This window comes from Magnolia sinica, chromosome 6, assembly GCF_029962835.1.
Source record: "Magnolia sinica isolate HGM2019 chromosome 6, MsV1, whole genome shotgun sequence".
Classification (NCBI taxonomy): domain Eukaryota; kingdom Viridiplantae; phylum Streptophyta; class Magnoliopsida; order Magnoliales; family Magnoliaceae; genus Magnolia; species Magnolia sinica.
This window is the reverse complement of record NC_080578.1, coordinates 39,149,413-39,293,591: the sequence shown is the minus strand read 5'-3', so window position 1 is coordinate 39,293,591 and position 144,179 is coordinate 39,149,413. Positions and strand designations below refer to the sequence as shown.

General features: G+C 39.9%; 2 protein-coding genes across 4 annotated transcripts; one reads left to right on the top strand and one right to left on the bottom strand.

Annotated features, from left to right (window-relative positions):
• The first annotated feature begins 29,983 nt into the window (after positions 1-29,983).
• LOC131248685 (ABC transporter C family member 7-like) lies at positions 29,984-32,741 on the top strand. 3 transcript variants are annotated; one of them, XM_058249069.1, is made up of 6 exons: positions 29,984-30,309; positions 30,416-30,479; positions 30,998-31,237; positions 31,322-31,404; positions 32,298-32,371; positions 32,454-32,741. In XM_058249069.1, exons 1-6 carry the CDS (start codon positions 30,241-30,243, stop codon positions 32,575-32,577), a joined length of 654 nt encoding a protein of 217 aa, XP_058105052.1. In that variant the 5' UTR covers positions 29,984-30,240; the 3' UTR covers positions 32,578-32,741. The 3 variants fall into 3 exon arrangements, with proteins under 3 accessions (XP_058105052.1, XP_058105054.1, XP_058105053.1); XM_058249071.1 differs by having other exon boundaries at positions 29,985-30,309; positions 31,322-31,409; positions 32,454-32,514; XM_058249070.1 differs by having other exon boundaries at positions 30,234-30,309; positions 30,843-31,237.
• Positions 32,742-33,921: 1,180 nt separating this feature from the next.
• Positions 33,922-117,821, bottom strand: LOC131248684 (flavanone 3-dioxygenase 2-like). Its single transcript, XM_058249068.1, has 4 exons — positions 117,543-117,821; positions 116,858-117,105; positions 34,678-35,002; positions 33,922-34,380 (listed from the first exon to the last, which is right to left on the bottom strand). The coding sequence occupies exons 1-4, from the start codon at positions 117,738-117,740 to the stop codon at positions 34,138-34,140; spliced, it is 1,014 nt and encodes a 337-aa protein (XP_058105051.1). The 5' UTR covers positions 117,741-117,821; the 3' UTR covers positions 33,922-34,137.
• Between the last annotated feature and the right edge of the window lie 26,358 nt (positions 117,822-144,179).

The following is a 144,179-nucleotide window of genomic DNA, read 5'->3' as shown; positions in this document are numbered from 1 at the left end:
GCCCAAGATTGGCAGGAGCATAAGATTCATCCCAAAACCAATAAAAAATAACATATCAAGCCCATCCATGGGCACCCCAAAAAGAGAGTATGGTCCTTACTAAAAAAAAAAAACTTGTCATACTATGTAAGTTAGTAATTCATCACACACACGCACGTATGAGCGAAAGGCATTCAAAAAGATATTAATGCTCTAGGCGTTCTAGGGAGACTCCAGGTATGTGAGGAAGGGAAGGACGTACTATAGACAACGAAAGCCTTTATTATGCTGGTAAGGAATCTAGAATTTATTTTGTAGCATGTTATAGAATCATCAGCATGTGTCTGATCTCTGAAAGACAGGCTTCACAGTCATCGAGCCGTTTCATCATGTGAGATTGTCCATTCAAAAGGTCCTGAACAATGTCTCGTTCTGTGATAGCCTGAATGATATTAACAGAGTCAGAGCTGTGCTCAGAATTTCCCTTGCCTAAGGTTGGATCGATTTTTCACCCATGAAACACGTTGTCAATGATATTCAGATTGCAAATGTCTTCGTAGTTGAACTAGGCACATGGGCGCAGTAGATCATTAGTAGGAGGCAGCTCAAATTGTTGTGACAGCTTGGACACAAGACATGAGAATGGAATTGTAGTGATGGATTCGTCTATAGACACACGAATTAATTGTTGTAAAATGAGAGTGGGTAGGCACACGTGAATACCTAGATGAACATCATATAGAACATTGAGAATGTATGGAGAAAGCTTGTTGTCAGAGACTTCACAGGGATAGACCTTTGTGCTGAAGATGCTGTGAAGAATTTTATATGCAGGATTAAGATGCTTAACATGAAGAACATTCTTTGCATTTCTGGGTATTGTAACACCATTACATAGCACTCAAGTAACTTCTCCCCATACACCAAGACCATTTAGATTTCGTTCTGATACAAGTATCCTAGTGACTTCAACACCAACCAGATGACCTATTAGTCTAGGAGTGATGTGCTCGGTCTGATTTATGACAGCAACTGAAATGCTTAGAGGATTATTTTCAACATTATAGATTAAGTTCAGAAACTAATGCATAAGATTATGCTGAAATCCTCCACCAAAATTCATGATATTGCCCCACCCAATCGATTCTAAGAGATCGATGATCCCAAAGGGTTCAATGCACTTCCTATGAACTGCTCGTTCTGCCACAAAGTTTAAGTTGAAAAATGGAGATGAGGCAGTTGTATTCTTCTTACCTTTCTTGCTCTCAGTTGACGAACATTGTGGAAGAACCAATCCTTTGTCATTAGACATTCCTTCTTGAGATGAAAGAATCCAACAAAAGAAACTATTCTAAGAGATGCAATGCCAAACTAAGATCAACAAGTGAGCCTCTTTTTCCATTCTTCCGACTTTAATTGAGTAGTAACCTTCGATATTATCGAACATAGGTTTGATGATATCGATATTCCCTATTTAATACATTCAATGAAGAGTTCAAGGGAAGACCAACCAACCTGAAGTTTAATCTGCTCGAGAGGTCGTCGATGGCATCGATTCTCGGTCAATATAATCGAAACGTTCACATGATGTATCAATAGACATATCGAAGGTGAATGTTTTTCAATTTTCAGCATTTCGACAAACTTTCATGTATAATTTAGTATATCTATTAATTAAATGGTATACATAAGAAAATTTTGTACAAGCATTGTACAAGCCAAAATTATAAACATCAAGATGTTTATATACAAAGCGATTGAGGTGAGAAACCTCAGATATATCATTAAATGTTCAGTAAAAATTGCATCTTTTTCAATAGCTATCCAGATCTAGATGCTTGACCTGAGCTTGTTTTTCTATGCTCAATATTCCTAGGCAGATGGATCAACTTTTCCTTTACATTTAATGACATGGCAGTGGTTATTTGTGCGAGAACCCTTCATCACTGTTTTACTTGAAAGGTCTAAGATCTCACATTTTTCTTTGTTGAATGTGACCACATGCTCATTGTCACATATCTGAGAAATGCTTAAAAGGTTATGTGTTAATCCTTTTATGCAAAAGGTATTCTCATTTTTGAGCAAATTTATTCCTTTAATAATTTCCTGTCCAATTACCTTAGCAGTGCTTCCGTCTCCATAAGTGACTATCCCATCATTAAGATCTGAATAATTTGAAAGGAGAGATTTGTCACCTGTGACATGTCTAGAGCAACCGCTATCCAAGTACCACTTAGTATCATTGCCCGTTATATGATTTGAGTGAGTAACCAGGCAATTTTTCTTTTCTTTTACTACCCATTTTATGACAAGATTTTTAACCATGGTAGTTTCTTTAGGCAATTGAATCATATTTCCACATTTGTTTAATTCAGCTGCTTGATTTGATAACTTCTTCATTCTGTTAGTCACTCTAGGTGGTGATGGATGTGCATTTCTTCTATTCCTATTCCTAGGTAGACTCCTAACATTTTGTATTATTCCTTGGTCGGTCTATATTTACCGGTATGATTTTGACCAAAATTATGTTTAGTCCATCTAGGTGACATGCATTCAAACTTATAATGACCAAAATCACCACATAAATGACAAACAGGAGTGGTTCTTGTTTTACTTCTAGAAGCAGTAGATTTTTCAGCTATTAGTGCTGCATTTCTAGTTTTTGTTTTAAATTTATCGTATCCTAATCCACTCTTGTCCTTTCCGGGTCTTCTCATACATAAGAGTTTTTCTAATTTCTCACCACTCTGGGAAAACTTATAGTTTATCTTAGCAAGTTTTTTGGATTCTACTAAATCGAATAGGAGTGTGTGATTTTCATTTTGAAGGAGCTTGTTTTTATCTTTTAATAGTTCCACCTGTTTGTTTAGCTTTTCAGACTCAAATTTAAGGAAGGTATTGATTCTTTCTAATCTATCATTATCTGAATGATATTGCTCTAGATCATTAATTAGATGTGTATTAATTTCTAAGGTTTTATCCAGATCTTTTTGCAGCAATTCCTTTTTGTTTTCAGATATTCCAAGTCTTTTAAGGATGTTGATGCTATGAATACAGAGTTGATTGTAAGCATCCTGTAGTTTATCCTATTCCTCTTCTTCCTTCTTAGTTTCCTCATTATTAGATGGGAATGATTCAGTGGCTTGCGGTTCTTCATCGTTCTTGGTTTCAATAGGAATGATTGGAGTAATAGAGACAATAAGAATGTTCAAGGATTTCTGGTCTCCATCGCTTTCTGAGTCGCTAGATTCTGAGTTTGACTCTTCCGTATCATCCCATGTGGCAGCCATTGCCTTACCCTTAGTTTTTCTATTTGGGCATTCAGTAGACAGGTGCCCAAACTTCTGACAGGCATAACATTGTGGTTCTTTGCTATTTTTATCAAATTTACCTACAGAATGTTTGTTGTCCACCTTTCTTCCTTTAAATGGACGGCCACGATTTTTCTAAATCAATTTTCTGAACCGTTGTGCTAATAAAGCCACTTCTTCATCTTTATTTTCTCTTTCACTCTTAATGTCCTCATTTGTAGTATTCTTTGATGTTTTGAGGACAGTGGTTTTGGATTTAAGGGTTTGTTTGAAGTGTAGTTTAAATGTTTGCAAGGAACCTACTAGTTCTTCTACTTTCATTTCATCTATATTTCTACATTCTTTAATGTTTGTTACTTTAGGATTGAACCATTCCAGTAATGATCTCAGTATTTTTCTATAGATTTTTGGGACTGGAACTTTCTCACCTAATCCACCCATGGAGTTGTAAATGATATTCAGTTTAGTGAAAAACTCCATGAAGGTCTCATGCTCTTCCATTCTGAGACTTTCAAACTGTGATGTTAGGAGTTTTAGTTTGGATCTCTTTACAATACTTGTTCCTTCATGGGTTGTTTCCAACAAATCCCATGCTTCTTTGGTTGTCCCAAACATACTAATTTGATTGAAAATATCTTGGGACACAACACAGTAGATAACATTCATAGCTTTAGCCTCAGCAGTTTGGTTTTCTTTATCAAATGATGTCCACTTTTCTTTGGATTTTGGTTTGGTGATAGTTGTGCCATTTTCAACTACTATGTGTTCAGATGGTGGCACATATCCTCTTTCAACTATATCCCAAACATCATGGTCCAATGATCTCAGAAAGTAGTGCATTCTAGCCTTCCAGTATGCATAATTTGATCCATCCAATACTGGAGGTCTAAAGACCGATGAGCCCGCTCCTTTGGCCATATTACCAACTTCAGTCAAGATCACTTTCTAGGCGGTGAAGCCCTTTAAGAGAGACCCGCTCTGATACCAATTGAAATCGTGATAATGACCGCTTTACTTGAAGTAGGAATATGCCAATATGTCCAAGAGGGGAGTGATAGGACTTTTATAAAAAAATTTATGGTTTATTCAAAATCCTATCATGAAATTGCGGTAAAGACCGCTTTAGTTGAAGCAGGGATATGCCAACATGTCCTAGAGGGGGGTGAGTAGGACTTTTTAAGAATTTTATAATAGTTTAAAATCCTATCACTCTAATCTTAACAACAAGCATATATTAGGATTGCTCAAGAGTAACTTTACTGGGTTCTAAGCCCGGTAGAAGATCCAATTACAAACTATTTGAGGGATAAACAATATGCCGACTAGTTTATGATGGATATGGCTGTGAGTGTGTGTGAGGTGTGATTTCAGATAATTAGATATGAATGTATTTAAGAAAATCACATAAACAAATGAAAGATAATAACAATCTCAAACACAATCATTTTTATAGTGGTTCGACTACTTGCCTACTCCACTCCCGGTAACCGAACTCAACCCTTGAGTGTACCGGATTTAACTAAGGAGGTTTCCCATTGTTCACCCCAAACCCAAGGTTTTAAATCAGGTTCACCTTTAACCTTAACAACCTACACCTAAGCTGATTATTTATGCTCTCACGAGCAGGGTCAACACATAGCACCCACTTTTAGGCACACTGGCCAATGATCTTCCACAAGACTCTAACTCATTTATGCTCTCACGAGTAAGGGTTAACACAAGCACCCACTTTTAGGCACACTAGCCAAGGATCTTCCACAAGAAACTAACTGTTTATGCTCTCCACAGAGCAAGGGTCAACACAACGCACCCACCACATAGACTCCCGCCGGGGGCCTCCTAGAGGACTTGCAAGGGGTGAGAAACACCTTAGACCCAATCCTACAAAGGAATGATCACAAGGGTCCTCTAGACTCTGATAACATACAGATAAGCTGATGAGTCCCTTTTAGCTCATTGTTGAAGTTATGATGGAATCCTACTCTCAAATGTTTTCCTATAAAGGAGAAAGAGTGATTCCAATCATCTATGCATTCAAGGCATCACAGCTTAATGATTTGCCATTAAGGTAGTAACTAGAGGATCCTTGAATGCGGAAGTTCATTCCCCAATCCACTCTATTAAATATCAATGATGAGGGTGGATTGGAGGATGAACTCCCTAAGAGAAAGGGCTTTGGATATATGATCTAAGGTTAAACACTCAAAAGCACTCTCTTCTTTCTCTACCAGCAACAAAAGACAAGCTCTCATATATAGGCAAAAAGTTCCAATGGATATAAAACAGTCACATTTATGACAGAGTTCGATATCATCAAGCAGGGTCAATGTAAGACCTGTATCCTAGTCCGTACCATTCTGTAGCCTTCCGCGGTCCTTCCGGTCAAATTCCAGCAACCTTCACACCATATCCGACGATTGCACGCAATCCTAAGCCAAGTCCTGCATACCGGAGATAGCTCGATCCAAAACTTGTATCTAAGCGACCGCGCCGTCGCCACGGTTCCAACGCCACGACTCGCGCACCAAACCGATGCCCAGGCCAGGAAATGTAGGCCAGCGTTCGTTCCGAAGAAACACCATGCGTTGTGAATTTCAACAGAATCTCTACGTCATGTCCCATCAAACAATCAATCAATCAATGTCAAGTACAACCATACCTCAAGTACAACCTACCCATCCCTCCTTTTCCCTTAAGTCAACTCTCTCTTCCCTCACCATCCCTCTTTTACAATTTTTCAAACAAACCCATCCCCTTTTTACAAAAAATTCAAACTCACCCATACCTCTTCATTACAAACACCACATCACCCATCCCTTTAATTTTTTTTCTCTCTTTCCCTCATTCTATCTCTATTCTCCAAAGCTCCATACGTCCAAGCCTTCCCAAGCAATTCCAATAGCAACAAGTGTGGCCCATTTTCCCACCCTCTCATCTCTCATCCCCACCATCAAAACCCCATCAACCTCCATCAAAGATGAAGGCAAGGAGCTTAGGCGCCTAAGGGAGTAAGGAGAAGGCCTAGAGGTGGGTGATCCTTGAGGGCCCACTTGTTGATGGGACCCATTTTGATGTATGTGTTGTATCAATGGAGGGCCCATAGTGGCGGGGTCCCTCCTCTCCATCATCGTCTCTCTCTCTCTCACACACACACACACACACTTTCATTGTCGATGGCCCACCCGATGATATATATATTGTATCCATGCTGTCCATTTAGTGGACCACACTACAACCCTCTGGTGGAGCCCACTTTTCTGTCCAAGCATGGATGAAGGAAAATACAAACATCAGTTGATCCAAACCTTGGCGGGCCGTCACGTGGACCCCACCATGGCAGTGCGTGGAGCCCACCATGATGCTTATTTTATATCCATGCAGTCCAGCGTCTCTGGACACTGGACGGGCGTGGCTAACATGGGGTGCGTGTACTGACAGGGGTGTGTACTTACAAGCTAATAAAAAAAGGGTACTTTTGGGGTGGGCCACTCATGTAGGCCCCACCTTGATGTTTGTATATAATCCAAGTCGTTCATTCCATTCCCCAGCTTATTTTAGGCATTAAGCCTAAAAATGAAGCTAATCCCATTTTCTGGCGGGCCATACCATAGGAAATAACAGTATTACCATTGAAACCCACCTTGATCCTTCTATTCACCAAAAATAGGCTGCATATTGGACTCATTTGGTCGGTCTTGGATCGTGGAATCCAATGGCTAGAGTGGATTCATCTGATGTGGGCCCCACAGGGGAAAATCGTAGAATTTTAAATTTTTTTAAAAAAAAACAACAAGAAGCAGGCAGCGCCTACGGCATCTGGGCAGACGGACAGCAGGGACCATTGGGTCCCAGCCGTGGGCCCCACCATTATGTGTACCACACATCCACAACATGCATTTTGATGGGGCCCCTTAGGGCTGTGATCCCTCCGAAGATCAGGCCGATTTGACGCTCAGGTGGCCCACATCACAGGGAACAGCGAGGATTGCACGTCTGCCATTAAAACCCAGTTTGGGTTATAGAAGTTTTGGATGACATGAAATTTGTTTTTTTCCCTCTTCATTCAGGTCCCTGTGACCTTATTAACAGATTGGATGGTAAGTAAACATTATGGTGGGCCCCACGTGGGACCACTTGTACATGTGGGATTGGCTGGTGCGTCTCACAGCAACTGTTCAGCTGTTGTTTGACGTCACTAGGCTCTGTGGACCCCATTGTATGTATTGTATCCGACGGTGGACATCCACCTGGGGCAGTGACGTCATCAGGTATTGTGGACCCTACCATGATGTATGGTTTCATTCACACCGTCCCTGGTAGGGACGGTGGATCCCCCCATGATACATGTGTTATATCCTAACTGTCCATCCATTTGGCAAGATTGTCTCAAGGCTTGAGACTAAAAATAAGATAGATCCATCTATCAAATGGACCAAACTATAGGAAGCAGTGAATTGGACGCCCACCATTGAAACCCCTTTTGGGATTACAGGAGTTTTGAACCCATATGATATTTGTCTTCCTCTAAATCTGGATCTTTGCGACCTTATGAACAGTATGGCTGGAAAATAAATACTATGGTGGACGCACTAGAAATTTAACTGTGGAAATCATTATCACCACTATCATTTGTGGTATGGTCCAGATGATCTTTTGGATATGATTCATTTTTGTATGCTCTATAATGATGTCTATCAATGGATAAATGGTGTGTTGGACTTGGCCCACGACTCGACCCATTTGATTTATATAAGGCCCATTATTGAGGCCCATCTTGATGTAATTATGGCCCGTCCATTGAGGCCCACCTTGATATATAAGGCCCACTTGAGGAAGCCCATTTTGATGTATTGGAAGCCCATGGGTTAAGGCCCAATGGGATGTACATAAGGCCCATTGTAATGTGTGATTCCACCATGGTTTGTGTAATAATGTTTATGGCAGGCCGTACCTTGGGAGCAATGATGGTTTGACATCCACATTGTAAGAATATGTTGGTTAAATGTCCGCATTATAACTCTCCCTAAGGCCCATTGATAGGCCCATACATGTAGTGTGTAGGCCGTTTAGGCCAATCTTCATTATGAATAGAGCCCATCACCATATAATATGTTTAGTATAGATCCATGATTCATGATCATACGCATCATATGTATGCCTGATATGAGGAGTGATTAATCATAGCATATGCCTACGAGCGGATTGTTTATGGGCTCCCTAATAGGTGGAGTTGCCCTACATGAGCGCGTGGTATGCGCATGATTGTTGCATGTCTGGTAGGGTGATTCATGCATTGGCATTTGTGTGATTGTGATTATTGTATGCCCTAACGACATTAGGGCCATAGCCTCCATAGACACATCGTGGGTGGTTGGATTGGATACCGAAAATACTATTTCTAGCATCGGGGCGCTATAGATGTCCTTAGGTGAAAATTCTTAAACCCGATGGTACCAGAGGATGGCTCCAACATCAAGACCGAGTGGATACATGAGCACGCGAGGGCCGTATACCAGCAGGTCGCATCTCCCACTATGTCGTGGTCGGTTGGAAAGGGGTGTGACCTTACTCACCTGAGTGAGGGGACAAATTTTTAGGTTGAGTTTGACCAGCTTGAGGAATCGGTCCATTATCGATTAGCTGGGCCCGATATTGGCAGGCGGATAGTGAGGTCTCTTCCACTCTCCCAGTTGTGCATTCGGATAGGGACGGCAAGCTGGCGTAGAGTGTACTAGACCCCGGTGATTATCCAAAATGAGAACTGTACTGATATATGATGAGGATTGACATGCTTGAGCTGCATCTCACATCACATGGTCTGGACATGGCCAATAACATTCATATCTTGTACCGCATAGCCTTGGTACGGTGGATTTCATTCATGTACTCATCAGTATGATTTCGCATTTCTCTTACCTTGCATTCTGAGCATGCTTATATTGCGCACACACTTACACCACCCTCTAAGCTTTCTATAAGCTTATGCATGATTGATGCGAGCAGGTGATGCCAGGACGCAGCCGTAGTCTGTCGCGGTTGGAGTGTGCAGCCGAGCTTCTGGATTTTTTGTTACTTTCATTATATTGTATTTCCCCTTTTATTTGCCTTGTACTCAAAGTTTTTTATTATAGTTGATTTTGTGATTGTGTTCTTGTGGTTATTGTTCGTGGGTTATGCTTGTACAAAATCAAAAATCATATTTGAAATCCTCCTTGTAGGATCCCAGGATCGAAACTTGGTGTATAAATGCCGGGAGTCGAGAATGGGGTACTACGGAGGCTGTCGGCGCCGGATTCGGCGATCAGGAATTTTGTGAGCCCGGTTTCCAAGTTCGGGGCGTGACAATCGATATTATCGAGCGTATACTCTCGATTACATCAACTGGCCGCTCGATGACACAAACTCAAATGTCATACAGTTTTGAAACATTTTACCAGCTAGTCGAGGAAATCAAGACAGGTGTCGATATCATCGGATTTCAAACTCCAATAGTATCGATACGAGGTTTGATTCCTCGACATTTAAAAATGAGAGAGACTTGCTCTGAAATATTTCAGGTCAATAGATATGATCGAGGTACACTCGATATCATCGAAATTTGAATGTCGATGATATCGGTAGTCGGGTCGATGCATCGATAAATCCAAAGGATTTTCCAGTCAAGCTTGCTAGACAATTTATCTCCATTCTTGATGTAATCGACTCGACCTCGATATCATCGATATTTGAATATCGATTCTATCGAGTGACCCCCAATAGAAGATAAAAACCACCTGAAAATATTGCTGGTAAACTGTGTCCATGATCGATATCATCAAAGGCCTTTTGATATCATTAGTTTTTGAATTTCAAGGTTATCGTGGAGTACTTCAATATATCAAAGGTCTTTATGATTTTCCATAGAAAAATAGGGACACAGACTCTCTGCTATCCATTTTATCAAGTCAACTTCGATAGACTCAAGATATGAATATCGATGATATCGATAGGTATATCGATACATCGATAATTCCATCTAGATGTATATGTGGTTGTTGGACATATTTTGTCCTCATTTCGATGATATCATTTAGTCATCAAGGACATCGACAGTGCATGTCGATAATATCGATCAATATATCGATAAAATCGATAGAGCTAGAAAACTTAAAGATTTTCTGAATTTTGAAAAAGTTTTCTAACTCAAAACCTTATGATGTCTAATTTGTTTTAAGGGTTTTAATCACCTGGTGTTTTGGGACAAGGGATGTGAGGCTTAGATTTACCTGTGGCAAGTTTGTGCACACATCCGGTTGAGGTAGACGCTTTGATCGATCTTCCTATAAGGCTCTGCAGTCTAGCTGACTCAACACTCACGCTAATTGACAAACCAGTGCACTTTCAATCTTCCCCTTTGTCAATTACATGAAAAAATACCAAAACACCCTAAAACAGCTTCTATACTGACATCCTAAATTGTGTGTACATACACTTTACACAATTTTACAATTTAATCTAGTGGGCACACACATAATCATTCAGAAGGATTCAGAAGCTACTCCCCCGATCTGTAAATTCTTTCTACAAACTCCCCCTAACTTGGTGCAGTTGCTCCCCCTATCACCTGTATCACCATACACACACAAATACACATTTCCTGTCGGGGTGTTTAAGTCATTCTCCCCCTTTTTGAAAGTCATTGACAATGGATAACATCATAGTAGATATTGACTGAAGTTTGAAGCTTGAGAGAGAACCAACATCCAGAGAACATACATATAGAAAAGAAAGATGTGTAATGATTGACACATTTGATTAATCAGACATCAGTTTCAGAAACTATGTATGCATAACAGACCAGATAGAGCAGTGATATAAGCAGATGGAATCAATCAATAAAAAACATCACATGCATCCACATATCAGAAACTAGATAAAACCAGGGGATCTTAACACATGATCATGGCAGTAAATAGGAGTGAATTATAACCGGCCATATCCAAAATATCAAAAAAACATACTGCCTAAGATTAGTAGAAGTATAACAGTTATCCAAACATAATTACCAAGCCCATTCATGGGCACCCAAAACCAACCATCAGTATTTAGCCCATCCATGGGCATATACAACAAAAAAAATCTGTCAGATTGTGCAGATTAGTGAGTTATCACATACACTCATGGGAGCGTAGAGCATCCAAAAAGATACTAATGCTCATACGCGAAAATAAGAGTAAGGTGTATGTGATAGCGACCAGAGACCAGCACTATGGAGCAGAGAAAGATGGTGTCGTGTCGTCTCTATGATAGGTGAACAGATCGACCAACTGTTTCACGGTCTGCTGCACTCCGTTTACCAGGCGTTCCAAGATGGTAAACCTTTCATTCACCGATTCCCTGAGCTGAGAGACATCTCGCTGAATTGCTCCAATCCTATCTTGATGGAGCTTAAATCTCTTTGCATGCTCGGCAGTTGATGTGGATGGTGCTTGATGGGGCACAAACGGTTCTTCCCCAGCCATTTCAGTCTCTGCAGTGGGAGCATCTCCTTCACCTCTTGCTGCTTCTTCATGAATGCCTTCTTCTGGATCCTCGGGATACTTATGGAACTTCAAGTTCATCCTTCAAATGTTATTTTTGTTGAAGACTTGGAGGGAAAGTTTCGGATCACTGGTCGTAGGGAAGCTGATGGCGTTGCATGCCATGTGTATGATCCAAGGATAGGGTAGGTGAAGATCCCTGGATGTATGAACGGCATAGACCAACTGATGTACAATCAAAGTCAGGAGGCAGATTTTTATCCCGATGGCTATTGAATACACTATCATGGTCATGAATCCTGTGAGATCGGACCAGTTGGTACTTCTAGGATAGATGTTTATGGCGAAGATACCGTGCAAGATCTGAAATCGTGGTTCCATGAACTTAGATTTTAATGCATTTCCTTGGTACCAGGGAATGTTTCTACCATGACAGAGGTATTTAGTAACCATGGACCAAATTTCAACGTTTTCGAGGTCCATTTCAGGGAGACCATCGGGTGACATTTCCAGCCCTAGGATGTTTGTAATTGTAGCAGGAGTGATCAGTACATCATCACCATCAATAGATAGCATGATAGAAGGAGGATTAGACATGGGTGAGTGACAAGCGGTGAGAAAGTTGTGATTCGTTCAAGATGACATGGCCCACCGAAGTCAAGAACAGGCAACCAATCAATTGTAGCAAAAAGGGGTTCTAGATTATAAGGAGTTAAACAATCCCTATCAACCTTCCTTTCATGGATAAGCTTCCTACTAGTATATTTAGCCAGAAATGGGTTTATTCTAGCCGGAGGAGGGACTGGTATTTTGGATTGGGGACCCACCATGTGAAGCTTGTCGTGTCCTTTGTCAAGTAGGGGTCCCCCGTTCAGGAGCTCTTGCTCTCTCTTTTGGAGTAAGGGTTTTTTGTCGAGAAGCTCTAGAGGACTCTCCTAAACTAGACACCTTTTCTTTGTCCTTACCCATAAAGATAGAGATTTGGGAAAAATAAACAAAGTCCCCCTCCCCCCCCCCCCCAAAAAAAAAAAAAAAAACTGAAAATAACCAACCCAAAAGTAAGATATAATCTGAAATAGAAGGAATGGAAGGGTAATACCAGTTTTAAGGAGTCTTCCGGGACCCACTGATGCACTTCTTGCTGAGGGGATGAGCAGGAAAAAGTGAGATGCCTTTTCAGAAAAGAAAATGAATTTTCTTCGCTCCACCGCCTTTTATCGAGCGACAATCTTCGATATCATCGACTAGTGTTTCGATGATATCGAGATACCCCACCCGATGATATCAAAGCTGTCTTCGATATCATTCTCGATTATATGACTCTTTACATTCTAAGAGGCGTCGATGATATCGACCTATGATCGATTAATCGAGAATCCACATGACCTATCGACAGACATATCAAAGGTGAATATTTTCCATTTTACGGCAGTACTTTGACAAACATAGATGTATAATGTGGTATATCTTTGAATCAACAGTATACTCAGCAAAATTTAGTACAAGTATTGTTCAACCAAAGATTACAAACATCAAGATGTTTATACAAAAGACGAGGTGAGAGACCTCAGATATAACATTAAGAGTTCAGCAAAAATTGCATCATTTTAGCAAATATCCAGATTTCGATGCATGACCTAGACTTGTCTTTTTATGCTTAATATTTCAGGGCATATGAATAGAGCGAGTCATCAGACAATTCAGCTTTTCTTTCACTATCCATTTTGCAACAGAATTTTTTACTGTGGTAGATTTAGTTTTCATGTTTATCTCACCCACTTGATTCAATTACTCCTTCATTTTGTCATTCATTCTAGGTGGTGATGGATGAGTATTTCTTTTAACCAATCTCTTAGGTTAACTTTTGACATTCTGTATTTCTCTGGTCGGTTTAAATTTACCAATATGATTCTGACCAGAGGTATGTTGAGTCCTCCTAGGTGTCATACATTCGAACTTGTAATGACCAGAATCACCACACAAATGACACACTGGAGTAGTTCTTGTATTACTTCCCGAAGCAGCAGATTTTTTAGTTATTGGTGTTGCATTTCCAGATTTTGATTTAAATTTATCATATCCTAAGCCGCTCTTGTCTTTTCCAGGTCTTCCCATACCTAAAAGTTTTTCTAGCTTTTCACCACTCTAGGAAAACTTATAGTTTAGCTTAGCGATTTTTTTGGATTCCTCTAAATCAAACAAGAGTGTATGATTTTCATTTTAAAGGAGCATATTCTTGTCTTTTAATAGTTCAACCTGTTTGTTTAATTTTACGAATTCAGTTTTAAGGAAGGTATTAATTCCTTCTAATCTATCATTATCTGAATGATATTGCTGCAGATCATTTACTAATTGTGTGTTGATTTCCAATGTTTTATCTAAATCCTGTAGCAACTTACTTTTGTTCTCCATTACTCCGAGTCTTTTAAGGATATTTATTCTATGAATGTAGAGTTAATTATAGGCATCTTGTAGTTTATCATTTTCTTCCTCTTTTTCTTCTCCAGTTTCCTCATTATCTGATGGAAATGATTTAGTGACTTGTGGTTCTTCCATGTTCTCAGTTTCATTGGGAATGATTAGAGTAGTGGAGACCATAAGAATTTTCAAAGATTTGTAGTCTCCATCGCTCTCTGAGTCGCTAGATTCTAAATTTGACTCTTCTGTATCATCACATGTGGCAGCCATTAGCTTACCTTTAGTTTTTCTATTTGGGCATTCAGTAAACCTGTGTCCAAACTTCTGACAGGCATAACATTGTGGTTCTTTGGTCTTTTTACCAAATTTACTTGCAGACTGTCACTTATCCAACCTTCTTCCTTTAAGTGGACGGCCACGATTTTTCTGAAAGAACTTTCTGAATCGTTGAGCCAACAAAGCCACTCCCTCATCTTCATCTTCTCTTTCACTTTCAATGTCCTCATTTGCTCTTTTCTTTGAAGTTTTGAGGACAGTAGTTTTGGATTTAGGGGTTTGTTTGAAGTGTAGTTCAAATGTTTGTAGGGAACCAACTAATTCCTGTACTTTCATTTTATCTATGTTTCTACATTCTTCAATTTTTGTTACTTTAGGATTGAACCGTTTTGGTTATGATATTAAAATTTTCCTATAGATTTTTGGTACCAGAACTTTCTCACCTAATCCTCCCATGGAGTTCCAAATGATATTCAACTTTGTGAAAAATTCCATGAAGGTCTCATGCTCTTCCATAATTGGTACTTGTGTCGAGTTCATGCACACATCCGGTTGAGGCAGACGCTTTGATCGATCTTCCTATAAGGCTCTGCAGTCTAGCTGACTCAACACCCACGCTAATTAACAAACCAGGGCACTTTCATATCAAACTTGTCTTGAGAAGATATGCATGAATTAGGATTTCTTCAAAGTAACTCTAATGGCTTCCAAGCCAAATAAAGGATCCAATCATAATGCTATTTGACAGATGAATAAGATACATTTTATAGATTATGATGGATGTGACAGTGTGTGAGGTGTGATCTAAGAAATTCAATTATGAAAGCTTTTAAAGAAATCACACAAGTAATTAAAGACTAAATCAATCACAAACACAGTCATTTTTATAGTGGTTCGACTACTTGTCTAGTCCACTCCCGGTAGACGCACTTAACCCTTGAGTGTACCGAATTTCACTAAGGAGGTTTCACAACAAGTTCACCTCAAACCGAAGGTTTTAAATTAGGTTCACCTCTAACCAGTACAACCTACACCTAGGCTGACATAACATATCCACATGACACAGTTTATGCTCCCACGAGCAAGGGTCAACACATAGCACCCGATTTTAGGCACACTCGCCAAGGATCCACTCAAGGAACCTCACAAGTTTATGCTCCCATGAGTAAGGATCAACACAAAGCACCCAACTTTTAGACCACCCTGGTCAAGGATTGACTACAAGGACCTAAGAGTTTATGCTCTCCACAGAGCAAGGGTCAACACAAAGCACCCACCACGTACACTCCTGCCGGAGGCCTCCTACGAGGGCTCGCAAGGGGTGAGAAACACCTTATATCCAATCCTAGAAAGGAATGATCACAAGGGTCATCTGGACTCTAATAACTTACAAATAAGTGGATGAGCCCCATTCAGCATGTTGATGAAGATCTCCTCCTTTGATGATGAAGAATCTTCAGCTTCCTTAAACCGCAACACAGAAGATGTACTAATACATGGCAACGGGTTGGGTCAGGGTTATAATGGAATCCTACTCTATTAAATATTTTTCTATAGGAGAGATAGAGTGATTCTAATCATTTATGCATTCAAGGCATCCCGGCTTAATGATTTGCCATTAAGGTGGTAGCTGTAGGATCCTTGAATGCGAAAGTTCATTCCCCAATCCACTCTATTGAATGTCAATGATGAGGGTGGATTGGAGGATGAAGTCCCATGTGAGAAAAAAAGGCTTAGGGTATATGATTTAGGGTTAAACACACAAAAGCACTCTCTTTTTCTCTACCAGAAACTAAGGACAAGCTCTATATAAATAGGCAAGAGGTTCTAACAAATATAAAACGGTTACATTTATGACAGAGTTCGATACCATCGAGCAGGGTCGATATCATCGAGCATATACTCTCAATTGTATCGACTGGGCGCTCAATGACACAAACTCAAATGTCAAACGCTTTTGAAACATTTTGCAAGCTGGTCAAGGAATTCGAACTTGCATCGATGTCATCGGATTTCGAACTTCGATTTCATCGACATGAGGATTGATTCCTTGACATTTGAAAATGAGAGAGACTTACCTTTGAAATGTTTCAGGTCAAAAGTATGATCGAGGCACACTCGATATCATCAAAATTTGAATGTCGATGATATCGATTACCATGTCGATGTATCGATAAATCCAAAGAATTTTTCAGTAAGTTTAATGGACAGTTTAACTCCATTCTCGATGCAATCGACCCAGCCTCGATATGATCGATATTTGAATGTCAATTTTATCAAGTGACCCTCGATCCAAAGATAAAACAACTTGAAAATATTGCTGGATAGCAAAGTGTCCAATCCGATATCATCAAAGGGCTTTTGATAACATTGAAATTTAAATTACAAGGATATTGAGGAGTACTTTAATATATCAAAGTTTTCATGATTTGCCTTAGCAAAACATTGGACACACCATATATGATGTCGATTTTATCGAGTCAACTTCAATAGACTCGAGATTTAAATTTTGATGATATCGATACGACTATCGATTCATCGATAATTCTATCCAGAGATATATGTGGTTGCTGGACATATTATGTCCTCATTTCGATAATATCGAGTGAGCTTCGAGGACATCGATAGTACTGTTCGATTACATCGATCAACCTATCGATAAATCGACAGAAGTAGAAAACTTAGAGATTTTTTAAAAGTTTGAGAAAGTTTTCTAACCCAAAAACCCTATGATATTCTAATCAATTTTAAGGGTTTTAATTACTTGCTGTTTTGGGACATGGGATGTGAGGCTATGATTTACCTGCGGCAAGTTCGGGTACACATGTAGTTGAGGCAGACACTTGATCAATCTTCCTGCGGGGCTCTTCTGCTAGCTAACTTAACACACATGTTAATTGACAAACCAGGGCACTTTCACATATGTTATGCAATTCCAGATGCATAACTCACATAATCAACCATGCATCAATCCCAAGCATCCATCGTGCTTAAGAGGGTAAACTCTATCCCTAGGGGAGATACCAACATGTCCTACACAAAGGTACAACCATGGTCAAACATACCTCAACCAAGCATACATATGATGCATATGGGAGTGGGCCATGAAGATGAATAGGTGTGTCAATGAGGTGAAAGAGAAGATGTACTCTCTACCTAACGGGATATAACCTCTAGTGGGAGTCCATTTACCTAGGGTAACCCAGGGGACTAAGCATATAAAGCTAGGGCCTAGATAATATGGAGACGGGCCTAGCAAGGGACTAAGGTGGGCATTCAACCACACTTAGCAGCTAATGGACCTAGAGGAGTCCAAATGGGGACTTTTAACCACCATTGCCCCAAGGCATCTAATCCACAAACCACATAAACATAAGGCCCAAGGCTCATATCCAAACCATATGCGCATAAGTTCAACAAAAGGCATAAAGAAGTAGGCCCAATACTACCTCTAACAATCATGGCCCAAGGAGGGGAAACAAGGCCCAAAGCCCAAGTCACATTGGCCACAAGACCATGGGCACAAATACATGGCCCAAAAACAAGTCTAAGTTGGGTGGAATGGGGCCCTTTACATCAGCCCAAAAACTAGCACATTTAAGTGGGCAACCAAGGGCCCAAAACCACCTTTATCTAGCCCACAAGTCCATCTAAATGGTGGAAATCAGCCCAACATATGGCTGGGCCAAGGTGGGACGTTCCGTCCACTAGGAATCCCAAAAATATGGTCATACTTGGGTCCATAAGGACCATAAAAAGGGGTAGCCAAACTATGCTCTAATCAAGCCCAAAAAGGGCACTAATCATGCCCCAAAATATTACTAAAATAGGTGTGCATCATACACCCTAGCTTTCTCAAGAAGGTGGGCCACCAATGACTTTTAATGTCCACAGTTTATCTTTGATTTTTTTTCTTTTTGAAGGGGCATCCCCAATCAAATTTTAATGGTCGATGTTCATTCAACACTGTTTCCTGTAATGTGGTCCACTTGAGATTGGGATATACCTAATTTTTGGTCTTATACCATAAAATGATCTAGAAAAATAGATGGACGGCAAGGATGAAACACATATATCACGGTGAGGCCCACAGAGCACCGACCACCAGAAAATTGGTAGGTGGCAGGAGACCGGATTAGCTACTGACAGGTTGAGTAGCGAGAGATGCTACAGAAGTGATGTCATTGAGTTCTGTGGGCCCCACCATGATGTACGCATTATATCCACACCATCCATCCATTTGGAGAGATCATTTTAGAGCATGATCTAAAGAATGAGGCAGATCCAAAGCTAGAGTGGATCCCACCATAAACAAAATAATGGTGAGTGATGCCTACCATTGAAACCTTCCTAAGGTCCACCAGGATATTTATTTGAAATCCAACCTATTTACGTGTTAACGCAGACATGAAAGAAGGAAAATAAAAATATCAACTTGATCGAAAGCTTTTGTGGCCCTTAGAAGTTTTTAACGGTGGGCATCACTCTCCCCATTGTTTTCTATTGTGGGGTCCACTCGAGGTTTGGATCTAACTCATTCATTGGATTATGCTCTAAAATGATCTCACCAAATGGATGCACAATGTGGATATAATACCTACATCACGGTGGGGCCCACAGAAGTTAGTGACGTCACTACTTGACCTGTTTGTATCTAATCTGCAGCTACCCCACCCTCTATATTTGAAATCCCTAATTTCATTTCTCAGCTTCGATCGAATTCAACAGCACTCTCTCTCTCACTTTGTGAAACTCCATCTCTTATAGCTTTTCTCATCGACCTCAATTCATCCCCACTGAATCGTCTCTCTTCCTAAAATCTTTACCTTCCATTCGGGGCATCTCTCTCGATCGAGGTAAATATCGTTAAAATCGGTGATCCGACGCTCTGAATCGAGGATATGACGAAATCGAAGGCCGAATTGTTGATCTGCACCGAGAAGCTGTGGCAGAATGTTGAGGAGTGAGATGAGATGATCGTGTTCATGTCGAGGAAGGCGGATGATGAGGAGGATGTGAAGGAAGCAAAGATTCGTGGGCACAAATCGAAGAGCAGGGCCACATTTGGCAAGAATGTGGAAGAAGATGGCGATTTAGGTGAGTATTGCATGGATTTTTTGAAGATTGGGAGAATTAGGGTTTCACAGGGGTTGGATCCGGTCCTTGAGGCTTGTTTCTTAGAGACGATTGTGGAAAGGAATGCTGCTGAAGCGGATGGGATGACAGTTTTTTATGGGCAGAGGAATGAGTTTGGGAGGGATTTCTTGCCATCAACTTTTGTTGCTTGGATGGAACGGTCGAGTGAATGACAGCAAGTTTGTGCTTCTTCTTCTTTCTCTTTCTCAGTTTCAAGAGCATGTATAACACACACACACACACACACACACACACACAGAGAGATTCAAATTAAAATCAGAGAAGGGAAATCCTGTTGTAGAAACCCTCTTGAAAGTTCAAATGATCTTCTACCCAGTGCTTTTCATGAATTCATGAGATTTCCCTGTTCACCGTTGTGGTTTTCTGGTTGCCTCCTCGATTATATCCTTTCCGATTGCATTAGGCACATTAGATTATTTTTTTCATTGGCATTTAGTTAATGTAGGAGTCCTTTTACTCATCGAAGCTAGTCACATTTGTAGATGTACAACAAAATTTTGAAAACCTTGCCAAGAAGCACCAACGGACAGAGTAAGTATTTCCCGAATCTTTTCTTACAAGTCCTATAAATACTTTAAATGGATTTGTTGTTACTGTTTCTTATATCATATGGGGCTTGAAGACAATTAGAATATATGTCATGCCCCAGACTCGGTGACCGAACCCACAAGGAACCCAATAGCCAATTTCGGCCGCAACAGCCTCCGAGTACCCCATTCTCGGCTCCTATCACAGGTTCCGATCCTGGGATCCTACAAGGAGGATTTACATATAACAATTCCAAACCAAATCGAGCATACCTAAGATCTTAGCAAGTAAAACTCAGAAAATAAACAAGGGATGCACTGCAACATCCATTAAGAATTTAAACTTTACAGGTACAAGGTTCAAAAGAAAATACATAATATAAAAAGAGGGAAGGAAAGGTCTACAACAGGTCATCAGCTCTCGCCAATCCAATCCACAGCTCCTTCGCTATCGCATTGACATGTAATCTCCTGCACGCATCAATCATGCATAAGCTTATCGAAAGATTAGAGGGCGGTGTAAGTGTGTGATAATGGTGTTCAGAAGAATAAGGAGAATGTAGAAGGAACCATAAATGAAACCAATGCCACTAGCCATACCAGGGCTAAGTTATAAATGCAGCAAGTCATACCGAGGCTATGTAATGCAATACATGAGTACTATCATGCCCCAAACTCGAAAATCGGGATCAAAAAATTCTCGATTGTCGAATCTGGTGTCGACAGCCTCCGTAGTACCCCATTCTCGGCTCCCAGCGCCCATACACTAGATTCCGATCCTTGGATCCTACAAGAAGGATTGTCCAATGTACATTTATTTCGTAATATGCATAACCACAAGTATACCCAAATAAAAAAAAGGCAACATCATCATCACATATCCACTAATATAAACATTTGAATACAATGATAAAAGGAAAATACATATGTCAAAAATTAAAGCTCCAGAAGATCGCTGCATGCTCCAAGTTCAATGCTGCCGCAACCTGACGCCACTTGCACGCATCTATCATGCATAAGGGTGAAAGTGTGTGCATAAGATAAGTACCAAGCACACAAATATAATGCCATAATCAGACAATATCGAAAATATTGGCAAGATCATGAATCATACAATATCAAAGTAAGTGAAAATACTGTCAAGTCCATGAGTCATACAATATCAGGGTACGCAATACAGATCAGATATGCAAGTGAGGAGTCATAAAGAGTCAAGTATCAGATACCGAGGATGCAATGCAATATGCGGTACGAATAACCATGTAGGAGTGTGAAGTCAGGATGATAGTACGTAGTATCGCAAGCTATGGGGTCCACCACAAGGGACTTCTATCCAAAGTAGTCTCATACTTAAATTTGGATAGTCAAACACAATGTGGTAAACTCCTGATCTCAGGTTAGTCACATGCCCCAACTGAAATCCTAGCCATTACGAAGGTAAACGTAACAAATAGTTGCGCACCACCAGCCCAAGTGGATTGTGAATGAATGAATGAATGAGTATGCAACTCCTGCTCAATAAGTCCACATATCAGTACTGTTCATCTCTGCAATCATCACCAAGGTTTATTACACTCTACGCCAGCTTGTCGCCCCTATCCGAGCGCACAACTGGGTAAGTGGAAGAGACCTCACTATCCACTTGCCAATATCGGGCTCGGCTCGTCGATAGCGGACCCATTCCTCAAGCTGGTCAAACTCAACCTAGACATTACCCCCTCACTCAGGCGGGTAAAGTCACACCCCCTCTCAACTGACCACGACATAGTGGGAGACGCGGCCTACTGGTATATGACCCTCATACGCTCATATATATCCCCTCGGTTTCAATATTGGGGCATCCTCTGGTACCAAGAGGGTTTAGGGATTTTTACCCAGGACCATCTATGGTAGCCCGATGCTAGTAATAGATTTTCAGTGTCCTATCTGGCCATCCTTGATATACCTGTGGAGGCTATAACCCTGATGTCGCAAGGGCGTACAGTAATCACAACACACAATACAAGATGCATGAGTTATACAATCCAGTCATGCATCAATCCTGTGCATACCGTGCGCTCATGTGAGATAAACCTCCGCCTATCAGGGAGTCTCATAACAACCTGCCCAATGACATATGTAATGGTCAACCACATCTCATAACAAACATGTAGATGATGTGTATGGGCATGTATCATGATGTTATGGTGTCACATACTCATAATCAGTATCAATAATCGACATCAACAATCAGCCTCGACAATGTGGACATTTAACCAACATTGCCCCCAAGGAATGACCCTCATTAAGCCTAACATATAGTGGACGCATGACCTCACATAAGGGCCTAATATACAACACCATGGGCCTCACTCAAGAGCTTAATACACATCACGATGGGCCTTTCACATGGGCCTAATAAACATCACAATGGGCTCCATCGCCTGACCCTCAAATGCACCGCGATGGGCCTCATCACATAGGACTCATATACATCACAAAAGGCCTTAAACACGGGCTGAATACACATCACAATGGGCCTCAAATACGGGCCACATATACTTCACATTGGGCCCCAAACATAGGTCGAATACACATCACAATGGGCCTTAACTACGGGTCATATATATATATATATATATACATATATATATATATATATATACATATATATATATATATATATACATATCACATTGGGCCTCAAACACAGGCCAAATACACATCACAATGAGCCTCAACTACGGCCGCATATACATCATATGGGTCTTGACAATCGTCCTTGGCAATCAAAATTGGCCTCAACAATCGGAATCGGCCTCAATAATCGTCCTCGACAATCGGAATCGGCCTCGACAATCGGGTCGGCCTTGACAATCAGAATCGGTAATCGGCCTTAACAATTGGAATCAGCCTTAGCAATTGACCTCGACAAATCAGAATCATCCTCGATGATCGAAATCGGCCTTGATAAATTGGAATCGGCCTCGACAATTGGAATCTGCCTCGACCATTGGCCTCGACAATCGGAATTGGCCTCAACAATTGTCCTCAACAATTGGAATCGGCCTCGACAATCGGGATCGGCCATGATGATCAACCTCAACAATCAAAATCGGTAATCGGCGTTGACAATCGGAATCGGCCTCGACAATCGGAATATGCCTCGACCATCGGCCTTGACAATCGGAATCGGCCTTAACAATCAGAATCGGCCTCAATAATCATCCTCGACAATTGGAATCGGCCTCGACAATCGGGATTGCCCTCGATGATCAGCCTCGACAATCAGAATTGTTAATCGGCCTCGACAATCGGAATCTGCCTCAATCATCAGCCTCAACAATCAGAATCTACCTCGACCATCGGCCTCGACAATCAGGATCGGCCTCGACGATCAACCTTAACAATCAAAATCGGTAATCGGCCTCGATAATCAGAATCGGCCTTGACAAATCGGAATCGGTAATCAGTTTAACCAAGGGCCTAAGGGAAGGTCACAATGAGAACTTTAAACCATCATTGCTCATCAATGTGGACATTTAACCAACATTGTTCCCAAGGAGTGGCCCATACAAGGGATTCATACACAACGTAACGAGTCATACATACATCGCATTGGGCCTCAACCATGGGCCTCGAATACATCACAATGGACCATGCCCATAGGCCACGAATCTGTCACAATGGGCCTTGCCTAAGGGTCTCGAATACATCACAATGAGCCGCATCACATGGGCCGGAAACACATCTCAATGGGCCTCATCATATGGGCCATAATCACATCACATTAGGCCTTGTCCATGGGCCTCATACACATCAAGTGGGCTACATCAATGGGCCGCACTAATGGGCCTCGTACACATCAAGTGAGCTACATCAATGAGCCGCATTAATGGTCCTCATACACATCAAGTGGGTTTCATCAATGGGTCGCACTAATGGGCCTCATACTCATCAAGTGGGCTGCATCAATGGGCCACACTAATGGGCCTCATACACATCAAGTGGGCTACATCAATGGGCCACACTAATGGGCCTCATAGATGGGCTACAAATATATCAAGGTGGGCCTTATAGATGGGCCACAAGATACATCAAGGTGGACCTGATGGATAGCCCAAAAAAATACATCAAGGTGGGCCTGATGGATAGGCCACAAAATACATCAAGGTGGGCCTGACAGATAGGCCACAAAAATACATCAAGGTGGGCCTGACAGATAGGCCACAAAAATACATCAAGGTCGGACTCACATATGGAAGCTTGGATTACATCTAAAATCATTTCAATAGTTGTAGGTGCAACATGTGTATCGTTGTAGACTATCATTCCATGGAGCACATGACCCACTAATGGTGATCAGCACTATCCAAACATTGTCTAGGTAAATCAGCACCATCCAAACTTTGTCTATGTAAATCAACACCATCCAAACATTTTTTATGTAAATTAGCACCATCCAAACATTGTCTATGTAAATAAGCACCATCCAAACATTGTCCAGCATCATCCGGATTATACGGTGTGGATGAAAAAAATACATTATGGAGGAATCCCACATGCTGCCATGGTGTGAGGTATACCAGCCAATCCACACACGTATGAGGCATACTAGCCAATCTACACATGTGTGAGGTATACCAGCCAATCCACACGTGTGAGGTATATAAATTACATGCATTTGATGGTTCCACCATCCAGTCCCCTGGACGAATGGTCTGGATTTCATTACATGTATGCAAGGTAGGTCTCACTTAGGTGGACAGCGTGGATATGATACATATGTTACAATGGGCCATTAAATAGGGAAAGAGAGTGAGAGAGAGAGAGAGAAACGTGAGATGAGGAGCAGATATGGGAGGGGCCCTGTCACTATGGGCCCCTCAATACAATGCATACATCAAGATGGGTCCCATCACAAGTGGGCCCTCAATCAATGGTTGAAAATAAAAAAATAAAAAAATCACCCAATATTCGATCTTCTTAGTCTGATGGAATCCCTAGCTCCTCGGCTTCGACTTTGACGGAGGATGATGAAGAATGAAGGGTGGAGATAAGAGATGGGGAGGTGGGAAGTGGGCCACACAAATCTCTCTCATGGAGCTTTCATGCCTTGGACGGTTGGGTTGCTTGAAGAATGAGAGAGAGATATGAGAGAGAGAGAGAGGTGTGGTGTAAGGGATATGACATGAGAATGTATTGGTTGCCTTGACTTTTTGGTAAGAATGGGATGGAATAGGTATGGGTGTTGTTGACTTGTGGGTGAGAGAGACTTGTACATTGATTGATTGATGTGACGTTTCATAGAGATTCTCTCGAAATTCACAACGCGCGACGTTTTCCTCGAATTGAACATGGGCCCACATCTCCTGGCCTGGGTATCGCCTCTCTGCGCAAGACGCAACATCGGAATAGCGGCGACGGCGCGATCGCTAGGGTATAACTCTCTAGTCAAGCTAACTTTGATATATGGGACATGACTCAAGATCGTGTACAAATGGCAATAACAGATCGCGAGTCGCTGGAATTCTACCAGGAGGACCGTGGAAGCCTATGGAATGGTACGGGCTAGGATACGGGTCTCACAAGGACTGGGCACCCTACTAAGGTGATGCAATATAAGGCTTATACAACCGATGCAAATGCAATGTAAAGTAATGTCAATCCTCATATCTAATCCACATATCAAGTACAGTTCTATCATAAGGAATCCACTGGGGTCAAGTACACTACTGGATGACTGCCGCTCTACAAGACACGCACAGTTAAACGAGCATAGGAAACCTTACTACCCGCTTATGGACAGCCAATCACCAGCAAGGCTCGACGGTAGTGGACCCATTTCATGTGCTGGTTAAACTCAGCCTAGCTATGCCCTCTCACTCAGGTGAGTAAGGCCAAACCCCATCTCAATCGACTATGCAACAGTGGGATTATGGCCTAACGGTATTAGGCACTCGACTGCTCAAGTTTTCCACTCGGTCTTAGCGTTGAGGCGTTTCCTCAGTACCGTGGAAGTTTAGGGGCTTTCACCCAGGGATATCTTATGTACCCCAATGCTCAAGTAACATTTTCGGTGTCCAAACGTGTCCATCCACCATATACTTATGGAGGCTATGGCCCTAATGAAGCAAGGGCGAATATCCATATGCTATGCAATGCTAGAGGCATGAGTCACACAATCAACCATGCATCAATCCCAAGCATCCACTGTGCTTAAGAGGGTAAACTCCATCCCTCGGGGAGATATCAACATGTCCTACATAATGGCACAACCATGGCCAAATATACCTCAACCAAGTGTACATATGATGCATATGGGAGTGGGCCATGAAGATGAATAAGTGTTCCAATGAGGTGAAAGAGAAGATGTACTCTCTACCTAACCATGAAGAGTCTAGGCACTAAACCAATTCCTCATAAGGAATACAACCTCTATTAGGAGCCCATTTACCTGGGGTAACCCACGGGACTAAACATACAAAGCTAGGGCCTAAATAATATGGAGACGGGCCTAGCAAGGGACTAAGGTGGGCATTCAACCACACTTAGCAACTAATGGACCTAGAGGTGTCCAAATGGGGACTTTCAACCACCATTGCCGAAAGGAATCTAATCCACAAACCACATAAACATAAGGCCCAAGGCTCATATCCAAACCATATGTACATAGGTTCCACAAAAGGCATAAGGAAGTAGGCCCAATACTACCTCTAACAATCATGGCCCAAGGAGGGAAAACAAGGCCCAAAACCCAAGTCCCATTGGCCACAAGACCCATACATTTAAGTGAACTTAAGGGGCAGCCCATGGGCACAAATACATGGCCCAAAAATAAGTCTAAGATGGGTGGAATGGGCCCCTTTACATCAGCCCAAAAACTAGCACATTTAAGTGGGCAACCAAGGGCCCAAAACCACCTTTATCTAGCCCACAAGTCCATCTAAATGATGGAAATTAGCACAACATATGGCTGGGCCAAGGCGAGACATTCCAGCCCACTCTGGGCCCACTAGGAAGTCCCAAAAATCTGGTCATACTTGGGTCTACAAGGACCATAAAAAGTGGTAGCCAAACTATGCACTAATCAAGCCCAAAAAGGGCACTAATCATGCCCAAGATATTACCAAAATAGCTGTGCATCATACACCCCAACTTTCTCAATATTTGGGCATCTCAAGGCTTGGGCATCTTGGCCCATACACACATCAAAGTGGGCTCCACACATCCCTGAGGTGGCCCCACATGGGACGTCCACCTGGGGTGGTCCCACACTCACACATGGGCCACCACAGAGGAAGGAAACGGCGTAGACACAAAACATACATCATGGTGGGCCAGCCCATGGACGGTCCACCATGTTAGACGTCCAGTAGGGGACGCTAGTCCAGCTGGTTGGCCCCACATACATGGTCCACATGGACCTCAAATACATTAGAGGTGGGCCCCAGTAAACATACCCAAGTCTAGCTGGGCTGGGGACCAAAATCAGCTACAACTCAAGAGGACAGCAAGGTAACAGAAAATTCTAGCAATGTATGTTCCTATACCAACTTTGGGCACTCCAATGGAGTGGGTCCAGGGCCTTTAAAAATCTGAAAATTTAGGGTTAAGGTCCCTCATCATGTATGCAACAAGGGAAAGTCCATAAGGATAGCCCACCATCAAAGAAAATATTTTTAAATTATAGTTTTATGTGAGACAATGTTATTGGAATTTACAGCAAAGAAATCCAGCAACATACCCATATTAGCCCACTCTTTTGGAGACACAAATGAGATCAGTTGAGGCTGAAATTTGGCATGCTTATAGGTGGGACATATACCTTCAAAAATCATATATTACTTAGTGCAAAACTCCCTACCAAAAGCCCTAAAATCTGGCCTCAAGTTAACCCAAAAACCTGTCTAAACAGTTCTGAAAGCAACATATAACTGAAAAGAATTAAATGTAACCATTATTTAAAATGGGATTTAATCCCAGAAAATCATGGGATGGACCACCCCAGTGGGCCCCACAAACATCCAGACCTTCCCCAATAACAAAAACCCCTTACATGTGCCCCATTTAGGTGGATTTTTGAGGTCACATGTCCAAGGTGGACTGTCATGAACGTCCAACCTCCATGGACGGTCTGGATTTTGTTGGTCCACAAGGTAAGCCACACACACATGATCAGAGGTTATCTATAAGGGAAAAATAAAGATTCGGCCACAAGAGAAGGGTCTCTGCCACATTGAGGCCCTTCCCTTCATCACACATGCATGTACATTCTATTATACAAGATACACAAGATATACATGGATCATATGATTCTTACTTGGGATCTATGGTGGAGATCCAATCTCTATCGAGGATCAAGGGTCTAGATGACCCAAGAATCCCTGATCAAAAGAAGAAAAGGCTATGAAGGGGCCCATGGAGAATGGCCCCTTGCATGTAACATGCAATGTAGGATGGGCTTCAAGCCACATCTATGGAGTCTTGTGGCCACCACCATCTCTTGATGGGCCCCACATACTCCAATCATGGAAAGAAAAGATGGAGAACATTATCACCATGTACCTCAAGTTTTAAGGGTCATGAATCTAAGGCCAAGATGAGATTGTAATGGTGAGATTGAGGGGAAATAAGGACGCAAATGGGCTGGAATGGAGGGAAGATGGGCTGGACGTCCAAGGCTAGCAAGGAAAGAAAGAAGAGAAAATGAAAGAGAAGGGAGAGAGAGTGAGAGAAGTTGTTGTAGGGGAGTTATGAATGCATGTAAGGTTTTGGGAAGAAAGAAGCAATGATGGATTTTCTTGTTTAGAGAAGCAATGATGGGTTTTGAGGAAGAAAACTCATCATGAGTTGCTAGACTCTAGGTAGGCTAGGTAGCTAGCTAGGGTAGCCTTTATGGGAGAAGGTGCATTAGGGTGGGCCCCATGAGAAAATATGTACACCCTACTAGGTGGGTCCCACACACATGATCAAAGACTCAAAATGATGCACACCTACAACTTATGATCTATAACTCAGATGGACGCACAGGACGCGGCATCGGAACCGCGGCGACGATGTGGATAAGATGGAATAGGTTTCAGGTCGATCCGAGTCCGATCAACGTGACTAAACTCAAGGATGACCGCCAACACTACCCGAAGGTCGCAGGTCGTTGGGATTCGACTGGTAGGACCATGTGACCTAAAGAAACGGAGTGCATACTTGGGTTAGGGTCTTACAATATATGTGTAACAGTAGACTTAAGCCTAATTAGGATTTGACTTGGTAGATTCACTATTTTGAGTTATGGTATTTCATCCAATGATGTTATTATGCAAAATCTATAAAACGTGCATGCCTTTTCCTATTTCACTTTTCTGACACCGATGGATGTACAAGTCAAGGTTGTTGTGACTGCTCTCAATAGCAGAGTTTTTCAGACTGTCTTAAAGCAAAAGAAGACTAGGCCTAACACCTGATTAGTGTGATGTAGAGAGAACCCTGAAGCCTGGTCTTAAAGCCTGGCTGGTATGATGTAGAGATAAAAGCCCGATTGGTGTGACATAGAGAGAATGGATTTATAGCCTTATAAAAGTTCATGAAGTCTCCTTAAAAGCAAAGAAGCCCAATCTTAAGGCCTATGCTCTTACTTAGATATATAATTTCCTAAACTCGCTAAACTTGCAATAAAGAAAGCATTTGTATTAGGCAAAGATTTTCTAGCAGTCACCATGTCATGGGAATATTGTAATATAGGTCCGTTATTAAAATTTTAGTTGCCACTTGGCCATAAAATGGTAATGGAATAGAAGGTCATGTGCCTAGAATGTTATATTCAGTGTGCATGATGGTTTGCTGTGCACATACTGGACACAAATGAACACCAACAGACCAAAGGAAAAAAAAAATGTAGCTCCCATTCAGTGAGGAAATGGTCCATTTTTCAGATGGTTAGGATAGTCCAATCAAGGCAATTTTTGGTTGGCGAAGTTTGCAGAGTGCCTGGTTTGGAGAATGATGGGCTTGCTTCATAGAGTTCCATGAGTGCCAATCAAAATAATGCAGGACAATTAACCACAAGACCCAACTATGTTTGAAGGGACTGTGCGAAGCAACCTTGACCTTCTTGAAGAGTATACAGATGAACAGATTTGGGAGGTGTGTTTGTTTTACCATCTGCATTGCTAACAATATTTACATTTTCTTTAATCCATGGATTACAGTATGCCGCAATTTGCTAATGTGCAATTCTTTCCTATTTTAGGCTCTAGATCGGTGCCAACTAGGGGATACAGTTAGGAGAAGGGAAGGAAAGCTTGACTCAGCAGGTTTAACTTCTTTCTTTCTTTTTTTTTCTTTTTAAAAAAAAAATAAAAATAAAAATCTCATATTTACTTCACCCGTCCTACTTATCATCGAAATATGGAATATACGCACTAAGAACTTTTAGTTCGTGTTGGGCTTCTCTGATCGATTCTAATATGTGATTCCAAAGTCATGAAACCACTACTTGCGTGCTTGGGTAGGCAATTCAGTTCAATCTCATGTGAAACTGTGTTGACTCAGAAGGGCCAACTTGGTTTCAGTGAGTTTTAACACCTTGCTTCGGAGTAATCATGAATCGCACGTGAAACATCTCTAATCGCAAAATAAATTCAAATTCTTTAGGATTTCATTTAGTTTTTTAGCAGGTGCTGTAGTTCCTGTGCTTCTGCTGAAGTTAGCATGATGTGATGGAGTTTCTATGTGAACCCAGTAGTTTTGAGATGCCTTTTGAAACCTGTTGCAGTGTTTGCATCAGCTCTTGTACAATGTGTTAGAGTCTAATGCTTGATATGAATGTCAGTGACTGAAAATGGAGAGAACTGGAACATGGGTCAGAGGGAGCTGGTATGTCTGGGACGAGTGATATTGAAGAGAAGCAAGGTCTTAGTACTCGATGAAGCAACCGCTTCAGTCGATACTGCAACTAACAGCCTAATTCAGCAAACATTAAGGCAACAGTTTTCGGGCTGTACAGTCATCACAATAGCACATAGGATAACATCTGTTCTCAATAGCGACATGGTCTTGCTTCTTGATAATGGTTAGCAACTTAACAATCCAACTTTCTTCTTCCATCTTTACATCCTTTTCAAAGCACTTGATCTTTTTTCACCTTCCTGACGAGACCTTATTGCAGAATATGACTCTCCAACGAAACTGTTGGAAAACAAATCATCTTCATTCGCCAGACTTGTTGCGGAGTATACTGTATGGTCAAGCTCAAGTTTTGAAATTGTAACAAATCTATAAATGGCTGGCAATACTCAGGCAGTCAGGCTGGCTTTAGTTGATATACAACCAGATTGATTATGACGATAATGGATGTGAGTCCGTGACATTTTCTCTTTTGAGCTGTAAATACATAAGCAACTTTCTTTGCTATTTAACTGAAGGTTTAGAATACCGTTTTTTGCATCTATGGTTACATTTACTAAATGGTATCAACATGACAAACCACTGATTCGTTCACTTCAGTGATTGATAAAAATCATCTAGTTAGTCAACCACTTCTTGGATGGCTCTATTAGCAATCGTCCGATCCATCACCGATTTTTGTAAGTTGTATATTAAAGTTTGGAGTGGACCTATGGTTCCCAACAGAAATGTTACAGGGTTGGGTAGCAATAGGAAAGAAAAATCAATTCATCTTGCACCATGCAATGATGTGTTCATAAGTTAAAACTCAAAGTGTGATGTGTAATTCTGCTACTGCTGGTTCAAACTTCACCATCAGAACCATCATCTTCTCATTTTTCTTCCCCTTCTTTTCTAAGAAGTGAGTAACCTACCATGATGGCAACAGCCCCATCTGTGTTAAGATCTTTACCATCAAAATTTGACCGTGACTATGCCTATGTATGTGAGCATGAAAATTAGCTTCTTGTGGTTTTCAGTTGTATTGATGACCTATGTGTAATAAAGAAACACATTCATGCAGGTTCTGGGGCGTATCTGCTATCACATTCTAGCAGTCGGTTTGAATGGTTACATGGCAACTGTAACCAAACTGAAAAATCCGTCAAATGTAGTTTTTCTATTTGTATTCTGATTTTAAGAAGTTCTGAGCATGGTCGTAACTGCCAATTTTATTTATACTTTAGGTATATCGACATGATGATAATAACATGGAAAACATGGGAATTCATGGATTGTTGGCTCCATTGAAGGCTTTTGGGTAAGTAGTTTCAGACCTTTTCTGTGCTATTTTCTTGCTCATCTATGAAAAATGAAATAAATCATTGAGTTTCCTTATTCAGATACACCGTAGAAGCCCTGGAGATGATGTTGTTGCCCATGGCAAAAGATGGTACTGAGGCTCTCGGCTTAATGGGAATTGATGCTCCTTTGGCTGTGATGTCCAATAGAGAGACTTACATTTGAGTATTTCAAGCAGATGTTTGCTCAGGTTACAAACCCACCGATTGATCTGATCCAAGAGAAAATAGTCATGTGGAAGGGGACCTTACTGAAACAGTTCATGTGGAAGGCTATGTGGCAGTTTGATTGTTTTGAAAACTTTAAATAGACCATTAATTTTTTTGTTGTTGTGCTGATTTTTGTCTTGATGGATGTTAAATGGGTGAAACATGCACAGGTTCAATCATTGGTTGATTATAATATTATTAGCTTTTGTTGATAGAAACTAGATTTAGCCTCGGTTATTGATAAATGATGTTAAAAATTGAATTTAGCCTCAGTTGATGCCAACAAAGGCTAAATCTATCTTTAGTCTCAGTTTTGCCTAAGTTACCTAAACTAAGATTACAACGCCCATGGCTAAAGGCTTTAGCCTTGGTTGTTGAGAACCAAGGTTAAAAATAGATTTAGCTTCGGTTGGAGGCAATTGAGGCTAAATTTGGATTTAGTCTCAATTGGAAATAATGGAAGCTAAAATTTTGATTTAGCCTCGTTTCGAGAAAACTAAAGCTAAGAAGGTTCTTTTAGCTTCACTTGAAGAACTGAGGCTATAAAAGTCATTTTAGCCTCGGTTGCTAAAACTGATGCTAAAGCCTTTAGCTAGAGGGGTTTCAACATCGGTTTGGATAACTGAGGCAAAAATAAGGCTGAAGGTTTTAGCCTCAGTTTTTAACTTTTTTTAGCCACGGTTTTGAACCGAGGCTAAAGCCCCCTTTTCTTGTATTGCGTTTTTCGGCTAAGATTAATGCACAAATGACGTGCAAGGCCTAGCAGGATGTTTTATTGATTGCCAATCCATCCATCATCTCTGCCCATCCTATTCTCTTTGGCTCTCAAAACCCATCCTGAATTTTGGACCCCAAGGAGAAATGAGAGAGAGAGAGAGAGAGAGAGAGAGAGAGAGAGAGAGAGAGAGAGATATGATGGATGGGTTGGATCTCATTAAAACCTTCCATTTGTACATTAAGTTTAACGTAGGGATGCCTTTATTGGATCCATCCTAAAAAAGGAAAATGTTGAATCTGTACAAATCTGATCTGGGCAGGGACATTAGAACCGCATGTAATCAACTAATGATAGTTTTATAGCTGGAAATTTCGTGGCCCATTCATTGCCCAGGCCCTTACTCTACGTTACTGAGGTTTCAGGATTTGCGCTGTCTCTGCCTTGTGTTCAGCCCCCGCCCATGAGTCCATGAATTGGGTTCCTCACACAAACTAGTAAAAAAAATGCTCAGCTCGTGCATTTCTAGGTGCAGGCTAATCCTGGTTTAGAGTGGGCTGACCCAAAGCCCTATAAACCATGGGCTTGACATCAAATCATCAATTTAAAAGATACAAATTTCACATACATCATCAATTACAACCATGAGTTTTGACTACAGGACTTGCATAGTTTTCACATGTGAATCTGTAAGGCACTCACAACTACTTATTCGAGCACCCTTTATTTTATCTATTATTCTTGAGTAATATAAATGATGATAAGCCCAATTCTATAAAGAGAAATCAAGCTGTGATACTTTCATCCCTTGAAAAGCTCCAGGCACGGCTCCTTCTCCAAGTTCCGGGTCCAAAACTTCTTATAGTACTCATCATATGTAAAGTTCTTGTACATGGCTGGAGATTCATCAGTTATGAGCTGTTTCGCCGGGCTGATGATTGCGTCGTTGGCTGGACAAAGGAACGATGCTACTGAAATTCGTTCTTTGTTTGAGTTGACAATGGCCCTGTGGCGCACGCTTTTGTACCTTCCATTACTCAGTGCCTGCAAATCGAGTTCAATTCTCAATTAGCATACATTTCACTTTCTTAATTCTAGTGATCAGGCCTAAGAAATCAGGTAGTTTAACTAATCAGATGGACTACACATGAACCATAACTATGGAGGATTTGATAAATTTTGGATACATGCATGACCCACCTAAGCCTGATTTGGATGGTCCACAAATGGACCACAGTGACACGTGTGGCCACATTTTGTGGTGTGTGCAGTTACCAAACTCTTAGTACTAAACTCATGATCAAAATAAATTTTAAACAAATTAATCAGAAAAAATGTCACCTGTATTTGGTCACCCAAGTTCACCACGAGTGTGTTAGGGCATGGATCAATTGCAATCCACTTGCCGTCTTTGAGAACCTGCAAGCCGGCTACTTGTTCATCTAGGAGAAGGATGGTGACAGCATTCGGATCGGTGTGGCCCGGCAATCCATAGGTGAGCTCAGGTTCAGGACATGGTGGATAGTAATTTATGGCCATGTGATGGCCTTGTTCACCCATCACCATTTTGATGTAATTCTTCTCTAAGCCCAAGCTCTCGGAGATGGCTTCCATTATTATGAACCCTAGCTGTCGAATTTCTTTACAATATGCACTCACAACATCTCTGTAAGAGTGCAATCAAATTACATATTGGTCTTGGATTATTGACATTTAAAGAAGGTTTTATTTTATTTAACCAAACTTAATCTATCTTTACAAGACATTCAGTTAAAGAACTTGGTTTATCCAAAGCATGCCAGAATTTAACACTTATTTTTCAAATAATGGTCCCGTTTTGGAGCTTGTAAAGCATGGTGGAAAATACTAACCAAAAATTTAGGTTTTCGCCATATCACGATTTCACTCTTTTGAGGATAAGTATCCTTGAAGAATGTCTTCGTACCCTCCAAAATGTTTATTGGAAAGTAACTCAGAAAATAATAATAATAATAAATAAATAAGTAAATAAATCACTTGCCCGGCCTCCTTTTATTTGCCAAGCTCCCAAGCAGGCCATCAAAAGGTCACCGTTTGGACTTTACGCCTTTAACAACCTAAAATTGTGTATTTGCAAGTCCTGGACCAGAGGAGTGGTACTATAATTTGTGCAACATGGAATCCCAAAGCCGAAGCTGCTCTACCATATCACTTTTCCCTCATGCGAAATGATAGCTTGAGAAGATCTAGTTGAACCAATATAATATAGAGCATGCACTTTTCCACTAAGCAATTCTCAAGAAAAAGCTATGTAGTTTCTAGAAGAAATGCTAAAACCAGCCCTTAATACATAAATCATCCATGCTAGGCCCGACATATGAATGGACTTGATAGGTATATTATAAACATGCAATGGGTATTATGGATCATGTTAAGGATCATTGCATGCTTCCTATTTCTAGATAGAGGCGGCAATGGTCTTGGCGACATGATCCTGTAAGCCGAGGCTTGGGGCCCTAAACCCGGCTTGAGGGCCTACACCTGGGCTTGAATTGTAGCCCCAACGATGAGATGGCCTAGGCCCAGGCCAATGTTAAAAGGTTCGGCCGTTTGGTTTGGTCCAATCATCAAGCGGGCCACCACTATACAAAAGAAGGAACACTTTGAAGATGGCTGTGAGTGGTTCTCAGTCACCTAATTGTAGTTTAAAGGAACTTCTTAGATAAAGGACACATTTCATGATCCAAACCATTTATATGATGGGACTAATTGCACTTGTTAGATAAAAAGGTCATATTTCATGATCCAAACCATTTATATGTGATCCAAGCCATTTATATGATGGGACTTTATAGGAAGAGATACAAAAGAAAGAAAAATCTTCAATTGAAGTATCTAAAACCTTTGGTGATTTGCATCTTTTTCCTTATAGGGACAGGGCTAAGGCTCACGGGACTAGGGTTGGCCCTTGGCCCTCGCCTTAGCATTGTTATTTTCCACCCTAGTCTTAAAGTCCACTGGTAATCTTCGTACTTCATTACATGATAATATGTTGTACTTAGGGCCCTGGGTTATGCTGATTATGGGAATGTTTATCATGTGAAAATATGACACCGGTAGGACCATCTGATTTGTGAAGTTATAATATATGTGTGTTGAAAATCATGTGGTCATGTGATACTAATATGGTCACTTAATCATGTGAACTTGAGGCTTTAGTGCGGCTACCAAATCTAACCAATCATGTGTAACTGTAAAAAATGTGCTCCACTAAATCAAATGATCACGTGATATGAAATAATCACTAAACTATGTAGAAAAGTGATGTATGTTATCTACCAATGTGTATGTCTACTTGAATGCATGAATTAGCTTGTATGTTATCTACCAATCACGTGATTGTGTAATGTATGTGTGGCCACTCTATAACATGCAGTAGTGTTCGATGCTTAACAACAAATCTTGTGACCATAAGAGTGTATTTATGGTCTTCAAATTATGTGATGTTGTGATAAGCTGTGGCCACACTATCATGTAAAGTGGTATTGTAGGAATAACCGTAAATCCTGTGATCATAAGATGAATGGATGGCATGTGAACTATGTGAATTTGTGAGAAAAAATTTAGTGTTTTGGTTTGTCAATGACATGTGCTAGAAAGTCTTGAGTCGTTGAGCCCTTATTGGAAGACATTGAAGACCAGAGACTTGAAAACATGAAGTATCAAGCTCGAAAATAATAGGTAAATTGAGGGGTCTTAGTGATCCTAGCCCTGGAACCCTTCAGTTCTAAAACAACCTACCATTAGGTGACTTCATCTCAATAGGAAAACCTGAAGCCATCATACCACAGCATGAGAGTCTATTTCATTAGGTTATTATTAACTAGAAAAGGTGTAAAGTGCTTAGAAATAAACCAACATGCACAAAATTTGACGGGTCTTCGATCAGATTGAGCGACCATCGATCGATCTCGATCGATCAAAGGGTCCTACTTGATTGGATTGAAAGTGTACAAAAATGTCCGACAAGTTTTTTACCTAAAAATTGAATTAGCTCGATCAATTGATACTAGACGTTATATGATTGTTGGAGAATTTTCTCTATTAAAACGGCACTCGATCATCTGCAAAAGTGATAAGTTTTGGTGATGTAGAAGTCCTAGTGTATCCGACACCTTCCCAATACTCATAGGCTCTATCCCAAAGAGATGCATGTTATCTTCTTAGTGATTCATCAATCTAATGAGCATTTCAAGCTCTATTTCAAGAAGAACATAGTACCTTGCATTCTCTAGAGAAAAGACACTAACCTTATAGGTAAATTGTAACATCTTGGAAGCTATTGTTTTAGCCTGAGTTCGGTATATAGCTTGTTATGTGCATTTTTCCTTAGTTAATTTGAATTTTATGTTATTTTGAGAATAACTCTTTATCTATGATGATTTAGAGTGTGGTTCTTTTGTAAGAATTTCTTAGAAACATGTGTAGAACCATGTAGAATTATTAGATTTTCCAAAATTCTCATATAAAAAATAATTATGAAAAATGCTATAACCTAGATCCTTGATTCTAGGTCTCATAGTTCTGATGATCCATTCGACCCAAAATTTAGTCTCATCCCTATATATCATAAATGAAACATAGCTATCAAATTTTAGCGCTTCTAATATAGTAAAAGTGGCCCAATTGTCAAATCATCCCCTTAACTCTTGATTTTAATGCTATCGAGTGAGGAAAGGTAATGGGTAGTCGTAGTTGAATATTTTTCTTTATGTGAGTGACTTGGATCACTCATCATGTGAACCAAATATAAGATATGAGTGCCTCACATTGATAAGCATTTTTTTAACCTCTAAGTTAATCCATTTTAGAAAATAACAAAGCCTACCAAATCTTCCTAACTCTCGACCTTTCAATTTACTCACTTCTCACAGTTAATAACAACCCAAATTTTGACCACACCTTAGCCTCATATGACTACAAGATTATAGAAAATTTAAACCCCGATATATGATCCTTCACCATCCGATGATGACTAGCCTAAAGTCGATTGCTTTTTTTTTTTTCTTTTTTTCTTTTTTTTGACATAATAGGTGAAATCTTAAATTTAGGCCTTTCTCACCATCCGACCAAAATTTTTCCAATTTTTTGCCTATTATGACTAAGCATTTCCTCCAATTATGGACCCTAATCATCATGCATGGACCCTTAAATCAAGACGAAGTTCATGTTGGCATCCACCAAGCCATTTCCAAAATCAGCCAATCTAGGTAGGAGATCACAAAGAAAATAGCGTATCACGACTCTATTCATTGAGTTAAACATGATGAATGAATAAGAAATTAAAAAATATTATCTCTTTTTCACTTTTTTGGGGAATCTCATTGATAGTAGGAGGGATGAACGTTCACCACATGCATAAGGAGGAGCTCACGCTCCCCTCTCTCTAATCCACCCACCTAGTGTGCACGCCCCTCTCCCCATATTTCCTCCCTTGTTGCTCATGCCCCTCATACCCCAGCCCCTCCACATGCCGAGAGAGATAGATAGAGAGAGAGAGAGAGAGAGAGAGAGAGAGAGAGAGAGAGAGAGGATGGCCACCTTAAGGATGCCCAACCCATCTTTATTCCTCTTCCTTCCATAGGTATGGAGGATCTCAACCCTTGCTCGTGTGAAGCCATGGTCAGTGTAGGCGTCTCCTTCATCAGATTCAACCTAGGTTTTTCGTTGAAGGCTAAGGTGAGGAATCCCTTTAGGCTCATCTACAATTCTAGATAGTTTTCTCTTAAAACCTAGACATTTTTCCTTCATTGTTTGGTTATTATTTTAATTCATAAAACCCTTGTTAATTCTCTATTTTATTGAGTTTAATTGATGTAAATTTAGTAATGATTGATTAAATTCATGTTTGCATGTGGTTTAATGGAAAATTGAATCATGAAAGGGCTTAAACCCTAACTACATAATGTAGAGTTCATAAATTATATGGAATTAATGATGGAAACCCCATCTAGGGTGGGCTTGTAGATCTATGATGCTTAGATTGATGTCCTATGATGATGGATATCATGAGAATGTGTAGATTAGTGAGTTAACCCATTGTGACGAGCTAACCTGCTAAGTCTACAAGATGCGCCCACTAGGTTAGCCCATATGGACCCTATATGTTGTAGTTCGGATTCACATATTTGTTGTGTTATTTGTAAATGGCTTAATGTTGTTTAATATGAGAAATATGGGATGATATGTCGTGGTAATTTTTTTATTAATATGAGATATTTAATGTTTGGTTATATGAACATGGATTTAAGAGTAGAATCATATTTATGATGGAATTATGTGGAAACAATGGATATTTCATGATGAATATCATGTGTTGATGAACGTGGCATGCTCATGTGATGGTGTGATTGTGTACTTATGTATTTGAATGCCACATCACAACGAAGCCTCTTATCCCATGTGGTTTATGTTATGTAATCATGGAAACCCATGTGGTTTATGTTATTGATTCATGAAAATCCATGTAGTTTATGTTATGTAATCATGGAAACCATGTGATTATGTTATGGAATTTAAGAAACCCATGTGGAATTGGTATGAAATATCCATGTGTATGGATTGTTGTGAATTATGGAGGATCTAAAGGTTGAATTATTTCTTATGGTTGATCCATGAGTAGATGATGAGGAATTAGAGCTATATGTAGCATCACGGCTAGGATATGGTCAATAGCCATGCGAAGGATAGCAGCTATCCTAGAGAGCGATTGACCATGAGATGGGGTGAGGTGGGGTGAGGTGGGGTGAGGTGGTGACTTGATGAGTATGAGCATTGTTAAACCGGTTTGGTGTTAAATCGAATTAAATAACATATTAAATTAATCTCATGCATTCACTAAGATCCAGGAGTTGGTTCAACCCCATTGGGTTTACAATAGAGAGAGTGAGGAAGCTCATGTTTTTCTAGTTGTACACTATCTAATGAAAGTGTTGTAAATTTTTATTTCATTAGTAAGGTTTTTTTAGCATGTGAAAATGTTGAAAATTCATGTATCATAGGTAACTCCGTAAACTTTGGGTGACTCGTGGCTAATGAGAGTGTAGAAGTTCTTGTCTCATCTAGTTAGAGTGCATTTATTAGAGCATTGTAATGACCCAAAAAATTTTGTGCCAAGACCCGAGTACTACCTCTATTTTCCTTAGAAGCTATTTGTGGGGTAATTAGCGCTAAACTCGATTGCTTGTGAAATTAGCATCAATCACTTTAATCAGATCTGCATGACTTAAAACTTGCAGAATAGTTAGCGCTATGTTACTCAGAAATCTGGGATCCAACGCTAAATCCAGTTGCTCTTAGGAATTTTTAGAAGATTTGGATCGGACCTGGACCGGGCATCGAAAGTCCGATGGCAATGATCTTAGTCAGTTATGGTCACCATGTTGGACTTGACCATCACCTCAAAAATCAAGTCCAAATGATGTCCTGGGTCGATTTGATTGAGTCCGGAGTGAAGAGTGTGAGAACGATGAGAAATTAAATGTGATTTTATGAAATCTGAGTCGTGTTGCTTGCGCGACGATTTTAAGCAATCTGACCGTTGGATTCTGACCCAATTTCACCCTCTGATCAGGGAAGGTGGCACAGGCATGTCATTATGCTTGTGGACCTGATCGAGTTTCGGTGACCGTTGAATTGAGTGTGGTCCGCCACGGCTGATCTGTAAATTCGATCGGTACGAAAACTCAGTCTGACCTAGATCCTTAAGTCCGACCGCACATGGAAAAAGGACCACCGGAAGTGTTCCGTTGGATCGAGAGAGGCCTGATTTGGTTATAACCTAAGTATACCTTGGCCCTGGGGTTATTTTCATCAATGTTATGCCTATATAAAGACCTTAAAACCCTCACTCTCTTTTCCATACGAATTTCCTAACCCTAGCTTAGAAAGAGAGAGGAAAAGAGAGAGAAAGTGAGAGAGAAGTTGATGAATCATTGGAGATTCATTCCCGTTACTCTACATCCTTAAACCATCACTTTTGAATCGTTATTCCGGTGATTCTAAGTTCCTTCTTGGGTAAGTTAATCAAACCTAATCTGTTTTAGAGCTTAGAATAGTTTATGTGTTGTTGTAGCTCATTTCTATTCTTGTCTTAGGTTATCTAGTCGCCATTGATGAAGACATATCGTCTGAATCAGTTCGGTGCTCTATTTCTGGTTTAAGGTGCGGACTATATTCGTATAGGTTATAGTTTTCAAGGCTTTCAATGCTAGCTAATGGTTTATTCTTGTTATGGATGAAATTTCACATGCCAAATGCTATGTTTATTATGCGTTCCTGATATGCATGTGTTATATTGAGATTTGTGTATTCTATGTATATGTAGAAAGTACCGTATACATATAAAATATGAACATGTACTTGCCATGATTATTTGTCGTGTACTTGTGCTAATTGTATGTGTGTCAACTCCTTAGCAAAAGGAATTGTCCAAAGGCATGTATTTCAACATACGTCATGTATGTTGCACTATGTAGTCTAAGTGTTTGTCGAAATGTCTGAATGATCTAAAGTGTAATATATTATCCTATTTACGGGCGTTGAGAAGCGATTCTCAACTCTCTTCTTGGTGTGTATGATTTCCCACATGCAAGTTACATTCCTTGTTGTTTAATTTCAAGTATTACTTATGTTTAAATCCATGTTAAGTTGATATTCTGCAAATGCTCACATACTACATGATTTGAATTATTGTTCCATTACTGTTCTAAATTGTATATGCATATCTGTTATAATGGAATATGTTTGGGATTTTGAATAGTCCAGGAAATCGGTAATCGGCCTTGAGTTCGTGGCTGAGGTTGCTTTCGCCACAAAGGACGTAATTTGATGAACCCGAGTCGTATTAGAGTTGTCGGCAGTGGTTTAGCCACACGGATTGTTTGCGCACTCTATGTCGTTCAACCCAACGTGCACTCGTGCTAGTCGAGTTCGTCAAGTAACCCAATTGTCCGATGTATGTTCACCATGTATGGACGCTATTGTTTGAATATAGGGTACTAAACTTACCGATGAAATCCTATTAACCATAGTACCTTGATCTGCTAAGACTCATGAGCCGGACATGGTGGCATGGGACACCGTGGTCGAGCTGTCGGCCTACGTTGGGGTGACGAGCTTCCCCGTAGTGACCAGTGAGCAACCAAACTTGTGAGCCGATTATGGTGGTATGGGACACTATATTCGTGCTGTCAGCCTACATTGATTGGTGACGAGCCCTTTGTAGTGACCTCGAACATACCTGCATACCGCATTGAGGTGACAAGCCTTATTGTAGTAACGAAGGTATGATAAGGGTGCATTAATTAGTGACGAGCCCTTTGGAGCGACCTAAAACCCTATGATCGTATGAGATTGTTTAGGACTGACGACCCTAGAATGGATCACTGTTTAGATAGTGATATGAGGAAGGTACCTTAGCTTCCCAATCCTGTTGTATGAAAAGGACTAATAACAACTTGGTAATCATGTTCATGCACCGCATTGCATGTGCCTGGAAGAGGTGGAGCACTTGAGGTGATGTCATGCATAATGTAAGATGAAGACGCTGAGGGTGTACAAGTGAGGGCATGCATCATTCTACATACATACTTGCACTAACAAGAGAGATTAGGACATGTTTGATTGTTCTGCTTTATCATTACTGCTTGATTGAATTGATAACATGTTAACCTTCACTTTTTTATTCTACTGAGTTGATCACTCACTCCCACATTCTGGGACGGTGTTTAAACACCAACTAGACTCTATCTTAGATGCAGATATTGATGTGACCCCTGAGGCAGAGCAGGAGTTCGAGGTGATGAGGCTGCATTTTCTTTCATGCAGTTTTCAGGCGGGGTTCTTGTGACCCATGTCCTAATGCGCGGGAGTTCTGGGTTTCTTTTGGAATAGATAATGTCTTTTAATGCTTGTATTTTTTATAACAACACTTGTAATATGACCTGGCATGTATACGTATTTCAGGGACTTGCACACGTGCACTTATGTTTCTTTAAGTCTTCTGCTTGCGTCTATCACTTATCCCTGAATTATGTTTGCAGTTTGGATTAATCTATTCCATGTTTTATGTACTCATATAGACAACATACATTCATCATCAAATATGTTGCATAAGTGATGTTTTGAAACTCGGGAGCTGAGTTATGCTCGACCCCCGAATTTCAGGGCATTACAAGTTGGTATCAAAGCATGAATTGGATTAAACTGGACCTAGGTTATGGTCACACACCGCACGCTGTCGCCACCTTAGTGTATTTGGGTGCGAGTTTGTTGTAGAATTTGTGTATGTGTCCCGTTGCTTCTATCGGCGAAAGTTTACTGAAAACGATCGCCGAGATCGAGTCTGTGTGCACTCCTGATCACACATAGCGACCCAAAATCTCTTCTAAACCATCTATTAATGAGTTTAGATGGTTTATCTTCCCATCTCAACCCTTCTAATGTCAGTAAACCTTTGTTTGTATCAGATTTTAACCTGAATGGCCCGATAGGCGTCGAATCAGACTAAGGGGCCGATCGAACATGTCCAGGGGGACCCAGGGGGGCCCACATCATTTTTCACTTAGGGGGTCAGGAGGACCTCACCAAAACGGCGAGCCATCGCCAGATGGTCCAGAGACCGGCGATGACCTCGCCAATTCGGCGAGCCCTCGTCGCCCAGCGGGCCAGCTCGGGCCAACGCCTTTGTGGCCTAGTGTGGCCCACCCCTCCATGGTTGCTCGATTTTAAACCCTCCTAAACCCTACTTCCTTCACAAAATACCCTCCCAAGCTCTCCTTTTCTTCAAGTTTCTCTCAAAACTCCACCAAACTCTCTCCCCAATCTCCTTCTTCTTCCATTTTCGTGCACACCCAACCAACCCATCTCAAAACCCATCCCTATTGCTGATTTCACTCCCTTTTCTTCTCATTTGAGCTCTCAAATCCTTCTTTGGGATCTCAAGTGTGTGGAAGCTTCACCATTCTTCTCATTTCTCCCTTTTCTCTCATTTTTCATGGCCCTCTTTGAGTTTATCACGGCCATCTTTTCCATCTCCACCCTTCTTTCTTTGATGGGGAAGAAGAGAGCGCCCGTGGATGAAGCCGGGCCTAGCCGCCCAACCTGTGCACGGAGGCCGAGAGGTGCCGCCGCGAGTACGACCGCCGCCCGTGAGTTTTAGACCAAGCAGGACCTTGATCCTCAAGTTTCCATTGGAAGAACCTTGTTGGCGGAGCTGTCTCATGGAGTCTATGAAGGTCGTAGGGTCCTTTTTGAGGCTCATGTTGATCCGCGGCTATTTGGCGAGTTTCTGTTGTTGGAGCGCTTGGAAGGGGCTGGTTGGTGTCCCTTGTTTGAGGGCGAGTATCTCGCCAATGCAAGCACTATTCGAGCTTTTTATGCCAACATTCGTGATCCTTCGCTAGAGCCTCTGCAGTTCAAGATTCCTTGTAGAAGCGGTCGGGAGGCCACGGTCAACGTCACTTTGATATTTCAACTCCTGAATGTGCCACTTAGTGAGATGTATGCCAGTGAGAAGAATTTGAGCAGTATGTGCAAGAGGGATCGTCGCACCCGGCTCTTGTGTGGTCGTCTGGTCGAATGGTAGCCTAATAGGAGCCTTCTAACTACCAACATGACGGACGACTTCCGCTTGCTTCACCACATGTTTACGTTCAATGTATATCCGAAGTGGAGCAATCGCAGCGAGTGTACGCGCCTGATGGTAGATTTTCTGTATCAGGTGGGGCAAGGAGCGAAGCTTTGTGTGCTAACATACATCCTACGCCAGATTATTCTTATCGCTCGTTCGAACAGGAGGACCAAATCGCTCCCATTTGGCCAGCTTATCTGCAAGCTTTCACATGAGTTTGGCTATAGGCTTGGGGCAGAAAGGCCAATACCTGTTCGCTACATTAATGAGACGACCCTAAATCCGATGAAAATTAGGCCTCATCGTCGACAAGCCTCAGAAAGTGAGGATGAGTCAAAGAGTGATGAGAAAGAGAGTTATGCCGAGGGTGGAGCTGAGATTAAAGAAGAAATAGAGCAGGACGAGGAAGAGGTTGAGGCACAGGATACGAGTGAGAGTTCTCCTCCTGTGGCGCTAGAGCGGAGCACAGATCAGGCTGCCAGGGATGCCCGTATCGCTCGGCTTGAGGAATGGCAGGCTGTTCTACGCCAGGATATCATGGATCTTCGAGGCCTTGTGAAGCATAAGTTCAAGAAGGTGACTCGAACTCTGAAGTCTATCCTGTGTTGTTTGCAGGATAAGGGTGCCCCGCCTCCATCTCCTGATTTCGACGAGTAGCTGCAGTTGTAGCCGTCCTTTGCTTTGTTTTGTGTTTGTTGTTGTTGGCATAGTAGCTGGAAGTTGTTTGTTGTTTGTTGTTTTAGATGTTTTAGTTCACATGCTTTCCCTGTCGTGATTCATGTAATGCTGCACTTCTTGTATTGTGACAATTTTGTTAAATGGAATGCATGTTGTTTATCATTGAAGTTGTGCTGTGATTGTTGTATGGGTGGATTATGTAGACGTAGAATCTTACAGGTTGCATCCTCTGTTGAATGTAGGGTATGCCTCCTAAGGGTTCGAAGACTTCGGCCCGTCTCTCTTTGATCGAGTCGCTTGTTGGGGTTCCTTCCCTGAGCGATAGCCAGACAGATCCATAGTCGGGCCCGTCTCATACTGGTGTTAGGCCGACCCTGTGATTCCACCTATGGCTCTTCTAGTCATGCCTTTGGTTCTAAGCCAAACCGTGCATCTTCATCTGCTCCGCCTTCTGATAGGTTTGAGCAAATAATGCTGTTGATGCAGCAGCATCAGATTCAACAGCAGCAGCACCACCAGCAGCAGTTTCTGTCTTCTATGGCTGGCATCTTTGCTCAGTTGGTAGGGACGACTCCACCTGCTTCACCTATGCACCCATCTGGGAGCGCTAGTGCGAGCGGCACATTTGAGCGATTTCAGCGCTTACGACCGCCCATATTTACGGGTTCTCATAGACCCGAGGAGGCCGAGTACTGGATTGATCGCATCTCTAAGATGCTGAGACCGCTGCACTGTACAGAGGTTGAGCAGGTCGAGCTTGCCTCCTTCATGTTTGAGAAGGAGGCCAGTTTATGGTGGGACAGCGTTCTTCACACTGTTGAGGAAGGGTTTGAGTAGTCGTGGCAAGCGTTTGAGGCACGCTTCCACGAGAAGTATTTTTCGGTTACGTACCGACATGAGGAGAGTGAGTTCCTTCACCTCCGCCAGGGAGGGATGTCGGTGACGGAGTATGAGAACCGGTTCACTGAGCTAGGTCGCTATGCTCCCTTGATTCTAAGCGATCAGCCAATGAGGATGCGGCGTTTTTCTGAAGGATTGAGGCCTGAGATCCGATCGAAGATGTGTTGTACTAGCATATCTTCCTATGCGAAGTTGGTGAGCATGTCCTTGCGAGCTGAGCAGGACGGGGACAGGTCATCCCGTATGCGAGCACCTATGGTTCCTAGGCCGCGACCTGACTTTCAGAGTGCACTATTCTCGACAAGAGGCCGCGGGCAAATTCTCTTCCGAGGTGTTCAGCGCCGCCCGCTCAGCAGGTGCGAGCTGATCTTCCCTGTTTGTACTGTGGGAAGATGGGGCATTTGGATCGTACTGGCTTTTCACGTATGCGGGATAGTGGATTTACTCCACCGTAGAGGATCAGCCGTCCGATACCTCAGGTTATATCACCTCCACCTCTTCGTTCAGCGCCAGTTCATCCATCCTTCAGACCTTCTATAACTAGCTTTAGGCCACCTCAGCGGCCCATGGTTCCTCTGCCAAATCGCCAGCAGCAAGCTCGAGTTCATGCACTCTCAGCTGAAGCACCTGTGTCTGACTTGGTGCTGAGATCCTTCAAGGTTACAGTTCAGATTGAAGGTATTTCCGTTTCTATGTTAGTGGATACAGGGTCCACTACCTCTCTTATATCATATGCAGCAGTTAGGCGTCTGAATTTGAGCACTATTTCTATAAAAGGAGTGACGCTTACTACCGCTACAAGGATCTCCTCTGCTATGAACAAGCGTTGTTTGGATTGTCTGATTGATCTAGGGAGTGGATCGATTCTTGTTGACCTTTTTGTCGCACCTCTTTTCCATTACGATGTTATTATGGGTATGGATTGGTTCATGAGGATGTGAGCAGAGATTGATTGTGAAGCAAGGTCGGTGACAATCCATGGACCTGAGGGCGAGACAGTTACTTTCCCAGCTCAGGTCAGTTACCCTTTTCATCTTGGTTATTATACTTCTCTGTTGGACAGTATGGCTAGATCGGCGTTTGAAAGCACGCCTGTAGTTCGGGAGTTTGAAGATGTGTTCGAGTCGATTCCTAGATTACCCCCTCAGCGCGAGATTGATTTTACTATCGATCTCATGCCTGGTGCGGCATCCATTTCTTTGCCCACCTATCGTATGCCTCCGAGTGAAATGGAGGAATTGAGGAAGCAGATAGATGGTTTGTTGAATTTGGGCTTTATTCGGCCTAGTGTGTCTCCTTGGGGAGCACTTATCCTGTTTGTGAAGAAGAAAGATGGTTCCTTATGATTATGTATTGATTATCACAAGTTGAATCTGGTAACTGTGAAGAACAAGTACCCTTTACCTAGGATCGATGATTTATTTGATTAGTTGAAGGGGGCACGGTACTTTTCGAAGGTTGATCTACAGTCAGGGTATCATCAGTTGCGCGACAAGAATGAGGACATGCAGAAGACCGCTTTCAAGACTAGCTTTGGCCACTATGAGTTCCTTGTGATGTCGTTCGGTCTTATGAACGCACCGGCCGTATTCATAGATCTGATGAACAGGGTGTTTCGGCCATTCTTGTTCCGATTCGTCATTGTCTTTATCGATGACATCTTGATATATTCTGCGAGTCGGGAAGAGCACGAGGAGCACTTAAGAACGGTCTTGGATACTCTTAGGAAGAATCAGCTTTTTGCGCAGTTCAAGAAATGCGATTTCTAGAAAAAGGAAGTCAAGTTCCTGGGACATATGGTGTTCAAGGAAGGGATAGATGTTGATCTTGCTAAGGTAGCTGCAGTTCAGGACTGGAAGCAGCCTGGTTCAGTTACTGAGGTGAGAAGCTTTCTGGATCTAGCAGGCTATTATCGACGCTTCATACGAGACTTCTCGAAGATAGCCAGACCGTTGTCTCAGTTGACATGTAAAGATTTGAAGTTTGCTTGGAATGGGAGGGCGGAGATAGCTTTTCAAGAGCTGAAGGACAAGTTGATGTCCGCCCCTGTGCTAGTATTGCCAGAGCAAGGGGTTAAGTATACGATATATACTGACGCCTCTCGCATTGGTCTGGGTTGTGTCCTTATGCAGAAGGACAGGGTGATTGCTTATGCATCGAGACAGTTGAGGAAACACGAAGAAAATTACCCTACACATGACCTGGAGTTGGCAGCTGTCATTTTTGCATTAAAGCTCTGGAGACATTACCTCTACGGAGAGGAGTACGAGCTGTTTTACGATCACAAGAGCCTTAAGTATAATTTCACGTAGCGTGACTTGAATATGAGGCAGCGCTGATGGATGGAAATGTTGAAAGACTTTAAGTTCGATGTTTCTTACCATCCGGGCAAGGCGAACCTTGTGGCAGCCGCGTTGAGTCGCAGGAAGGCTATAGAGTTTGCGGCTCCGCTGATGATAGTAGAATGAGACATGTTGGAGTTTGTGCGAGACTTTGAGCAGAAACTTACGGTGGAAGAGCCGTATGAGGTTATCGCACACATTCGTGTACAGCCCCTCCTGGACGAGAAGATCGTTGCAGCTTAAGCAGATGATGAGCTTTTGGCGAAGATGAGAAATCGGGTTGGTACAGATGAGAACTCCGAGTGGAGTGTTGGTTCAGATGGGGGCCTACGATTTCGTGGCCGGTTATGTGTCCTAGACATTCCTGACTTGAGACGGGAGGTTCTCGAGTTAGGCTATAGTTCTAAGCTTGCGATGCATCCAGGTAGCACGAAGATGTATCAGGATATAAGAAGATCTTATTGGTGGGACAACATGAAGGTTCATATTGCTGAGTTTGTATCTCATTGTCTCACGTGCCAGCAGGTCAAGGCAGAACATCGCCGACCTCCTGGGCTGCTTTAGTCCATGCCCATAGCAGAATGGAAGTGGGACTTCATCTCTATAGATTTTATTTCAGGGTTGCCGAGAACGAGGAAGGGACATGACTCTATTTGGGTGATCGTCGACCGATTGACGAAGTCAGCTCATTTCTTACCGATCAGAGTCACAAACTCTGCAGATGAGTTGGCTAGGTTATATATCAAGGAGATTATACGTCTGCATGGAGTTCCCTTGGAGATTGTGTCTGACAGAGATACACGTTTTACATCTATCTTCTGGACTCGTATCCAGGAAGCGATGGGTGTGAAATTGAAGTTCAGCACCGCGTTTCATCCGTAGACAGATGGGCAGACGGAACGTGTGAATCAGATTCTAGAAGACATGTTGCGAGCTTGTGTTTTGGATTTCAAGGACAGTTGGGATGATTGTCTCCCTTATGCAGAGTTCGCGTATAATAACAGTTTCCAGGCGAGTATCGGCATGGCTCCTTACGAGGCATTATATGGTCGCCCGTGCAGAGCACCGCATTGCAGGGCAGAAGTTGGCGAGCGTAGTTTGATTGGCCCAAAGTTGGTGCAGGCAACTTCAGAGAAAGTTGACATTATTCGATGTCGACTTCTGACAGCTCAGAGTAGGCAGAAGAGTTACGCTGATACGAGGCGGCGACCGCTTGAGTTTGTGGTTGGAGACCATGTATTTCTTAAGGTTTCCCCTATGAAGGGAGTTCTGCGGTTCGGTAAGAAGGGAAAGCTCACGTCGAGATTTATTGGTCCATTTCAAATACTAGATCAAGTGGGAGCGATAGCATACCGCCTTGCTTTACCCACACCACTTGCGGGCGTGCATAACGTATTTCATGTTTCTATGCTGAACAAGTACGTTCCTGATTATTCGCATATTATCAGTTGGGAGCAGGTGCAGTTGATCGAGGATGCCACATATGTACTACGACCGACGCGTATCCTAGACAGGAAGGAACAGGTATTGCATAGTAAGGTCATCCCTCTTGTGAAAGTACTATGGACGCATCATAGTGAAGAAGAGGCTACTTGGGAAACTGAAGCAGAGGTCAGAAAGAGCTACCCTCGGATCCTTGAGTAATATGAGAAGGTACGAATTTCGAGGATGAAATTTTCTTTAAGGGGGGTAGATTGTAATGACCCAAAAAATTTTGTGCCAAGACCCAAGTACTACCTCTATTTTCCTTAGAAGCTATTTGTGGGGTAATTAGCGCTAAACTCGATTGCTTGTGAAATTAGCATCAATCACTTTAAATTTGATCTGCATGACTTAAAACTTGTATAATAGTTAACGCTATGTTACTCTGAAATCTGGGATCCAACGCTAAATCCAATTGCTCTTGGGAATTTTTAGAAGCTTTGGATCGGACCTGGACTGCGCGTCGAAAGTCCGATGGCGATAATCTTAGTTAGTTATGGTCATCATGTTGGACTTGACCATCACCTCAAAAATCAAGTCTAGATGATGTCCTGGGTCGATTTGATTGAGTCTGGAGTGAAGAGTGTGAGAACGGTCAGGAATTAAATGTGATTTTATGAAATCTGAGTCGTGTCGCTTGCATGACGATTTTAAGCAATCTGACCGTTGGATTCTGACCCAATTTCACCCTCTGATCAGGGAAAGTGGCCTAGGCATGTCATTATGCTTGTGGACCTGATCGAGTTTCGGTGACCGTTGAATTGAATGTGGTCCGCCACGGCTGATCTGTAAATTCGATCGGTACGAAAACTCAGTCTGACCTAGATCCATGGTTAGTGAGGTTAAGTTCGACCGCACATGGAAAAAGGACCACCGGAAGTGTTCCGTTGGATCGAGAGAGGCCTGATTTGGTTATAACCTAAGTATACCTTGGCCCTGGGGTTATTTTCATCAATGTTAGGCCTATATAAAGACCTTAAAACCCTCACTCTCTTTTCCATACGAATTTCCTAACCCTAGCTAAGAAAGAGAGAGGAAAAGAGAGAGAAAGTGAGAGAGAAGTTGGTGAATCATTGGAGATTCTTTCCCGTTACTCTACATCCTTAAACCAACACTTTTGAATCGTTATTCCGGCGATTCTAAGTTCCTTCTTGGGTAAGTTAATCTAACCCTAATCTGTTTTAAAGCTTAGAATAGTTTATGTATTGTTGTAGCTCATTTCTATTATTGTCTTAGGTTATCTAGTCGCCGTTGACGAAGACATATCGTCTGAATCAGTTCGGTGCTCTATTTCTAGTTTAAGGTGCGGACTATATTCGTATAGGTTATGGTTTTCAAGGCTTTCAATGCCAGCTAATGGTTTATTCTTGTTATGGATGAAATTTCACATGCCAAATGCTATGTTTATTATGCGTTCCTGATATGCATGTGTTATATTGAGATTTGTGTATTCTATGTATATGTAGAAAGTACCGTATACGTATAAAATATGAACATGTACTTGCCATGATTATTTGTCGTGTACTTGTGCTAATTGTATGTGTGTCAACTCCTTGGCAAAAGGAATTGTCCAAAGGCGTGTATTTCAACATACGTCATGTATGTTGCACTATGTAGTCTAAGTGTTTGTAGAAATGTCTGAATGATCTAAAGTGTAATATATTATCCTATTTGTGGGCGTTGAGAAGCGATTCTCAACTCTCTTCTTGGTGTGTATGATTTCCCACATGCAAGTTACATTCCTTGTTGTTTAATTTCAAGTATTACTTATGTTTAAGTCCATGTTAAGTTGATATTCTGCAAATGCTCACATACTACATGATTTGAATTATTGTTCCATTACTGTTCTAAATTGTATATGCATATCTGTTATAATGGAATATGTTTGGGACTATGAATAGTCCAGGAAATCGGTTATCGGCCTTGAGTTCGTGGCTGAGGTTGCTTTCGCCACAAAGGACGTAATTTGACGAACCCGAGTCGTATTAGAGTTGTCGGCAGTGGTTTGGCCACACGGAGTGTTTGCGCACTCTATGTCGTTCAACCTAACGTGCGCTCGTGCTAGTCGAGTTTGCCAAGTAACCCGATTATCCGATGTATGTTCACCATGTATGGACACTATTGTTTGAATCTAGGGTACCAAACTTACCGATGAAATTCTATTAGCCATGGTACCTTGATCTGCTAAGACTCATGAGCCGGACATGGTGGTATGGGACACCGTGGTCGAGCTGTCGGCCTACGCTGGGGTGACGAGCCTCCCTGTAGTTACCAGTGAGTAACCAAACTCGTGAGCCGATTATGGTGGTATGGGACACTATATTCGTGCTATCGGCCTACATTGATTGGTGACGAGCCCTTTGTAGTGACCTCGAGCATACCTGCATACCGCATTGATGTGACGAGCCCTATTGTAGTAACGAAGGTATGATAGGGGTGCATTAATTGGTGACGAGCCATTTGCAGCGACCTAAAACCCTATGATCGTATGAGATTGTCTAGGACTGACGACCCTAGAATGGATCACTGTTTGGATAGTGATATGAAGAAGGTACCTTAGCTTCCCAATCCTGCTGTATGAAAAGGACTAATAACAACTTGATAATCATGTTCATGCACCGCATTGCATGTGCCTGGAAGAGGTGGAGCACTTGAGGTGATGTCATGCATAACGTAAGATGAAGACGCTGAGGGTGTACAAGCGAGGGCATGCATCATTCTACATACATTCTTGCACTAACAAGAGAGATTAGGACATGTTTGATTGTTCTGCTTTATCATTACAGCTTGATTGAATTGATAACATGTTAACCTTTGCTTTATTGTTCCACCAAGTTGATCACTCACTCCCACGTTCTGGGATGGTATTTAAACACCAACCAGACTCTGTCTTAGATGCAGATATTGATGCGACCCCTGAGGCAGAGCAGGAGTTCGAGGATGATGAGGCTACATTTTCTTTCATGCAGTTTTCAGGCGGGTTCTTGTGAGCCATGTCCTGATGCGCGGGAGTTCTGGGTTTCTTTTGGAATAGATAATGTCTTTTAATATTTGTAATTTTTGATAGTAACACTTGTAATATGACCTGGCATGTATACGTATTTCAGGGACTTGCACACGTGCACCTATGTTTCTTTAAGTCTTCCGCTTGCGTCTATCACTTATCCCTGAATTATGTTTGTAGTTTGGATTAATCTATTCCATGTTTTATGTACTCATACAGACAACATACATCCATCATCAAATATGTTGCATAAGTGATGTTTTGAAACTCGGGAGCTGAGTTATGCTCGACCCCCGAATTTCAAGGTGTTACAAGCATGTATATCATGTATTGCATTAATTACGATTTCATATAAATAATTTTTTTTTGAAATTATATAGGTAATGATTATTCTGTTATTGTAATAATCTAGGGGGATTTCCTTACCGAGCTGAACCTAAGAAACTTATTCCTCATGTGGAAAAATAACCGTAGACAATGCATGTGATGATCCAAAAATAAATAAGAGCTTTAAGGTGAGAATTATGGTGGTCAGTGTCAACAGATGGCGATGATGAAGCCAAGATAGCTTGGGCAAGATTTTTTTTCATTTACTTATTTTTTGTTCTAAAAATTAGTTACATTTTGAATTTGTAATAAGTCCTATAAAAGGACTAAGCATGTACTATATTAATGTAATGATGGTGAATGGAACTTAAAGTCATTATATTGAAATGAGATTTAATTTTTCATGTCATTTATGCCAAAATTGCCATGAAAATATGAATTTATATGATTGCATGGAATACGTGAAATATTTGTACTCCTACATACTCAATTTAATACATTGATATTCGACTTTTTTAATGTTATTCATGAGAGCCGAAATCTCGTGTTATTACATAAACCCCTTATCTATCAACATCTACAATGCCCATCTAGGTGAATCCCTGATTGGAACCAACTATCCCTTAGTTATAGGAGATTCCACCACCATCCCATTACCTTGGTATCCTCATAGGTACATCCTTACAAGGTAACCTATCGAAGGAGTTGAAGAAGATCCATCTCAAAGATCGGGGGAACACCAGATAAGCTTATTTTAGTGTGAAGAAGCATCTCTAAAAAGGCACTATCAATAGGGCTTATCTAAAAAATAAGAGTTTAACTTTTGAATCCTTAGAGTTTAAAACCCAAACTTAAATAGGTCCTTTTGTCGAACCATCTCCGGATGGAGTGTACGTAAGATTGGTTCTTAGGTAGAACTTATCGAAGGTTATTGGTTAGCATAAAAAAAAACTCTTTAAGTCTTCGAATGAGCATTAGACATGGGTGTATTTGTGTTCCACCAATACCGGTGTGTACATGTAGGTCCTTATGTATGACTGCCACCGACACAGGTGCGTATGTGTAAGTTATTGGTGAGCCTATAGACAATGCTATAAGTCTTTGAGGGAGCCACCGACATGAGTGTAAACATGTTCCACCAACACGTGTGTGTAAGTTTAGGCTCTTGTGTAGGGACGCCACCATCATGGGTGTGTATATGTCCGCCGACACAAGTGTGTACGTGTAGGTTTGTAGTGAACCTATTGAAACAATTGTAATGGTTTTTAGTGAACCTATTAAAAATCAATTAAGACAGTGAAATCCAGTACACTAGAGTTTGAGTGCATCCATCAAGAGTAGAGTAGGTACTTAACCAAACTACTATACATCATTGTGTTTGTGATTGTTTATGTAGATACATTTCAACTCTTGCTTGTGATTGAATTTGTTTAATTCATATGCATACGTGATTAAAGTGTATGCTTGACACTTAATTTGTAACACACATAATTGATATTTCATATTTAACCCTTTAAACTAATTCGCTCATATAGTTGTATCCTTATAGTTTAGGATATTAAATTCACTTAATTGAATTAATTGGTAAATAATTTTAAGTGGCCCTATTCATCCTCCCTCTATAACTTATGTATAATTCTAAGCTTCCGTGTGTTGTGGTATCGTGTTAGATAATCCACACAATTTCAATTGATATCAGAATGTGTTGGTCTTTAAGGACTTAATCCCCTAAAGTAAGATTCGTAGAATCTTTAGAATAATGTCTAATGGAGGAATTTGTTGTACCAAAAGAGATAAATCTTTTGAATCCATGCACATCGAAAACTTTATAAAAAATTCAAGAGAAACTCAATGTTATAGTTGCAAGTACTGTATTTACATTTATTTCAATTTAGGTTTTTCTGAGATAGCCCAGAAATCTTAGCAAGTCTGTTTATGGTGATCCTGTGAAAATCACAAAGTGGATTTTGTTGTGATAGCCCCTAAAAATCACAAGAACTATATCTGGTTGTTAAAGTGACCTTGTCAAAACCTTGAAATAGTGAAATCTAAAATTGCGAGGGTAGTAATTTTAGGAGTGGAGTAGGTATGGGTTTAAGCAAAGAACCACTATAATTCTTTATGCATTGTGATGATTGATTTTACCCTTTATATGCTTGATTATCTGTTGCTAAAGTTTGATATTTTGATTTCAAAGACGTCGTGAAATAAGGTTATCCTACCTAAATCTTTTATGTGAAGGTTGTCATACGAACTATTTGTTATTAAGAATTCAATACTCTAAGCAATTGATTATAATTGTTTTATTATTTTGCATTATATCGAAATATTTTATATTGTCTTATTCACCCCCCTCGAGGACATCTATAGCTCATCCTTTCAAGTGTATCCAAAAGAGGTTGCTCTTTTTGGGATTAACATCCTAGAGCTAGATCCAGAGCTATTTGAATGTCAAATTTCGATAGTCTATCTATTTTCAGGCCACCTCCCTTTGATGGATTAGACTATTCTTATTGGAAAGATGGGATGAGGATTTTCCTCAAGTCTATTGATGAAAGTGTGTGGCAAGCCACCATGACCCAATGGATCCCTCTAATGATGGAAGTAGTGGCTGAAAATGGAACCACGTCCATGAAAGAAATCACTTATATATTTTAGATGACAACTCAGAAAAGTGAAAGTAGTGTTAATGTAAAAGACCTTAATGTTATTACTTGTGCTTTATCATCAGATGAATTCAAAAGAATTATTTCTTGTGATGCAGTAAAACAAGCATGGGGTATTCTCGAAATAACACATGAAGGGACTAACATTGTTAAAAAGTCTAAAATTCAACACAACAAAGTTTGAAAAAATTCGTATGGAAGAAAATGAATCATTCATGGACTTCTATATGAAACTAAATGACATTGTTAACTCTATGTGGGGTCTTAGAGAAAAAGTCCCTGAAAGAAAAGTATGCGCAAAAATACTACGATCACTTCCTGACAGGTTCAATTCTAAAGTCACTGCGATTCAAGAATTAAGAGATACCGATGCTATGAAGGTAGAGGAATTAGTTGGATCTCTAAAAACTTATGAGCTGCATTTCAAAGCTCCTAAGAACAAGTCTATAGCCCTTAAATCTTCTAAATCTAATTCTAAATCTAAAGACATGGATTATGAAAATGATGAGAATGAAGATGAAATGGCTATGTTGGCTAAAAAGTTTCGTAAAATTTTTTTTTAAAAAAAATAAATCAGATTTTCAAAATCCTTTTGACAAAAGAAAAGAAAACTCAAATGTTTGGAAAATAAAATCGAAAGATACGCAATGCTTCAACTGTTCTGAATATGGGCATGTAGCTTCAAAATATCCTAAGAAGGATAAATCCAGAAGAAGAGGCATGATTGAAACTAAGGATGAATCATTAGAATCTGAATCCAATTCAGGAACTAACGAATTAGACCAGGAAACTGAGAAAGAACAAAAGGCCTTCATAACCATAGCTAGAATCACTTCTTTAGATGATTGTGAAATTTCTGACTATGAAACCCCTAGAAGTGATTTTGAAAATGAAAATCTTCAAATTCTTATGATGCCCTATATAAAGAAAGTTGTAAGATTACGGCTAAACTGAAAATTTAGAAAGAAAACTTTGCTAATTAAAGATTAGAACTTAAAAAATTAGTTTTGGAAAAATCTCATTTTTCTGATTGTTTTAAAAATACTAAACTACATTTAAGTCTGAAAATTTCTAAAATTCAAATTTTCAAAATAAAAATGAGAATTTAAAATTAGAATTGATTCTATTAAAACTTCAAAAGAGACTTGGATATACACCCAAGGTGACTAGAGACTTAAAAAAATTATTAACTGCATCTCGACAAAGTAGTGACATATCTGGCTTGGGATATATCAAGAGTCGCACAGAAAAATCTAAAAATTATGCTCCCATATTTATAAAAGGTGAATCTTCAAAATTTTAAAGTAGAAACTATAAGGGAAGTAAAGAAGAATGAAAAACCTTTTCCAAAAACTTCTAATCCAAAAACTAAGACCAACTATCATAAATATCAAAGGAAAAGTAATAATCATTCTGTAGCTGATAAGATAGTGGACTTACTTAAAGAGCTCATGAAATCCAACTCTAGAAATAACAGAGAAAGTAGAAACAAGTAAAACTTTTACTCTTAAACACAACGAATAATAAGAGATCCTCATAAACCCAAAACCATAATGAAATGAGTTCCAAAAGATAAGTGTCTTGTTACAGCTTTCAAAGCAAGTAGCCATTCAAGATGGTACCTGGATGGTGGATGTTCTAGATATATGATAGGTGATAAGGCAATTATATCAAACATCAATCAAATCGATGGTGGCTTAGTGACATTTGGAGATGGTAACAACTGCAAGATCATCGGAAGGAGTAATGTAAAACTTTCAAATCTACCTATTTTTAAAGATATCTTATATGTTGAATGTTTAAAATATAATTTGCTAAGCATTTCTCAAATTGTGATAATAATCATAGTATTAAATTTTTAGATCACGGATAATTAATAATCAAGGCCATATAATATTAAATGGTCGAAGAACCTCTGAAAATTGTTATATCATTGATGACTCTTGTTCTTCAACTCACTCTTGCTACATGGTCTAAACAGATGAAACTGAATTGTGACATTTACATCTTGGACATGTAAACTATAGAGATCTATATAAATTAAGTAAGAGAGATTATCTTTGAGGTTTATCCAAACTTAAAACATTAAAGAAGAAAGTATGTGGTGCACGCCAAATAAGTAAACAAATCAGGAGCTGTACAAAAAGGTGAACTCCTTTGCCACAACAAGACCTATTGAACCACTCCATATGGTCTTACTTGGACCAACTTGAATGGATGGTAAAGGTGATAAGAAATACTTTCTAGTTGTAGTTCATGACTACACTAGATACTCTTGGGTAGCCTTCTTAAGAGAAAAGTGGGATGCTTTTGATGAAGTCAAAAAGTTATTTAAACGCATCCAGACTGAAAAAAGAACTATTTGTGAAAAGAATAAGAACCATGGTACTGAATTTAAAAATAAAATTTTTGAAAAGTTCTATAATGAACATGGAATATTAAATGAATTTTCTGCTCCTAAAACCCCTCAGTAAAATGGTGTTGTCGAGAGGAAAAATAAAGTTCTACAAGAAATGGGGAGTGTTATGCTTAATAGTGAAAAATTAGCAAAAAATCTATGGGCTGACACTGTCAATACCGCTTGCTATACTATTAATCGAGTTTATATAAGAGCAGGTAAAAATAAAATGGCTTATGAACTTTGGTTTAATGAAAAACCTTCTGTAAAATATTTTCATACTTTTAGAAGAAAATGCTTCATTTTACGAGATTGAGAATATTTAGAAAATTTTAAAGTAAAAAAGAGATGAGATATTTTGGGGGTATGCTCTGAATAGTAGAGCATACCGTGTCCTGAATAAAAGGACTAGGGTGATACTCAAATCCATAAATGTTGTTATCGATGATCAAACTATCACTCCTAATCATGATCATGATGATGAAATTACTTTTGACAATCAAACTGAATCATCATCAAAATCAGATCCAACTGAGAATAGATTAGTCAAAGATCATCTGATAAATCATATACTTAGTAATCCTCACACTGGTGTACAAACCAGAAGACAATTGGAAAACATATGTAATCATGTGTGTTTCACTTCCTAGATAGAACCAACTAATGTAAATGAAGCCCTCGCAGATGAAAATTAGATTTTGGCTATGCAAGATGAATTGAATCAGTTTATCAGAAATGATATTTGGTATCTAGTTCCTAGACCATCTGATAAACATGTGATTGGAACTAAATGGATCTTAAAAAATAAATCTGACGAATTTGAAAATATTATAGGAAATAAAGCATGATTGGTTGTATAAGGGTACACTCAAATTGAAGGAATTGACTATGATGGGACCTTTGCTCCATTCGCTCGACTTGAATCCATCAGGTTATTTATTTCCATCTCATGTCATAAAATTTTTAAAATTTACCAAATGGATGTTAAGAGTGCTTTCTTGAACGGTGACTTAAATGAGGAAGTTTATGTACAATAGCCTAAAGGTTTTGAAGATCCTAAACTTCATAACAATGTATATCATCTTAAAAAGGCTCTTTATACTTAAAACAAGCTCCAAGAGCATGGTAAGAAAAATTAACTAATTTTTTTCTTAGTCGAAACTTTAAAATGGGAAGTGTTGATAAAACCCTATTTATTAAAAAATATAATGAAGATATGTTGATTGTTCAAATATATGTAGATGATATTATCTATGGATAAAAAAAATACTAACCTTTCCTCTAAGTTTGCATATTAGATGAAATCAAAATTTGAAATGAGTATGGTTGGTGAGCTGAATTATTTCCTTGGTCTCCAAGTGAAACAGCTTAAGGATGGGATATTTATCTCTGAAACCAAATATGCAATGAATCTTATTAAGAAATTTAGCTTTGAGAATGGTAAAAATTTTCAAACACCCATGGCTACAATACTCAAACTGTCTAAAGATGATTCAGGTAAAAGTGTTGACCCATGTCCTTACCGTAGCAGGATTAGTAGTTTATTATATTTAACTACCAGTAGACCTGATATTTCTTTCAACGTAGGCATATGTGCTAGATATTAATCTAACCCTAAAGAATCTCATTTATTTGCAGTTAAAAGAATTATCAGATATGTTATTAACGCGACTAATTTTGTAAGGCCTGTATCCTTGTACCGTACCATTCCGCCAACTCCTGCGATCCTCTTCATTGAATTCCAGTGACTCACGACCTTTAGACAGCAACTGCACGTGACCCAAAGTCGCATCCCAAGATCGGAGTCGACTTGACTTGAAACTTATACCCTTACAACCGCACCATTGTCGTGGTTCAAATACCGTATCTTGCACACCAATGTGATACCTAGGCTAGGAGTTGTGGGCCGTGTATATTTCGAGAAAACACCACGCAAAAAGGAATCTCTATCCATCATTTCATATCAACTAGTCAAGTACAACCATTATTTCAAACCCATACCTACCTCATCCCTCTCTTACCAACAAGGCATGACAATCCATACCTCTCTCATCCAAAAGTCAACTTAACCCATGCTTTCCATGTCATTCCTCTTACACACCCACCCCTCTCTCCTTACATCTCCCATCTTTCACTCATTCTATCTCATCTCCCTCCATATTCCCTAGCAACCAAGAGAAGAAAAATCCTAAGGAGAGAAAAAAGGAGGACCCAAGCAAGACCTATCTCCTTACCACCCAATCTCACCATCCAACCATCCAATCTTTATCATCCATGTACGGCCCGTATCCTAGTTCATACCGTTCCTTAAACTCCAGCGATCCCCCCCATTGAATTTTAGTAACCCGTGACCTGTAATCAGCATTTTCGCTCGACCCTAAGTCGCATCTCGTAGATCTGAGTCGACTCAACCCGAGACTGGACCATTGCGACCGCGCCGTGGCGGCGTCTTACGCACTAATGCGATACCCAAGCTAGGAGTTGTGGGCCCATGTTTATTTCAAGGAAACTGCCATGCATTACGAATCCCAAGAGAATCTCTATCCAAACATCACATTAATCAATCAATCACAAGTCAAGTACATCCCATCACAACCCATACCTAGCCCATCCCTCTCTTACCAACAAGCCATGACACCCATCCCTCTCTCACCCAAAAATCAATCAAGCTCATACCCTTCATGTCATTTCTTCTTACAACACCCATTCCTCTCTCCCATCTCTCACCCATTCCATCTTATCTCCCTCCATTTCTCAAGCAACCATGAGAGAAAAATCCTAACGAGAGAGAAAAGAAGCTAAGTCTTAGGCCCACTTTCCTAACCCCAAATCTCACCACCCAACCCTTCAATCTTCATCATCTTCCATCAAAGAGAGCTTAGGAGCCAAGGATTCCAAGGAGCTAAAGAAGAAAATAATTGGTGGGTGTTTATAGGATTAGAATGTGATTTTGATGATGGGCCAAGTAGGGCCTACCGATTGATGGTATGGATCCTATTTGGGACATAAAGTGTGGCCAATGGCCCATCATGATTCATATGTTTAATCCATGATAGGGCCATTCTCCATGGACTCCACCATGATGTCTATTTGATAATCAACATGTAGTGGTCATATAGACCCTTGATCTTGTGGTGAAAGGAATCCCCACCTTGATTTCAAATTTGTAGGCCCGTATGTGGTGGGACCCATTTGATGTATGTGTCGTAAGGCTTGAAGGGGAGCTCATAGTGGCAGAGTTCCTCCCTCACACACACGATCTCTCTCTCTCTCTCTCTCTCTCTCCCACTCTATTTCACTTTTTCCATATTGATGGCCCACTTTGATGATGCAAATTTTATCCCTGCTGTCCATTTAGCGGACCGCATCCGCTGTACAAACCCGGGCCCACCCTTGCTGTCCGTTTGGACAGACCCTGATGAAGGGAAAATATAATATTATCTTAATCCAAATAAGTGGACCACACATGTGGACCCCACTTGATTTATGGGTTACATACACACCATCTGTGTGGTGGGGCCATTGAAGGAGTGGGCCTGGCCTACTATGGCCCAGCCGCTGCTGTTGGCATCGTCCAACCAGTCAGCAAGGCTGGACATAGAGGAAAAACAAATATCAGTCTGATCTAAAACGGTGGGCCACGCTGACGTGGGCCCCACCCATTGATGCATGTGTTGTCTATCCTCACCATCCATGTGGACGGTGGGACCCATCCTACTACATGTGTGGTGTTCACACCATCTAACTAGGACGGTGGGACCCACCATGATATATGTATTGTATCCTCCACACCGTCCATCTATGGTGACCCACCCTGATATATGTATTTCATCCCACCGTCCATCTGGACGGTGGGGATCTCCACCTATATAACTGTTGTACTAATGTCAACAAGTTCTGTGGGTCCCAGCAGCTATCTAGCTGCTGTATTGATGTCAGCAAGTTCTGTGGGTCCCACCAGCTATCTAGTTGTTGTATTGACGTCAGCAAGCTCCGTGGGTCTGATCATGAAGTATGTGTTATCTCCCAACCGTCCATCTGTGTGGGACCCACCTATGATGTACATGTTTCATTTGTGTTATCCTGTACAGGGACGTGGGTCGCACATAATATGTGTTTTATCTATATCGTCCATCCATGGGACGTGAACCCCACCTGACGCATGTGTTGCGTCCACCGTCCAACCCATGGACGGTGGGTCCCACAATGATGTAAGTGTTATATCCTCACTGTCCATCTAGACGGTGGGATCAACCATGATGTATGTGCTTCATATCCTCCCCATCCGTCCATTTTGCTGGATGCAGGGCTCACTTGCTGTACATGCAGGGCCCACCTGCTGTGTTAATGAAGGGCTTACCTGTCGTATGATATGGGCCTACCTGATCTATCCAGGTCCACCTTGATGTATGTGTTGTAAGCACACCGTCCATCTGATTTTCCTGGGCTATAGGCTGGTCTGTGAGGCCCACCTTGATGTATATGTTATACACACTGCCCATCCATTTCTTGCCAAATCATGGGCTGCCCCATAGGCCCAATGTGATGTATATGCGGCCCATGTGGTGAGGCCCAATATGATGTATTCAAGGCCCATGGGATGTGGCCCATTACGATGTATTTGAGGCCCATGGATGTGGACCATTATATCATATTTGCAGCCCATGTATGAGGCCCATTGTGATGTACATGCGACCCATATATGAGGTCCATTGTAATATATAACAGCCCGTGTTTGAGGCCCAATGTGATGTATATGTGGCCCTTGTAATGAGGCCTATTGTGATGTATATGTGGCCCGTGTATGAGGCCCAAGTGATGTGTATGTGGCCCTTGTGTGAGATCCGATGTGATGTATACGATTCCCTTATATGACGCCCAATTGTGATGAGTGATTCCACCATGATGTATGCGTTATATTCACACCGTCCATCCATTTCTCTATGGTCGTGAGCCCCATTGCCTTGAGAGGCCCACCTTGATTTATGGGCAATATGCCCACCATGGGGATGCCTTTTGAGGCCCATCATGATGTATGTGTTACATACACGATGTCCATCAATTTCCTTGACTTGTATAAGGGTTGTGAGCCCCATAGAGAGTTAGATTCAAATCCCAAGTAGGCCACACACTAGGAGACAATAGTGGTTAAATGTCCACCATTGAAATCCTCCCTAGGGCCCGTTGTTAAACCCATTACCTTCGTAGTAATGATGGTTAAGTGTCCACGTTGTAATCTCCCTAAGGACCATTGTTAGGCCCATTCTTATCTCCTCTTATTGGGCTTACCCCAAACCGTTGGGCCCCCATTGATGATTATATTACCCACCTTCCCATATTAGGCTATCTCAAACCTTTGGGTCCCCATTGATAATACCCATCTCACCCCACCAGGCAAAGCCAAACCTTTGGGGCTCCATTGATGCTAATCATACCCATATTTCCCTTGATTAGGCTATCCCAATCCGTTGGGCCCCCATTTGATGATGGTGCTTTCCAGCATACCTTGTAGGATTATCCAAACCTTGAAGCCCACCTCGTGTTCACACTAGGCCTTCCATAGGAAGTGTGGCCCATTTAGATACTTGTACTTGCCCAAGTTTAGTGACCATATCCAAGGTCCATGTAGGTGTTAGGCAGGCTATCCAATCTGCTTGGAAGGACACATAGTCCTAAATGTATGAACCCCACCAAGCTACCCTGTGTATGTATCAGGCTCCCCGTCAGAAAGCCCAACTTATTACATGATAAAGAGGGGGAGGAAGCCCACTTGTTGTACATAGATTCACCCTATTAACTCACCTTGTGGTACACCCACTTGACTCACCCCATGAGACATATCTTATCCTTGTATTCAGTTGTTAAGACCTCGGTGTCACGTATATATCATCCACACTGTCCATTTACTTCTTTGGAACAAGTGTGAGGCCTATCCTTGACATTAGTACACTATCACCTCTTGCCGTAGATGGAACAATATATGGTACTAGATTTAATATATCCACTATATAGAGCCTATCTCGATGTATGGGTTAGATCTGCCATCCTTCCAGTGGACCCCATCTTGGGATATATGATATATTAGTACCTGGGAAGCTAATGTTAGTCTAACATAGGACATACCACATGGACTCCTATAATTGTAGAAGGGGCATATCGTTTAGCTCCTACTCTTTTTTTATGTGATGTACCGATTAAATATGATTATTGTTTATATCTGATAATCATGCTAGCGTACATAGTATAGTAGGACACACTGAGAACATGCTTAGTATTACATCATGACACATATTCATACGTATCATTTGTATGCTTGTGGTAAGGAATGTTTGATCATAATATTACCGTTGGGCTGAGATATTTAGGGGACTCCTCGCGAGACGGAGTTACCCCACATGAGCGCGTGATATGCGCTAGTTTGATGCATGACTGGATGATATGACTCATGTATCTCACATTTTATGATGTAATAATTATTCACCCTAGCGACATCAGGGCTATGGCCTCCACATGCATGTCATGGATGGCTAGATGGGACATCAAAAAATTTTAGTTAGAGCATCTGGGCATGTTAGTTGTCCATGGGTGAAAGTCTTTAAACCTCCGTGGCTATGAGATGCTCCAACATTTAGACCGATTGAATATATGAGTGCATGAGGGCCATATACCATTAGGCCACGTCTCTCTCTATGTCGTGGTCGGTTGGAAGGGGGTATGGCCTTATTCGCCTGAGCGAGGAGACTGTAAGCTATGCTAAGTTTGACCAGCTCATGAGTGGGTCCGCTACCGACGAGCTGGGCCGATATGGGTAGGCAGGTGGTGAGGTCTCTTTCACTCACTTGGTTATGCGGCGAGGGAGGCGGTGGCCAGTGTGGAGTGTATTAGACCCCGGTGATGATCCCATAAATATACGATACTGATATGTGGACTTACTGAGTAGGATTTACGTACTCAGCATCTCAATCATTCATTCATTCACTATCCACTTGGGCTGGTGGTGCGTAACTAGATCATTATGTGTACCCTCGTAATGACCATGATTTCGGTTGGGTACATGACTAACCTGAGATCAGGAGTTTACCACATTGTGTTCACCTATCCAAATCGGGTATGAGACAGTTTAGATAGAAGTCCCTTGTGATGAACCCCATAGCTTACGATACTACGTACTATCATCTTGACTTCACACTCCAGCTTGGTCATTTTATACGCACTGCATATTATATTGCATCCTTAACACTGCATTTGGTTTACTATGCTTCTATATTGCATATCCTGAATAAGGTTGAGCGTATTATGGACTCACCAGGATCTGCATATTGCATTACATCCGTGGCATATAGCATTTGGGTTGCTATGTTTCTACATTTTTATGGCCTAGATGTGGTTGATGGTAATCGTGGTTCGTTAGGAATTGTATATTGTATTGCATCCTCGGCATCTGATATTTGGTTCTCTATACTCTGCATTTACATAGTCGATCTGCATTGCATGCTCTGATATTATATGACTTATGGATTTTCTAGTATTTTCGCTTACTCTGATATTTGTGTGCTTGACACCTATCTTGCACACACACTTACATCACCCTCTAAGCTTTCTATAAGCTCATGCATGACCATTGCGTGCAGGTGACGTTAGGTCACAGCAGCATTGAGGCATGAGCTTGGGGTAGATCACTTTAGAGATTTTGTTATTTATGTATTTCTCTTTCAACATTGTACTTGAATTTTTATATTAGTGCATATGTGGTGTTGATGTTGTCGTTTGTGACTTGGCTATACTTGTGGTTATACTCCTTTACAAAAAAAAATCACACTGAAAAACCTCCTTGCAGGATCCTAGGATTGAAATCTGACGTATGGGCGTTGGAAGCTGAGAATGGGGTACTACGGTGCCGAATTCAGCGATCAGGAATTCTGTGAGCCTGATTTCCGAGTTTGGGGCATGACAATTCACCATTAAAGTGGAAGCTTAGGAGCTAAGGATTTCAAAGAACCAAGAAGGAGAGCAATAGATGGGTGTTTATAGGGTCAGATCTTTATTCATGATTCATGGGACAAGTGGGGCCTACCGGTTAATGGTAGGGATCTCCATTTGGACCCAAGGTGTGGCCAATGGCCCACCATGATACATATGTGTAAATCCATAATGGGGCTATTCTCCATGGACCCCGCCATAATATTTAGTTGTTGTCCATCTTGCAAGAGGTCATCTAGACCTTGAGTTTGTGGTGGGGATGATATCCCCACCTTGATTTCCTTATTTGAGGGCCCACATGTTTTGAGACCCATCTTAATGTATGAATTATAGCTTAAATGGAACTCATAGTAGCGAAGCTCCCTTTCACCACACGTCTCTATCTCGATCTCTCTCTTTCCCTATTGATTGCCCACCTCGATGCATGAGTTTATCCACATTGTCCACCTAAGTGAGACACCACATTGCTATCCATAATGATAGCCACATGCTATCCACTTTGGGCTTGCATGACCAGCAGGTCACACTAGTCCAAGTGGAAGGGAAATCACAAATATCAGCATGATTGGAAGCGAGGTGGCCCACTCACGTGGACCCCACCTTGATATATGTACTATATCCAGACTATCTAGCAGGTGGGATGGTGAGACCCACCACGTATGCATTTTATCCAGATCATCCAGCAAGTGGGATAGTGGGACCTACCGTGTATGAGTTTTATCCAGACTGTCCAACAAGTGGGACGGTGGGACCCACCTTGTATGTGTTTTATACAGAGTGTCCAGTAGGTGGGATGGTGGGACCCACCATGTATGAGTTTTATCCAGACCATCCAGCAGGTGGGACGGTGAGACCCACCATGTATGCGTTTTATGCAAGCCGTCCGTTCGTTGGACATCCAGCAGGTCCCCAGGCTGGTGGGCTGGACGTCCAGCAATCAGCCCGCCATGCTGTATGTATTTTATATTCATGTTATCCAGCATGTGTGGGGTCCACTAGCACCTTATGGGCCCCCCCTACACCATGATGTATGTGATACACACACTGTCCATTCATTTTAGGACCATGAGTCCCATTGCCTTGATAGGCCCACCCTGATTTTCAGGTTGTATGCCCAACCGTGGGTTACTTTGTGAGGCCCACTATGATGTATGTGTTATACACATGTTATTTCCCCCATTTTGGGGTAGTGAGTTGCCTTGTGAGGCCCACCATGTGTGAGTGATGTGCGCATGTCGTCCATCCGTTTTCTAGATATTTGGAGGCTCGTAGGCCCCGTTGTGATTTAGATTCTAATCCCAAATGGACTACACCATATGATAATGGTGGTTAAAGGTCCACCGTTGTAAACCTCCCTAGGGCCATTGTTAAGCCCATTTCCACCCTTACTTCATTGGGCTAACCCAAAACATTAGGTCCCCATGGATGTTAGTGATATCCATTGGGCTAACCCACATTAGGCCCCATTGATGATGGTGCTTTCCACCATACCTTAAAGGAGTCATCCAAACCTTAAAGCCCACCTTGTGTACAGATCGAGCCTCATAGGAAGGCCCAATTTATTGTATGAAAAGAGAGGCTGAAGAAGCCCACTTGTTGTACATAGTTTCACCCTCTAAACCCATCTTGTTCTATAGCCATTAGATCCACCCATGAGGCCCATTCTTGATGTAAGTAGGATGCCTGGGCCATCCACTATTTAGTACATCATCACCCATTGCCATAAATGGAAGAATATGTGTATTAGGTTTGCATATCCACTGTTTAATACATCATCACCCCTTATCGTAGATAGAAGAATATGTGGTATCATGTTTATATATCCACTATTTAGAGCCTATCTGGATGTTTGGGCTAGATTCGTCGTCCCTCTATGGACCCCACCATGTATTTGAGCCAATTATTGTTTATATCTGATAATCATGCTAATGTATGTAGTCTAGTAGGACACACCGAGAACATGCTTACTATTACATCATGATACATGCTCATACACATCATTTGTACTCTTGTTGTAAGGAATGATTGATCATAGCATTTGCCACTGGGCTGAGTAATTTAGGGGAGTCCTTGTGAGACGAAGTTACCCCACATGATCGCACAGTACACACAGGTTTGATGCATGAATGGATGGTATGACTCATGCATCTCATATTTTGTGTGACATGATCACTTGGCACCCTAACGATATCAGGGTTGTGGCCTCCACGGGCATATCGTGGATGGTCAGATTGGATATTAGAAATATTTAGTTCTAGCACTATGGGCGCTTAAGATGTCCTTGGGTGAAAGTCCCAGAGCCCTTTTGGTACCAGGAGATGCTTCAATGTCTAGCCTTTATGGATACATGATCACACGAGTGCAGAATACCAGTAGATCGTGTCTCCCACTGTGTTGTCTTCGATTGTGAAGGGGTGTGGCCTTATCCCCTTGAGTGAGGGGGTTGTAAGCTAGGATAAGTCTGACTAACTCGTAAATGGGTCCGATATCGACGAGCCTCATGGGTATTGGCAGACTACTAGCTAGACGGGTAATGAGGTGTTTTCCACTCGTTGGTTGTGCGGCTAGGGAGGCGGCAACCAATGTGGAGTATACTAGACCCCAAGGATGTTCTAGAGATAAACTGTATTGACATGTGGATCGATGAGGACTAACATGCTTGTATTGCATCTTACATATGACATTTGGCTACATAGATCTTGCATCATATAGCCTTGGTATGGTTGATAGTATTCATGGACTTGCTAGTATTTTCACTTACTTTGATATCGCATGCTTTGTACATGCATTGCGTACACACTCACACATTCTCTAAGCTTCGTTGTAAGCTTATGTATGACCGTTGCGTGCAAGTGTCGCTAAGGTGCAGTAGCGCTAAGGGGGGAGTGTGCGACGATCTTTTTGGAGTTTCATTATACCTGTATATCTCCCTTCCGCATTGTACTCAAATGGTTTATTATAGTGGATATGTGGTGATGTTGTTTTGTGACTTAGTTATGCTTGTGGTTATGCTCATTTATAAAAAAAAAATCATATTTAAAATATTCCTTATAGGATCTCAGGATCGAAATCTAGCATATGGGTGTCAAGAGCCGAGAATGGGGTGCTACGGAGGCTGTCGGCGCCGGATTTGACGATCGGGAAGTTTGTGAGCCCGGTTTTTTAGTTTGGGGCATGACAAATTTGGGCTTATGGTATCCTCATGATACATTATTACAAATTGATGGATGTACTGATGCTGATTGGGCTGGTAATGTCAATGATAGAAAATCCACAAGTGGTAGATGCTTTTACATTGGAAATTGTCTTGTCTCTTGGATAAGTAAGAAGAAAAACTCAATATCATTATCCACTTCTAAAGCTGAGTATATTGTGGCAGGGAATGCATGCATGCAATTAATGTGGATGAAATGTATATTAACAAACTATAGTATTGATCAAGATACCATGAATTTATACTGCGATAATACTAGTGCCATAAACACATCCAAAAATCCTATTCAACATTCTTGAGCAATACACATCGACATTCGATATCATTATCTCCAAGAATTAGTTGAAAGAAAGACTGTCATGCTTGAATACATCAATACTGAGAAATAACTTGCAGACATTCTGATAAAACCATTAGATATTGTTAGATTTTCCAATTTGAAAAATGACATTGGATTATGTTGTATTACTTAATTATCTATCCTTTATTGCATTTTATTAATTTATTGCCTTTTATTTTATTTTGCATTAAAAGAAAAAATGTAAAACAAAATAAAAAATAAAAAATTTTAGGGGATATTTCGGCTAGCCCATGGCTGACTGACCTGTTCGGTCAGTTGAGCACCATGCTCGGGCTAGTCGAACCGAGCATGATTTGGGCAAAAAGGGAAAAAAACCCAAATGCCTCATTTTCTACTTCATCTTCCTTGGCTCGCCGATGCTTCCTTCGGCCAATCCATCATCCCAACTTCATTGTAAGTAGTTTATTTGTTATTTCCTTCTAGATTTAAGTTCTTAAGTGTGGTTTATTTGAGAATCTTTCATTTTTCTTGAATTTAGATCTCTCTTTTAAAAAATCAGTTATAATCAAACTCATCAATCTCTTTATGATTTCTTGTTATTCTTTAGTCATTTCTTCCATGAAACATCAAACCAAGCATATTGTTCATTGTCCTCAGTCCGATTCCTCATCTCGCTTCGCTAATCAAGTTGTGTACACCATTTGCACACTAGAGGATGACCTAGAGAATGTACGGGATTTCCATACTCTGAGTATCATTATTGAGCTACCTGTGAATATCAATCACATTGCTAATTATGGTCTAGTTAAAATTCTCTCTGAGGTAGGATGGGAGAAAAATTTTAGTTCGAGAGGAACGACTTACCGGTCGATTTTCCAAGGGATATACGCATCCATAAGTGAAGTGTCTTCCAAGCTATTAACATTTAATGTTTAATTTCTGGAAGACACTATCACTATCGGACTCTCCATCATATCGTCTATTATGGACATTGATATGGCAGAAGATGGAGTTCTTACTCCTACTCTTTTTAAAGATATATATATCCTTCAGAAAGAAATACCATTACTATGATGTTATGTGGTTTTGACGCCCAATGCCAAACCGATAACTCTCTCCCCACTTATAATTTACTTCCAAAATACCGTGTTCTTCATCGCATCTTCACTTCTAATGTTTATCTAAGGGCTGGGAATAAGACTGATCTTACTCCCTAAATCATGTATATTTTACACTATTATATCCGGTATTCGCATTTTTCTTCCTTCGTTGATATCTTATTTGATCATTCAGTATCGTCTTCATCCTCATTATGGTTCTATTCCCTTTGCATTTCTTATGACTTCTCTTCCCTTGCGATTCAAAGTCCAAATTCCCACAATAGAAGCACCACAGTCCGAACTTCCATTTGGTAATGCAAACTTTAATATGATGAAACTTGATTTAAGACCTGAGCAGTGAGGCAATTAAGAAGTTCTTGAAGGAGATGTCAACATGGACGATATATTTGCTGACTTGGAAGAATCTGCCGATACAGATGATTCAGACTTCTAGCCTTCTCAATTCTTTGAAAGATTAGAGAATTTAGAAAAGAAGGTGGATGCTTTACATGTTTCACAGGAATCATTACTTTAGACTTAAAAACAACAAATGAAGTACATGAAAAAGTATTTTCGTCAATTTAGTCGGAGTATGAAGATCAATTATCCTAATATGCCTGCACTGTCCTCTTCTAATTCTGATTGATAAACTTTTATTGTGGTCTATAATAACTATAATTCTATTTTTGGATTACTTGCACTATTGTGATAACCTTCCCCTTCAATACATTTGGACAATTTTTTATCTAAACATTTAAATGACTTTCTATCCTTATGTTGTATGCTATTATCCATGATTATCTGGTTGAATACTTCATTTATTTGTTTCTTCCTTGTCAACTTCTGATAAAAAGGTGGAGAAAAGCTATGGATAATATAAGCATGAGCACAATCACAACTCTCTCACATTGAATACATATATGAGCACTTGCACTTGCATGCATGAATTCCATGGAATTATATATATTTTTTGTTGCATGTGATATATGTGACTAAGTGCTCGGGGGGAGTTTCATATGCATGTTCTAAGGGGGAGTATCAAGATCCAAGATATCAATGGTAGTGTACAGATGTTCCTTTGAACCAAAGATCATATGAGTATGATGAATCCATTAAGATGTTGTAATATATTGTGATGAGTTGTATGTTTGTATGGGTGTGTTTTGTCATAAAATGGATAAAAGGGAAGATTGTTAGTACTTATGCTTAAGCACAACTAGGATGTCATATTTTGTAGTCTTATGAGGAGAACAAACACTCATGAAGATATTCTTCGACAACTCATGAAGATCTGTAAAACGACTCCTTCAAGCATCTAAAGGAAGACTCAACATCTTCAAGCATAAAAGTACATGGTTCGAAGATTGAAACGCTTCATATGAGTCAACCATCAGGTGCTATAACCTTAGATTGATCTTAGGTTAGGTGTATTTCACATAGCGTCAAAATGATCATCTTTTATGTAAAAATACACTCAAGTTAGGCTAGCCCGACATCTGGTTCGGCCAGCTTAACTTCCTTCTGCTAACCATATATAATTCAGGCAAGTTTATAGATTAACACAGATTTTCTACGGTAGGTTTGGCCAACCCAACCTTGGGTTCGGCTAGCCAAACATGCCCGATCTGCCAGCCCTATTATGTTCGGTCAAGTTTCCAATGTTCGATATTTTTCTAATCTTATAGAAATTCGGCCAACCAAATTGGAGGTTCAATCAGCCGAATCTGGGCTTGGGCTAGCCGAATTTTTGAAAGATCTTATCCCGCAAAATACAAAGATCCATTGAAACATAATCGTTGGAATTTGGCCAGCTTAATTTCCAATTCCTTTGGCTATAAATAAAGGCCTTCTCTCATTCTTTTTCTACAAAGAAATTCAGTGAGAAATCTTCTATAAGAAAGAGAGAAGCCAAGTCATTCTTAAGCTCTTATGTGGTAATTCTAATCTTCTATTTAAGCTTATTTTATTCTCTTTCTCAAGTTACTTTAACTATTTTTAATAGAGTGATCTATACTCTACTTGAGATATAGATAATAGAATTTGCAGCACCTAGGGTTTTTGTTTATATTGAATACACAACAGATCCCTATATTCTTTTAGGTTGAACTCATACACGACTTCATCAATATCCCAAGAAGAAGATCATTGCAATCAAGTAATAGTAATGTCTTCGACTCCTTACTTGAAGATAAGTATTGTATTTACATTTATTTCAATTTGGGTTTTTCTGAGATAGCCCGAAAATCTCAATGCATTGGTTTGTGGTGATCTCATGAAAATCACAAAGTGAGTTTTGTTCTGATAGCTAGTGAAAATCACAAGAACTGTATTAGGTTGTTAACGTGACCATGTGAAAACCTTGAAATAGTGAAAGCTAAAATTGCGATGGTAGTAATTTTGGGAGTGGAGTAGGTGTGGGTTTAAGCACCGAACCACTATAACTCTTTGTGCATTATGGTGATTGATTTTACTCCTTATATGCTTAATTAGCTCTTGCTAAAGTTTGATATTTTGATTTCAAATATGCCGTGAAATAAAGTTATCCTGCCTAAATCTTTTATGTGAAGGTTGTCCGATGAACTATTTGATATCAAGAATTATTGGTGCCCAAAAAATGCATTTTCAGACTTTGCAGAGTGCGGATGTGTAGAAACAGACTTCATAGAGTACAGTTGTGCAGAATAGCCTCGCAGAGTGCAGTTGCACGTAGAACGACCTTATTGCATGGACCCACACAACAAACGACCCTGTTGCACGAATTTGCACAATAACAAACCTGTTATGCAGATTTGTTATCTTTCTAGCGTGGAAAGTAGCCCACAACACAAGAAACGAGGCCTAAAATGTGTAAAGGCTTATAAATACCCCACTCCCACTCTCATTTGAACACAACGAGAAAGATTAGAACTCAAGAGAAGAAGAAGACAAAGACTTCGAAGGTATTTCAGAGAAAAAGTAGAAGAAGATGAAGGAAAGAACGGGTCTTACCCATTGCGCTGGACCACACAATGACATGTCGTTGCACGGGGATTGTTACAAAAGAGCTGAAATGCTGCCGGAGTGATCTAATTCGTCCAAATATACAAGTGTTCTTTGATTCAAGCGAAGATACAAGATGTTCATATCCACACAATCCTTCTTTTAAGAAGATGAATATCAACTATGCCGAAATGCTGCTAAAATTGCCATTGAACTACTCCATTCATTACATAGATTCTTTGTACTTTGTTTCAGAATCAAGGGAAATATGTGGATGTAATTGAAACTCAGAATCAATGAAATCTGTGATGATTGTTCTCTCTATCTTTTCTTTGTTATAATTATATAAAATAATCTCTAAACGAAACACATTCATTTCTGGTCAAAACAAGAATTCAATACTCTAAGCAATTAATTAAAATTATTTTATTATTCTGCATTATATTGAAATATTTTTTTATTGTCCTATTCACCCTCCTCTATGACTTTTATGGCTCGTCCTTTCATGCCTAATCTTTAAAAATTGGCAATCCACCTTAATCTCGAGCCAAATAGGTAAATATATCATGATTGAGAAAACGACACACCAAAGGGGGCATCCTTCTAGTAGATCATCAGAAAAGAAGAAAAAGTTTCCAACCTCTCTAAAAATGTACAATCATATGAGGGAGTAAATAAAATAAGTGGCCATTCTAAATGAAAAAAAAAACTTTATTTGGGCAACAACACCAAGGGTAGGAAGCACATAGGTAAACTCCCTATCAAATATTGATCTTCAAATAGAATCTCACCTAAGAGAGATAAATTCAAGAAAAATTTTCTCTCTCTAAAAAACAGTTCAGTTCCTGGGAAACTCATACCCCAGTAGGTTGTGAAGAGGGATAGGCGACCTTAGAAGGTCTATCTGTGCTTATACGTGTATCTGAGGATTTTAGCTTGATTATCTTTTTGTTAATTTAGCTTTAAGTTGCTTCATTCTTATCTTAATAGGCTAAAATATCTTGGTCATTTTTCTTGATAGATATATCTTTTAAATGACTATATTGTGCATGCTCCATGCTTTTAAATAATTATTGATAATGCCTAAATACTGAATATTAATTCTCTCAACTACATTTACTTTCTTAGTATTTAAATATTAATTTGACTTAATTATATGTGTTTTCTTAATGGGATGAGAATTTGGACCTAAAGAAGAATACACCCTTAAAAAGATAGATTAAAGCTCAAAAGAATGATCGATGAAGAATTAGAGATTTAGATGACATTATTGAAGAATTTATATGTTAAAGATATAAGAAAACCAACAACGAAGGATGAAGAAAATACTAAAAAAATCACACAATTCAATAACAAAAATAACAAACTGTTTGGTCCCACCTGAGGTTGGTTTGGTCCAATTGAATGTGCATAAAACAATCCAGCAATAAAGTGTGATTTTTAAAGATAATTCAACTCGACACTTACATAAGACCAAAGCCATGTTCGGTGCCACTAAAGGAGAGTTCAGTGCGACCTAAGGGAGATGGAAACTTCATACTTATTTTTGAGAAACTCGACTACAACCAAAAGTGGGTTCGGTACGACCGGAGGTATGTTCAGCTGCAACTAAACTTGACTATCGATCCGACCGAAATGTAATAAAAGTGCATAAAATTGAAATCAGTTCCAAGTCGGTGTAAAATTTTCCTATATAAAGGGGTGCTTCTAGCTATCCTTTATACGAATTTAGGTAGAGGAGAGAAAGTAAGGAATTGTGGAGCTTCTAAGGAGTTCTCCTCCAATCATTCGGTTTTTCTTCAATTTTTATGTCATTGTTTTTAGTTGAATTCAATTATGTATATGGTTGGATAAATCTCTTACCTAAGGTGAAGAGGTGAAACTTGTAGTGATTTTCAATGTCCTACTTTACCTTGATTTATTGTTGAATCCGACCACATTGGATTCTTACAGAAGCTAAGAGTGATTTCTTATCTATTTGGCAAGGGATTGATCTGTAAAATTCATTGATCTATCTTAGACTATGGGCACGATATGTGCTTTGAATTCCCTGCAATTAATACTTCGATGTTTATGCAAGAACCAAATCAATTGAAGTTTAAATCTATTTTAATTTATGAATTATGAATTAACTGCTCCATTATCAGGCTGGATATGATAGAACTTCGATTCTAGTGGAGTTATCAACTAGAATCAAGTGAATTAAATATTAGGAATGGCTATGAGTGGATCCTTGGTGCTCTAGTTCTTTTCTTCTATTGATTTTCCTCTTTATTTCACTAAATTACATCATAATTCTTCTTAAAATCTAATCTCATAAGTTAGTTTTAGTCCTAGTTATAGTTCTAGTATTCTAGAAAATGCACATATACAAGTACTTATGGGTTTGACCTCGGTCTCACTAAGTAAAACTACATTGCAGCCCTGCACCTGGGGTTTGCATCAACAAGTTTTTGGCTTTATTGCCAGGGACTTCAGTTGCGTCTTTCTGAAATAGCTTACTGTAGGATTAAGATTAGTTTTCTTTTCGTTTTTAAGTTAGGTTTTTCTATTTTTATGAATTTTTTCTAACTTAGGGTTTCTATTTTTAAGGATTTCTCAAATTTTTGAAATTTTTTATGAGTTTGTTTTATTTTAGATTTTCTAACCTCAATAACATTGGCTGCTTATTTCTATTTTATAGGTTCTTCTAGTTCTAGTTTCTCCCTTCTAGTAAAATCGTTTTCCTTGTTGAGTGTGAAATATTATATATTTTTCCCTTATTATGCATTGGTTTTATAAGCATAGATGTGTTTAATTGATCTAATTATATATGTTTTTCTATATGAGGTGATTTAGAGAGATAAAATGAAAAGAACAATTAAAAAGAAGATTTAATGCTCAAAGAATGACTAAGTCAAGATTTTGGGATTTGAAGGTAATTAATGAAAATCTCAAGTGCTAAAGATCTAAGAAAACCAAGTGCAAAAAAGAGTGAAAAGACTAGCTAAATATCAAAGTCTATTAACAGAAATAACAGACTGGTCGGTCCCACCTAAGGTTGGTTTGATTTAACAGAATGTGCACAAAACAATCCAACATCAAAATGTGATTTTTAGCAATAATTCGGCTCGAAGCTTAGGGTCGAGTGCCACTGAAGGAGAGTTCAGTATAACCTAAGAGAGACAAAGTCTTTAGATGGATATTGAAGAAATTTGGCTACAACTGAGAGACTAATTCAATGTGACTGAAGTGAAATTTGATGTAACCAAAGCATACACTCGGTGCGACTGATGCATAACAAAAGCATGTATTTTTGAAGTCGATTCCAAGTTAAGGTAGATTTTGCCTTCATAAAGGGGTGATTCTAGATTTCTTAAAGAAAGTTTAGGGTAAAAGGGATAGAACAAGGAGTGGTAGAGTTCTAAGGAGTCCTCCCATCCTTTAGTTCTATTTCGGTTTTTATGTTTTTCTTTTGAGTTTTAGTTTAATTATATCTATGATTGGCTAACCTCTTAGGTAGGGCTAAGGGGTGAAGCTTGTGGTTATTATTATTTCTTAGTTTACTTTGATTTATGTAATATATTTGATTGTTGAACAAATTCATTGATATTAGCTTAAATGAAGATTTATTGTTGGTTTACATTGATCCATTGTCGACTCTAGGCACATTGGATGCTTAGGAAAGCTAGAAGTAATTACTTATCTATTTTGTGAGGGTTTGATTTGTAAAATCCATCGATCTATCATATATTAAGGACATGATAAATGCTTTGAATTCGTAAAAATCAATACTTTTATGAATTATCTGGACACTAATTCAATTGAAGTTCAAATCTATTTTGGTATTTGAATGATGATTTAACTGCTTTATTATCTAGGTGGATAGGATAGGACTTCAATTCCAATTGAATAATCCAATTGAATCAAGTGAATTAAATATTAAGTAATAGCTAAAAGTGGATCCTTGGCACTCTAGTACTTTATTGTTATTAATTTCCTTCTCAATCACATCATTACTCTTTAATTCAAATTATATAAGTTAGCCTAGTTCTAATTTTAGTTCTAAAAGTATTATAGAATTTGCACAATCATAATTCCCTATGGGTATGACCTCAATCTCATTGCATAATTACTACATCACATCTCTGCTCTTGGGGTTTGCACAATCACCCATCTATTCTTAATTAGTTTTCATATTACTATAAGAATTGTTTTTATTTTGCTATCTGATTTAGTTTGGAATTGGGGTTTCATCATGTTCATGCTGGACTGGACATGAAAATACGCTAATCAAATTCTAGAAGATGAAATATTAGTTAAAGGGTTATCAGATTAATATGTTAGGAAGTGTCATACGTCTTGTAAATTAACTGGAACTATGATTGAGAATTAACTAGGTTATGATGTTCCACCGATTAAGAAGACAATGCATGATTATTACATAGGTGAAAATGTTTATCAACAACCATCGAGTGCATCGACTTATGACACACATGATCTTGATTGGTAGAGCCATCAGAGCTTAAACTAGAGAGGTTTACCAACATAGATTCTAATGACTATAACTTTGGCCCTCCTACTTATAAGATCTGTAAGTGCTAATGTTTTAATCAAACCAGTTGATTGTCAAATTTCATAGACAATATGTATAATGTATGGTTCTTCAGCTCACTTCAACATTTCAAGACTAGAGCGCTACTCAACATCTCAAGATTAGAAAGCTTGAAAGAATTTTAAGAGAAGAATCAATTGTATGCCAACCTACAAGTAAACAAGACCTTATAAAAGACCGTAAGTTAAAGTACATTGTTGAGTGTGAGATATTGCATATTTCTCCCTATTTATACATTGGTTTTATGAACATGATAACAATTAATTGATCTAATTATGCATGTTTTGTATTGTGAAGTGATTCCGAGAGCTTAAGGTGAAAAAGATGTTAAAAGCATGGAATTTGGTGTTCAAAAATTACCAAAGCAAGGATTGGATCTTTGGTGGTCAAGATTAAGGAATTCAAGAGTCTAAGATCTAAGAAAACCAAGTAAAGAAGGAATAAAATCGTGATTGCAAAGTGCAGAAGCTGCTGAACTTGACTATTCGATGACATCGAACATGCTTCAATGTTATCGAAGTAAGTGCTCGATGACATTGAAGGAGGCTCGATCACATCAAAGATTCAGAGAAAATCAAGTTTGGTTGCTACACATATGGGTGGAATTCTCAATTTCATTGAAGACCCCTTCAATCCCATCGAAGAGCAGTTTAATGTCATTGAAGCTTGTATGATGACATCAATAATTTCAGGAATTTCGTGCTCAACTTGCTGGATAGTTCTTGAGGATTTATAATGAAATCAAAGACTCCTTCGATGACATCGAAGATAGTTCGATGACATCGAAGGTCGGGCGATGACATTGAAGGCTTACGCAATGCGAAAGGCGTGTAGTTTCCAAGTTCAATTTCTACACAACTTCGATCCTTCGATGACATCAAAGACTCATCGAATGAGTCATTGATGGTGCACAAAGTGCATATATTTGAGGTGGTTTGCAAAGTCAGTCGAACAAAGCCTATTTAAAGTGGTTTTCTAGGTTTTCCTATGCATGAATTAAGGTTAGAAGAGTAGTGCAAGGAGTTGTGGAGGCTTCTTCTTATTAAAACTTCTTCTTCTAGTTGGTAATTCATGTTTTTATTAATAATTTTTAGTTTAATCATGTCTAGGATTGGCTAATCTCTTAGTTAGAGCTAAGAGGTGAAGCTTGTAGTTAATTCGCGCTCGAGAGAATTTCCCCTATCGAAACTCTTGGGCTCGATGATTTTAGCAATTTGAGCTATTCAATCCTCATCCAGGAAAGATTTGACCCCCACCTAAAGTACCTGGAAGGATCAAAGAATCCTCACAATGCAAGGATTTTCAGAATTTCAGATTCGACTATGAAGTAGCGTAAGAAACGGCCTCCACATGTTATCGCTAAACCCACAAAGAAGTGATATGGATCCTCAATTTATCAACTCCCCAAGATCCCTATGACAAATCCGACCCCTCTGAAGAACCAGCATGATGAGATATGGGTTAAGAGGTGTTTGTCATGGGAGTAGAGACCTTCTTCGAGAAAATACCGAACGTTAATCCCAGAAATTAACACCACTTGTAGATCAAACCCACACAACTGACAGCCCTCTTGAATGACCACCATTCATTAAAATAATAGAAGAAATGAACCCCTTATCGAGGTCACAAATCAAGCCAAACAATGGAACTTTCGTGCTTAAACAAACTAGTGCAAGGCGCCGTTGCATTGGAATTGTGACTCGTCCTCCTAAAAATTGTATCTAACAGCTTATAAAAATCCTAGCATGAAGGAGGAAGAGAACCATCCAACAATAGCAATGGAATATATATATATATATATATAGAGAGAGAGAGAGAGAGAGAGCAGAATAGCAGGAGGAGAAGAGGGAATGAAGGGGGTCGAGTGCTATTGGAGCACCAACTCGCTAAGTCACCGAGTTGAGCCATATCCAAGGTTAGCCCCAAGTCTATTTTTTTCTTCACTATTTTCTTCCTTTCTACCTTTCCAACAACTTGATATAAGTTGTTTAAGACAAGTCGAACTGAGTCGACTTGACCAAAAGATCTTATTGAAGGTTCAGGTCAGGTCGGATAAGGTTAAGCACTAATTGGAGAACTCCTCTCCTTTACTAATTTTACATTTAAAATTTCATATTGGTAACACAGATCCTAACCCTAGATCTTAAGCCAAATCATAATATTCGATCGTAACTATGTGAGAAAGAGAATGAAGAGTTCTAACCATCCGAATTGTTAAAAAGTAGGTTAGAATTCAAATCATGTGGCGTAACTCACACTTAGGGAAGAAATGATGTTAGAGGTGAGGGTCTTTCTTTTAAAATTTATGATAATTTAATTTAATTATCTTATTCTTACATGGTTTGAGTTTTATTATTGTGAATTGTCACTTTGTGAATGACTGTTACACAATTTAAATTATCACTTTATTACCTTGTCATGCAAGTATCGTGTTGGAAATCCCACCCTAGCGATCAATATATTACTGTGGTCGTAATGCATTTCGGGTAGTAACCCTCTTGGTCACATGTAATTCCATGGATTTTGAGTAGTGGCGCACAAATCGATGTAAGTAATCCGCAATGCGTGTTACATCACTTCAGAGATTGGATGTCACAAACAGTCACTCCATGAATAAATCATGTCACGTAATTCACCCGATCCGTGTTGTGCCACCTTGAGATGTTCACATAAATCCACGGTAACATTGGACACGCTTACGAATCTCTGTAGTATGGGATGCGAGGCGAGTCGAGTATTTTTGAAGTATTTTTCACATTGCGATCATCGATGTGTGTAATGGATTACATATAGAATGTTTGTGCATACCTATACCACTTGTATTTGTGGAGTATGAGATGTATTGGGGCCCTTCTGTTATTCTTATGAATCACTTGAATCAATATAAACTTTGAAGGATAACCATCACTATGAGTAGGGTATTGACCATCTCCAATCATACAGATGTTGCAGGTGAATTACAGGTTGATTATACAGATGACGACCGTTCTGTGAAAGATATCTTTGAATAAAGAAGAAGAATAATGCATAATTTAATTTATTTATTTTTCCACTGCTTACTTTAAGAAAATGTAATAAGCTCCCATTGAGAGGGCATTAGAAAATTAGTTGAACTCTTTTTACTATAATGGAATAATAAATACAATCGATTTTATTCTCATGAATGGTTACCTTCGTGAATGTAACTGGATGTCAGCTAAATGAAAAAAAAAAGGTGTGATTTTGAAGGTTACATTTTTTTACATTATTAACACCTAGAATTCTCAGGCACGAGTATGTACACGGGCCATGAAAATTCGATGCGTTAGAGTTGGTATTAAAGCATGAGAATGAGATTAACTGGGCCTGAGGTCATGGACCATCATAACCTTTACGCGACTAGGATATGATCATGAATTATAACCCTATATGTAGGTGAATTCCCAAAGAAACGAAAAAGTTAAGGAACTAGGAAGTTGAGGAATTAGAAACGCATATTCAGCTTCCGCATTGAACCTGTTAAGTTAGACGTGGAATTTAGAGACCGAATCTATGTACCTTTGTAATAAATTTTCAAACTCCTAAATAAATTTATTTTTGACTAAAATTCATCCTTAAATGGAGTTGTAAGAAGAAAAACAGGTTTCCTAAACCGGAATTGGAGGTTTTCCAATTTTGTGAAAATTTTTGTTGTTTCGATGAAAATATGACACATTATGAAACCTCCTCTGGTTTCAATAGATGGACTTGTTGGAAATTTTAGAAACTTTTCTGGTAACTCACTTAGGTCTCCATAAACCTAAATCTAAAATTTCATCTTGATTGGATATTCACAAAATTTTAGAAAAATCCATAATTGGAGAAATTTTTTGAAAAATGTTGAAAAATGTTGTTGGACAGCAAGCCTTTTTGCACCTTACAGGAATGAAATAACAACCAAACTATGGAATTTTATTTCAAAATTTTTTTAAGGTCTCAAGAATAAGTTTGAAACCCAAGTTTTAAATTTTATATCATTCTAATGCATGATTTAGAAATTAAAATTCTGAGAGTGAAAGACTGTCAAGATAAAACGATTTTATTAATTTACAGTTGTTCATATAAATAAAAACACTAAAGCTTAGGTTCAGCAAGGGGTGGACCATTTGGGCATATCCTTTATTAAAACTAGGGTACTTTTATAGTGAAATGAAAAAGTACACGGACTTACAGAATCATATTCAAGCAAGTTATAAGCAGTTTGATCCAAATATTAAATCCCGGGAACTTACTAATGAACTCAATGCCCTAATCAAGCAGAACTTTGAGACTCACCCGGAATCGATGATACCAATAAACTCATCGCCCTGGCCAGGCAAGATTTCAGTGTATCAGGATTAGCCATACAATAACCATTTTTCCATGTTGCTCCGAACAAAAAAAAAAATAATTACTCTAGATTGTGGGGGAACTAATGTGTGAAATGTTATAAAACTAAATATATAAATAAATAATTAATTATATGCATATAAATCTTGAGGTTGAGATTTTTACTTAAGGGGATTAGATTGTAGCGTCTTGATTTCATATAGCTAATTATACATACACCTAGACATATAATCTACCTCACGAGGAATATCATGAAAACTTAAACATAATGAATCAGTGTGAATTGTAAAAGTAATTAAATTTTGGGGATAAAATTTTATTTATGGGGGGTAGATTGTATCACATCAAATTTTTTAATACTCGAGTATTGAAAGTTATCAAGTATTACCATGAAATTTAATTTAATATATACATGTGTATACCACCAATTTATCCCATCCTAACCTTACATCTATTCTCTAACCTGAATCTGACCGTTGGGAATAATCTCTACCCATATATCAAGTCATTCGACCATTTATTTTAAGACAAGATCATCATATATCCAAGTATTCTCACTTGTCCATCATAACCAACCATTCAGGTAACTATTCACTGCTTGGTAAAGATATCTAACCGTCCACTTTGAGTTTGGACCACCCGATTTTAATAAACTAAGTACTTGATCTTTACATCCACTTGTACACATATCGAATTGAGATTATGATCCGTTCATCTTGTTCACTACCTATGAATATGCTTAACCCACCATCAGGACTACAATATGAGGAACTTACACATTTGAACAAGTCACGTGAATCTACCGGTATACATGTTTTACCTATTGATCACTTCAAAAACCCACTTATGTTCATTCATTTACGAAACTGACCGTACATCCACCTACATACATAGTCAAAGTACTAATTATCAAGTTTTACTATTTTTAACATGTCATCTAGCCATCCATTATGTTGTTTGATATATATACCTTCCCTTAATTAATTTGAAGAATAAATCTTTATTCATAATAATTTAGATATGTGTTCTTTTGTGAGAATTTCTTTTGTAAGAATTTCTTAGAAACATGCCTATAACCATGCATAATCATAGATTTTCAAAAACTCTCAGATCAACAATAATTACGAAAAGAAATTATGCATCGTTATAGGCATATTTCTAAGAAATTATTAACCATGCATAATCATAAATTTCTATTAACCTAGACCCTTGAATTTTAGATCACATGGTTCTTATGATCCGTTTGATGTGAAATTTTATATCATGCCTATGTATCATAAATTACCATACATGTCGAATTTCGACCCTTATATCATTATAAAAGTGGCCTAATTGACAAATCAGCCATTTAATCGTTGATTGAGGAAAGCTCATGGGTACTCATAGTAGGATATTTTCAATCATACGAATGACTTGGATTGCCCATTATATGGACCGAGTATGAAATATGAAGACCCGACTTTACTAGGCTTTTCCTTAGGAGTGAAGTTTTCCTTTTAACACCCTGATCCATAGCTCAAGTGGTAGACTGAGTGAAAGATACCTTGTTTTAACATTGAGGTCTTGGTATTGATCCCTGGTGGGGGTGGCTAATAGTGAAGTGTGATTTCATAGTGGGGTGTACTAACAAGCTAACAAAAAAAAAAGTTTTCCTTTTGAAGCTTATTAACTCTTTATAAATCTGGATCTTCCTATTTAACCACTTCCAACCGTCCATCACAATTCAAACTTGGACCACGCTTTGACCTCATATGACTATGAGATCATATAAAGTCTAAACCTCGATTTATGATCCCACACCGTTGAACGTTGAAGCCAATTTCTTCCTTTTGGTGCAAAGGGTGAAATTTTCAATGTAGGCTTCTCCCACCATCGATCAACCACTAAATTTTATCTAACATTTACTTATCTTGACTACACATTTTCCCCAAAATTGGGCCCCAATCATTTAACTTGGACTGTTAATTAAGATCAAGTATGTTTTGGAACCTGCTAAGAGAATTTCCAAGATAAGCTTATTTAAGGCTCGGATCAGCTTCATATTTGGGCTTATGGGCCAACATAACCTCACTAGAATGATGAGTGGAATGTATTTCCCCAAAAATCCATCGTAGTGGACCACACCTGTCCTCACAGTAGAACCAAAAGCAAGAAGTTTCCACACGTTGTAACAGCATACGAGAAATACGCACTCGAGAGAATTTCTTCCATCGAAACTCTTGGGCTCGACAACTCTAGCAAAATCTGAGCCCTTCAATCCTCATCCAAGTAGGATCTGACTCCAACCCAAAGCACCCAGAAGGATCGAAGAATCCTCACAATGCAGGGATTTTTGACATTTCATATTCGACTATGAAGTAGCGTAAGAAACGGCCGCCACACGCTAAACCTATCAAAGAAGTGATATGGACCCTCAATCTAACGACTCCCCAATATCCATGTGACAAATCCAAGCCCTCTAGATGAACCAACATGACGAGATGTGGGTTGGGAGGTGTTTGTCATGGGGGTAAAGAACTTCTTTGAGAAAATACCAAATGTTAATCCCTGAAATTAACACCACTCGTAGATCAAACCCACACAACTGGCAGCCCTCTTGAATGACTACCATTCTTCAAAATAACAGAAGAAACAAACCCTTGATTGGGGTAACAAATCGATCCAAACAATGGAGCTTTCATGCGAAAACAAACTAATGCAAGGCACTGTTGCATCGAAACTGTGACTTGGCCTCCTACAAATTGAGTCCTATGGCTTATAAAATCCCCAACATGAAGGAGGAAGAGAACTGTCCAGCAATACCAAGGGAATATATATATATATATATATATATAGAGAGAGAGAGAGAGAACAGAACAACTGGAGGAGAAGAGAGAAGGAAGGAGGCTGAGTGCCACTGGAGCAGCAACTCGCTAAGTTGTCGAGTTGAAGCATATCTGAGGTAGGCCCTAAGTCTTGTTTTTTCTTCATTGTTTTCTTCTTTCCACCTTTCCAACAACCTAATATAAGTTATTTAAGATTAAGTCGAACTGACTCGACTTGACCAGAAGATCATACTAAAGGTTCAAGTCGGGTCGGCTAAGGTTGAGCACTAACCGGAGGACTCCTCCCCTTTATTAATTTCACATCTAAAAAGTCATATTGGTAACACAGATCCTAACCCTAGATCTTAAGCTAAATTATAGTATTCGATCTTAAATACGAGTAGGGTATTGACCCTCTCCAACCATACAGTTGTTATAGGTGCATTACAGGTTGATGATTCAGACCATGACCGTTCTATGAAAGATATCTTCAAATAGAGAAGAAGAATAATGCACGAATTGCTTTTATTTATTTTTCCGTTGCTTACTATAAGAAAATGTAATAAGCTCCCATTGAAAGGCCATTAGAAAATTAGTTGAACTCATTTTATTCTAATGGAATAATAAATACCGTCGATTTTATTCTCGGGAATGGTTACCTTCGTGAATGTAACTGGATGTCATCTAAATGAAAAAAATGAGTTAAGATTTTGATTCTACATTATTAACACCCAGAATTCTCGGGCACGAGCATGTACTCGAGTCATGAAAATTTGAGGCATAACAAGAACCCTGTCTCATGCCAGGGGAATTCTATCTCTGGCCAGCTTAAGTTTCATTCAAAATCAGATCCTGCAAAATCTGTTTGTTATTGAAATATAATCATGAAAATTTGGCCATCGGCCAGCTAAAGGGATTTTTAAGCTGACTGATGTTGAGGGTCAAATATTGCATGTTACCCCCACTTATATGTTGGTTTTATGAACACGATATTGCTTAATGTTCTATTGTACTCATGTTTGTGTTGCAAGGTGAATTTAAGAGCTTAGATTGAAAATGGTGCTAAAAACATGGATTTAATGCTCAAGAATCACCAAGGCAAGGGACAGATCTTAGGAGACAGAGATTGAAGAATTCAGATGCGAAAGATCCAAGGAAACCAAGTGATGAAGGAAGAGAATCGAAGATTTGAAGTGAAGAAAAGAAATCCTAAAAATTACCCTAAAAATAGATTTCAAGGCCAGAAGAGTCTAGTTTAGGAAAACTGCCAGAATGGCCTTCGATATATCGAAGACCTCTAGATAATATCGAAGGACATATCGAAGACCCTTCAATTAATTAAGAAATTCAGGATTTCAGGCCAAACTCACTAGATAATTCTGGACCGATCTTCGATATATCGAGGGCTCTTCGATATATGGAAGGACATATCGAAGACACTTCTATATATCGAAGTTGCATAAATTTGATGCGGTTTCTAGATTTTTCCAAGTCGATGCGAAAGGAGGTGCTACAAAACTATAAATAGGAGTCTCCAGGGCACTCCTAGGCAACATCTAAGGTTTGAGTAGAGCAAAAGCATGGAGAAGCCATCGTCAAGAGTTTTTTTCCCTTTTCCTTGGTTATTTTTATTCTTTTATTAAGAGATTCTAGTTCAATCATGACTGTGCTTGGCTAAACCTCTTAGCGAAGGCTGAGAGGTGAAGCTTGTAACATGATGGGATGTTTCTATTACCTTGATTCATGTTTATATTAAACTCTCTTTGATTCTAGTTTGATTATAAGGAATACTTTTAGTTTTTAATGGTTTATTGTGACTCAAATTACAATAGATCTGCGATAGCTTTAAGTATGTTCTTTTCATGTTTTGAGATTGTGAATTTAAGAAATCCTGCTGTTCACCATCATCCCTTGGGCATGGTTGGATGATGGAATCCTCCCTAACTTTCACAATTCTCTCAGATTGATTGTGGGATTGGTAAATCTTGTTGTGAGCCATTGTCTCTTGGGCATGGTTTTGTGATGCAATCATTACCAGTTCTCACACCTCTCATCCATTGAGAATTAAGTCAAAGGAAGTTCAGATTTGGTTTTACTGAGATATCTTCCAATTGGATAAGATGGGGTTTTGATTCCAGTTGTGTCCTTGAATCAAGCATAGATTTTCCTAATCTCTATAAGTGGATCCTTGGAAACCCTAGTTCTTACCTTTGAATTTCTTAAGTTTTTCATTAAATCTCTCACAATTACTCTGAAATATTCCAGATTTAGGTTTTCATCTTCTTCTAGTTCTAGCTCTAGTTGCTTTCAGAAAACACACGAGATTAGTCCTTGTGGATTTGACCTCGGTCTCACCGAGATTATTACTACATCGCGACCCTACACTTGGGGTTGTGAACAACTGAATCTCTAAATTTTTTGTTATAAATAGAGCTTATTTCTCAAGATTTTATGATAAGAAAAAAGAGAGAAAATATAGGGAAACAAAAATAAGAAAGTTTATCTTTTTCAAGATATTTACATTTTCTTTTTATATATTATTTTTAGCTTATTCAATTATTTTCTTGAGTTTTGTTAAATTTAAATAGAGAGTGGCATATACTCAACTTGAGAATAAAGGATTGAATCAACAAATTTTAAGGTTGTGTTGTTTGAAAAATCATATATCCTTATATCCTTCTTGGTCGTATATACATTGGTTTATTTTCATCTAAGAAAAGAAGGGATCACGGCATCTTCTGAAGCTTCAACTTCAAAGGCTTCATTGATATTTTTGGTTTGACTCATATCTTCAAGAAGATAAGTTTTTCATTTGGTAGATTACTTTTGCTCCGGGTTGATTGAGATTGCTCGAAAAATCTCATTAGGGTGAGGAGTGATAAGCTTATCAAAATCACTTGAGGTTAGTTGTACTAACCTATGAAAATCATAAACTATTAGTGGTTGTTAAAGTTAGCCTGTGAAAACGAATATAGTGGAAAGCCAAAATTATGTGGAGAAGTAATTTTGAGAGAGGAGTAGGTGCATGTTAACATCGAACCACTATAACTCTATGTGTCTTGTGGTGATTGATAATCTTTTCTTTATATTTATTATCTTGAAATACTGAAATTAAGGAATTCGTGAAGTAGGTTGTCTTACCTAAGATACTAGGTGCAGGTTGTCCTATGACTCAATTGAAATCAATATTTAAATATTAATTGTTATTATGAATTTATTTTCTAAGATTGACAATAAAAAATTGGTTAGGTCCTATTCACACTCATCTAAGATATCGATAACTCAACTTACAAGATCCCATCAAAAACAACCCAAGAGGATTTGGTTCAGAAATTCATGGATGGTTAAGAGCAAGTTAACCAAAACATCATGCAAACATTCCAAGACATCAAAACATTATAAGATATGTTTACATCCTCCATTCAAAGAATTCAATCACACCTCATTGATGAGGAATGGATGTGTCTAGCCTAGCCTCAACCTAATCCAAAAATACAATGTAAGAAGAGTGATCTCAACTCACTTGTTAAGCATACTAACTTTAAGAATGAGGAGTCAATCAATGCTCAAGATCTTGTGATTTAGCTTCCCTATATATTGATCTCTTCTAAAGTTCTAATTAATGATCAAGAGACACAGAAAATTTTCAAACATGATGATATTGATACAATCCACCAACATGACATGTTTGATTCAATTATGGAGAATGAGTCCATTTTCTCTGAATGTTCTAACTCTCTAGAAGTTGACATGGAACACTTTGAAGATTCTGACGATGACATGATTAAAGATATAGTGAATGCCTTGTCGTACTTCCCTCGATGCCTAACACTGACCGAGGGAATCATTGTTTTGAAGTGTCTCCTTCCATCAATCTGAAATATTTACCATTAAAGGTGTAGGAGTTGGAAGTAGAATCGAAGACTGAAACTTCAAAATTTGTAGAGATAACACTAATAAAAGATTTTATTATTTTTTCAGAATTTCAATTAATCTTAGTCTCTAATTCACCGAGGTATACTAACATTAACTTTATTTTTTTTGTCATAGGTGATTCTATAAAATTTGGATACATCAAGGCAATAAAAGAAGATTTTTGGTTGAGGCTAATAAATTTCTCTGGACATTAATGATCCAGGATATCGAAGCTTACTGTAGAAAGGGCTTTTGGATGAGCTTCTTGAGAATTATGTTGAGAAATTTACAGAGATATTGGCCAGAGGAGGAACCTATTTAGTAGAATGAGTAGTTTTTCCCTTGGTTTCCAAGCTTATGAGTTTATTGCTTTCCTAGAATTAGTTTGATTTATTACTTTAGTTATTGAAACATTAATTGATCGGAAGTTTGCACTAGTACTTATATGTTGTCGCCTTTCAGTTATTTTTTAATTTACTCCTCTTTATTTATGTTGCCCTCACGTTTCTTTTATTGTATATGTCTATACATTAGGGACAACGTAGAATTTAGGTTGGGGGTAGGTTTTCTTTGGAAATTCTTTAGATTTGTGCTGAATTGTTGAATTTTTTAGCTAAACAATTTCAAAAGTTTTGAAATTTTCTATTGATGATTTTTAGAACTTGAATTTTAGTTATTTAATAGATTTCAAAATTAAGATTGATGTTTTAATCTTTGAATTGGAAGTTAAAACATTGATTGAGTCATGATTTTATATGTCATATCTAGTGTACACATTAAAGTCTAAGTTTGATGGTGTAACTGTTATGGGTGAAAATGAACTGACCAGGAGTGACCGATGCAAGGAATAACATAAATGTATTTCTAAGGAAAATAGTTTGGTTCCAATGTCTAAGCACTGTTGAGTGTCAAATATTGCATATTTTCCCCTATTTATATCTTATTTTTATGATACTACATAATGTTATATTTTATACATGTTTGTGTTGCAAGGCGAATCTGAGAACTTGGTTTGAAAAGAATGTTAAAAGCATAGATTTGATGCTCAAAAATCACTAAGGAAAAGGATGGATCTTAGGAAACCAAGATTAAAGAATTCACATGTCAAAGATCCAAGGAAACCAAGTAAGGAATGAAGAGACTTGAAGATTTGAAGTGAAGAAAAGGAATTTGCGTGAATCTCGACTAGCCTAAGCTTAGGCTCGACTAACACTGGCTTTGGCTCGACTAACCTAGGAAACCTCGGCTCAAACTCCAGCAAAATTATCTTCTAAATTCGAGTGACTCTCAACCAGTTGAAGATTGTCCTTGACCAGTCGAGGATTTCCCTTAACTAGTTGAGGTTTACATAGATTTTCAGCGGACTGCGTAAATTTGAGGTGATTTTTGGACTTTTCCAACTCGGTGCAAAATTTGGAGTTCCCCAACTATAAATAGGAGTTCCTAGGATGTTCCTAGGCATCTTTTATGATTTGAAGGAGTAGAGAAAAAGGGTGGAGAGCCGCCACCAAGAGTTTTCTTCTTCTTCCTTAGTTTGTTTTTATGTTTTATTTAAGAGTTTTTAGTTCAATCATGTCTATGGTTGGCTAAACCTCTTAACTAGGGCTAAGAGGTGAAGCTTGTAGTATGATTAGAATGTTTATTTTTCTTTGATTCTTAATTATGTTGAACTTCATTGATTTTTAATTTGATTTTAAGGAATATTTTCAATTTTCTATGGTTTTTTGTGACTCAAATTATAATAGACGCTGCGATTGCTTTGAATATCTTCTTTTCCTATTTGAGATTGTGGAATTGGTAAATCCTGTTGTTCACCATCATTTCCTAGGCATGGTAGGGTGATGGAATCTCTTCCAATCCTCACAATCCTCATCCATTGAGAATTAGGTTAATGAAAGTTCAGATTTGATTTAATTGCTATATTTTTCAATTGGATAGGATAGGACTCCAATTCCAATTATACTACTTGAATCAACTCATCACCTTCGTTTAAATATTACTTATGGCTTTGCTTTCATCACCCTTTCTCTCTCTTTCTTTAGTGAATCCTTTATAATAACTGGTGTCTGCGAAGAAGGCTTCAGCTTCCGTGTAAGGCTTCGCATCGGCCATTACTTTATACTGTATCCGATCTCTATAGTACTTGAAGCATTAATGCAAAGTGGAGGGCACAATGTCATACTGATGTATCCATGGCCTCCTTAAGAGAAGATTGTACGTCGTTATTGTGTTTATAATGTGGCAAACGACATCAGTGGTCAACTCTCCTATTTCCAATGTTACTGTAATTTTACCAAGTGCACGTTGCCCGTCTTGATCGAAGCCCTGTATCATCATTCCACTAGGGTGCAGATCAGAACAACGATAACCTAGTTTACTCAACATTGTGAGTGGAAACAGATTCACCATGGACCCATTGTCAAGCATAATCCATTTAACTTTCTTACCACGGATATGACCCTCTATCATTAACGGCCTATTATGCCCTACATCACAGACTAAATCATCATCGAAGAAGGAAACGACTGGCATGCAGTCTTCTTTCTCTTTACATTCTTCGCTTTCCATTTTCGCAAGTAAGGTTTCTCTGATATCATGATCGGATAGTGCTTGAACCAAACTTTGCTGAAATTCCTCTGACAACTTAAGTGCATCATAGACGCTTAACCGAGCCGGTATGCCTTTCAGGTGGCTTACCACATCGTAAGTTACTTTCGTTGTCTCATTCTTCTCTCCTTTATTATCATCATCATGCTGACCTTCGATGATTTCTTTTCTTGTAACCCCTATTTTCTGTTTCGCGGGGCTTACTGTCCTCTTTCCTGACCATAGCATGACCACTCCTACCTTTCCATCTATTCCACAATCTTCTTTCCCTGTCCTTTCTTGAGCCTTTTCCTGGATTGTCAGTACATTCACCACTACCTTCGCATCCCTCTCCTTTTCTTTTCCTTATCACTATTTCACCCCTGTCTATCATTCTTTGTATTATGCATTTCAACATATAACAATTTTCTATCAGATGTCCTGCCATACGATGGTAGCAGCAAAAATCTCTTTCTCTTATTCTCATCACATCTTCAGGGCCCTTGGGTGCTGGTAATTCTATCATACCAGCTTTTAGAAGTTGGTTCATTATAGGGACATTCCCTATCGAACATAAACCCTTTGTGAGAATTGAGCGCTCTAGGCCTTTTTCCACTGAATCTACTTCTAGGACGGCTTGATTCTTCTTTCCGTTCTGTCCTTTTTTCTCCTGAATCTCTCGTTTCTTGACCTCTTTTCTCATAGTCCACAGCATTTGTAATCAACCTACTAGGTCCTCTTCTGTCCATTTCATAGTGAAACGCTGGCATTTTTCCTGTTATCAGATTTACGGTGTGGGCTTTGGTGGCCAGATCATGGAAAGTCTTAATATCGGCACTGGTAAGCCCAAACACAATTCCTGTTTCGATGGAGTCCAAGCACATCTTGAGCTGTTCTTTTTCTTTTAACAACTGTCTGTAAGAGGCTCCAAATGTTTTCCATCAGTCTATGAATTTCTCCACAAGTTCCCCTTCTCTCTGCCGTATCGAAGCTACTAACATCGCGTTCTGACGAGAAGAAATTTGACATGAAAGCGTCCTGCATCTGTTCCTAAGTGCATATCGATCCTGGAGCCAAACTAGAATACCATCCGAATGCCTTATTTATCAGAGAAGATCCCAACAATCATAAGCAATATTGTGGTATTGTGGAGAAATTTTCCATGCTAGGGATGAAATGCATCAAATGTTCCTCTGGTGATCCGTCCTCGTTAAACTTCTGAAAGTCTGGATGCTTGAAGTTAACTGGAAAAGGCACATCTTCCACTTCCCTTAGATATGGCATTTTATATCTGAATCGGCCGTCATTCTCACGCTCCCTTTATGTTCTAACAGCTTCCTCAACAACTTGTCATACTTCCTTTTGATATATGGTTCTCACTGCCGGAGCAGAACCAAGTGATCCTGCCCCCAGTGGCTAAAAGCCTTCGGGTTGATGTTCCTATCTATTCGTTGTGCCCATCACTGGAGGAGCTGCTATCTGGGCCACATTATGCACTAGAGTTGTCAAAGCCTCCGTAAGATTTCTACACTCTTCTATCAGTGCTCTCTATGCTTGTGCCATTTCATTTATATGGTCTTTCGTGGTTGGCATAGCTCCCTGATCTGTTCCGGCCATGTGCACTGTAGCTTCCCCACTTCTTGATAAAGTTGTGGTCGGAGTAGGATGAGAATATGTTGAATATGTTGATGAGATAGGGCTTATAAAGAGGGGAGTCCCGTTCGATTTTCCTGTACATCTAGTGTAACTGATTGATCAAGGTGATACAGAAGTAGGTGATCCTACAAGTAGCGACTTTCCTTTTTGCTCTTTTGTCCATCAGGCTCATAGAGCAATCAAAGCCGAGAAGTCACATGATGTTAACTGTAGAACTATCTGCCTAAGATATATTGCAGGATGGGCTAATTCGGGATTCTTTCTGGCAGTGTTTCGTGTTATTGGTCCCCTAGCACTCGGCGAAGGTAGACCTATTCTGAAGATCCTTGCATTTTGAGCTCTCGTCCTTTAAGATGTCACGACAATCCAGTCCTCATCACCTTCCATTGCTCAAGGTGAAGCAGACACGACTCCAACCATTATTCAGGTTAAGTCATTTTCGCTTACAGGAGACTGAATTTCATGCCTCGGAGACTGGTCCGGTATGTATTCCACTACGAATCCGGTTGTAGTGAAATAAAAATTCACCTTTCTCATAAAGATTGCCATCGATTGTAGTTAGCAGTTTGCGGTTTGATCTTTTCACCTTCAATACAAAACATAGAATTAAATTATAATTAGTATTTGGAAGTTAAGGTAATCTATCTGAGAGATGAAGGGGAAGATGTTCCCACTAAGAGTCGCCATTTTGGCATCAGAAAGACGCCAAACTACAACGAAAGTTCTATAACACTTTCAATGTTACTATCAAATAAGATAAAAGTCCCTAGCAGAGTTGCCATTTTGTTTCGAACAAGAAACAAATGCATTTCAATTTGGGGGATTATCTTATTCGAACATAATAAAAGAAATAAATAAAGAACAATCGTTCTATTATTAATATTGAATTCATTTACATCCTCTAATATCCCTTGATTTTAAGATAGATCATCTAGAATAAAAAAATTGACAAAGTTCAAATGTCAAATCTGAATATCAAATTCGGCAGCATTTCGACTTCTGCTTTGATCATCTCTCTAGGAGGAATGGTTGTGCAGGTTTGATCATTTGATCATCCCCTTTGAGCTTGTCCCTTATGCAAAAGGAGAGCTTGAAACTATGAAGATTGAACTTGATTTCGATGGCATTTCAACCCTTTTTCATTACTAGTTGTATGACAGCCTAGTTGCGCAACCCGCGCAACCAGCTATTGGTTGCGCGGTCCGTGCAACCACTTTGCAACTCTCCTCCCTCACCTTCAACTTCTTCCGGAGCTCTGACCTTCTTCCAAAATTCTTCCAATCCTCAAATGAGAGGGGGAGTGGGTTATTTATAGGCCTCCACACATGCCAAGTATCGATCTTTGTGCCATGGGGTCCACCTTGCATCAGATCCAACCATCCATAACAGACTATTTCTAATCTCATTTGTGCGACTCGCACAACATGCTAAGTTGTTTGCGCGACCCGCGCAACCAACTCTTTATGGCTTCAGCTCATTAAGTCATTTGCACGACCCGCACCACCAACTCAGTACATAAAATTCATTCTGTGACCCGCGCAACCAATTTATTGGAATCACGCAACCACTTATCATGTATTTTCATTTTCTTCTTTCTCTCCGTTTCTCCTCGAATCTTCTATCTCTTCAATCTTCTTTCTTCTCTCTCTTTTTTTGTGCTCCAACATAGTGCAAGTGGATCATCATCTTCTTGATTATGAATGTGCAATGGAGCTTAGGAAACATAAAATGCTTCCATTAATTGGCTAGTTTCCATATCTCTACGGACATCTCCTTTAGGACGAGGTATGTATCTTGTGGTTACCTCATAATCATAGTCATTGAATTATGCTATAGGATTTGCATATTCACCCACAGTAGCAGAGGTGGTACTTTCTTCTATCTACTAAGGATAAGAGACAACTACAGGAGCAGCTTCTGTTTCAGCAGTTATAAATTCCTTCAATACTACATTTTATAAGAAATATTAGAAGAAGTAAAAAATGGGAAATTAAAAAAAATGGTGAATATCCACCTAAGTTAGAATGAACAACGAAGGTGGAATATCAGTTTATCATTGACCAATTTTGTTAGTTGGTTAATAGCCACAATAAAAGGACAAGTAAAAAAGGGAAAATGATGGAGGATTAGGATGATATGATTTGAGGTATCGATTGAAAGATAGGTTGGGGTCATTCATCTTCATTATCTTTCATCCATTTATTAAACTCTCTGTTTAAATGGGCTTCTTCATCCCTTTTATGTGCTTGCTTCATTTCCCAAGAATATTTGGAGGGAGATAGTCCCGGTCAAGATTTAGCTTTATAATATATTTTGAAGGCGTGAACAACATTGATGGTAGGAGAAATACCTAAAAATTTCCTCATAACTCAGCCACCCCTAACCATCGAAAGAGAACTTATTAATGTTATAAGAATAGTACATGCAGCAAGAATGAGACTTGGAAGAGGTCCAAGGTTTGAAATCTTCTTCATGGTCTAAGGAGCTGCAAGAACAAGAGTAAGAGCATTATTGATGTTGTAAGAATAGTATGCACAGCAAGAATGAGACTTCAAAGAGGTCTAAGGTTTGAAATCTTCTTCATGGCCTAAGGAGCTACAAGAACAGGAGTAAGAGCAGGTTGAATTAGTTGAGATGATTGGGATTTGCTAGTAGCAACTCTTTGGTGTTTAGGTTGAGGTGATGTTGGATTGACCGTTCTTATTGTTGTTGCTAAAGGAGAAGCGGTCAATGTTGCTACTATTGTCTAAGGTCGTGTTGTCCTTTAACTTGGAGACGCAGTTGGTTTCGATGTGATCTTTCTAGTAGCCTTCTCGATCATTGGTCTCTTTTTCTCAGCCACAAGTTCATCTTTTTTCTTCTCCGAATAGTAAAGCTAAGTAATGATGAGTTCGTTGGGCTCGATCAAAATTTTATTATAGTAGTTTTGCCACAAATCACATAAAGTAACATCTAGCATAGTCGACTTTGAATGATTGGCAACATAAGAGTAACACCTATTGCCTAAAAGTTATTGTTAAGGGTTTGATAAATACTGACCAATTCCACAATTGGGGCTCATGAGGAGATTTGTTAGAAATTTTATAACTAAAGGGGTAAAGAATGCATTAGGCTAAGCTAAATTAATGGGCAAGAAGATTAGGACAATACTGTTAGACCCTTGCCTTTGCATTAACACCAATTTCCACAGTGTCACCATAAGGGAGGTCTCTGCAAATCAGGTAACTCTCCCAAGATTTTGTCTCTTTGCTCGATTCTATTAAGATCAGCCAATTCAAAGTCTTCAGTGAACCAAGGTGGGTCGATTTCTTTATTTTGAAATGGACAAAAATAATGGTTGGATATGTTGGAGAGAAGTGAAAAGAAGAAATTCACATATTCTGCCAATGTACAAATGATCCAGTGATAGAAGATATTCTACTGACCAAAGGAAGTATAAAGAGTAGAGGTAGCAGGGTTACAAGTGAAAGCATAGAAATATTTGTGAAGCCACATTTGGAGAGTCAAAGAGATTCTTCGTTGTGGTAAAAATCTTTTGTTGTTGTATTATACATGCTGCGATATAGATGGTTGAGCACAAATGAAGCAGGAGCAAGACATCGTCTGTGTGCTACCGCCTTGACCAAAGGAACATACTCTTTTCTGATTTGAATGACATTCACACAGAGTAGATGATAGAAGATCCACATCAGTAAGAATGTTGTATGTTCCTGATCACTAACTTTCATGCTTTTCTTATGTTGATTGAACATGAAGTTGGAATATGCTCTTCCACTCCTGTTTGGAAAGAAGAAATAGTGATTGTTGTCTTGGAAAAATTTGAAAAAAAAAATTGCTTCACCTAAAGGAAGAAGATGAGTGAAAGCATAGACATACATAATTGTTGGACTCATCGGACCACATTCGAAATGGAAAGCACTGGTCAAGGAGCTCCAAAAAGTCGAAGTTATAGTAAGAATGGGAGTATAGGTTGTGTATTAAAAAGGAGAGAGCCTAATGCATTCAAAGATGTTAGCTCATCTTCATGTATCACCATGTTGTTGGAGTATGTAGTTGTAGTAGCCTGCCTATCCTTTCATCAGTTTCAACTAAGATCGTGAAGCTTTGAAGTCAGTCATGAGATCTAGGAATTCAGATTATAATAATAGTTTTTTGCCTAGACAACTTGGGAAAAACTAGTCCATTTATGAGATTTCTTGGTGGGTAACTTCTGGATGGAACGCCGGTCCAAGGGAAAGGAATGTTTTATTTTGGCCGTCAAGAACATCAAAGAGGACATCATTTATGATTAAGGGAGAAATACTGTTGAGTTCTCTAATGAGATCTTCTTAATGAAAGGTTACAAGACCAAAAGACAAAGAAGCAGCTATGGTGGTGACAAGAATTTTAGAAGAAGAAGAGATGTGAGAAAGCAAGAAATATAGAAAATCAAAATCATTTAAGAAATCGTATATATTGGTAAGGAATGTGCGCATTAATGACTAGATCATTTGCTAGAGTTCTTCTTTCAAAAAGGTAATTTGCAGTTATTATCTGCAATTGTAAGTATTTTTTTGGTTTAACTTTGTATCTGAAAGTCTTTTCGTAAGGAAGATAATGTACAACCCATTTTTGGAAAACAAATCTTAACTTTCGATAATCGCGTGATCATTTTGAACATATTTTTGATAAGTTATGGCCATCGAACATTCTTTATTGAACCATAGAATAAATGTCTACCAACATCTATTTATTATCGATATAACTTTTGGTATATGGTCCACCTAAATCATGGTTAACAATTTGAATGGTTTAATTTCAGTTGCATAAATGGCATATGTGCGTACCAGTGAACTTTGTAGTAATTACGATGCGCTCACAGAGCGCCAAACCTTTACTCTATAATCCTATGTTCAGTAGACATGTAAATCAAATGAGAACTTGTAACCCATGCGAACATAGCATGCAACCCCATTTTCGCGAAAGTGGATTGGCTGGCTCACCACAAACCACCAACCTGGCTGGTGTGTTGACGTCACCAAATTCTATGGGTCCATCATGAGGTATAAGATATATCCAAACCATCCAGCCACTTGGCAAGCTCGTCATAATGCTTGAGTCAAAAAATAAGACAGATCCAAAAATCAAATGGACTACACTGTAAAAAGTAGTGGGGGATTAAACGTCTATGGGTGAGACCCTTTTAGGGGTCACAGAAATTTTGGATCAATATGATATTTGCTTTTCCTCTTCATTTATGTCTGTGTGACCTTGTGAACAGATTAGATGGAAAATAAATATTATGGTGGGCGCTACAAATGTTTTAATGGTGAGAATCATTGTCCTCACTATTGTTTATGGTGTGTTCCACTTAAGCTTTCGATATGAGTCATTTTTGAGATCAATATCTAAAATGATCTCACCAAATGAATGGTGTGGATATGATACATACATCATTATGGGGCCCATGTAACTTTGAACTCCTTTGAACTGTTCGTACAACTCGGAGCTTAAGGAGTGTCGGTGCTCGTCTTGGCATGACACATGCCCACACCAGCTAGTTGGTGGTGTGTGGTACACTAGCTAATCCAGTTCCCATTTTTGCAGGAAGAGGACTAGTTGGTGTACCACACGGCACCGACTTGGCTGATGTGTTGACCTCATCAAGTTCTGTGGGTTCCATTATGAGGTATGTGTTATATCCAAACTGTCCATCCATTTAACGAGCTCTTAATAAGGTGTTGAGACTCAAATATTGCATATTTCTCCCTCTGCTTACATTAGTTTTCCTGACATTTAATAGATAATTTGATTTAATTATATACATTTTTGTCATGCAAGGTGATTTGGAAGCTTATGATGAATATGCGCTTAAAATGATGGATTTAGAGATCAAAAGAAGATAATGAAGAATTGGAGATTTGAAAGTTATTAATGAAGAATTTACGTGTCAAAGATCCAAGCAAAACCAAGTGAGGAATGAAGAGAATCGAAGATTTGAAGTGAAGAAAAGGAATTCTAAAAATTGTCTTAAAAAAAAGATATTCTGAAATTCCGGGGCTAGAAAAACATAGTTCTGAAATAGTTTCTGAATGGACTTCGATGGCATCGAAGGTGCAATCGAAGCCAGTTTGATGCAATCGAGAATTTCATGATATCTTAAGCCAAACTCGATGGACAGTTTTGGATGATTTTTCGATGGCATCAAAGACACTTCGATAGCATCGAAGGTGCAATCGAAGGTTATTCGATGCATCGAAGGCATTACGCAGAGTTTACACGGAGTGTGTAAATTTGAGGCAATTTGTAGAATTTTCCAACTCGATGCGAAAGTTAGAGTTCCACAACTATAAATAGGAGTCCCTAAGATGTTCTAAAGCTTCTTTTAGGGTTTAGAAAGGGAGAGAAGACCTAGGTGGAGCGCCGACAACATTCTTCCACTTCAATTTCTTCATGGTTCTAGTTGATCTTTTTATTTTTCTTCTAGAATGTTAGTCTTGTTACGTTAATCTCTTACTTAAGACTAAGGGATGAAACCTATAGTCTATTTTGATGTTTATCTTACTTTTATTTAAGTTTATATTTAACTTTATTAATTTCTAGTTTGATTTGAGGAATATTTTTAGTTTTTTATGATTTATTGTGACTTTAACTACAGTAGATTTTGTGGAGGCTTTTGATATCTTCTTAATTTATTTGGAGTTGTGGAGATTGGTAAATCTTGTTGTTCACCATTGTCTCCTAAGCATAGCAGGATGATGGAATCCCTTCCAATCAATGCAATGGATCTTCATGTGTGAACAAATCTAATGAAAGTTCATATTATGTTTTAACCTATCCATCATCCGATTAGATAGCATAGGACTTCGATTCCAATTGAGTTATCGTTGAATCAAGTAGATTAATATTGAAATTGTTATAGGTGGATTCTTGGATCCTTAGTCTTTTGTCTTTATTTTTCAAAACTCTTTTTTATCTCACTGGATTAAAAACCCAAACCAACCAAGTTAGATTTAGATTAATTCTAAACTGTGTTTCCCATTCCCCGTTGATTCGACCTTGATCTCACCGAGTTATTACTACATTGTGACCCTGCACTTGGGGTTGTGCACATAAGGCTTGATCCATAAAATAAGACATATCTAAAGATCAAGTGGACCACACTGCAAAAGGCAGTGGAGGATTGAATGTATACCATTGCAAACCTTTTGGGGGTCACAAAAATTTTGGATCAATATGATTTTTTTTCCTTTCATCCCGGTATTTGCGACCTTATGAATAGATTGGAGAGAAAAGAAATGTTATGGTGGGCCTTATGAGTGTTTTAACGGTGAGAATCATTGTCTCCACTGCTATTTCTGGTGTGGTCCATTAAGAATTTGATATTATTCATTTTTGGGCTATTGCTCTAAAATGATATCGCCAAATGAATGAACGGTGTGAATATGATAAATACGTCACTGTGGGGCCATGTACTTTTGATCTCCTTTGAACAGTTCGTTTAACTCAAAGCTTGAAAAGAGTTAGTGCTTGTCTTCGCACGACATCCATGCACACCAGCGAGTTTGGTGGTGAGTGGTGCACCAGCCAATCTGCTTCCATTTTCGCAGAAGCAGATGGGTTGGTCTACCACACACCAGCTATATAGCCAGTGTAGGTACGTGTTGTGCAAAGATGAGCGTTGACGCTCCTCGAGCTCTAAGTTATACGAACTGTTCAAATAAGATCAAAGTTACATTGCTCCCAAAATGATGTATTTATGATATCCACACCATTCATCTATCTTTCGAGTTCATTTTAGAGCATGAACTGAAAAATGAATCATATATAAAGCTCAATTAGACCACACCACAAATAGTAGCGGGGATAATGATTTTCACCGTTAAAATGTTAAAACATTCGTAGGGTCCAAAATAAGGTTTATTTTCCATCCAATCTGTTCATAAGGTCACAAATACCTGGATGAATAGGAAAAACAAATATCATATTGATCCAAAATTTCTGTGACCCTAAAAGAGTTGCAATGGTAGAGGTTGAATATCCCACTACTTTTTATAGTGTGGTCCACTTGATCTTTAGATCTTTCTTATTTTTCGTCTCAAGTCTGACAACAAGCTCGCCAAGTGGATGGATGGTTTGGATATAATACATACCTCGTGATGGGACCCACGGAACTTGCTTACATCAATACACCAGCTATATAGCTGGTGTGTGGTACACCAGGCAATCTGCTTACCATTTTCGCATAAGCTGATTGCCTGGTGTATCGCACACTAGTACCAACTTGGCTATTGTGAGTATGTGTCATGGGAAGATGAGCATCCTCCAACTCTGAGTTTTAAGAACCGTTCAAAGGAGATCAAGGTTACATGGGCTCCTCAATGTTATATTTATTATACCACACAGTTCATCCAAATGGAGAGATAACTTTGTTCATCCAAATGGAGAGATAATTTTAGAGAATAATCCCAAAAATGAGTCATATAAAAAGTGCAAGTAGACCACACCGCAAATAGCAATTGGACAATGATTCCCACCATTAAAACACTTGTAGGGCCCACCAAAACGTTTATTTTTCATCAAATCTGTTCATAAGATCACATAGACATGGATGAGGAGGTAAAAAAATATCATATTAATGCAAAAATTATGTGACCCCAAAAAAGCTTTTAACAATAAACGTTTAATTCACCATTACTTTTTGCATTGTGGTCCTCTTGATCTTTGGATCTATCCTATTTTCCAGTTCAAGCATTATTAAGAGCTCATTAAATTGATGGATGGTTTGGATATAGCACATACCTCTTATGGGAACCACAGAACTTGGTGACATCAACACATTAGACTAGTCGGTGGTGTGTGGTACACTAGCCAATCAGCTTCTCCAGTTTGAAAGGTGGACCCACAATTAGGGGTGTATACGAACCAAGCTAGCTCGATTAGCTCACTCGACTCGACTCGAAAAAGCTCGTTTCGACTCAGTTCGAAGCTGAGTTTGAGCCGAGTCGAGCTAATTTTTTGTCAGGCCCATATCATAGTCCGTACCATTCCTTAGACTTTCACAATCCTCCCTGTCGAATTCCGGCAACCCACGACCTGTAACCGGTGTCGCCTGACCCTAGGTTGTATCTTGTAGATCTGAATTGGCTCGACCCGAGACTTGTACCATTGCGACTACGCTGTCACTGCGGTTCCAACTCCACGTCTTACGCACTGATGCAATACTCAGGCTAGGAGTTGTGGGCCCGCGTTTATTTCCAGGAAGACGCCGTGCATTTACAAAACCTGAGAGAATCTCTACCAAACATCACAACAATTAATTAAGTATAACCCATCACTCACCCATACCTCTCTCTTCACCAAGTGAAAGCAACTCATGCTAAGCCCATTCCTCTCATCCAAAAAGTCAACAAGCATCATACCCTCCATGTCATCTCTCCTTACAACACCACTCCCTTCTCTCTCATTTCTTAATCCATTCCAAGCTACCAAAGAGAGGAAACGTCGAAGCAATTCCTAAGGAGAGGAGAAGCTAGGTGTGGTCCACTTCCTACCACCCAATCTCCCATCTTAGCCATCCAACCTTCATTAACTTTCACCAAAGGGAAAGCCAAGGAGTTTAGTAGTCCAAGGAGCCAAGAAGGAGCAAAATCGGTGGGTGTTCGTAGTACTACATTTTGATTTTTTTTTATTTAGGGCCCACATGTATTTGGACCCACTTGATGTATGTTTTGTAAGGGAGGGCTCATAGTGGCGGAGCCCTCCATCGCATGTCGTTTCTCTCTCTCTCTCTCTCTCTCTCTCTCTCTCTCTCTCTCTCTCTCTCTCTCTCCCTCCCTCTCTCTCTCTCTTTCCCATTTTTCGTGGACCCCACCTTGATCTGATGTGCGTGAGGTGCATCCTCACCATCCAGAATCGACGGCCAAATGGGCCAGGGGCTACTGGATGGCTGCTGTCCAGACCATCCAACAGGCCTGGATGAAGGGAGGAAATAAATATCAGCTTGATCCGGACCCCGATGGACCACCCACATGGCACCACCTGGACACATGTATTCTCTCCACACCGTCCATCTGTGTGGACCCACCTTGATGATGAGTTTCATCAAGGTCATCCATTTGCTGGACATTTAGAAGCCTGGATGAAGGAAAACACAGGTACCTACTTGATTCATATAAGCTAGTGGGTCCCACACGTGTGGACCCACCTTATATTCACACTGTCCATTGGTAGGGACGGTGGGTCCTAGCAGCTTTGCTACCATATCACGTCAGTAACTTATGTGGGCCATCATGAGGTACATGTTATATCCCAACCGCCCATCTGACGATAGGCCCCTCCATGATGTATGTGCTGATCCACACCATCAATGGAAACCCACCATGATATGTGTTAAATGCACACCGTACATCCAGGGGCCCACATGATGTATATGTATCTTGTATCCAGGCCATCCATCGAGGACCTGGACGTTGGTGCATTTCTTATAAATATAAAAATATATTATACTAATTATTATTATTATATTATAATATGGTGGGCCCCATGTGGGACCCACCTAATGTGGAATAGGGATTGGCTGGAGTACCTTCACCAGCTATGTAGCTGATGTTGACGTCAACAAGCTCTGTGGGGCCTACCAAGACGTTTGGGTTGTATCTACACCATCCATCCAAGGGGCCCACCTGATATACATATTTTATCCCTGTCGTCCAAGGGCCCCACATGATGTACCTGTTTTATTCGTACCGTGCAAGGTAGTGGACCAGCTGTGATGTATGTGTGTATCCATCATCCATCCAAGCCTCGCATGCCTTGAGAATGAGGCAGATTCTAATCTTAGGTGGGACACCATCCACCACGTGGACCCCACTGTGATGTGTGGGTTTTATCTACACTGTCCATCCCAAATCACAGGCCATGGGCCCGGGAATGAGCCAGATTTAGATCTTTGGTGGGCCACGCACGTGGACTCACCTTGGTGTTTATGATGTATCCCCACCGTCCAGGGGTAGGGACGGTGGGCCCTACCAGGATATGTGTGTTGTAATCCATGCCGTCCAACAGATTGGGACAATGGGACCCATATGTTGTATGCATTTCATCCACCGTCAGCTTGGACAGCGGGACCCACCATGGTGTATGTTATTTCTACACCGTTCAGTGGATAGACCCACCTGCTGTATGAGGCCCATTGTGATGTATTTAAGGCCCATAGATGTAGCCCAATGTGATGTATTTATGATCCATTAATTAGGCCCAAAGTGATATATTTATGGCCCATTTGATGAGGCCCGATGTGATGTATATGAGGCCCGATGTGATATATATGTGGCCCATAAGTGAGGCCCGATATGATGTATATGTGGCCCTTGAGTGAGGCCCATTGTCATGTATGTTGGGCTCTTGTGTGAGGCCCATTATGTTGTATGTGAGGCCCTTATGAGGCCATGGGACCACTATATGTTTGGCCCTATGAGGGCCACTCCTTGGGAGCAATGTTGGTTGAATATCCACATTGATGGGCAATGATGGTTAAATGCCCACATTATGACCTTCCCTTAGGCCTCGTTAGGCCCATCCTTGATATGAGAAGAGTACATCATCATCATATAACATACTTAGTATAGCTTCATGATCCATGTCCATGCTCATGATATGTATGCTTGTTATGAGGAGTGATTGATCATAGCACATGTCATTAGGCAGATTATTTTGAGACATCCTGAGAGACAGAGTTACCCCACATGAGCACGTGGTACACGCAGGTTTTTGCATGACTGGATGGTATGACTCATGCATCTCCCATTCTGTGATATGACCACCGTAACCCTAGCGACTTCAGGGTCGTGGCCTCCACAAGCATATCATGGATGGCTAGATGGGACACTAAAAATCTTTTTCTACATGGGGTGCTATAGATGTCCTTAGGTGAAAGTCCCTAAACCTCTGTGGCTAGGAGGCGCTCCAACGTCTAGACCGAGTCGATACACGAGTGCCTGTGTGCCAAATACCAGTAAGCCATGTCTCCCACTGTGTCGTGGTCAGATGGAAGGGGGTGTTACCTTATTCGCCCGAGTAAGGGGGCTGTAAGGTAGGCTGAATTTGACTAGCTCGTAAGTGGGTCCGCTATAAATGAGCCAGGTAGGCATTGGTATACTGCTAGCAGGTGGATAGTGTGGTTCTTTCACTCGCTGGGATATGCGGCTAGGGAGGTGGCAGTCAATGTGGAGTGTACTAGACCCCAGTGATCCCAAAGATGTATGGTACTGATATGTGGCTTATTGAGCAGGAGTTGGATACTCAGCATTTTACTCATTCGTTCACTATCCACTCGGGCTGGTGGTGCGCAATAATTTTTATGTGTACCTTCGCAATGGCCAGGATTTTGGTTGAGGCGCGCTACCAACCTCAAATCAGGAGTTTACCACATGAGTCTGGCTATCCAAATTTAGGTATGAGACTGGTTTGGATAGAAGTCCCTTATGATGGACCCCATAGCATGCGATACTACGTACTATCATCCCGACTTCACACTCCAGCTTGGTCATTACATTCGCACCGCATATTTCATTGCATCCTCAATGCATAGCATTTGGTTTACTATGCTTCTATATTACATAGCCTGAATAAGGTTGATGGTACTATAGGCTTGCCAGGATCTGCATATTGCATTACATGCACGGCACATGGCATTTTGGGTTGCTATGTTTTTACATTTATATAGCCTAGATGAGGTTGATGGTATTCATGGACTCGTCAGGATTTGCATATTGTATTGTATCCTCGGTATATGATATTTGGCTTACTATGTCTACACATTGCACAGTTGATCTGCATTGCTTCCTCAGTATATGTTATTGACCTATTATGTTTTTACATCGCATAGTCTGGATAAGGCAAATGGTATTTATGGACTTACCAGCATGTTTCTGCATTGCTCCGATATTGTATACTTGACACTTACCTTGCACACACACTTACACCACCTTCTAAGCTTTTTATAAGTTTATACATGATAGATGCGTACAAGTGGCATTAGGTCGCAGTAGCGTTGAGCTTGGAGCGTGCAGTTGTCTTCTGAAGCTTTAATTTTTGATATATGTATTTTCCTTTCAGCACTGTATTCAACTATTTGTATTAGTAGATATGTGATGATGATGTTGCCTTTGTGATTTGGGTAAACTTGTGGTTATGCTTCTTACGAGATAAATGTACGCTAAAAAATCCTCCTTGTAGGATCCCAGGATCGGAATCTGGCGTATGGGTGCTGGGAGCCGAGAATGGGGTACTACGAGGGCTGTCGGCACTGGATTCAGTGATCAAGAATTCTGTGAGCCTGGTTTCCGAGTTTGGGGCGTGACAAAAGTTGTTATCAGAGCATAATTTAGGAATACCCGAGGATAACATCACATATCTGTTGATAGCTACCATACACTCTATGATTGTTGAGAACTTAGAATGATTAGTTCTCCGAGTTCAGATGATTTAGAAACTTTCTGATATAGCTCCCTACCATTGAGATTGTGAGGCCGCATAGTATTAAAGTCTCGATCGTTTCTGTCTGGGATTCGAGGATCAGTGGGGTCATCATAGTGCTGATGAGGCATATTGAGAGCAAGAGGATAAGTTTCATAGGCGTTATCCCCATCTCTTAAGTGTTTGATTATGTTGTATTCTGATTATATCTATAGTGATAGGATTTCCCTCCCTTGTGAGCTCTGTATTGGTTGTGTTATGGTTTAAATTTTGAGGATAAAATTTTTATTAGGAGGGGAAAGCTGTCAGACTCATATCGTAGTCCGTACTGTTCCTTAGACTTCTACGGCCCTCCCTGTCGAATTCTGACAACCCGCGACCTATAACCGATGTTTGTGCTTAACCCTAAGTCATATCCTGTAGATCTGAGTCGGCTTGACCTGAGACTTATACCATTGCGACCGCACTGTCGCCATGGTTCCAACGCCGCGTCTTATGCACTGATGCGATACTCAAGCCAGGAGTTGTGGGCTCGCATTTATTTCGAGGAAGACGCTGCACACTTACAGAACCCGAGAGAATCTCTACCAAACATCACAACAATCAATCAAGTACAACCCATCACTCACCAGTACTTCTCTCTTCACCAAGTCAAAGCAACCCATCCTTAGCCCATTCCTCTCATCCCAAAAGTCAGCAAGCATCATACTCACCATGTCATCTCTCCTTACAACACCGCTCCTCTCTTTCTCATTTCTCACTTAATTCTAAGCAACCAAAGAGAGAAAACGTCCAAGCAATTCTTAAGGAGGGGAGAAGCTAGGTGTGGCCCACTTCCTACCACAAAATCTCCCATCCTAGCCATCCAACCTTCATCAACTTTCATCAAAGGGAAAGCTAAGGAGTTTAGGAGTCCAAGGAGCCAAGAAGGAACGAAATCGGTAGGTGTTCATAGTACTAGATTTCGATTTTTTTTTATTTTAAGGCCCACATGTATTATGACCCACTTGATGTGTGTTTTGTAAGGGAGGGCTCAAAGTGGCGGAGCCCTCCATCGTATGCCATTTCTCTCTCTCTCTCTCTCTCTCTCTCTCTCTCTCTCTCTCTCTCTCTCTCTTTCCCACTTTTTGTGGACCCCACCTTTATCTGATGTGCGTGAGGTGGATACTCACTGTCCAGACTTGACGACCAAATGGGCTAGGGCTGCTAGACGGCTGCTGTCTAGACCATCTAATAGGCCTAGACGAAGGGAGGAAATAAATATCAGCTTGATCCGGACTCCGTCGGCCCACCCACGTGGCACCACCTGGACACATGTATTCTCTCCACACCATCCATCTATGTGGACCCACCTTGATGATGAGTTTCATCCAGGTCATCCGTCCGCTGGACGTCCAAACTCCTGGATGAAGGAAAACACAGGTATTTACTGGATTCATATAAGATGGTGGGTCCCACACATGTGAACCCACCTTATATTCACACCGTCCATGGGTAGGGACAGTGGGTCCTAGCAGCTTTGCTGCCATATCACATCTGTAAGTTATGTGGGCCATCATGAGGTACGTGTTATATCTCAACTGCCCATCTGACGGTGGGCCCCTCCATGATGTATGAGTTGATCCACACCGTCCCTGGAAACCCACCATGATATGTGTTAAATGCACACCGTGCATCTAAGGGCCCACATGATGTATACGTATCTTCCATCCAGGCCACCCGTCCAGGGCCTGGACACTGGTGCATTTCTTATAAATATAAAAATATACTATAATATAACATAATGATAATATAATATTATATTATGGTGGGCCCCACCTGGGACCCACCTAATGTGGAATAGGGATTGCCTGAAGTACCTTCACCAGCTATGTAGCTGCTGTTGACGTTAGCAAGCTCTGTGGGGCCTACCAAGACATTTGGGTTGTATCTACACCGTCCATCCAAATGGGCCCACGTGATATATGTGTTTTATCCCTGCCGTCCAAGGGCCACACACGATGTATCTATTTTATCCCTGTCGTCCAAGGTAATGGAACTGATGTGATGCAGGTGTGGTATCCACTGTCCATCCAGTCCTCCCAGGCCTAGAGAATGATGCAGTTTCTAATCTCATGTGAAACACCATCCACCACGTGGACCCCACTGTAACGTGTGGGTTTTATCTGCACCGTCCATCCCAAATCATAGGCCATGGGCCCGGGAATGCGGTAGATTCAGATCTCTGGTGGGCCACACACGTGGACCTACCTTGGTGTATATGATGTCTCCCCACCATCCAGGGTCAAGGACGGTGGGCCCTACCAGGATATGTGTGTTGTAATCCACACCGTCTAGCAGATTGGGATGGTGGGACCTATCTGCTGTATGCATTTCATCCACTATCCAGCGTGGACGGTGGGACCCACCATAGTGTACGTTATTTCCACACCATTCAGTGGACAGACCCACCTACTGTATGAGGCCCATTGTGATGTATATTGGGCCCGTACGAGAGGCCCATTGTGATGTATTTAAGACCCGTGGATGTAGCCTAATGTGATGTATTTATGACCCATTAATAAGGCCCAAAGCGATATATTTATGACCCATTTGATGAGGCCTGATGTGATGCATAACAGGCCCATATAATGAGGCCGGATATGATATATATGTGGCCCATGAGTGAGGCTCAATATAATGTATATGTGGCCCTTGAGTGAAGCCCATTGTGATGTATATTGGGCTCTTGTGTGAGGCCCATTATGTTGTATGCGAGGCCCTTATGAGGCCATGAGCCCCATTATATGCTTGGCCCTATGAGGGCCAATCCTTGGGAGCAATGTTAGTTGAATGTCCACATTGATGGGTAATGATGGTTAAATGCCCACATTGTGACCTTCCCTTAGGCCTCGTTAGGCCCATCCTTGATACGAGAAAAGTACATCATCATTATATAACATGCTTAGTATAGCTCCATGATCCATGCCCATGCACATGATATGTATACTTGTTAGGAGGAGTGATTAATCATAGCACATGCCATTGGGCGGATTATTATGGGACTCCTTGAGAGATGGAGTTGCCCACATGAGCGGGTGGTACGCTTAGGTTTGATGCATGACTGGATGGTATGACTCATGCATCTTGCATTTTGTGATATGACCACCGTACGCCCTAGCGACTTCAGGACCGTGGCCTCCACAAGCATATCATGGATGGCTAGATGGGACATCAAAAATCTTTTTCTACATGCGGTGCTATAGATGTCTCTAGGTGAAAGTCTCTAAACCTCCATGGCCAGGAGACGCTTCAACGTCAAGACCGAGTGAATATATGAATGCCCGAGTGCCGAATACCAGTAGGCCACGTCTCCCACTGTTTCGTGGTCGGTTGGACGGGGGTGTGGCCTTATCCGCCCAAGTGAGTTTGACCAGCTCGCAAATAAGTCCACTATCGACGAGCCGGGTAGGCATTGGTATACTGCTAGTAGGCGGAAGAGAAGAATCAAAAGGAAGAGAAGAAGTTCCGAACCGATTGAACCTGAGGGATAATCGGACATGAGGGGAGGAGGGGATCTCTGTATGGCAGGCCCTAATCAATATCAATAAGGGAACCAAATGGATAGTGCGGTCTCTTTCATTCGCTGGGATGTGCGGCTAGGGAGGCGGCAGTCAGTGTGGAGTATACTAGACCCCGGTGATGATCTCAGAGATGTACAATACTGATATGTGGACTTATTGAGCGGAAGTTGCATACTTAGCATTTTACTCATTCATTCATTCATTCACTATCTACTTGGGCTGGTGGTGTGCCACTAATTGTTATGTGTACCTTCGTAATGGCCAGGATTTCGGTTGGGGCGTGCGACCAACCTGAGATCAAGAGTTTACCACATCGAGTCTGACTATCCAAATTTCGGTATGGGGAGTCCCTTGTGATGGACCCCATAGCCTGTGATATTACATATTATCATCCCGACTTCACACTCCAGCTTGGTCATAATATTCGCACCATATATTTCATTGCATCCTCAGCACATAGCATTTGGTTTACTATGATTTTATATTGCATAACCTGAATAAGGTTGATGGTATTATGGGCTTGTCAGGATCTGCATATTGCATTACATCCACGGCATATGACATTTTGGGTTGTAATGTTTCTGCATTTATATAGCTTAGTTGAGGTTGACGGTATTCGTGAACTCACCAGAATTTGTATATTGTATTGCATCCTCAATATATGATATTTGGCTTACTATGTCTCCGCAATGCACAGCTGATCTACATTGCTTCTTCAGTATATACTATTGACTTATTATGTTTTTACATCGCGTAGCCTGAATAAGGCTGATGATATTTATGGACTTATCGACATGTTTTCACATTGCTCTAATATTGCATACATGGCAGTTACGTTGTGTACACTTACACCACCATCTAAGCTTTCTATAATTCACGATAGATGGGTGCAGGTGGCGTTAGGTCATAGCAGTGTGAGCTTGGAGCGTGCAACTGTCTTCTGGAGCTTTGACTTTCGATATATATATTTCCCTTTCAGCACTATATTCAACAGTTTATATTAGTAGATATGTGATGATAATGTTGACTTTGTAATTTAGGTAAACTTGTGGTTATGCTTCTCACGAGATAAATTTACGCTGAAAAATCCTCCTTGTAGGATCCCAGGATCGGGATCTGGCGTATGGGCATTGAGAGCCGAGAATGGGGTACTACAGAGGCTGTCGGCACCTAATTCGGCGATCGGAAATTCTGTGAGCTCGGTTTCCAAGTTTGGGGCGTCACTTTTTTTGAGCTTGAAAATGAGTTCGAGCTGAGTTGGAGCAGGTCTCAGCTCAACTTGACTCGGATCAAATCCAGCTCGAGTCGAACTGGGATCGAACTAATTCGGTGATCCGGTTACTTTGCCATTGATGTTGCTCACCAAGTGTTTGATAAAATGACTCAACAAAGTGTGGTTGGTGGTAAGGAAGGTATGTACATGAAACAAATACCCCTTTTTTTTTTCCAAATACCTATACAACCATTGCTTCTATTTCACATACAGAGGGATTTTGAAGGTGCAATCTAAGTGTTTATGGAAATGCTGCAATGGCGAACTCAGCTCGATCTTGGCTCGAAATGGCCCGAGCTGTTGACCGAACCGAGCTGAGCTGGCCAGTCTGGCTCGAGGACCTAGCTGAGCCGAGTTCAAGCTGAGGTCAGCTAGTGGTCGAGCCAAGTCAAGCTGAGGCCAACTAGACTTGGTTCGACTTGATGTACACCCCTACCCACTATACATTGTAGCATACTGGAAAATCAAGCCGATCCACTCATTGGGAGTTCCACACCTGTACACTGAATTAGACGCGAAGTAACTGAAAAGGCCGACTTCCATAGCTCAAGTGGTATGCTGAGTGAAAGATACCTCGTTTCAACGTTGTGTTCTTGGCATCGACTCCAATTTGGGGTGGCTAAAAGTGAAGTGTGAACTGACCGTGGGGTGTACTCACAAGCGGAAAAAAAAAAAAGAAGAGGCCGATTTCCTTATAAAGCCGAAATCCTCTTTGGCAGGAATTCCGGCCCACTGAATGTTTGTTAGAAATCTATCCGTCCATCCTTTTTGCGATGTCATTTTAGGACATGAGAGCAAAGATAAGGGTGGATCCAAAACTCAAGTGGGCCTTCTGAGAGGAAAAACTGAGAAAAGAGTTTCCTACCGTTGAAACGTTCCTGGTTCCACCTTGATGTTTATATGCCATCCAAACCGTTTATGAGGTCAGTCCCACCGGGATGAAGTTAAAATACAAAAAAATTACTATGATACATAACTTCTGTGGCCATAAAAATGTTTCAATTGTGATTACTGAATCTCATTGTTTCCTCTTATGCTGCTCACGTGAGTTATGGATCCAACTCATTTTGGGTCGCATGTCCTAAAATGATATTCGAGAACGGATGAATAGGATGGATTTCTCACGAACATCAGGTGAGGAAATTCCTGGAAAAGATTTCACAGGAAATCGGAGTCCGTCAACTTCCTGTCACCGTTTTATAGAAGCGACTGGTGTACCACACACCATCGACCTGGCTGATGTGTTGACATCACCAAGGTCTGAAGGTATCATCATGAGGTATGCGATGTATCCAAAACCGTTCATCCATTTTTTGAGCTTGCCATAAAGGTTGAGCCGAAAAATAAGACACATCTTAAGATAAGTGGACCAGACTTCGAAAAGTAGTGGGTGATTGAACGTCTACCATTGAAAGCCTCGTGGGGTCACAAATGTTTTGGATTAATATGATATTTGTTTTTCTGTTCATTCAGCTTGCGTGACCTTATGGTCAGATTAGATGGAAAATAACCGCAATGATGGGTGAGAATCATTGTTCCAATGCTATTTGTGATGTGGTCCACTTGATCTTTCAATATGACTCATTTTTTCACTCATGCTCTAAAATGATCTTGTCAAATGGCTGAACGGTGTAGATATAATAAATACATCATTATGAGTCCTTATGTAACTTTGATCTCATTTGAACTCTTTGTACAACTCCGAGCTCGAGGAGCGTGAGCGCTCGTGCGACACGTACCCACACCTGTTTGTGGTGCCATGTCGGTGGTGGTGGTACACCAGCCCATCCCTTTTCCGTTTTTTAGGCGATGTCCCACAGATTGGCGCGGATTGGACACTGACGGTAGCTAAATTGCTATTGAAGTGACGTCGCCAAGCTCTGTGGACCCACCATGATGCATGTGTTGTATCCATACCGTGCAATCAGTTGTAGAAATCATTTTATGGCATGAATGAGATAGATCTAAAGTTCAAGGGGACCCACCAGAGAACCGTGGGATCAGTCACACTCACCGTTGAAATGTTTATAGGACCCACCATGATGTAGTTTTTAGATCTAACCTATTCATGAGTTAACGTAGAGGTAGATAGAGTGAAAACAAAAATATAAGCTTTATCGGAAACTTCTTTAGCCCCTAAGAAGTATTGAGCGGTGGATGTCACTTTCCCCACTGTTTTCTATGGTGGGGTCCACTTGAACTTTAGATCTGTCTCATTATTTTTATCTTGCCATAAAACAATCTGTCCAAATGAATGGACGGTATGGATACAAGACATGCATCATGGTAGGGTCCACATAGCTTGGTGACGTCACTTCAAGTAGCGATTTAGCTACTGACTTCAGTATCTAATCCGCGCCCCTGCAGATGTGACATGGTGGAAGAAAAATGAGGCTGCTTACCTTTTTTTTCTTTGAACTTGTGTTTTATTCATTCGATGGACTCTTTCCTCTTTTGTTTCTATCTCTTCCAGGCTGTTACTAGATAAACCATAAGAGAATCATTTCTCACTTACTTTTTCCAAAACAGAAAAAAGAAAAAGAAAATTATTGAATTGGGTGATGAACATATATAACGACCCACATTAGGTGGGGTTAGATGCTGTGAAGCCCGCCAATGATGCATGTGTTTTATATTCACGGAATGTACACATTTTGCCAAGCCCACATTATGGCATAAGTGCAAAGAAGAAGTATATCCGAAGCTCAAGCATACCCCACCACAGGACGAAACAGTGGGAATGCTACATCCGCCATTGAAACCTTTTAAGGACTCGCTATAATGTTTATTTTTCCATCCAATTTATGGAGGAAGTGGCAAAGACATAGTTGAAGAAAAAACACAAATATCAACTTCATCCAAAACTAGTGTCGTTTCTAGGAATATTTTAGTGGTGTGTTCAATCATGACTAAGTTGGTGTGACATGGTTAACTTGAGCTTTTGATCTCCTTGTTTATTTATTTATTTATTTTTTATTTTTTTGTCTTAGGTGCAAAATTGACTTAATGAACAAGGTGGATAAAATACATACACCACGGTAGCCACACAACGCCAACAACACCAGAAACCGATTGGCTACTCCCCTGCTACCGGCCAATGGCTGGTGGTAGGTGCTCTGTGGGCCCAGCATGATGTATGTCTTTCATCTATTCCATTCATTTATTTTTATAGATCATTTTATGTTATGACACCAAAAATGAGGTATATCCCAATCTCAAGTGGACCACCTTACAGGAAACAGTGTTGAATGAAAGTTAACCATTAAAAACTTTTTAGGGGCCATAAAAGTTTTGGATCAGCCTTAATCTCTGGGTTTTTATGATCTAATCAACAGATTGGATGTCAAATAAACAGTACCATAGGCCTTAGGAGGATTTTAATGGTGGATATCAATCACTATTGTTTTCTTGTGGTGTAGTCCACCTGAGATTTATATCCCTTTCAATTTTAGTATTAAACCAAAAATGATATGTAAAAATGGATGAACGGGATGAAACACATACATCGTAATGGAACCCACATAGCACCTAACCATCAGCCACCGGGCTGATGGCAGGGGGAGTTGCCAATCCGTTCTCAACAACACCTTAGTTGTTGCGGTCACAATCTGCTTCCATCGATGGAGCTTTTCTTAGCCACATGCGTGGACAAGACAGACATGCCATCACATTTGTCAATCTTGCACACACAGGTGAAATATCTAAGCCATTCATCATATGGATTTCAATGCTAGTTTCTAAAGAGAAAGGTGATCGACTAAATAGTTATGCGATGATGTTAGAAATAAGTGGAGTGACCATGATGTTAGAAATAAGTGCTTTAGATAGAAAAATTCAGCCTTTTTTTTTTTTTTTTTTTTAATTTTTTACAACCGTGCGTTTGTTCAGTTAATTGTGGCCCACAGACTAACAGAACAAACTGAGTCTTTGGAACGGCAATCTACATACCCATGCCTTTCTGTTAGATGGCTCGGATACTTCAGCTGTGTGTCACGCTGGCATATGTGTTGGCGTGTGCATTAGCTCTCTTGTACACGCATGCGTGGGCTTAGAAAAGCTCAGATTTATAAATCCAAGATTCTTTCTCATGTGCCCAGATTGCTCTATGATGTGTCCCACAACTCTCATGGGTTCCATGTAAGCATATAAAACTAGCATGCATAGGTTAAGCCCTCTAATCATCATGCGTAAGTTATCATTTCATCCCTTCAGAAAAATAAAATAAAATCAAAACACTGCGTAAGTTAGAGAAAAAGAAAAAAGGCTGAGTTGGAATGTTTTACTTGAAAGAAGATGGATTAGAAGGCCAGTCATGCACGAATTCCTCCAGAGGGTGACAATGAAGCCGAAGATAGTCTCTCCAGTTTCCAACCGTGTCCTTTGCTACGTTAGAACTCGTCGATAATCTTATCTTCTTCAATGGATCCTCGGAGTAAAATCTCATCTTTTCTTCCACTGGTAGATGAAAGAATTCACGGCCCACTTCCATCGTCTTCTGCATGGATTCCATGGACACCCCATGGTTTGTAACCTAGTGTTAACGAAGCAGACGTAAGCACCGGAACATTGCATGTAAAATGAAACAAACGAAACAAGGAAACTCGGAAGGTAATTGTCGACACGGTCCATTGAGGAGGTGATTCATGGCACATATGCAAAAGAGGAATAAGCATGCGAGATCCAGAATATGCTCATGACAGAAGATTTGGTGAGTCCACTCATCAGGCTTGCTACGCAGGCACATTGAATATAGATTTCTGGAGTTCTGTTCCTGTTTGTATTTAAGTCTGCCGCATGATGACTAGACCAACCTGATTCTTGGGCCACGATGTGCTCATGTCCAGTCCCCGATGATGGATTGCCTTGATCCATAGTACGTTCCCCATGTTAGCACATGTCCCACAAATCACCACTTCAATCTAACCACAATATAAGGATCAGTGGTCAGACTAGAAGAGAAAATAAGACCTGAAAGAACCCATAAGACTTGCAAGCATCGCCGATCTGGCGGACAACTTTTTCCTTGTCATGGCAACCCAAGTCAATTATCGGAACATCCTCTGAAACAACTTCGGAGAGCCTCGGCCGTTCGGACATCGGTCTGACGTACCTCTGCGGAAGGTTCTCGTAATGGATTCCGGTGGACAGGAGCATGGATTGAGCCATGTTTGTGATTGAGGGTGATTAGATGATGAGGAGAATGGGGTTACAGGAAGGTGGGGAGAAGAAAGTGAAAGAGATGTACACAGAAAAAATGGTATGATATGATAAGGGTTGACGCGACTTGGAGTCTACGCATTCAGCGATAGTAGCGATAGGTGGCATGTGTATAACTACGCATAACCTAGGCCGGATCCCATTTTAATGACGATACTAATTATGGATCAGGACCTTTAATAATCTTTCTAATCCTAAGCTCTGTGGGGCCATCATCTTGTATATGTGAAATCCTCTCCGTCCATCAAGTGAGAACAACTATGTCCACCATAGTACAAAATTATCAGAATGGTAAAATATTCACGCGGTGTGTAAGTCCTGTGTTTCGGATCAGGCTGACTTTTGTATCTCACCTTCTTCCTTGTGATGCACACGTGAGGAACGTGTAAGAGACAGACCATGTGGGCTCACTGACAAACCTATCGTTGGCATCTCATGCCCGTTGACAACATGTGGTGGTGTGTCCCAGCTGAGTTGTTTATCTAGCTGAATTTTGGCCGCATGGATTAGAGTTGAGGTGTTCACCTGATTGATGGAGTATGTGTTACACAAACAACATGCATGGTGGGCCCATAGAGATCGAGTGTTTCACGCTGCTGCATAAAACTGGTATTGTAAAGGACCTGAAGGTGACCGGAATTATGCTGCCTAAAGTGCTTATCCTATATTAGATGGGCCAGTTAGCAAAAGAAGTAGACTGGTCTAAGTGCCAAAATTGGTGATTGGAGGCTGTCTACGGGATGGTTAAAATGAACCATGGTCAATGGTACGAATACGATTGAAAATGTCCGGTAATCAGGGCGTTGAGTTGTTCAAGAAATCTGAATTTGACCTTCAAGAAATCTGAAATTTGATTGCCTCTTTTTTAGCGGGAAGAACATCCAATGGGATGCGCATCTCTTGTTGTAGATCACATGTCTAGTTTTTGTCTTTAGCTGATTCTCCTGTTTTGTTAAAAAAAATAAATAAATAAATAATAATAATAATAATAATTCCTAAAGCAGTGTGTAAAGGAGGGTTTTGCCCTTTGACCGGGTGTGGGCTTCCCTAAACCCAAGTGCAGGTCTCTTCCCACTTGCCTGGGTGTATGCACTTTTTGGTTCTCTTTTTGCCTTTTCGTTTCTTTCCTTTGATGGGGTTTTCCTCCGTTTTTCTTTTTTCCTTAAAAATAAAATAAAATAAATAAATAATTCCATATTTATAGTTGTGGCCCATTGAGAGTTGGCCCGTTAACATGGACGGTTTAGTTTCAGCTGCACGTACGGTGGGTGTACAGTTTGTGAGTGCATATAAGCCATGTTAGTGGGCCAGAGCACGAGTCCATGAGGGAGGAGCTTTGGTATGTATGCCTGCACTTTTCAAAGGGCACCTTCACGTCGATACACGTGATGATGTTTGCAACATGTGTGAGATCCAAACCATTCATAAGATGAGCTCCATTTCGTGGATGTTTTGGCCGAAGCTACGCCAGTTTATTCAATATCGTGTGGGTTTTGTTCACAAGCTTTAGGACGCAAGTTAAGTTGCTGTGCAATGGAACTGTGTGGTGCCGTAATTGAACTCAATGTCCAACAACCCCAAGTGCAGGTTGCGATATAGTAATAACTTGGTAGGATCGAGGTTGAATCCTCGGATAATAAAGAAACATTGGTTAAAAATAGTCTAATATTAAAGGCTTGTTTGGGTTTTCAAAGACATGATTGAACTAAAACTTAAAAGAAAAACATAAAACCAAATAACAACCGAAGGATTAGAGAAAGACTCCAATGAAGCTTCACAACTTCTTGCTCTATCTCTTCCACCCTAATTCGTGTTTAAAAATATTAGATTCACCCATTTAAATAAGAAAAATTCATACTGACTTAGAAACAACTTCAAATTTATGCATTTTTGTTACACTTTGGTCGCACCAACTGTACGCTTCAGTCACACCAAATTAAACTCTCGGTTGCAGCTGAATTTCTTCAATATTCATCTCTCTCTCTCTCTCTCTCTCTCTCTCTCTCTCTCTCTCTCTCCCTTCCTCCCTTAGGTCGCACCAAACTCACATTCAGTGATAACGAACATGTCTTCAGTTGCACCTAATTAAGTGTCAAGTTAAATTATCTCTAAAAATCACAATTTGTTGCTGGAATATTCTGTACACATTTGGTCAAACTGAACCAAGCTCAGGTGGTACCGAATAGTCTATTATTTCTGTTGATGTATTTTATGATTTTTTCAATATTTTCTTCATCCTTTGTAATTGATTTTCTTAGATATTTGGTACTTGAATTATTCATTAATCACTTCCAAATCTCTAAATCTTCACTTAATCATTCTTTGAGCATTAAATATTCTTTTTAACCGTTCTTTTCATCTTACCTTTCCAAATCAACTTGCATAGGAAATCATACATAATTACATCAATTAAGTACATCTATACTTATAAAACCAATGTATAATAATAGAAAAATATACAATATTTCAAAATCAACAGCACCTCGGCAAAAGACTGTGCAGTCATGCCCGTTCTTGAGAATTGCTAAATCAAGGGAACAGTTGACCGTAAACATGGTCTATGCAGTTTTACAACACATTATGTATGATCGATGCATGAAAGATGCTATCCAACCCAATGATTCAGCAGAACTAGAAAACACTGATAATTATGATAATTTTTCTGATTATCTCAGTGACGAATGCTTCTTCAATGATGATTAGCTGATAAAAGGGCTAATATGAAGGGTTGAAGCATTACAAGTATCTTCACCTACCTCTAAGTAGCTAGATGAAATTGCCGACAAAAATGTTGGGCACACCGATGTGAATTCTGATGAGCCACTTTGTTTGGAAATAGTGGGGGGCAATATCTGGGTTCAGAAATTGTTTTTGGATCAAGCCAGCTTAGCCTAGTGAGATGGCGAGCGACATAGAGAAAATTGGTCCTCTTATGGTAATTCAGCATACTTCCCTTCCTTTGGAAAATGCAAGTGAAGGAGCACCATGAGAGAATGAAGCACCACAAGTAAACACCGTTATAGTTGAATCAGGGGCAACATCTGAAAATGTGGTCATAGAAAGGCCTATTAAGTGTGAAATATTGCATATTTCTCCCTATTTATTCCTTGGTTTTATGAACATCATGGTGCTTCTCGATCTATTTTTATTTGTTTTCTCTTACAAGGTGATTTTAAGAGCTTTAGAGAAAAAGACTCTAAAAGTGGTGAATTGATGCTCAAGAGATTACCAAAGTGAGGCTTGGAGATTTGGAGGTCAAGAATGAGGAATTTTTATACCAAAGATCCAAGAAAAACAAGTATAAAGGAGGAAGAAAAGACTGAAAAAATTGCAGAAGTAACAAAAGAAACAGACTGTTTGGCTCGACCTTCGGTGTGCACAAAATAGTTAAGCAACGAACGCGAATTTCAGAGCTAATTTGATTCGACCGAGGATTAATTCGGTGTGACCGAAAACAAGTTCGGTGTAACCGAAAGTGCATAAAATAGTCAAGTAGCGAGCGTGAATTTCAGAGCTAATTCGGTGCGACCGGGGATTAATTCAGCATGACCGAATACATGTTCGGTACGACCGATGATACACTCGATGTGACTGAAGGGATATAGAGAGTCTGACTATAACTTGAACTCAACTTCGGTCCGACCGAAGGCAGCTTCAGTGTGACTGAAACGTAACTCACTGCGTAAATTTGAGGCAGTTTCAAAGTCTGTCTAAGGAAATCTTATAACTATGAATCTTTTAAGAGTTTCTAAGCATGAATTATGGTTGGAAGAGTGGAGAAAGGTGTTGGAGAACTTCAAGGAGTCCTTCCTTCTTCCCCAATCTTATTCTTCTAGTTAGCTTTTCATGTTTTATTTAAGAGTTTTAGTTTTAATCATATCTTTGATTGGTTAATCTCTTAACTAGAGCTAAGAGGTGAAGCTTGTAGTTTATTTAAATGTCTATCTTACTTTGATTCAAGTTTATGTTGAACTTCCATTATTCTTAGTTTGAATGAAAAAATATTTTCAGTTTTCTGTAATTTATTGTCAGTCCAATTATAGTAGATGCTCGGGAATCTTTTGATATCTTCTTATCTATTTTGTAATTGTGAGATCTATAAAATTCGTGATTTACCATTGTCTCTTGGGCATGGTAGATGGTTGAATTTCCTATAATCATCATATTTGTGCCTCATGAGGGAACTAATCCAATGACAAGTTCAGATTTTTTTATTAATTGCTCTATCATCCAATTGGATAGGATAGGACTCCGACTCTAGTTGTGTTTATTGAATCAAGTAAGGTAGCATCTCAATAGCTACAAGTGGATCCTTAGCGCTCTAGTTTTTTCATTATTATTAATAGTTTATTCATAATTGATCTTTCTTATTTCAGATTATAGTTTAAATTCCGACTCTAGTTCTCATTCAAGTTTATTTAAGAATACGTACAAGCTAAGTCCCTGTAGATTCGACATCGATCTCACCGAGTTATTACTACAGCTCAGCCCTGCACTTGGGGTTGTGAACAGGGTTTTGGCATTGTTGTCGGGGAATTCGGTTATGTTTTTTTGAGATTGATTAGTATTATAATTGGTTTAGGATTAGGGCTATTCCTGTGTTTTTAGGTTTGGTTTTTCTGAACTTATTTTTCTTAGGAACTAACTTGTTTTCTATTTTTTTTATCAACTTACATACCAACTCTAATCTAGTAACTTCTCTCCAACTCTTTTCTTTTCATATTTCCTATTTCTGTAGTTTTATTTTTCTTAGGTTTTAGTTGTTTAAAACTTGAGAGCTGTGAGTGTTTCATGCCCAAGTGGGTTCGTGATAACACTTTGCATCTCTTGAGCGAAGGAGGATTAGTCAAAGGGTTGCCTATCCATTACCGGATTAGACACCATTTGAGATCCCCTGAGTTAATTGAAGTAATGGCTGCAAATCCACCTCACCATCCAGTTGTGAAGGTTCAAGATGAGAATGAGGTGCATCAAGCTCCCCCGCCTCATACTTTATGAGATTACTTATAACCGGAATGGGTGAGTACACCTTCTTGCATGTTGTTTTCACTTAATGCAAGAAACGTGAATTTTAAACAGGGAGTGATACAACTCCTTACTAAATTTCATGGACCGGACTCTGAAAGTCCATACTTGCACATAAAAGGATTCGATGAGATAATTGTCACACTACACTTTTTCAAACATATCTGATGACATGGTACAACTAAAGTTATTTCCCTTCTCATTGAAGGAGACGGCTAAGTCATGGTTGCATTCCTTAAAGCGGTGATTTATCGGGCATATGGGCTGAGATGACCTGAGGGTTCATTAAAAAGTTGTACCGGTTCACAAGACAAATACTTTAAGGAGGGCGATAATGAATTTTGCCCAAAACGAGGAAGAGACCTACTAATGTTAGGAGATATTCAAGTATCTTATAAATTTGTGTCCACATCATGGCTATAAAATATGACGGGTAATAAGAATTTTTTATAATGGATTGACTTCGTCCATACACCAGTTTATAGAGATAATGTGTAACGGTGAATTTATGAACAAAGAGGTCAATGATACGTGGGACTATTTTGATCTACTTGCAGAGAACGTGCAATCCTGGGACACCTTCCTAAGACCCACCACCTCTAAGCCTACTCGGTCAAGAGAAAATGGAGGAATTTATGTTTTAAAGGAAGAAAACGAAATGAGTGCAAGAGTGGCCAATCTCACGAGAAAAGTTGAGGCCATAGAACTTAAAAAGGTGGAAACAGTCAAATCAAATGACGTTGTGGAAGTTGTTTCTGGTATTTGTACTAGAAAAATATACTTAACATAGGATTTCCCTACAATTCCTACCTTCCAAGAGTTGTTGAATGAGCAATCAAATACCTTTAACGACTACCAGCGCCCATTCAATAGACCCACCTCAAATACATATAATTCCAGTTGGGGGAACCATTTAAATCTCAGTTGGAGGAACGGACTAACAGCTACCCCTCACGAGGCCCTTATCCAACTTTTTAATCAAAGGAAACCTTGAGAGGATCCGGTCAAAAATTCATGCAAAACCAAGATCTATTCAACCAGAATATGGTGCAAGCATTCCAGGATCTCAAAACAACTATGTGAATGTTTGCATCGTCTATTCAAAGGATTGAGTCACGGTTAGGGATTGGGGAGAAAGGAGCCATTACAGCCCAACCTCAACCCAATCTAAAGATGCAATGTGAAATAAGTGACCCAAGCTCTTCAAATCAAATGGAGCAAGCCAAGTCTACCACCACTCTTAGAAGTGGAAAGACAATTAACAAAACTATTCCGGAGGGCGTTGAAAAGCCTAAGGACTCAGAGGAAGTTGAGGGCGATAAACCTAGTATTGCTCCATAAGACTAAGAATTAGAAAAAGTGTAAAAGCCAGTTGTGTCATTCCCTCAATGGTTGATTGTACCAAAACTTCTATTTAACTCTCAGGATATTCTAGAGGTTCTAAAACAGGTGATTATCAACATTCCTCTTTTAAATGTTATTGATGGTCAAATATTACATATTATCCCTCATTTATTACTTTGTTTTATGAACATGATAATGTTTAATGTTCTATTTTAATCATGTTTGTGTTGCAAGGTGAATTTAAGAGCTTGGATTGAAAAGGATGATAAAAGCATGGATTTAATGCTCAAGAATCACCAAAGCCAAGGATGGATCTTATGGAACCAAGAATGAAGACTTCACGTACCAAAGATCCAAGAAAACTAAGAGAGGAATGAAGAGCATTAAAGAGTTGAAGTGAAAAAAGGAACCCTAAAAATCGGCATACTTCGACTAGTTTAAGCCCATCCTCGACCAATTGAAGGATCCTGCTCGACCACTCGAAGGTCCCTTGACTCGAACTCCAGCGATAAAATTCTCAAAAATCCTGTCATCCTCGACTAGTCGAAGGAAACCCTCGACCAGTCTAAGGTTACGTAAACAGCACATGAATTGCAGAAAATTGAAGCGGTTTTCAGATTTTTTCAACTTGGTGCAAAAGTTGGAGTTGCAAAACTATAAATAGGGGTCCCTATGGCATTCATAGGCATCATCTAGGGTTTGAGGAGTGGAGAAAAAGCATGGAGAAGTCGTCACCAAGAGTTTTTTCATTTTTCTTAGTTATTTTTATGCTTTTCTTAAGAGATTTTAGTTTAATCATGTCTATGGTTGACTAAACATCTTAGCTAGGGCTAAGAGGTGAAACTTGTAGCGTGATGGGATGTTTTTTATTACTTTGATTCATGTTTAAGTTGAACTATCTTTGATTCAAGTTTGATATGTTAGAAATACTTTCAGTTTTTAATGGTTCGTTGTTACTCCAATTACAATAGATTTGTGATAGCTTTGAGTATGTTCTTTTCGTGTATTGAGATTGTGAAATTAGAAAATTTTGTCGTTCACCATTGTCCCATGGGCATGGTTGGGTGATGGAATCCTGCCTAATCTTCTCAATTCTCTTATGATTGGTTGTGGGATTGGTAAATCCTATTGTTTGCCTTGTCACTTGGGCATGGTTTTATGATGGAATCACTTCCTGTTCTCACATCTCTCATCCATTGAGAATTAAATCAAAGGAAGTTAAGATTTGATTTTACTAAGATATCTTCCAATTAGATAAGAAGGGACTTTAATTCCAGTTGTGTCCTTGAATTAAGCATAGATCTCTCTAATCTCTACAAGTAGATCCTTGGAAACCCTAGTTACCAACTTTGAATTTGTTAGTTCTAATCACTTTAATCACAATTACTCTCTCAATTAATTTAGATGTAGATTCACATCTTCTTCTACTTTTAGTTCTAGTTACTTTCAGAATACACACGAGATTAGTTCATGTGGATTCGATGTCGATCTCACCGAGATTATTACTACGTCACGACCCTACACTTGGGGTTGTGAACATTATCCCACTCCCCTAATTTGGATGATGACATGATTAGGGAGATGGATGTCGTACTTGATGCTATATCGGTACTTGAAATTAACCGGCGGAGGCCACAATTTGAAGAATTACCCTAAACTAATGTAGTGCCTCTAAACTTTCTTTTTCTGTTTTTAGAAACTACTTTCTAATTTTAAGTTTAGAAACTTTCTTAATTTGATTTTAGAAACTAACTTTTCCTCTTTTTAGAAACTTTCTATTTTCTGTTTTTAGAAACTGGGTTGCTTTATTATTATTATTTTTAGAAACTAACTCATCTTTCTATTTTCGTTTTTAGAAACTTTCTAATTTCAGAATTTTTGTTTTAAAAACTGACTTATTTTATTTTGTTCAGGATCTTAATTTAGGAACTTCTAATTTGGTAACTTCTTTCTAATTCCCTCTCTCTTTCTATTTCTAGATTTATATTTCCCTTCTTTCTTTTAGGTTTAGGCTGCAATATGAAATTGAGGGCTGAGAGTGTTTCATGCCCAAGTGGGTTCATGACAACACTTAACGTCTTTTTGAGTGAAGGAGGATTAGTTGAGGGGTTATCTATCCATCACAGGATTAGACACCACTCGAGATCCTTAGAGTTAATTAAGGTTATGGCTGTAAATCAACTGGTCAATCAATTGTTCAATCAACTAGGAAGATAATCTCAACATAGGGTTGAGGAGGTCCAGGATGAGAATGAGGTGCATTAAGCACCCCCGCCTCGTACTATACACGATTATCTACAACCAGTGGGGGTGAGTACACCCTCATGCATGATTTTTTCAGGAAACATAGGAAATATGGATATTAAGCCTGGAGTGATCCAACTCCTTCCAAAGTTCCTTGGACTTGAATTTGAAAGTTCATACATGCACTTGTAAGAGTTTGATGAGGTTATAGCCACTTTATACCTTTCCTAACGTGTCTGAGGACACGGTCAGGCTGAAACTCTTTCCTTTCTCCTTGAAAGAGAAAGCTAAGACATAGTTACACTCACTTCGTCCGCGATCTATTGGCACATGGAATGACATGATGGAGTTCATAAAAAAATTCTTTCCATACCATAAGACGAACACCATCAGGAAGTCGATCATGAACTTTGCCCAAAAGGAAGATGAAACATTCTTCCAATGTTGGGAGTCGTTCCAGGATCTCGTCAGTTCATACCCACAACACGGGTTTGAAACGTGGCACATAACAAATTTCTTTCACAATGGACTAACATCTTATATGCGGCAATATGTTGAGACGATGTGCAATGAGAAATTCATGAACAAGAATGTCGATGATGTGGGATTACTTTGACAAACTCACTGAAACCGCACAATCATGGGACATCACCACAAAACCTATCACCACATTTAAGCTTACTCAAGTAAGGGAGAGAGGTGGGATACACTTGTTGAAAGAAGATGATGATATAAATGCTAAAGTGGCTAGTCTCTCAAGGAAAGTTGAGGCTATGGAACTTAAGAAGGGTAAGGCTAAGGAAGTTGTTTGCGATATCTATGCATGCAATATACATACAACTGAAAATTGCCCAATGATACTTGCTTTTCAAGAGGCATTGAACAAGTAATCGAATGCTATAAAGAACTACCAAAGACCTTTCAGTGGACCCATCTCTAATACATACATTCCTAGTTGGAGAAATCGTTCAAACTTTAGTTGGAGGAATGGACAAACTGTTGCTCCTCAAGGAATCCCTAACCAATTCTTGAATCAAGGGAAACCTCAAGAGGGTCCGGTTTTGAAACATATTCAAAATCAAGAGCTTCTCAATCAGAGTATATTGTAAACCCTTCAAGAACTTTCAAAGGCCATACAAGGGCATGAGACAAAAAATTCAATTGTGGAAAAAAGGATTCTTCCAGCCCAACCTTTCCCCAATCCTAAACCGTAATACAAAATAAGTAATCCAAGCTCTTCAAATCAAATAGAGCAAGTTAAGTCTATCACCACTCTTATGAGTGGGAAGATAATTGACAAATCTATTTCGGTAAGGGCTAAAAAGTCTAAGGACCCAGTAGATAAAATTGATAGACCTAACAATACTCCACAAGTCCAAAGCAAACCGATTGCACCATTCCCCTAACGGTTGATTGTACCAAAATCTCTCTCTAACTCTCAAGACATTCTAGAGGTGCTTAAGCAAGTGTAGGTCAATATTCCTCTACTAGATGCGGTTAAACAAATACCTTCATATGCCAAATTTCTAAAAGACTTATGTACAACCAAAAGATGACAAAATATTCAAAAGAAAATCTTTTTAACAGAAAAAGTGAGTGTCATCCTAAAGCAAGATACGCCACAAAAATAAAAAGATCCTGGTAGCCCAACCATTGCTTGTGCAATTGGGAATTACCGCATTGAGCACGCACTTCTTGACTTAAGAGCGAACGTAAATCTGATTCCTTGCTTGATCTACGAACAGCTAGGTTTGAGTGATTTGAAACCCACCCGAACCACGTTACAACTTGCTAATCACTTAATTCATGTACCGAGAGGGATAATAGAGGATGTATTGGTCTAGGTTGACAAATTCTACTACCCGGTAGATTTTATTGTCCTGGATACTTAACCCATCAATGACATAAACACTCAAATTTCAATCATTCTTGGTCGCCCATTCCTTGCCACATCAAATGTAATCATTAATTATAGGAATGGAGTCATGAGTCTGTCATTTAAAAATATGGCATTGGAGTTTAATATCATTTTCAAGGGCAAACAGTTAGAGGTGATGATGATTTTCATGGCATTAACATGATTGATTCTTTCGTGTAAGATAGAGCACTTCTGACCTTATCATCTGACCCTCTAGAGACGTGTCTGGCCCACTCCCATGATTTTGATGATGACATGATTAGGGAGATGGGGACCATGCTGGATACCATGCCGGTACTTGAAGTTAACCAGTGGAGGCCACAATTCAAAGAATTGCCCTAAACTGATGTAGTGCCTCTACCGTCTAACCTCAAGGCACCCAAGCTTAACCTAAAACTTTTGCCCTCTGATTTAAAATATGCTTATTTAAGTCAAGATGAGAGATACCTGGTGGTGATTTCTTCCCACCTTGAGCAAGAACAGGAGAGTATGCTCATCTCTACTCTCATTGAGTACAAAGGAGCCCTTGGATGGTCAATTGCGGACCTCAAGAGAATTGACCTATTAATTTGTACTCACCACATTTATCTAGAGGATAATGCGAAGACCTCTTGGTAACCACAACGTAGATTAAATTCAAACATGAAGGAAGTGGTTAAAGCCAAGGTACTTAAACTATTAGATGTGGGTATCAAATGCCCGATATCCGATAGTCAATGGGTGAGTCCAACTCAGGTGGTTCCTAAGAACTCCGGAATCACCATCATAGCCAATGCCAACAATGAACTCGTGCCAACTAGAGTTACCACTGGTTGGAGAATGTGCATTGACTACAAGAAATTAAATACCGTCACGAGGAAGGACCACTTCCCTTTGCCCTTCATTGATCAAATCTTGGAAAGGCTAGCTGGCGACTCGTACTATTGTTTCCTTGATGGGTATTCGGGCTACAACTAGATAGAGATAGCCCATGAAGATCAAGAAAAGACCACATTCACATGTCTCTTTAGCACCTTTGCTTAACGAAGGATGTCATTCAGACTGTGTAATGCCCTAGCCACTTTTCAGTGATGCATGATGAGTATTTTTTCTAACATGCTGGGGCAATATTTAGAGGTCTTCATAGACGACTTTTGTGTCTTTGATCCATCCTTCAACGATTGTTTGGAGAATCTTAAATGTGTGCTGAAGCGATGCAAGGAAAAGAACTTGGTATTGAATTGGGAAAAGTGTCACTTCATGGTTCGTAAGGGAATTATCCTTGGACACATCATCTCATCTAAGGGAATGAAGATAGATAGATAAGGCTAAAATTGATCTTCTCTCTAACCTACCTCCACCCAAGAACATACGAGACATGCGATCCTTCCTAGGACATGTCAGGTTTTACAGAAGATTCATAAAGGACTTTAGTCACCTCTCTTGTCCTCTATGTAATCTACTTTAAAAGGATGCACTATGTGAGTGGACTAAGCAATGCTAGGAAGCTTTTACTAAGCTCAAGGGCATGTTAACCACTGCACCTATCATGCAACCACTCGACTAGAGCCTTCCTTTTGAACTTATGTGCGACGCGTTTGACTACCAGAGAAAAGAAAAGAAGACATATGTTATTCATTACGCAAGTATAACTCTAAATCCTACCCAAGTGAACTACTCTACTACGGAAAAGAAACTCTTACCTGTAGTGTTCACTTTAGATAAATTAAGGTCCTACTTGATCGGATCTAAGATCATCATTTACATAGATCATGTGGCATTCAAGTATCTTCTTTCTGAGAATGATGCTAAGCCCCGCCTGATAAGATGTATCCTCCTACTCCAAGAATTTGATTTGGAAATAACAGATAAAAAAGGGAGTAGAGAACGTAGTGGCTGACCATCTTTCCCACCTTAATGTAACATCCCGGTTCTCAAAATGTGAGTACACTACTCATTTTTCAAAAACCCGAGTGTTAACCTTTAACTGTGACTCAAATTTCACGTACATTTTTTTTCCTTTTACAGAGTTAATAAACTAGTGGAATATAATTAAATCAAGTATAAGAGGGAGTCCAAATATGCATAACTAAGATTTTAAGTGGTTACCTGAAAACTTATACAATCTAATGTTTCATAACTAAAGATTGAACAACAAAATAATAAAAGTAGTCTAAAAAGTAGAGCCACATAGCCATCGATCTCTCCATGCGACACACCAGGGTCAACTCCTACATCATCCATGTATCCTGCATACTGAATACGGTTTGATAGCATCAATGGCTATTCCAGTGAGGTATAACCTCCAAGATTTATCATATCATCAAGATAATTAAGCATAATTATCAAAGACAATATATAACAAATATTACACAATAATTATCATATAAATCAGATAAGGTTCATCAGATACATATTCATTAAATAAATTTCACAAGGATAATCTTGTTTAAATGCATGGATGCATGCATATGCTCACAGACCTGGGGATGCACATCCAGCTGTCCAAAAGGTCACCTAAGGAGAACTAGCCACCAGGAAAAGTACTCAAAGGTACACCCTAAGGAGAACTAGCCTCCCGTAAAAGACCATGCAATGAGGACACCCAAGGTGAACCATTCTTCTCGAAAAAGTATTCAAACGTACGCCCTAAGGAGGATTAGGCACTTGGAAAAGTCCATGCAACAAGGACACCCATAGTGGTTCGAGCGCACATAATAACAATTTAGGATCACCCAGTAAAATACTCTATGGTACAGCCCATAATGATCCAAGAAAATTTTCATGTCTTACATCGACCACTCGGTAAAGTCTGCATGTCATGAAAATGCATGATTAGCCCAACCATTATTATTCCAATTTTAAACAATCATTTTAAGGAAGTTCAAAGGTCACTATGGGGGATTTGTCACCCAGTATAGGCCGACAGCTCAGGCATAGTGTCTCATTCCATCATTCCTATCTCATGAAGCTAAAAAATAGGATGTTTAAAGGTAACCTACTCAACTAGTGGCCAAGTATAGTTCTACAAGTGGAACTTACCATTACAAGATTACATAAAGGTGGTTCATTAAAGCCACATAGGCCAAATATTACATCAAGCCAAAAAGGGCGAACATACAATTAAAGCCACATAGTGCAACTAGCCAATCAAAGCCACATAGGGTAAATAGTCCATTCTAAGATACAGTGAAAGGGATCGAACCCAAAAGCCACAAGGGCACAACAATTCCTTCGAAGGTAAGTCCACAATAAACTTTTATTTAATTTATTAAATAGAATGGCCACTAGTTCAAGGACCTCTGAAGGGACTATAAAGTAAACACAAGTGGTCAAACAAGCCACGTAAAATATCAATGACACTCATTTATATGAAATGTTTCATTTAAACCAGATAGAGAATTTGCGATCTATAACATGTTCAAACACTTGAATGTAAATCCAATGATTAATCATTTAGGAAGAATTCACTCAAATAGAAACTAACATTCATCGTCATATTTACTAAAGATTAAATCAAGCAAATAATGAAATAACTGAACTAAGATAATTGTCATGATGTATAAAAGCTTAAAGGCAATCCTCACCTTATAGTTGAATTATCTCTTAACATTGATAGAGTTGAATGTTCTCACTTTAAGATCGACATCTAACATGATTAACACAATTAGTAAGTTAGATCACAACATCACTCAATTTATACGGTTAGGGTTAAAAGCTAGGTATTTCGACCAATGGACTTAGGGCTTTGATTTACCATTTAGAATTTGAGGATTTGAAATTTTGTTTATGCAACATCAAAATATAGTTCAATGGTAATAATGATTCAGGAATTTACAATTATATTACCAATAATATTTAATATTATTATAATAATCTAATTAAAAAATATTAATATTAAGGATAAAAATAATAATTCAATAAGAATTTATGATAAGTGACAATTATAATGATAATAACAATAACCAGAATTTATAATAATAATAATTATAAGAAATGTTATCCTAAATAAAATAACAAAGTCATAACTCTCTTCCTTCCTTTCTCTTCTTTCTTCTTCTTCTTCCTTCTCCCTTTTTCTTTCTCTATTTCTCTCTTTTTCTTCTGGATGTAATGTCCAATGTAAGTGCTATAGTTTCTATCCCTGTGTGTTGTCAAATTTGTAGTGCCAAAATCACTATTATACTCTGTTATACATAACTTGCATAAGTGAAGCTCTCTCAAGGATCAACATACATAAACAAGCAAAGCTCTCAAGTACAAGACTCAAGATCTTGATTGAAAAAGCTGATCTCAAGACAAGACTCTTGAATGCAAGAACTGCTCACAAAACAAGACTCAAGCTGAAACTTAAGCTGATCTCAAGACTCAAGTTGAAAGTCAAGCTGAACTCAAGACTCAAGCTGAAACTCAAGTCACTTTCAAGATTGAGCTACTTCAAGGTTTAATCTACATCAAGACTTCAAGGCTCATTCTTCATGGTCTCTTGTTTCAATGTCCATACTTCATGATTGAGGTTTGTTTGACCATAGGATGACCTTAGAAGTAGGTCATTTCGGATACATAAGTCGTATGTTTATTTTACATGTGATTGGTCTGTTCTTCGACTAGTCCTAGGCCTTCTTCGACTAGTCCTAGACTTGCTTCGACCAGTCTAAGAAATTCCTCGACCAGTCGTAAGTTTGTTACAAATTCCGGATAAAATCTGTTAGCCTTCGACTAGTCCTGGAATCTGTTCGACCAGTCGTAGGAACAATGTTTCTGCATCTTCGACCAGTCGTAGAATCTACAATTCGAAGTCCAGCGAAGATATTCAGGACCTACGACCAGTCGAAGCAAACCTACGACCAGTCATAGGAGAGCTACGACCAGTCGTAGAACGGTCTGAACATATCCCGCCGGATTTTTCAAATATCTGTTAGAGCTTCGACTAGTCGTAGAGCACTCTAGACCAGTCGAAGACCCGATCTTCTCACCTATAAATAGTGCACGAATCTCAGAAGAAATCATCGATTTAATTATAGTATTCAAGCCAATCCTCGTCGAACTTCTGAGAGATAATTCTGTGCTCCATCTAAGCTAAGTGTGCTTATTTAATATCTTCTTTCCTTAGCTTTATTTTAATTGATTTTGTTTCTACTATTCCAATCTGATTTGAAAAGAGGAATTATTATTCCCTTTCTTTGGAATCAAAATCAATTAAGGCAAGCCCTATTTGGTTTAATTTAAAATCTATTAAAACTAGAACCATTGTAATCAAGTACTGGACATTGAACTTGGACATTCAATCATCTACTTTGATTTGGTTCTACCGGGCTGCTACAACGAAGAAGATATTCAGGTATTTTACATATTGTAAATTCCTTTCTATTATTTTGGTTTCTTAGATTTGCCAGAAAAATCTTGTTATATTGGTTATCTGAGGAAAGCCAGGAAAACTCAGAAGTGGGGTTTTTTTAATTGTGTAAGCCCACATACAAAGACACAATTATAAGGGTTTTGGGTGAACCTGGGAAAACCTATCTTTAGTGAACGCTAATATCCCCTGTGTGAGGATATTAGGAGTGGAGTAGCTTTTTGTGTGGCTATTGGATAACAGTTGGTGAACACACAGGCGAACCACTATAATCCCTTGTGTTGTGGTTGATTATTTTATTCTTCTATTTTTTTTATTCCTTTTGTGGGATGTATGTATGGTGGTGAATGTTGTAATTATTTCAAGCTTTGTGAGAATGTTGTAATAGCTTAGAATTTACTTTCTGCTATTCCTTTATAAGCTTGATTTTCAATTTCATTTTGAAAGTTGTTCCAGCAAGGTTGCCCTGCCATTTTTATGGTGTATGGCTGTCCCTAGAACAATACATTTTTAATTACGAGTTATTTCAATTCAGTTTGTATTTCTTTTTATATTCCTCTTCGATTTGAGACTTGATACAAAGACCTTTCTAGAAATAAGGTTGTCCTACCATAAACTCTGTTTTTGGTGTAAGGTTGTCCTTAGAACAACGTTTGTATCAAACTCTCAAGATCTGAATTTTGAGGTCATTTTAATTTACTGCATTATAATTTACTTTGGCTATCATTTTCTTTATTATTCCGCTGTTATAAGTTTTTATTTGGCATTGTCCTATTCACCCCCCCTCTAGGACATATAGCTTGGCCCTTTCATCCAACAATGGGTGCCCAACCTGATTTGATTCAACCTAGCTTGACTCGACAGTTTCAGTCGAGTCAACTTGGTAGTGCTCCCCATTTTTCCCTCTTTCTTCTTTCTTCCCTATTTGTCTTTTCTTTCTCTTTCTCTCTTCTTCTTCTTCTTCTTCTACTTTTTTTTTTCTAAACTCCTTGTTGAAAGTCACCCAACTCAGAATCTACCCCAAGCTTAACCAAGGCTGACTCGATCAGGCCGACTCAGTTAGACTCAACTAGACACAACGAGTCAGCACAACTCGGCAACTCTCTCTTCTCTCTTTTTCCTCTTTTTCCTTTCTCTTCTTCTTTCCTTCATTCATGGGGCGTCCATCAACCCCAAACCCAAACCAAACTCGATTTAAGATGAAGCTCAGCTGAGTCAGACTCGATGAGTTGAGTACATTTGACTCAGTTCCACTGAGTTAGGCCCGACCGCAACCCAACACCCATCTCTCCTTCCATCTTCTTCTTTCTTCTTCCTTTACGTCCAACATTCGGACTCAGTAGGATTCAATGAAACTTGACCCGCCTCATGGTGACTCGAACTGGACCGAGTTACACGGTGCGACAAGACTACAAGCAGTCCTCACTCTCTCTCTTTCTCTCTTCTTTTCTTCTTGTCTTCTCCTTCTTCTCTCTTCCTGATTTCCTTCTTCTTCTACTCCTCTTCTTCCTTTCATTCTACTACAAGAACTACAAAGGTGTTGGACTCAGACTTCACAACGCGGCTTAAAACGCTTGAACCGATGAAGAAGATTGGCGGGGAAGAAGGCAGTCGTTAATGGTGTTTTCACCATCACCATCTCATCCGCCAATCTGATCCTTTCAGTCGGTCCGTAGGGGCCTTAGAAGTTTAGAGGACAGAAGAAACGAAGCTTGGACACCGTTTGAACGGTGGGTTCGAGCTTGGAAGAAAACGGCTCGATTTCAGAAAAGATGGGAAGAACTGTCACAGCTGCGGTTTCTCTCCTGGGAGCTAGGGTTTTGGGATTCCCATAGGTAAAATATCTCATTTCAGACAATCTGGATTGATTTGGATGGGATTTTAAAAGCAAACCAAGGGCTGAGATTGTGCTAGTAAATGAATAGCGGAGATTCTTTCCATCGTTTCTCCTTTTTGTGACGGAAACCCTAAGATAGCTCACTCTATGGAAGAATGATTTGGATTAACTCACGATGAACGGCCTGGATCGTCGTGGGAACGGATTGTCAGCGAGGCAGCTGAAACGGTTTTCGCTTTCAGAAACGCGCCGAACGCAACACTTGTTCGTGTGGGAGGTCATGCATATGCACACGAGTCAAGACGTGCAAAACCGGATGGGGTGTGATCAGATTTGCATCGTGGACACGATGGACGGTTCAGATGATGGAAGTGGGCCCTTGTTTGTGGGCCATGATCAACACTACGGACGGTTATCCATTTGCTAGGGAAATTGGAAAGCGAGAAATAGAATATCTCCTTCAGGCTTGGGTCAAATCAGTTTGACCCGATTTTTTTCATCCGGTGCTTTTTCTGGTGAGCTTGTGATGTGTGTGCACATAACATAAGTTGGGATCCACCATGCTGTCTAGTGAAATCCTATCCACTCACCGGGTTCTATGGGTCCTATTAGCACCTTTAGCACAAGATTAGACACATGCAAATCTCAGGTGAGCCACGCCAGGTGAATCTTACTTTGTTCTTTGATTCCTAGCAATTTAGTGGTTGGATCATATAAGACCCGTATCCTAGTCCGTACTGTTCCATCAACTCCCGCGATCCTTCTCGTCAAATTCTGGCAATCCGCGACCTGTAATCGACGTTTGCGCACGACCCTAAGTCATATCCCATAGATTTAAGTCGGCTTAATCCGAGACTTGTACCATCACGACCGCACCGTCGCCGCGTCTCACGTACTAATCCGATACCCTAGCTAAGAGATGTGAGCCGGCATTTATTTCGAAGAAAAACACCACATGTTTGTAATCCCAAGAGAATCTCTACAACATGTCCCATCAATCAATCAATCAATCCATCAATCAATCATCTCATGTCAAGTACAAAGCACCCATGCTTTCTTTCTCCACAAGTCAAGTAACCACCAAGTCAACTCTCTCTCACCCTCTCTCTTACACACCCATACATGTCAAGTACACCATCACCTCACCCATCACTCCATCAACCATCACCTCTCCTTGCAACCCTCTCTCTCTCTCTCTCTCTCTCTCTCTCTTTCTCTTCACATTTTCCAAGCAACACTAAGAGAGAAAAATGTGGATGTCCAAGCTTTTCTAAGGTGAGAAAGTGAGTGTGTGTGGCCCACTTCCATTCCAAAACCCATCATCCTAGCCATTCAAACCCCATCTTCCACCATCAAAGTGAGACACAAGGAGGTTGGCTTTCCAACGGACCAAGAAGATCGAACAGTGGGTGCTTCTATAGACTAGTTTCCATGTTTTTATGATGGGCTAAGTGAGGCCTTCTGATCAAAGGTATATATCTCACTTTAGACCCTAAGATGTGGCCGATGGCCCACCTTGATTATCATGATCACTCCATGATGGGGCCATTCTCCATGGACCCCATCATGATGTTTACTTTCTAATTTTGAAAGAGGTCATCTAAACCTTCCATTTTGGTGGAGAAGGAATCTTCACCTTTGATTTTTTTAATTTGGTGGGCCCACATGTATTGGGACCCACTTGATGTATGTTTCAAATCATATAAGGAAGGGCCCATAGTGGCGGGGTCCCTCCATCACTCGATCTCTCTCTTTCTCTCCCTTTCTCTCCTTCCTTATTTTGTGGCCCACTTAATAAGTTGTGAGATGTCCAAACCGTTCATCAAAGGGACCTCACCTTGATGTGGGTCTCATGCACACCATCCAACCATTTGGTGGCCCACCCTGGTAGCATGTATGTGGGTGGGACCCACCTTAAATATGGACGTTGCCAACAAGTGAAGTGTGAGCTAACAATGGGTGTACTGACGGCAGCAAGACAAAAAAAATTAATTTTTGAGAAGGGCTGTCCATGTAGGCCCCACCCTGATGTATGTTTTTAATCCAAGCTGTCCATCCCTTTCCTTAGCTCCTTTTAGGCGTTGAGCCGAAAAATGAAGCTAATCCGATCATTTGGTGGGCCATAGCATAGAAGATAATGGTTGTACTGTTGAAATCCACTCTAATATTTTTGTACTCTAAAATATGCTCAATATTGGGCTCGTTTGACTTGTCTCGAGCCCCAATGACCAATGGTAGGGTCGGATCCACCTGATGCCGGCCCCACATGGGAAAAACCTCAGTATTTCATGTTTTTAGAAAAAAATAGGAAAGAGCATCAGCAGCAGCACCTGTTGCTCTGACCTCCCTGAGGACAAACGCGCAGGTGTCCTGCGCTGGACGTGAACGGGCAGGGACGTGGATCCCTGCCGTGGGCCCCACATGAGGTGTGATGATCATCCACCCCATGCATTTGACGGGCCCTTAGTGTAGTGGGCCCTCCTCCAAAATTCAACCATATATATGGCTCAGGTGGCCCACGTCAGAAGAAACTGTGGCGATTGAGCGGCTGTCATTGAAACACTTTTTGGGTTCACAGAAGCTTTAGATCAAGATGAAATTTGTTTTTCCTTTTCATCTAGGTCCGTGTGACCTTACCAATGGGTTGGATTGCAAATAAGCATTATGGTGGGCCCCACGTGGGACCCACAGTGATGTATGTGTTTCATTCACACCGTCCACTGACCGTGGACGGTGGAACCCAAAAAAAAGTATGGTTTTGTCACTGCCGTCCAGCCATGTGGCTGGGCTGTTGGACGGTTAATGGACCCCCTCCATGATGCATGTGCTGCATCCAAACCGTTCATCCATCTTGAAAGCTCAATTTATGGCATGAGCTAAAGAATGAGTCAGAACAATAGTTCAAGTGCACCCCACCATCTAAGGTAGTGGACAAGGATGTCCACCATTCAAAATTTCTAAGGGCCAAGTTTCCTATAAAGCTGTTATTTGTTTCCACTTCATATATCACTATGTTAATTTATGAACAGGTTGGATGGGAAATATATGTTATGGTGGGCCTTGGTAATTGTAATGGCGAAAATCATTGTTACCACTGTTTATTTGGAGTGCGGTCCAGTTGATCTTTTGAGATGAATCATTTATATATATATATATATATTATATTGATGTATTTGGGGCCCGTTGTTGAGGCCCACTTTGATATATATATAAGGCCCATAATTGAGGCCTATCTTAATGTAGTTATGGCCCATCCATTAAGGCCCACCTTGACATTTATAAGGCTGTTGTTGAGGCCCACCTCGATGTGAATGTAAGGCCTATGTTATGAGGCCCATTGTGATGTATTTTAAGGCCCAGGGGTTATGGGCCATTGCAATGTATATAAGGCCCATTGATGTGGCCCACTTGATTTATATAAGGCCCATATGATGCGGCCCATTTGATGTATCCAAGGCCCATGGGTTGAGGCCCAACGGGATGTCCTTAGGGTCCATTACAATTTGTGATTCCCCCTAGTTTGTGTAATGATGTTTTATGGCGGGCCATGCCTTGGGAGCAATGTCGGTTTGACGTCCACATTGTAATAATGTTGGTTAAATGTCTGCATTATGACCCTCCCTTGGGCCCATTGGTAGGCCCATACTGATTATGTGTAAGCCGTCTAGGCCCATCTTCGGTGTAAAGATAGTTCATTACTTTATAACATGCTTGGTACACTTCCATGATTCATGTGTATACACATCATATGTATGCTTGATATGAGGAATATTTGATCATAGCATAAGCCGTTGGGCTGAGACATTTACGGGACTCTTTATGAGACGGGGTGCCCCATATGAGCTTATGGTACACGCGAGATTGCTGCATGACTGATGGTGTAACTCATGCATTTCGCATTGTGTGTCGTGATTCACTGCACACCCTTGCAACAACGGGGTCGTGGCCTCCACAGGCACATCGTGGATGGTCGTATAGGATACCGAAAATATTGGCTCTAGCATTGTGGGCACTTAGGATGTCCTTGGATGAAAATCTCAGAACCTTTTTGGTACCATGAGTTGCTCCAATGTCTCGACCGAGTGGATACACGAGCGCCCGAGTGCCGAATACCAGTAAGCCGCGTCTCCCACTGTGTCGTGGTCGGTTGGAAGGGAGTGTGGCCTTATCCGCCCGAGTGAGGGGGCTATAAGTTAGGCTGAGTTTGACCAGCTCGTAAATGAGTCCGGTATCGACGAGCAGGGTAGGTATTGGTAGACTACTGGTTAGTCAGATAGTCTGGTCTCTTCCACTTGCTTGGCTGTGCAGCTAGGGAGGAGGCAGTCAGTGTGAGTGTACTAGACCCCAGTGATATCCAGAGGGGAACTGTACTGATATGTGTACTTGATGAGGACTGACATACTTGCTTTGCATCTCACATATGACATTTGGCCACATAGGTCTCGCATCGCATGGCTTTGGTATGGCCGATAGCATTCATGCCTTGCGTCCTATAGCTTTGGTACACCTGGTAGCATTCATGGACTTATCGCATCTTTCCACAGTACTCTGATATTATATACTTAGCACTTGTCTTGCACACACACTTACACCACCCTCTAAGCTTTTGTAAGCTTATGCATGACAGTTGCATGCAGGTAGCGTTGGGTAGCAGCAGTGCTGAGGTAGGAGTGCGCATCAGTTTATTTTGGAGCCTTTTAATCATCTTGTATTTCCCTTTTCGCACTGTACTTAAAGTTTTTGATATAGTGGATATGTGGTGATGTTGTTTTGTGACTTAGTGAGCTTGTAGTTATGCTCCATTTAAAAAAATTATATTGAAAATCCTCCTTGTAGGATCTCAGGATCGAAATCTGGCATGTGAGTGCTGAAATCCGAGAATGGGGCACTACTAAGGCTGTCGGCACCAGATTCGGCTATCGGGAATTCTGTGAGCCCGTTTTTCAAGTTGGGGGTGTGACAGAAGTTGGTATCAGAGTATAACTTGGGAATACCTGAGATCACATCACATATCTGCTATGAACTTAGAGTGGATAGGTTTCGAGTCCGAATAACTTAGCGATTTTTTGACATAGACCCTTAACGTTTATGCCTTCAAGAATTCTCAAGGCTGATAGGCCCTTGTTCCTTCCTATAAGACATTATGCCTAAAAGAGCGACTCGAGCGAATCCCGCTCCACCACCTGTGACTCTCGTTCCAACACTTGCGACTCCCGCTCCACCACTGGATATTCCTACTTTTCAGCCCGATGATGCCACTCCTTTACCTGAGACCAGTGCGGATCCGACCGTTCCTATAAGTGCCACCCAGGTGCAGCAGATGCTTCAGGAGATGACCGCTATTCTTCAGGGGCAGAGCAGGCGTCCCACTGTTACACCAGCTAAGGCCGAGTAGGAGCGTGCGAGCGCCCTTCTAAAGGACTTTCGACAGCACAATCCTTCACAAGATATCAATCTGATCCAAAAGAATCTCACTTGATTGCTATCAAGCGAATTATTAGATATGTCACAAGTACTGTAAATCTTGGTCTCTGGTATCCTCATGAAACCAATGTCCAATTAGCTGAGTACTCGGATGCTGACTGGGCTGGTAATCTAGATGATAGAAAATCAACTAGTGGTGGTTGTTTTTACATTGGAAATTGTCTAGTTTCCTGGTTTAGTAAGAAACAAAATTCTATATCACTTTCAACAGCTGAAGCTGAGTATATTACAGCTGGTAATGCATGTACACAGCTTGTTTGGATGCAACGAATGCTAAGTGATTATGGAATTAAACAGGATTCTATGTTATTACATCGTGATAATTCCAGTGCGATAAATATTTCAAAAAATCCTATTCAGCATTCTCGTACTAAGCACATTGACATTAGATTTCATTATATAAGGGAATTAGTAGAAGAAAAAGTTATATCTCTAGAATATATTCCTACTGAAGATCAACGAGCTGACATTTTCACAAAACCTCTCGATAAAAGCAGGTTCAAAAAGATGAAATTTGATCTTGGCATGTGCATTTTAAATTGATAATTTATGACTTCTTGTATTATAGTGTATATATTTGCTAGATTGAATTTCAATTTTTGTAGAATTTGCAAGAAATTTGAATTTTTGGGGTTTATTCGACCAGTCGTGAGTATACACGACCAGTCGTCCTACGACCGGTCGTAGATACCCACGACCAGTCGTGGAACACGGGTTTCACTTCAAATTGGGGATTTTTCACTTTCTTCCTCATTTCTTCTTTCTTTTCCTTGGAGCCGAACTTCGACTTGTCGAACCCATCCTTCAAGTTCTTCAAGGTTAGTGTTCCAAATCCCATTTTTCTTGCAGATTTGTGTCAAGATTGTTTCCTTTTCTCTCTTGAAGCTTTCTATTTTGAAAATCTTTGAGATTTGGGGTTTGGATTTTAAAAAATCTGTTTTGTATAAACCCACTTCTCAATCCTTTGCAACTTCTTAATTTCTTAAAATCCTTGTTGCAAATGACTTCTAGAGGTAAAAAACTACTTCCCGTGGTCCTTCTTTTTTCTCCAGATCGACCGCTATCTCTAAACGTCATCTTCTTGTTCCCAATGATGATCCATCATATGTTAGGGACATTAGATCACGTAATGTTATTGTTGAGCATCCTGTTGATGTTAATCACATTGCACCTTTTGACATCCTTCCTATGCTTGAAGCTGTAGGTTGGGTTAATTTATTACATTGCGGTGGGCCTGCATACCGGTCCATTGCCCAATCCATGTTTACATGTATTAGTGCTTTTTCACAGGATAATTTAACTTTTCAAATTTCTACTAGAGAAGGGCCTTTTGACGTTGATCGTCATTTAATTTCAGCTCTTATGAAAATTCCTGTGAATGATGAGGGTATTCCAATTCATAACTTAACTGATAAACCCTCAATGGCTGAAAAACGCATGCTCACTAGAGACTTGTGCAACATGGATGTTCAATGGACTCAAAAAGGGAATGCACTTCCCGCAAGGTATTTGTTACCCAAATACAGAATTCTCCACAGAATCTTTGTGTCTAATCTGTATCCTCGTTCGGGTAATAAATCTGACTTGACTTCGTTTATGGTTCGTGTTATCCATGCTATTTCCAATGGTACTCAGATTTGTTTGCCATCCTTAATCTGTCATTTCATTCTTCAGTTTCGACTCCATCCTGGTCATAGTGACATTCCTTTTGCCTATTTTATGACTGTATTGGCTACTCATATGTTAGTCGATATGCCTGTTGATAAGGCACCAATCCATCATCTGATTTTCAACAACACTAATATCAATAAGATGAAGTTGGATCTGCTTCCTGAACAAGATGGTGATGGTGGTGGTGGTGGTCGGTGTTGACATTAATATGGATGACATTTTTGAGGAACTGGATTCTGACTCAGCTAATGATCCAGATTTTGAACCATCTGATGTTGATGCACGTCTGAGTGCATTAGAGGGTAAAGTTGAGGATATAAATGTAAAGTTGGAAAACATGTCTGTTGCTCATGATTTGCAATTCAAGTACATGCGCAAATATCTTAGGCCCTTGAACAAAGGCATGCACCAACTTGATCCCTTTATTCCTGCTCCGTCATCAAGCTCTAGTTCTGACTAGTTTTTATGAGACTTCTGGTTTGTAATAACTTTATAACTTAGCACTTGGCTGATTTAGAGTTGGATTCTATTTATGTTTTATGCTGGATATTTATTCTATGTGATGCTATGCTGAGTATCTCTATCACTCTTTTGCTATACTCTTTACCTCCTCAAGTTTACTCTCATGAATTCCTTTATTTAGTTCTCCTTTGTCATATTGTGACAAAAAGGGGGAGAATGGTTTGTTCTTAATGTGATTGTGAGAGGAGTAGCATTGGTTTTGTTACTCAAGGGGAGTCAAGGGGAGTATATGTTTGATCTTGTTGAATGAAAATGGTTGAATGTTGAAACTGGTTGAATGTTGAATATTGAATATTGATTTGTAGGTATTAACCAATTGTTTTACTTTTGTTTATCTTAGTTATGTGTTTTGTCACTAATTTGACAAAGGGGGAGATTGTAAGTGCTATAGTTTATATCCCTGTCTGTTGTCAAATTTGTGGTGCCAAAATCACTGTTATGTTATATATAACTTGCATAAGTGAAGCTCTCTCAAGGATCAACATTCATGAACAAGCTATGCTCACATCAAGTAAAGCTCACAAGACAAGACTCAAGCTGAAGAGTACAAGGCAGTTGGTAAAGAACTCAAGACCCTTTCAAGATTGAGCTACATGAAGATTTCAAGATTGATCTACATCAAGACTTCAAGACTCATTCTTTAAGGTCACTTGTTCCTAATGTTTCAATGTCCATACTTCATGATTGAGGTTTGATTGACCATAGGTTGACCTTAGAAGTAGGTCATTTCGGATACATAAACCGAATGTTATTTTACATGAGTTTGGTCTGTTCTTCGACTAGTCCTGGGCCTTCTTCGACTAGTCCTAAACTTGCTTCGACCAGTCTAAGAAATTCCTCGAGCAGTCGTGAGTTTGTTACAAATTTCAGATGAAATCTATTAGGCTTCGACTAGTCCAGGAATCTATTCGACCAGTCGTAGGAACAGTGTCGACTGCATCTTTGACCAGTCGAACATCTTCGACTCGAATTCCAGCGAAGTTTTTCAGGTCCTACGACCAGTCGAAG

Excerpts from the sequence above, each read along its gene's own strand:
- LOC131248685 (XM_058249069.1), top strand. The coding sequence starts at position 30,241 with ATGTTTGAAGGGACTGTGCGAAGCAACCTTGACCTTCTTGAAGAGTAT. Across the intron at positions 30,480-30,997 it reads AGGAAAGCTTGACTCAGCAG|TGACTGAAAATGGAGAGAAC; the intron begins GTTTAACTTCTT and ends TATGAATGTCAG. Across the intron at positions 31,238-31,321 it reads GGTCTTGCTTCTTGATAATG|ACCTTATTGCAGAATATGAC; the intron begins GTTAGCAACTTA and ends CTTCCTGACGAG.
- LOC131248684 (XM_058249068.1), bottom strand. The coding sequence starts at position 117,740 with ATGGCTCAATCCATGCTCCTGTCCACCGGAATCCATTACGAGAACCTT. Across the intron at positions 117,106-117,542 it reads AGTCTTATGGGTTCTTTCAG|GTTACAAACCATGGGGTGTC; the intron begins GTCTTATTTTCT and ends CGTTAACACTAG. Across the intron at positions 34,381-34,677 it reads ACTTGGGTGACCAAATACAG|GCACTGAGTAATGGAAGGTA; the intron begins GTGACATTTTTT and ends CTCGATTTGCAG.